This window comes from Macaca nemestrina, chromosome 3, assembly GCF_043159975.1.
Source record: "Macaca nemestrina isolate mMacNem1 chromosome 3, mMacNem.hap1, whole genome shotgun sequence".
NCBI lineage: Eukaryota > Metazoa > Chordata > Mammalia > Primates > Cercopithecidae > Macaca > Macaca nemestrina.
The window spans coordinates 131,071,513-131,199,281 of record NC_092127.1 but is presented as its reverse complement, the minus strand read 5'-3'; the positions used below and the strand labels follow the sequence as shown (position 1 = coordinate 131,199,281).

Here is a 127,769-nt window from a genome sequence, read left to right as displayed (position 1 = left end):
TGGAGGCAGGTAGCCTTTGCTTTAGTTTCCACAGGTTCTGTATAATGGCAAGAATATTTTGATGGTGTATTTTGGGCTGTGATCCAATAGGTGGCGCCTGAGAGCGTTAGCCAGCACTTAGATGGCTAACACTTTCAAGTGCCACCTACTGGATAGGTCTTTTGTATTTTGGCTCAGTTGGCAGCAGTGTTCTGTGATGAGGGGCTGAGATAAGACTCCCTCACCTAATTCACCCCTGGGTCAAAATTTAAATACAACTTTTATGACAACTAATACTGGAACTGTTAAGTGTGTTTTTTAGACTCTGACAACATTGAGATAAATTAATGATAAAGTATTTCAAAACTTAAGTTTCAGTACATCTACAGCTGATAATTTTTACAGAAAAACTTTTCTAAAAACATATAACTCTTCATATAAATCAGTTTTCTGTTAGTCTGAAATCAATTTTACATATATATTTACACAGTGGCGTTTTAATGTTTCTTCTGACATCTCCTGAAACTTATGGAAATAATATAAGAAAATGAAAGAGGCCTCGTGATTTGTATATAATTTAAAGTACCTGTACAATAAAAAAATTAAATTTGAAATTATTTCTCCTTAATAATTGGTTCATCTAAAGCCTCATATGAAAATAGTGTTATTTTCCATTAAATGTGATCATGAGGGAGAACGCTAAGATAGCCAACTAGAGATAGTTAGGAAGAACTTCTCCAACCCAGACAGACCAGAATATTGAGTAAACTGGAATATTCTGAAAAGACCATCTGAGAGAATACACTGAGAGAAGTTAGAGTTGACTAAGATGCCAGACTGAATGAAGAGGAAGCTGAGAACCCTTCATAGGGTTGTTGAGCACTAGGACATGTTCCAGGCCCTGAACAATTCCTAAGGAAGGGGTACCTTCTGCTTCTGGTGCTCCCCACCATCCCCTGTGGAGTGCTTTTCTCAGCTGTCTGAGAGCACCTCAGCCCCTCCAGCCTAGCCAAGGCTTGACCTAAAGGGACCACAGTCCATGAGTGCAGAGCTGAGCCTTCCCCTTAAAAGCATCCAGAAATGAAGATATTCAACTATATCCAACTGGCACCGCTATTAAAACCTCAAGGGCAATAAAGATCTTTAAAAACAAAAAGTCCCATCCAGAGCACAACAACTTCAAAGGAAAAAGGAACCTCAGCCTTCACAGATGAGAAAGAAAGAGCACAAGAACTCTGGTACCTCTAAAATCCAGAATGTCTTCTTATCTCCAAATGATCACAGTAGCTCCCTAGCAATGGATCCTAATCAGATTGAAATGGTTGAGATATCAGACATAGAATTCAGAATCAGGATGGCAAGGAAGCTCATTGAGATACAAGAGAAGGTTGAAACACAATCCAAGGAAAAACATTAAAATAATCCAAGAGTTGAAAGACAGCATAACGATTTTAAGAAAGAACCCAAATGAACTTCTAGAAGTGAAAAATTCACTATAGGAATTTCAGAATTTGGAATCACTAACAGCAGAATAGAGCAAGCTGAGAAAATATCTCAGAACTTAAAGATCACCACTTTGAAGCAACACGGGGAGACAAAAATAAAGAAAAAGATTTTTTAGAACTGAACAAAACCTCTGAAAAAAAGATTTTGTAAAGAGACCAAACCCACAAATTGTTTACATGCCAGAAAGAGGAGAGAGACATCAAGCAACTTAGAAAACATATTCGAGCATATAGTCCATGAAAATTTTCCCAGTCTCACTAGGGAGGTCAACATGCAAATTCAGGAAATTCAGAGAACTCCTGTGAGATACTAATGCAAGATGACCATTCTCACGACACACAGTCATTATATTCTTCAAGGTCAACATGAAAGAAAAAAATATTAAAGGCAGCTAGAGAGAAAGAGTAGGTCACTTGAAAAGGGAATGTTATTGGGCTTAACAATAGACCTTTCAGCAGAAACCATACAAGCCAGAAGAGATTGGGGGCCAAACTTCATTATCCTTTAGTAAAAGAAATTCTAACTGAGAATTTCATACCCTGATGAACTAAAGTTCAGAAGAGAAGGAGAAAGCCTTTTCAGAAAAAGGCTTATTGAATTTATTACCAGATACGTAAGGTCCGTCTTACAAAGGTGCCTACGGGGAGCACTAAACATGGAAATTCAAGAATGATACCTGCCACCATAAAAACACACTTAAGCACATACCTCATAGACATTACAAAGCAACTATACAATCAAATCTACATAACAATCAGCTAATAGTACAATGACAATATTGACCCTAATTGTAAATAAGCTAAGTGCCCCACTTAAAAGGCATAGAGTGGCAAGTTAGATTAAGACTCAAGACCCAACTGTCTTCTGTCTTCAGTAGAGCCATCTTAAGAGTAATGACATCCATAAGCTCAGAACAAAGAACTGGAGAAAGATCTATTCAGGCAAATGGAAAACTAAAAACAGCAGAAGTAGTTATGCTTATACCAGTTCAAAGAGACTTTAAACTAACAATGATCAAAAAGAACAAAAAGGGGTGTTACATGATGATAATAGATCAATATAGCAAGAATACTTAACTATCTTAAATATGTACATACCCATCACTGGAGCATGTGGATTCATAAAGCAAGTTTTTAGATATCTATGAAGAGATTTAGACAACCACATAATACTGGGGGCCTTCAACTCTCCTCTGATAGTAATAGATCAATCACTGAGGCTGAGAACTAACAGATATCATGGTCTTAACTAACACTTGACCAATTAAACCTCATAAATATGTAGAGAATACTCCATCCAGTGATGACAGAATACACATTTTTCTCATCTGTACATGGCACATAGTCTAAGATCAACTACATGCTTGGCCATAAAGCTCATCTCAACAAATTAAACAAAAATAGAAATCATACCTACCACACTCTCAGACTGTAGGGCAAAAAATTAGACATGGTGCCAAGAAGATCTATTAAAACCATCCAATGGCATGGAAGTTAAACAATGTGCTCTTAAATGACTTTAGAGTAAATAATGAAATTTGGGCAGAAATCAAAAAAAAATTCTTTGAAACTAATAAAAATGGAGACACAATATACCAAAATCACACAGGTAAAGCAGTTTTAAGATGAAAGTTTATAGCGCTGAATGCCTACATCAACAAGTTAGTAAAATCTCAAATTAACATTCTAATGTCATGCCTAGAGGAACTAGAAAAACAAGAGCAAACCAACCCCAAAGCAATCAGAAGAAAAGAAATAACTGAAATCGGAGCTGAATGGAATGAAATTGGGATGCAAAAACCCATGCAAAAGACAAATGAAGCCGAAAGTTTGTTTTTCAAAAGATTAAACAAGATTGATATACCGCTAGCTGTATTAGTTAAAAAAAAAAAAAAAAAAGGAGAGAGAGGATCCAAATAAATACAATTAGAAATGGCAAAGGTGATATGACAACCAACCCCACAGAAATACAAAAAATCCTGAGAGACTATGGTGAACACCTCTATGCACACAAACTAGAAAACCTAGAAGAAATGGATACATTCCTGGAAACACAAGCCTCTGAAGACTGAACCAGGGAGAAATTAAAATCTTGAGCACACCAGTAACAAATTCTGAAATGGACTTGTTAATAAAAAGCCTACCAACTAAAAAAAGTCCTGGACCAGATGGATTTATAGCCACATTCTACCAGATGTATAAAGAACTGGTCTCACTCCTATTGGAATTATTTCAAAAATCTAGGAGGAGGGACTCCTCCATAACTCATTCTACAAAGTCAGTATTATTCTGACACCAAAGCCTGGCAGAGATACAATGAAAAATGATAACTTTAGGCCAATATCTCTGAGAACATAACAGCAAAAATCGTCAACAAAATACCAGCAAACTGAATCCAGCAACACATCAAAAAGTTAATTCACTATATTGAGATGGGCTTTATTTCTGGGATGCAAGGTTGGTTTAACATATGCAAATCAATAAATGTCATTTGCTACATAAACAGAATTAACAATAAAATGACATGATCATCCAATAGACACAGAAAAAGTCTCTGACAAAATTAAGTGTCCCTTCCTGTTAAAAATCCTCAACAAATTAGGCGTCAAGTGTACCTAAAAGTAAGAGCCATCTATGACAAACCGACAGCCAACATCATATTGAATGGGCAAGAACTGGAAGCATTTCTCTTGAGAATTTGAATAAGACAGGTAAATTCACTCTTGTCACTCCTCTTCAACATAGTACTGAAAGTCCTATGCAGAGCAATTAGGGAAGAGAAGGAAATAAAAGGCATCCAAATCGGAAGTCAAACTATCTCTGTTTGCAGAAAGTATGATTCTGTACCTAGAAAATCCTATAGTCTCTGCCAGAAGGCATCTAGAAGTGAAAAATGACTTCAGTAAAGTTTGAGGATACAAAATCAATGTAGAAAAGTTGGCATTTCTATACACCAATAACATCCAATCTCAGAGCCAAATCACAAATGTAATTTCACTTACAATTGCCACAAAAAGTATAAAATACCAAAGAATACAGCTTATCAAGGAGGTAAAAGATCTCTGCAATGGGAATTACAAAACATGGCTGAAGAAAGTCAGAGATAACACAAACAATAAAAAACATTCCATCCTCACGGATAGGAGGAATCAGTATTGTTAAAATGGCCATACTGCTCAAAGCAATTTACAGATTTAATGCTATTCTAATTGTTATAGGAGTTATTAAGAAACTATTTTAGGCAGATAGGACAAGGAGTCTTTGGGAAGTTATTTTATTTATTTATTTATTTTTAAAGCAGTTCCAGAAAATTTTCTTGTACAACAGAAAAGCCCGGGCTGGGCCAGCAAGCTTCCATATGCAAAGGCCCACCATTAGAAGCTGGGTACACCCAAACATGGCGATTCCGGCCAATTCTTCAGGTCCCCACCTGTGCCTGGCGATATGGCTGCCCCCACATATCCCCACGTGTGTAGAACATCATGGCGCCCTGTATTTGCATGTTAAAAGGCCAGGGTTGGAGGGCCAGTTTTTTTGCCACTGCTACTTGAATGACATAGCTGGTCAAACCAATCCCCTGGGTCCTATGCAAATCAGACATTGCCTCCTCATATAACTGACTGTTTTCTGCCACACTTGGGGTTTCCTCTTTTGGGTTGGAGGTCCCCACCCTCTGTCTCTTTACGGGGGTTGCCTCTTCCTTCTTTCTTGCCTATTATGTTGCCTCTACTCAAATGCACGTTCAAATATAAAATTGTTAAGAATTTAAAGATGGCAAGAATAAAACTTTAAATCTAGCAAGGGCCATTCTAGTGGGTGGTGCTCTATAAGACTACACAAGTTGCACTCTCCTGAAGCTATCCCTGGGGTAAGTATTCTTACTTTCTCTATCAAAAAATTTGCAAATTAAGGTTGAAATATCACATCCACAATGTTATGTAACTAGTAAACAGCAGAGCTGAAAAATCCAAATATATCTAATTCAGTTGTGATGCTCTGCCATATGGAAAAATTCACTTCTAAAAGTTTTCTTAAACTTCCAATCAGTCACAGGAACTGCTAATGACTTATTCATTCTATTGAAGAAGTAGCTTAATTTTTCTATGGGAAATATCTTGTTCCTAGCTCCAAAGCCAAAAAAACAAAAAACAAAAAACAAAAAAAAAGAGGTCTGTGGTTTTGACATTGTTAGTAGGTTAAATGTTATAATGAATGAATGAATGAATGAATGAATGAATGAATGAATGAGTGAATGAGTGAATAGCTCCAAATAAAGTTCAGTCTCTGAATTATAGATTGGGCATGGCCTTTCAGCCCACACTCCAGAGCATTACTGCTCAGATTTGAATCCCAGCTGGGACACTTATTTACTGAGTAATTTTGGGAATGTTGCTTAATTTCTTTGTGCCTTATTCATTGTTCTCTCATTGGTAAAACAGTAGTGACAAGAATAGGGGATTCTCACTGAGATTATAATGAATTAATCCACATAAAGCTCTTAATACATTGCCTGGCATATATTAAGTCTGCAATAAATGTTAGTATTTATGTAGCTCTTAACATTTCATAACAGTTTTGTATTTGTGGATATGAGGAATAAAGAGTTAAGAAAACCCAAAATTTTAACAGTGATTATCTCCAGGTGATGGAATTATGAATGTTATAACTTTATATTCTTATTTGTTTTCTAAATTTTGTATATACTAATACAATAAAAGTATTTTAGTAATGTGAAGAATATATTTGTTATCCCTCATCCAAAGTCATCTAAATTTTCTCTGTCTGTCTCTCTCTCAGTCTCTCTTCCACCCCCATCACCCCCATACACATGGACACATACGCATACAAACACACACGCTGAGAAGCATGATAATAAAAATTTAGAAAAATATATGCATCGATCAATCATTTACTTTGGAATAAAGTTGCCAGATTTTATAATAAAAATACAAGGCACCCAGTTAAATTTGAATTTTAGTAAACAACAATGATTTTTAGAATACATATGTCCTAAATATTGCTTGTCCTAGAAAATAAGTGGCAACCTTAAGACCTGAGCAGTACAGTTCTGGGGTGTAGGAGTATGTAAACTATTGCACGCACTGTACACTACAAAATTTATTTTTATCTGAAATTCAAATTCAGTTGGGCATCTTGTAGCTGGTGACTCTACTTTTTATCTCTGTTGGCAGATTAATGCCAATTTCCCCTGTCCCTATTTCTAGCCTGATCTATATATAACAAATAAAGGAATTGACATACAAAAAAGCTGTATGTATTTAATGTATGCATCTTGATGAGTTTGAAGATAAGTATACACCCATGAAACCATTACCATAAACAATGCCATAGATTTAGACATTGATATCTCAGTACTCCTCCACAAAACAAAATGCTTAAAACACTCAAGCATGTAATTTTTGCTCCCCTCCCAAGTTCTTGTTCTATTACACACACGCACACACACACACAGCCACACATGCAGGAACATATCTTCTCTTTTCTCTAACACATCCTCCTTCTTGCTATCATAATGACCCACTGTCTCCATTCCTGTTGTCTATAACATTTTTTTTAAGGGAGTGAGACAGCAGAACTAAAAAATTATACTAAGGGGGTAAGGTAAAATAGTTTGAATCAGAGTAACATATCCTGTTCTTGTCCCCTCATATCTGGGATGTGTCTTTCCAGTCACTGTGTGAGTCATGAGTCATGGTCCTTCCTTTGCTGTGTTGAATCACGTAGTCTTTGTGAAAATGCTCTGGTATCAGTTCTTATAGTGACAAAGGACTTTTTTTTTTAAGAGATAAATTAGCCTTAGCTGAATCATCCATTCGTCTGCTGCTTGCTTCTTTGCTTACTATTTTCTTTGGTTTCTTTTTAGCTGAGGGCTTAGCTTTTTGGAGGTATCAGGGATTGTGTCTGGCTCCTGCTGTCTATTTATCTTGGTTGTATTTCCTTTTAGGTTGCTCAATAAATATTTGACATTTGGGCTTCTACTCTGACTCTTTCTTAATCCCATCTCTCTGTGATATCACCTCTTTTCAGACAAGAGAGTCATTTGAATTTTTAAAAATCACCTTTCAGAAAAAGATAGTGAGGCCAAGAATGAGTTAACTCTGTCAGGAAGTCAGTCATATAGATCCTAAGAGGCCTCATATCCATTGTCTGGGATTCAACAGCCCATACATTTGTGGAATTAGAGAAAGAGGTGAGAGATATTGGCAGTTACTGTTAATTCACAGCCTTTGCTTAAATTTTGGAGAGCAGGCATGCAGAAAATTTTAGTACAGAGAAGAGACCGACATATATCAACATTTTCCCTTAGATTAATAGCTGACGTAGTGTAGTAGAAAAAGTCAATCTCTGCAAGCTAAAATCTTGGCCCTACTCCTTACAAGCTGTGTGACTTAGAATGTGGTCATTAACCTCTCTGAGTATTGATTCCTTCATATGTTAAAGGGGGATAGTAATACCTCAAGTGCTCTAATGTGGATTAAACATGATATGATGAGGCATATGGCACATGATAGAAAATCAGTGGTTTTTATCTCGATTGCTATGCTTTCATAATTGGAAATTTAAGGTTGAAAATCATTAAAATATCTTTGTATATAAGTAAAGATACCATTGCATCTATGAATTTCAACTTTCCTCATGATTTGAATATGTATATCATAGTTGTTCTGTGAAAAAATGAGAGGAACAATGTGCCCTTTAGCTATTTCTGATTGGACTGTAAGTCATAGACAATTTCAACACAAGAGAACTCCTTAAAAAACACACCCAAGAAACTTGAGATCCTAGTTAGGGAAAAACCCAAAGGTATTATAAATGTCAACCTTGCTTTGTTTTCTTATCCTATTGTTACCTGTAGCTGAACAAAGACACACATTAAACACATTCATATTATGATCCACATCTCATACTGTAATTGTTTAAAGACACTTTCTATGTACATGGTTTTGAATGGGTATATATTTTTATAAATCTAATAATGTATTCTACATTATTGCTTTTAAGAGAGAAAAGCAAAGGAGAGTTAATGATTTAAGAAAAAATCCTGAGAGTTCCAGAATGCAAGATCTTTATACTGGGATACTCTGCTTCCTATAAATTTCTTAACTGGAAGTTCCCTATAACTATACTGATATGTTAAAGGATAAACCACAGTTAAATATGGAAGCCTAAATTCACACAAGTCAAAAGGGGAGATGTTCAGCTGAAGTTCTACATGGAGTAGGGAAAATTTAAAAAAAAAAGAGAAGAAAATGAGTGACTAGAATAGTGGGTTCCATACTTAAGGAAAAATGGGAGATAGTATTACTGTCAGAAGATTCCATTCATTATGTTCTTTATGAAAAGTACAGTATTGTGGGAAATAAAGGATGACAAGTATATGTAATAAGGTAATATTTTAAAAATTACATCATTGTGCTTTTCTCTTTTGCATTTTTTCATGCATGAACAACCCCTCATCATGCCGAGTATATCCATTTGCCTTGGGTTAGGAATTTTACAATGAATATTTTGTAAGAGAATGATAAAACTTTTGAAATCCAAAGTAAAATTTATTCGTAGTTGAGGGAAAGCCATAATTTGAAAGCTAAGCTTTGTCATGAAAAAAAAAAAAGTATTTTCTAAATCCTGCTAGCTCCAATGATCATTTTTAGAGCCAAGCCAGGACAAGATTGTTAACATTCCTTCCATAGTGTAGAAGGGATATTCCTTCCTTATTTAAAACTAAATTCTGAGGATTACTGCCTCAGGGAAGAAAGTTATGATAAGGTAGGTCCATTCTGGAGAAAAAAAAAAAAAAAAAAAGAACTTTTCTTATTGGGTAAATTATGAAGAGAATGAAAAAGACTTGGGGAAAGGAGGTTAGATGCACATTTACTCATGCTCCCACTTGAAGTGGAACTCCAGGAGGTGGAGAGGCAAGTAAAAATAGGATCCACTGCTGCCAGTGGATGGGGGAGGGATGGCATCCGTGATTCAAGACTGTCTTGTCTGCCCTCTTCTAGTGCTTCTTTCAGTGATACAAAGTTAAAACCAGGTACTATGAATAGTCACCTGATTTTTGGTTCTTATGAAGGTTATTTTTTTGGTGTAGATGGTTGTTAACTTGGTGTCCTTATTGGGTGACAATCAGTGGAGCCTTCTATTTGACAATTGTGTTCTGTCCCTCTCTTGCTGCCATTTAAACTGCAGCCTCTGCGAGATCATAGATAAAAAAAAAATTGAAGAGCCATGACCAGAGAACATTCTAAAATTTATACCTAAAGGAACATTTTAATATTGTAATCCCCAGAATTTCCTATGTTCTCTTCTCACTTTCTTTCTTTTATTTGTTTTACTGTTTGCCACCCATTTTTTTCTCTATCCTGCTGAAAACCTCTACTTGTTCCCTTCTCTACTCTTCCACATCCTGATACCTAATATGAAATTTCATACTTAAAACTGTTACACTTTTTAAACAATTTTATATTGCCAGTGTTTATATATAAAAATCACATTTTGTATTGTAAAAATATTTTTTTTTGTAATATTTTTCTGCATATCTTTGTAGTATCTTTAAAATGCATGCTATTGAGGGAGAGGCCAAGATGGCTGACTAGGAACAGCTGTGGTCAGAGGTTCCCACCGAGAAGAATGAAAATGGTGAGTGAATCCTGCACCAACTACTGAGGTATCCAGGTTCTCTCACTGGGACTCTAGGAATTTGGCATGACCCACAGAGAGCAAGGAAAAGCAGTGTGGTGTGACGGCCCACCTGCGAGCCACATGGGGCAAGGGGAGCTCCCATACCCAGTCAAAGGAGGCAGTGAGTGATCGTGCTGCCCTACCCGGGAAACCATGCTCTTTCCATGGATCTGTGTAACCTGCAGATCAGGAGATCCCTCTTTTGAGCCCATACCACTGAGGCTTTGGGTGCCAAGCACAAAACTGTGCAGATTCTCAGCGGCCACTCGACTGGAGACCACCTAAAACTATAGAGTTCCCCAGGGAAAGGGGCAGCCATCTTCACTCTTTTTGCCTGCTGCCTAAGACACCTGAACTCCCAGGGGGAGGGGAGGCCACCATCACTGCGGCTGCCTGCTGCCTAAGATGACTGAGCTCCCAGTGGTAGGGGCAGCTGCTATCACTGCAGCTCCAGTCTGTGGTTTTTCCCCCTGCCAATGCTGGGGATGAAACAGGAGTTAAAAGAAATTAAAGAATGTCTAAGCAAAAACTCAGCTGTATGTAAGAAAACCCAATTATCCCAGAGGAAGAGAAAGAGCCAAAGTCCATTAAAAATTAACTGCCTGTTTTTCTGTGGCTGGTGAGCCTTGTCTCTCCCCTTCCAAGGCATCATGAAGACTCTGTTTCTCTAGCTGTGCAGCTGCAAGGTCACTAGACAGATAATCTCAAGTTGTAAAACATGTTTTTCCTTGAAAAATAAGAAATGATGTAACGCATGTCTCAGTTGAATAACTGTCTTTGTTTCTTGCTTCTGTAATATGCTTCCCCCTGCACAGATCTCCCCCTGCCCCACAAAATGGTTAAAAGGTAACCAGACTCTATGTTTGGAACTCAGTCTTTTTGGATGTTAATCTGACTGGGCTGGTGCACCTAAATAATAAATAATAAGTATCCTCCTCAACCCCTCGATCTCTCTGATTCCTAAATTATCCCACTGCAGGGAGACTGGATGGTTTGGGCCCAGGAGGAATTCTCCACAGCACAGCACAGTGGCTGTGGCAGATGGTGGCCAGACTTTCTCTTTAGGCCAGACCCTGACCTATCCCTCCTTACTGGATGGGGCCTCCCTGCAGGAACTCCCTGCAACTCCAGCTAGGGGTTTAGGGACAGAACTCTGATCTCCCTGGGACTGAGCCCCTGGGGAGAGTGGTGTCCATGGTCTCCGTGGATCAGCAGACTTAGTCTTTCTCTCTGCTGGCTCTGGGGAATCTGGGCAGTCCAGACAAGTGGGACTCCCCCCAGCACAGCACACCCCCTCTGCCAAGGGGCAGCCAGAGTGCTTCATTAAGTGGGTACCAGATCCCATGCCTCCTGACTGGGTAACAGCCCCCTCCAACAGGGGTTGCCAGACACCTTATACAGGAGTATTTCTGCTGGCATCAGGCTGGTGCCCCTCTGGGACAGAGATCCCAGAGGAAGGAGCAGGCAGCCATCTTTGCTGTTTTGCAACCTCCACTGGTGACAATCCAGGTGTAGGAGGGACCCAGGCAAATAGTTTCTGGAGTGGACCCCCAGCAAACTGCAGCAGCCCTACAGAGATAGGCCTCAGGATTAAAAGAAAAACAAACAGAAAGCAACAACAACAGCAGCATCAAGAAAAAGTCCCATGTAAACTCCATCCAAAGTTCAGCAACCTCAAAGATTGAAGTTAGATAAACTCACAAGATAAGAAAGGATCAATGAAAAAAAAGCCAAAAACTCAAAAAGCCAGAGTGCCTCTTCTCCCCCACTTGATTGCAACATCTCTCCAGCAAAGGCATAGATCTGGGCAGAGCATGAGGTGGATGAATTGACAGAAGTAGACTTCAGAAGGTGGGTAATAACGAACTTCACTGAGCTAAAGGAGCATGTTCTAACCCAATGCAAAGTCGCTAAGAATCATGATAAAACACTACAGGAGCTGTTAACCAGAATAACCAGTTTAGAGAGGAATATAAATGACCTGATGGAGCTGAAAAACACAACATGAGAACTTCACAATGCAACACAAGTATCAGTAACCAAATAGATCAAGCGAGGAAAGAATTTTAGAGCTTGAAGACTATCTTGCTGAAATAAGACAGGCAGACAAGATTAGAGAAAAAAGAATGAAAAGAAACAAAGCCTTTGAGAACTGTGAGATTATGTAAAAAGACTGAACCTGTGACTGAACCTATACCTAAAATGGGGATAATGTAACCAAGTTGGAAAACATACTTCAGGATATCATCCATGAGAACTTCTCCAACCTAACAAGACAGGCCAACATTCAAATTCAAGAAATCCAGAGAACCCCAGTAAGAAACATAGTCATCAGATTCTCCAAGGTTGAAATGAAAATGTTAAGGGCAACCAGAGACAAAGGCCAGGTAACCCACAAAGGAAAGCCCATTAGACTAACAGTGGGCCTCTCAGCAGAAACCATAGAAGCCAGAAGAGATTGGGGACCAATATTCAACATTCTTAAAGAAAATAATTTCTAATCCAGAATTTTATATCCAGCCAAACTAAGCTTCATAAGTGAAGGGGAAATAAGGTATTTTTCAGATGTTGAGCAAATGCTGAGGGAATTTGTCACCACCAGAGCTCCTGAAGGAAGCAATAAATATAGAAAGGAAAAAATGTTACTAGCCACTGCAAAAACACACTTATATCCTTAATAAGGATACTTATTAAGTACAAAGACCAATGACAAAATGAAATAACTACATCAACAAGTCTGCAAAATAATGAGCTAGCATCATGATGACTGGATCAGATTCACACATAATAATATTAACCTTAAATGTAAATGGGTTAAATGCCCCAATTAAGAGATGCAGAATGGCAAGCTGGATAAAAAGTCAAAAGCCATTGGTGTGCTCGATTCAAGAGACCCATCTCATGTGCAGGAGACATAGGCTCAAAATACAGGGATAGAGGAAAATTTTCCAGGCAAACGGAAATCATATAAAACAGGGGTTGCAATCCTAGTTTCTGACAAAACAGACTTTAAACCAACAAAGATGAAAAAAGACAAAGAAGGGCATTACATAATGGTAAAGAAATCAATTCAGCAAGAAGAGCTAACTATCCTAAATATATGTTCACTTATTACAAGAACACCCACATTCATAAAACAAACTCTTAGAGATCTACAAAGAGACTTAGATTCTCATAATAGTGGGAGACTATAACACCCCACTGTCAATATTAGACAAATTATTGAGACAGAAAGTTAACAAGAATATTCAGGACTTGAACTCAGCTCTCAATCAAGTGGACCTGACAGATATCTACAGAACTCTCCACCCAGAAAAATAGAATATACATTTTTTTTGGCACCACATGGCACTTACTCTAAAACTGATCACATAATTGGGAGTAAAACAATCCTCAGCAAATGCAAAATAACTGAACTCATAACAAGCAGTCTCTTGGAACACAGCACAATCAAATTGGAACTCAGGATTAAGAAACTCACTCAGAACTATACAACTACATGAAAATTGAACAATCTGCTCCCAAATGACTCCTGGGTAAATAATGAAATTAAAGCAGAAATCAGGAAGTTCTTTAAAACCAGTGAGAACAAAGAGATCATACCAGGATCTCTGGGACGCAGGGAAAGCAGTGTTAAAAGGGACATTTATAGCATGAAATACCCACATCACAACGCTAGAAATGTCTCAGATCAACACCCTAACATCACAACCAAAAGAACTAGAGAAACTAGAGCAAACAAACCTAAAAGCTAGCAGAAGACAGGAAATAACCAAGATCAGAGCAGAACTGAAGGAGACAGAGACAAAAAACCCTTTAAAAAAATCAGTGAATTCAGGAGCTGCTTTTTTTTTTTTTTTTTGAAAAAATTGGTAAAATAGATAGACCAGTAGCTAGACTAATAAATAAAAAAAGAGAGAAGAATCAAATAGATGCAATAAAAAATGGTAAAGGGGATATGACCACTGACCCCACAGATATACAAACAACCATCAGAGAATATTATAAACACCTCTATGCAAATAAACTAGAAAATCTAGAAGAAATGATTGAATTCCGGGAACACATACACCCTCCCATGACTGAACCAGGAAGAAGTTGAATCCCTGAATAGACTTATAACGAGTTCTGAAATTGAAGCAGTAATAAACTACCAACCAAAAAAAGCCCAGGACCAGACAGATTTACAGCTGAATTCTTCCAGAGATACAAAGAAGAGCTGGCACCATTTCTTCTGAAACTGTTCCAAACAATTGAAAAGGAGATACTGCTCTCTAACTCACTTTATGAGGCCAGCATCATCCTGATATTGAAACCCAGTAGAGATACAGCCAAAAATGAAAATTTCAGGACAATATCCCTGATGAGCATTGATGAAAAAGTCCTCAATAAAATACTATCAAAACAAATCCAGCAGCCCATCAAAAAGCTTATATACCACAATTAAGTCAGCTTCATCCCTGGGATTCAATGCTGGTCCAACGTATGCAGATCAATTTAATTCATCCCGTAAACAGAACTAATGACCAAAACCACATGATTATCTCAATAGACACACAAAAAGCCTTTGATAAAATTCAACATCCCTTCCTGTTAAAAACTCTCAATAGACTACGTATTGATGGAACATGCCTCAAAATAATAAGAACCATTTATAACAAACCCACAGCCAATATCATATTGAATGGGCAAAACCTGGAAGCAGTACCCTTGAAAACTGGCACAAAACAAGGATGCTCTCTCTCACCACTTCTATTCAACATAGTGTTGGTAATTCTGGCCAAGGCAATGAGGCAAGAGAGGGAAGTAAAGGTTATTCACATAGGGAGAGAGGAAGTCAAATTATCTTGTTTGCAGATAACATGATCCTATGTCTTGAAAACCCCATCATCTCAGCCCAAAAGCTCCTTAAGCTGATAAGCAACTTTGGCAAAGTCTCAGGATACAAAATCAACGTGCAAAAATCACAAGCATTCCTGTACACCAGCAGTAGACGAGCAGAGCCAAATCATGCATGAACTACCATTCACAATTGCTACAAAGAGAATAAAATACCTAGGAATACAGCTAACAAGGGAAGTGAAGGAACTCTTCAAGAACTACAAACCACTCTCCAAGGAAATCAGAGAGGACACAAACAAATGGGAAAACATTCCATGCTCATGGATAGGAAGAATCAATATTGTAAAAATGGCCATACTACCCAAAGTAATTTATAAATTCAATGTTATTCCCATTAAACTACCATTGATATTCTTCACAGAATTAGAAAAAATTACTGTAAAATTCATATGGAATCAGAAAACAGCCCCATAGCCAAGGCAATCCTAAACAAAAAGAATAAAACTGGAAACATCATACTACCTGACTCCAAACGATACTAGAAGGCTGCAGTAACCAAAACAGCATGGTACTGGTACAAAAACAGACACATAGACCAATGGAACAGAATAGAGAACTCAGAAATAAGACCGCACATATGCAGCCGTCTGATCTTTGACAGACCTGACAAAAAACAAGCAATGGGGAAAGGATTCCGTATTTAATAAATGGTGCTGGGAGAACTGGCTAGCCATATGTGGAAAATTGAAACTGGACCCCTTCCTTACACCTTATACAAAAATTTACTCAAGATAGATTAAACACTTAAATGTAAAACCCAAAACTATAAAAAATGTAGAAGAAAATTTAGGCAATACCATTCAGGACATAGGCACTGGCAAAGATTTCATGATGAAAATGTCAAAGCAATTACAATAAAAGCAAAAATTGACAAATGGGATGTAATTAAACTAAAGAGCTTCTGCACGGCAAAATAAACTATCATCAGATTTAACAGACAGCCTACAGAATGGGAGAAAATTTTTTCAATCTATCCACCTGACAAAGGTCTAATATCCAGAGTCTATGAGAAACTGAAACAAATTTGCAAGAAAAATACAAACGATCTCATTAAAAATTGGGCAAAGGACATGAGTAGATACTTCTCAAAAGAAGACATTTACATGCCCAAGAAATATATGAAATAAAGCTCAACCTCACTGATCATTAGAGAAATGCAAATCCAAACCACAATGAAACAGCATCTCATGCCAGTCAGAATGGCAATTATAAAAAAGTCAAGAAACCACAGATGCTGGCAAGGCTGTGGAGAAATAGGAACACTTTTATACTATTGGTAGGAATGTAAATTAGCTCAACCATTGTGGAACACAGTGTGGTGATTCCTCAAAGACCTAGAACCAGAAATACCATTTGACCCTGCAATCCCATTACTGGGCATATGCCCAAAGGGATATAAATCATTCTATTACAAAGATTCATGCATGCATATGTTCATTGGAGCACTATTCACAATAGCAAAGACATGGAGTCAACACCAATGCACATCGATAGAGTGGATAAAGAAAATGTGGTACATATACAACACGGAATACTATGTAAGTATAAAAAAGAATGAGATTATGTCATTTTTAGGGACGTGGATGGAGCTGGAAGCCATTATCCTCAGCAAACTAACACAGGAACAGAAAACCAAATACCACATGTTCTCACTTATAAGTGGGAACTGAACAATGAGAACACATGGACATGTGAAGGTGAAAAACACACACTGGAGCCTGTCAGGGAGCGTGGGGGGAGTGAGAGCATCAGGATAAATAGCTAATGCATGTGGGACTTAATACCTAGGTGATGGGTTGATAGATGCAGCAAACCACCATGGCACACGTTTACCTGTGTAAGAAACCTGCACATCCTGCTCATGTATCCCAGAACATAAAATAAATTTAAGTTAAGTTTTAAAAATGTATACAACTTTTTTTACATGAGTTCTCCACATTTTAAAAGGTTATTATTATATTGTATGATTTTTGGTCTTGTGAATGAAATGATTTTTAAATTATTTACAGTTGGCTTATAAAGTTACTTAATTTGGTATATTTATTTTTTGTATTAAGTTACTGTCAAATTCTTTGTTAGTTCAGTTTTCCTCTTAATTAGCTTGGAATTTCTATGTAGAAAATCACATTTTTGCAAATAGTGTTTTTACCTGCAAGGTGTTAAATGTTCTTGTATAATTTCCTGCTATATTATATTATCATGAGCATAGAGAGAACTGTTGATAGTATTTATAACCTTAATTTTTAACAATTAGAGAAACCGTAGCTTAGAGGAAATAAAAGCCCATATTAACACTAGCTAGTCAATGAAAGTATGCATATTAATCTATAATGAATCCCTACAATCCCTACTGAAACAGATTTAGGTCATCTTTGTAGTTGATGTGAAGTAACTGTATGGCTATTCGTGTAGAACTAAGAATACATCATCCTCTTTTCAATATTTACCAAGGGCTTTTCGATAAAGTTTTCATTGTTTAAATACACTTCTGGAAATTGTATAATAATGATTAAGTCTCTGTTTACAACTGTTCTCTTTCCTAAACCAAAGAGTAGGTAAGAAGGAGTAATTTATAATATTTGAAATGTGTCATTAAGCCTAAACTTCTCATCTTACTGTTAATTAGGCTTCTAACTATAGCTTTCATGAGGAAATCCTGACCAGCCAATATTGCATCATGACTGGTTTCATTCATGAATTACGGGCATAAAGTAATTTCTCCAGTGACAGGTACTTGATTTATGGATAGTGAGAGAGATAACTAATGAGTTAGTACGCTCACTGGAGATGAATGAAACAAAACACCTGGTCTAGAAAGGCATGGACATTGATGAGCTTCAGTGTTCTGTGAATTTGGAATGGAATACAAATTTGGCTAGAATTCAGTAAGAGTAATAAGCATATTTTAGATGAGGAATAGAAATGGAGGAGAAATTGAGAGATGGTTAGGGCCACACTTGGGAATAAAAATTCCAAAGAGCAAAGCTGGGGAGTCCGTCATACTCACCCCTGAGCCTGGGGATTAGCTTTGGTATACAGTTATCTCTTGTTTATGCCTATTAGTATACAGGGCCCAAGAAAATAAGTTAACTCTTTTATTTCTGTTTTTTACCCCTCAGTATCAGAAGTCTAGTTTGTTTCAGTGTTGAAATATATCTAGTTCACAGGACCCCAGGGAAACTACCTAAATTCATTTTAGAAAAGATTCTTGGTAGCTCTAATTTGGATTGCTAAGGATCAAATTAAAGCAATATTTTTTTTCAAAATCAGTGCCATGACCTTTTAGTAGTCACATGACTCCTGTGAAACATGTATGTGTATCTATGTGTGTACTGTGCTGTAATTTAAAATATATTTTTACTGTGGAACATAGTAAAAATTTTGAAAAATAATGCTGCACTCAGAAGTGTCAGAAACCCCAATATTGACCAGGAAAAAATCTAATTCCTGGAAGGGTAGTGTTAGAGCAGTGATTTAGGAGGAAGAGTGGGGGTAGGGTGTCAGTGGGTAGTAGTCTCTACCCCCAGCAAGGAGGTATATTTTATCAGTGATGTTGTTGAAAATTGTTGGTGAGAGGTGATCATCATAATAACCACACCAACTTTGTTTTAAAATTCTTCATAGATAATGTACTCGCTTATTTCCTATCTGCAGAATAGATTGCTTCTGTTAACACTGGACTCCAGCTTTGGTTTGTCATTGCTTTGTAACAGCAATGAAAGTTCCAATAGCCGACACTGGAAGACATCTAAGAAACAAAAGATTGAGTTTTTAGAGTCTTTAGGATTTTTAATGTACTTGAAGAGACAAAACTAGAGTAATACATATGATAATAGCAAATAACACAAACCCACATATAATTAAGGGCTAAATTGTATGTCATGGATTATAAGTGATAGAAATCTATCACTTATAGAGGAGAGGCTAAGATTTATGGAATAGTATGCTACTGTCACTAAACTGTTGTTGTTGTTGACGATGATGTAATATTTATTAAGTGATTCCTTTTTCTTTTTTTTTCTTTTTCTTTTTCTTTTTGAGATGGACTCCCACTCTGTTGCCCAGGCTGGAGTGCAGTGGCGCGATCTCGGTTCACTGCAGACTCCACCTCCCGGGTTCAAGCAATTCTCTGTCTCAGCCTCCCGAGTAGCTGGGATTACAAGCGCCCACCAACATGCCCGGCTAATTTTTGTATTTTCAGTAGAGACAGAGTTTCACCATCTTGACCAGGATGGTCTTGAACTCCTGACCTCGTGATCCACCCACCTCGGCCTCCTAAAGTGCTGGGATTACAGGCATGAGTCACCGTGCCTGACTTATTAAGTGATTTCTTACATAGTGTTCCAAGAAATCTATCACTTATAGAGTACAGGCTAAGAGTTAATGGAATAGTATGCTACTACTACTAAACTGTTGTCATTGTTGATAATGATGTAATATTTATTTAGTGATTTATTAGCATTCCAATTCATCTACATTCATTATTTCATTTACTACTCAGAACTATTCTAAAAGATAAATGCTACTTTCATCTTTCTTTTGCAGATGAAGAAATGGAGGCACAGAAAAAGTGATTTAACCAAAGTCAAAAAGTTCTTAGCAGAACAAACATTTGAGTCCAAGCAGTCTATATACAGGAACTGCACTTTAAACTGCTGTCCTAATCTCACAGAGATTTCGTTAAGGAGGTGGTAATTAGACTGAGCTTTTTCAAAGTGTCATATTTAAGTGAGAGAAAAGAATGCAGAGAATACTCCAATGGGAAGGAGGCTGTGATAATAGAAGATAAATTACAAAGTTAGAATGAGAATTACATGTTTTAAAAATGACAAAGCTTAGTTAGACTTAAAGTTCATAATGTGACCTATTATGAGAAATGAAGTTGGGATAGATTTAATTCTTAGAAAATTTTGAAGGTCAAGTATATTCTTGATGAGGTAGAAAACAGAGAGCCAAAAGATTTTTTAAAAATAGTCATATGATGAAAATGCTTTTTATGGGTAATTACAGTCTTTAGCGAGCATGAATGTGTGTTGGAAGGAGAAAGAAACAAATGATGGAGTTCAGCTAGAAATCTATTGGAAAATAGAAACCCCCAAAACTATGAAGAGACCAAAGAATGCTGTGTTAAGTCAGTTCCTGCAGTTTCACTGTACTGTTTAAAACTGATAAAATTGTTTTAGGTACTATTACACATACTTATCAGCAAGGACACCATTTCACACTTGACCTTTGAGTGATAATAGAGTATGTATACCTTTGAATATGGTTATAATGAAGTAATTAAGTTATATATTGATAATTCAAATGTGACCTTTTTCTCTTAGGTGTAAAATATATGTTTTGCTTAAAAATAAAGTTTTCTAAAATAAACAAGATCTGATGAAAAATTATTGACTTGAACATTGATGTGTTCCAAGACACACTTTTTGAGTTAAAATGCACATATATTGTTTCTCTCAGTTCCAGAATTTAATGAGCAAATGGAGGTGATTCATAGAAATGAATAGATTTTATCATGAGTTTCTCCAATTTTTATTGTCTTAGTTTTTTGAGACAAATCATATCAATTCTTATAATAAAGGCCACCCAATTTGGTCTGCCTTTCCTCAGGCCTATGATTCATTCATTCTAACTCCTGGGACTCTCTGTCGCTGTTAAAGGTGGCCTCTTCTTTCCAAGATTGCATCTTCTGGATGCTCATCTTTTGGATCTGATTGCTCATACATGGAAAGGTGTGATTCTGCACTAAATTCCCTTATGTTCTTTCTTCAGTGGAAAAAATAGTACATTGATTGCATCACAAGTACAAGGCAAAACTTAAGGCCAACCTTTAGGTTATTAGTAGGTATAAATTAAATTATTTGCTGATGACTCATTTATTAAGTTAAACATTTAATTAATTTATTTTAAAGTCAAAAATTATAGGGAAGGGCACAGAATCCTTTTAGAAAGCCTATTCTAAATGTTGGGGTTTTAAAAAAAAATTCTTTGATTTTGAAGAAACATGATCAATTTGGCAGTATCTTAACTCTCCCCTTGACATCCTGGTGTAATGTCATTTTATCATTGACTTTTCCTTATTGATGTATTGCATCAAACATGCATTGTCTTTTGACTGATAATAAATCATTCAACAGTGCAGCAATAGAAACCAGTGTGGGCTGGGCGTGGTGGCTCATACCTGTAATCCCAGAACTTTGGGAAGCCGAGGCCAGCGGATCACTTGAGGTCAGGAATTCGTGACCAGTCTGGCCAATAAGGTGAAACCCCATCTCTACTAAAGATACAAAAATTAGCTCGGTGTGGTGGTGCCCACCTGTAATCCCAGCTACTGGAAGGACTGAGGCAGGAGAATCGCTTGAACCCAGAAGGCAGAGGTAGCAGTGAGGCAAGACCATGCCACTGCACTCCAGCCTGGGTGACAGAGCGAGAATCTGTCTCGAAAAAAAACCAAAAACCAAAAAACAACAACAATAAAAAAACACAGTGTGGTATTGGCCCACATGTGGCAATATGTGTCTAACTAAGGGTGCTGAATGCTAATGAAAGAAAATTCATGTGTAGTAATTTCACTTTTATAGTATAAATTACTAATGCCTGTCAACCCTCAGAATTTGTTTTATGAAGGCTTGTAAAGCTGTATGAAGATCACTCTTTTTAAAATCTTCATATGCTACATGAACTAGGACCTAATAGTTCAATGTTTTAATCATTTATCACATTTTTGTTTTTAATATATTGTATTCTTTCAGAGTGATTTTAAGTTTATCATGAAATTGAACAGAAGGTTCAAGGAATTCCCATGTACCTTCCTCACCCCTCCCACACACAAACTGTTACCCTGCTTTTTGTAGATAAATAATATTTTACATATTTATGCGATACATATGAGCGCTTTCTACATGCATAGAACGTGTAATGATTACATCAAGGTATTTGGGAATATCCATCAACTTGAGTATTATCATTTCTATGTGTTGGTAACGTTTCAAGTCTTCTAGCTACCTTGAAATATACAATATGTTGTTGACAACTATAGTTGCCCTAGTCTACTATCGAATATTATAATTCATTTCTTCTATCTAAGTTTGTACCCATTCACCAACCTCTCTTCATTGGCCCTTCTTACACTCACTCCCTTCACACCCGTGGGTATCTATCACTTTATTCTCTATCTGTGTGGGAACATGTGGAATTTGTCTTTCTCCTCCTGGCTTATTTAATTTAACACAGTGACCTCCAGTTCCTTCCATGTTGCTGCAAATGATATAACTATTCTTTTTTATGACCTAATAGTATTCCATTGCTTATATATGCCACATTTTCTTTATCCATTTGTCTGTTCATGAACACTTAGCTTGACTCAATACCTTTACCGTTGTGAATAGTGCTGCAATAAACATGCAAGTGCAGGTGTCCTTTTGATACACTTATTTTCTTTTGTATAGACACCTAGTAGTGGGATTATTGGGTTGTATGGCAGTTCTACTTTTAGTTTTTTGAGAACTTTTCATACTGTATTCCATAGTGGTTATACTAACTTACATTCCCACTCCCAGTGTATAAGAGTTCCATTTTCTCCATATCCTCTCTAGCATCTGTTATTTATTTATTTTTAAATAACAGCCATTCTAACTGGGGTAAGATGACATCTCAGTGTGATTTTTATTTGCATTTCCCAGATGCTTAGCAATGTTGAGGATTTTTAAATATACCTGTTTGCCTTTTATATATTTTCTTTTTCTTTCTTTCTTTCTCTCTTTCTTTCTTTCTTTCTTTCTTTCTTTCTTTCTTTCTTTCTTTCTTTCTTTCTTTCTTTCTTTCTTTCTTTCTTTCTTTCTTTCTTTCTCTCTCTCTCTCTCTCTCTCCTTCCTTCCTTCCTTCCTTCCTTCCTTCCTTCCTTCCTTCCTTCCTTCCTTCCTTCCTTCCTTCCTTCCTTCCTTTCTTTCTCTCTCTCTCTCTCTTTCTTTCTCTCTTTCTCTCTCTCTCTCTCTCTCTCTCTCTCTCTCTCTCTCTCTCTCTCTCTCTTATGGAGTTTTGCTCTTGTTTTCCAAGCTGGAGTATAGTGGCATGATCTTGGCTCACTGAAACCTCCGCCTTCTGGTTTCAAGCGATTCTACTGCCTCAGCCTCCCAAGTAGCTGGGATTATAGATGCCCGCCATTATGCCTGGCTAATTTTTGTGTTTTTAGTAGTGACAGAGCCAGGCTGGTCTCAAACTCCTGACCTCATCATCCACCTGCCTCAGCCTCCCAAAGTACTGGGATTACAGGTGTGAGCCACCACACCCAGCCCATATATCTTCTTTTGAGAATTACCTGTTCATATCCTTTGCTCCATTTTTTTTTTCTTTTTTTGGTTACTGTTTTTGTTTTTCTTAGAGACAGGATCTCACTCTGTCACCCAGGCTGGAGTGCAGTGGCACAGTCAAAGCTCACTGTAACCTCAAACTCCTGGGCTGAGACAACCCCATTGCCTCAGACCCCCAAGTAGCTGCGACTACAGGCATGTGCTACCACACCCAGCTAACTTTTACTTTATTTTATTTTTTGTAGAGATGGGGTATCACTATGCTGCCCAAGCTGGTCTTGAACTCCTGCCTTTGCCCACTTTTCAATGTGCTTATTTGTTGTTGTTCAGTTGTTCGAGTTCCTTGTGAATTCTGCATATTAGTCTCTTGTCAGATGAATATTTTGCACATATTTTGTCCCATTTAACAGGTTGCCTCCTCACTGTAATGATGGTTTCCTTTGCAGTACAGAGGCTTTTTAATCTAATATATTCCCAGGTGTCTATTTCTGTTTTAGTTCTCAATGCTTTTAAGGTCTTACCCATAAAGTTTTTTTCCAGATCGATGTCACAAAATGTTTTCCCAATGTTTTCTTTTGGTAGTTTTATAGTTTTGGGTTTTATGTTTAAGTCTTTAATCCATTATGAGTTAATTTTTGTATATGGTGAAGGATGGCGTCCAGTTATTCTTTTGCATATGGATATCTAATTTTTCCAGCACCATTTATTGAAGAGGGTGACCTTTCACCAGTGTATGTTCTTGGCACCATTTTTGAAAATCAATTGGCTCTAAATATGTGGTTTTATTTCTGTGTGCTCTATTCTGTTCCATTGGCGTGTCTGTTTTCATACCAACGTTATGCTATTTTGGTTAATATAGCCTTGTAATATGTTTTGATGTCAGGTTGTGTCATTCCTCTAGTTTGCTCTTTATATTCAGGATTGCTTTGTCTATTCAGGCTCTTATTTGTTCCATAACATTTTAGGATTCTTTTTTTCTATTTCTGTGAAAAATGATGTTAGTATTTTGATAGAGATCATATTGAATCTGTAGCTTGCTTTAGGCAGTATGGTCATTTTAAAGATATTAATTCTTCCAGTCTGTGAGAATAGAATGTCTTTCGGTTTGTGTCCTCTTTGAGTTCTCTCATCAGTATTTTGTAGTTTTTCTTATAAAGATCTTTCCATTCCTCAGTTAAATTTATTTCTATGTATTCTATTTTCTTGTAGTTATTGTAAATTGGATTGTGTTCTTCTTTTCTTTTTTGGCTCTTTCATTATTGTTGTATAGAAACACTTCTGATTTTGGTATGTTGACTTTGTATCCTGCAACTTCATTGAATTTGCATGTCAAATCTAAGAGTTTTTTGGTAAAGACTTTTGTTTTTTCTAAATATAAGATCATGTCATCTGCAGTGAGGGACAATTTGACTTCCTCTTTTCCAATTTGAATATCTTTTCTTTCTTTCTTTTTTCTGATTGCTCTGGCTAGGACTTCCATTACTGTGCTGAATAGGAGCAGTAAAAGTGGACCCTCTTGTCTTATTTGAGTTCTCAGAGGAAAGACTTTCAACTTTTTTTCCATTCAATATAATGTTAGCTGTCAGCTTGTCATATATGGCCTTTATTATTTTGAGGTATGTTCCTTTTAAGCCTAGTTTGTTGAGCGCTTTTATCATGAAGGGGTGTTGAATGGTATCAAATGCTTTTACTGTGTCTATTGAGACTGATAATATGGTTTTGGTTTTTGTTCTTCTGTTGATGTGATGAATCTGTTTATTTTCTGTTGATGTGATATATTATATTTATTGATTTGTGTGTTTTAAACCATTCTTGCATCCCTTGGATAAATCCCACTTTATGAATATGGGTGCTCCAGTGTTGGGCACATATATATTTAGAATTGCTAAATCCTCTCCCAGGATTTAGCATTTTATCGGTTTGTCAGAGGTAGAGTGTGTTTCTTATAAGCAGCATGTATTTGGGTCATGGTTTTTTATCTGTTGTCTGTATCTTTGAAAATTTAATTTATTTATTTACATTCAAGGCTATCATTGATATGTCTGCTTTTGTTTAAGTCATCGTGTTAATTGTTTTCAGGTTGTTTTGTGTATTTTTTATTCCTCTCTTTTTCTCCTATTGTCCTTTTAATACCTTTGGAGAGCATTATAATGAAAGTGTTACAATTAGATGCACCTTGCATTTTTAGCATTTTAGATGAAGATATTCCATACAATGAAAATACAAATTTATCATTTTTCTTTAATATCTTTTGACTCTGAGCCTTAGTAGCTCTTAAAATTGTAATTTCTATTTTGTAACTTTTCTAATCTTTATAAGAAGTTCATGTATTTATACTGAATTATCTACAGATACATGAAAGTATTTAAAAGGATGGTTTGTAAATACTGGGGAATTCATACCACTAAGATGGACAAAGTTATTCCTAATAATAAGAAAGAAGAAAATACATTTTTGCTTTTGTTATTTACCTTCCTTTTGGGTAAATGAATTGTTTCAATACATTTTATTATATTTAGAGCTAAAATGGACAGTATTAAGAAAAGCTAATACAGTCTTGCCATTTTCCTCAGGAGGAAGGTAAGTCCCAATAAGCTGAATAAAGGCTGAGACAGGTGCCCTGGTTCATAACGTAGGTCTTCTCCGCTCCACTACACCTTGTTATTCCCTCAAAGGGAAGAGACAGAACATTTCTAATGAACAAATAAGTGCTATCAGTGTGCTCTAGTGTGCTTTGTTTTGTCGGTTTTTTTTTTTTTTTGGAAAGCAAACTGGGGCCACACCTCAATGCTTATCATACTTCCCCAACTGGAAAAGTGTGGTCTTCTGAATCATCACAAGTTGCACATTCTGAGCCCTCTACTACTTGGAGCTTCTCTATGCGGATACTGACAATTACTTCCCTGTGTGGAGCCAGCTGGCACAAAATTGATCATGTTCTTGTTCTTATCAGGCTAGAAGACTGCATACTTCACTCAGTAAACCTGTCAAACTTGTTTCCTTTCTTGTTGCCAGTGACTGTCATTATTTTGCAGCCTCCCAGTCCTAACCTGCTGATACAGATCAGATGGTGACTGAATAGAAGCTGCCCTAGTCCTGGGTTCATGATGTACGCGTAAGTATTCAGCTTTTCTCAGTAAAGGTTATCAGTGGGGACAGAGGTTTACAATTCCTGAGACATGTAGTACAAATGTTGGCTGGTGGAGATTGATTTAAACATTAGAGTTTTAATGTGTGTTATTGTATTTATACTAAAGTTCTATTGTTGTTGTTTTTAAATATCAGAATTTTTTTGAACAACAGAGGCCAGTGTGGTGTTTTTTTGTTTCTAAATAAAAGAAATGGAAGTGATATGAGGTAATAAGTTAACTATATTAATATTTAAAACATTTAGAAAAACCTATACTTCAAAGAGTAAAGTGTTTAATATAGCCCATTTAGTTACTTTTCCATGTTCCATAGCATGATATACATTTTTATCATATGTTGCTTATTGAAGTATATTCTGGGAAAATTAAATACAAATTTAAGAGGAGAGTCTATTAAAATTTTTATTTGTTTAACTCTAATAGAAAGTATGATAGCAGTGAGGTTATTGTATATATCATGAGTGAAATGATTACAATTAAAATACTCATATGTAAAAAGTTATCAAATTAACAAAATCTAGACTCTGTGTCATAATTGAACTCCAAAATAATAGATCAATTATTGAATTTAAGGTAAATAAATTTGTATTATATATTTATGTTAGGTAATATTCAGGCTATAGTTTTATAGACTTCAAAATGAATAATTGATATTTGATGAAGGATTTCATTCAAATTGTGCTAAGTCTAGCCTTGTTTCTTAAAAAGGTTCTTGATCTTTCTACAGACACAGATTTCCTACGTGTTCTGCACTGACTGATGTTTCCAACTTAATCATGATTTTGTGATAATTTTAATCGTTCAGTCATTTGATTTTGTCTTCAATTAACCTAAATACTTAAAGCCTGTAGGCTCTGGCACTCTTAAATGATGAGTGTTCCTGCCCTCCCTAATTTACTTTCAAATGACAGCATGAGCCTGAGGAAGATTGTCCATTTCATGCATAAATCTCCCATATAGACCCCGTCATGATAGCATAATATAGCATATTATCTGTACTTCTTACTAAATACAACAAAGAATATTTCTTATTTATCAAGATAAAGACAGAATAAGATAAATTTTACAGTAGAAAAACTTTTATATTTAACTATCATTCATATAAATATGATATGCTCAAAATTTCTGTAAAAAATTAGCAAACATTTTGAAGTTCTCTTATTTTAAGTTATTTCAGAATTCTTCAGTATGTGTTTTCTATCAGCCTGGTTCTCCTCTTCCCAACTTATGGCATCATCTCTAAACACTCACTTTTCCACCCTGAAAATATCATTACAACATGAAATTTCTATATTGAAGCCTCATCAGCTTTGATCCAGAGTTTATTAGAGTTCTGAGGATTTTTTTGTTTTATTTTTAAGTTGACATATAATAATTCTACATATTTATGGGCTACAGTATAGTGCTATTTCAATACCTGTAATACATAGTAATCAGATCAGAGCAATTAGCGTATTCATCATCTCAAACATTTATTATTCTGAGGCTTTAAAATATTCTTGCTAAATTAGATTTCAAATCAGATCTGCTTTTAAAACAAATATTCTGTCAAAAAATATAGATTGTGTATAAAGATAAGAAGCTTAGACAGTGGGTTTATTGAATTCATTAGTAAAGGTATTTTGCCCAAGGGATCTAGTCTCAAAGAATGAATTAGTCAGATAGACTATAGCTTCTTAGCAAAAGCCCTGTCTTTCTCATTTTGGTGAAGTAGAAAGAGTACCAGCGTTTAGATGTGTTCAAGATCCAACTTTGGACTCACTTGTCTGGTACTTCTCAAGACCTCACATTTATCTGTGAAATGTGGGGAAGGTTTATAAATAAATGAATGAGGGGAGGGATTGTCACCATTAATGGGCCTTGAAGTAATATTTGTGGATAGCTAAAAGCAATTTTTGGTTTATTGGTTTATTCTTTGGTTTATTTTGGTATTATTCATTTGTTGTTGGTATATTTAAACTGTAATAAAATAAGATTTGTATTAATTTTGTTATTTTTTTCTATATCTTAAGTATTCGTATAAATATTATATTATGGATATATGATTCAGATTCAGATTCAGATATATGAGTATGTGCACCAGGCCATGATGTTGAAGATTTCTAACTGTGGGTTATGGTCAAAAATATTTTTTAAAACACTGCGTTAGATAGCCCTGGAGTCTTTTTGAATGCTTAATTCTATGATTTCAAAGAGTTAATAGCTAGTTAATATGGAGAACATATTAGCATTCTTAAGGCACTAGAGAACTGTTTAAATTATCCCACATTGTAGGTTATTTAAGTGTTTTTCACGGGTCCCTGTGTTTGGTGCCCTCTGCAAGTGAGGCAGAGATAAGAGAGATGCTTATCTTTGTGATGAGGCAAATCAATAAGCCACATTCTGATGGCACATTGTGATCAATGGGAAAAAACAAATACTGACATGCTGCTATAGGGGTGCACATTCAATTTCATAAAAGCTTCTTTGAATACGTAATAACTGTGTTTAATTTTTGAAAGCAAGCAGAATTAGTAGTAGGAGAAAGATGGTATTCTGAGTTGAGAGAACATAGCCCTTGCAAGGGTCATGAGACTTGAGATACACTCACAAACAGATGTTGGAAGTTGTTAGATAAAGCTGAAGTGATCATTCTGACTATGAAGGGCCTTTTGCACCAGGTTAAATTTCCATACTACAAAATAAAAGTTGATTTAAGCAAGAGGAAAAAATGATAATGCAATTTAGAACCATTGGAGTATAACAGGGCAGCTTGGTGGTGCTATTGTCACTTTTTGCAGAACTAAATGAAGGGCGTGGCAGAGAGACTGCCTATGTATTTGTTGTTTCCTCTGCCTAAAATGAATGTTCTTCCTGACATTTAGTGAGACCCCATGGTCTTCCTTCAAGATATAACAAAGTTGCTGTGAAATTGTTCTCCTACCTTCACATCTTAATTGTTCCTGAAGTACAGGTGCCCTGTCTTCAAACATATGTAACGCATTGTGTATACTTCTGTTGGCACTCCTCTATTTGTATGCTAATTTGTTTTCATTTATATGTCTCTGCTTAAACAGAGAGCTCCATCTCTTTATTGTTAGTGCCAAACACATTGCCTGTCACACTGTAGACTCTCAACATTTGTACATTGACTTATGATTACATATGGCTAAAACCAAAGAACAGATACTGAGGAAAGAGGAAAGGTTAGGAGTAAATGAAAATTTCACGGTTTACTGTTTATTATGTGTCTATGTATGCACATAGCTTATGTATCTTCTTAAAGAAGGCCTGTGAGATATTTGAGATTCAGTAATTCAGAAAGTAAGTACAAAGCTGAAAATTAGAGAGAGTGTACTTTAAGTAAACTTAAGTTGTGGTGCTGATAGAGATTTATTGTTGAAGAGATAAAAACATCAGATAGATACTTATAGACTAGATTTTAAAGTTTCATTTATTCATTGATACAACAAATAATTTAGCTTATAGTATACTAGTAGCACATTATACACATATGTATATATCTACATATGTTATATGTAGACATATGTGTTGTGTATATATATCCTGTGTGTATATACACATATAAGATGCATATAAACAAATACACACATACACACATATATGAATAAAATAAACAGAATCTCTACTTTTATGGTGTTTATAACACTGTAGGAGGAAGAGGAGGAAACACGATAAATAAGCAAATATATATGAATTATGACTTTGACAAGTATAAGGTAAACATTTTGTACTTTTTCCAAAAAAGGTTGCTAATTCACTTTATTTCTTTAATGGCTAGCTTTTTAGAAAGTAGATCTCCAGTTTATGTAACATTTTACTGCCTATTTTTGTTTATCTGCTGGAAAATGAAAGCTAAATTTCTGAAATGCATTTTGAAAACATTAAATACTGACATAGCTTCCCATTGCACTTAAAGAAGTCTTGGGAAGATCTAAGTAGGACCTCTTAACTCTATAAAACAAATGTAGGAAGACAGCATGGAAACCAGATCTTGACCAAGAAGATAAGTCTGTGTTGCTTTAAGCAGTTATTTGCAGTAGTCTTTAAAAAAGGATATTGTGTCTTTGGAGTGTGGGACTGGGTGTGTTAGGGTAGTGAATGGATATTTAGGGACAAATAGCAAGAAACTTTTTATATGCTTGGATCATACAAGCATTATAAGGGTTCAATATTTATTATGAAGCCTTGTCAACTTAGCATTTCAGGAATATTTATATTCAAAATCCAGATTCAAAACTAAATTCAAAGAACAGTCATATTCAAAATCCAGGTTCAAAACTCAATTCAAGGAACATTCATATTCAAAATCCAGGTGCTAAACTCAATTCAAAGACAAATCAGAGATATTTGCATGTGCTGTTTCAGATTCTGTGTATTATATTTTCTTCCAGTATCATATATGACTAAACTTTGACTCTTAAGTAATTTTCTGTAGTTAGTCATTATTTAAAATGTATTATTGACTTGTCTTTAATTTTTTTGCAAAGTTAGAAAATTTTATAATTAATTGATTACTGCTTAAAATTTGAATGTAGAGTATTCTGAAGAATTCAACAATTTATATAGCATTATTATTAGTTGATGGGAGCAGCCCACATATTCAGTACTTTATATAAAATAAAAATAATTTAAAATATAGCTATAAAAATATTTAGTATAATCTACAAGTGGGAACCATATGAAATTGCCCCATTTGTAGGTTAAAAAACCATTGAATACAGGCAATTTCATATGTTTCAAGTTTATGGAGTCTTTTCCTGGTCTTGTTTTATTTTTTGTAGAATATAATATATGGAATGATCAATGCAGCATTCAGAATTCCTGATTTTCAAACTAAGTATCAAGGATTGAAAAGTCTTTTGTACTAGGTAAAAAAAAAAAACAAAAGCTGGTTTAGATACTTAGAATGTCAAACTACTTTGAAGACACATTCCAACAGGTAAGATAAGATAAAAGCAAGCTGGCAAGCATTCACTTCTGAAAATAGAAAAAAAAAAAAACCAAACAACTCAGTGCAAAACAGAGTGTAGGGTGTGTCTAGATACTATTGTAAGCAAAAAGAAAAACACAAAATCTAGTTAATCGTTTGATCTACAAGGTACCAAACAACTTGCCTTAACTCTTACATCTACTACTCTTATGCCCACCGACAGACTGTGGTATTTGCTTTGCACTGCTTGTTTTTATAATTAGGCAAATAAACCTGAACAGGCAGAAGGACCCCAGATGAATGAGGCCTTTAGTGTATTACACTGATGTCAAATAACAAGAGAATCAATGAATCAATACAAACTAAAATAACCTACAGCTTCATCTTTTTCTGTAAGACTGCAGTTTCTACTCAGTTGCCCGAGTTTTGCTCTGTCATGATCGCTGCTCATTGCAACCTCTGCCTCCCAGGCTCAAACAATAATCCTCCCACTTCAGCTTCCGGAGTAGCTGGGACCACAGGCGCACACCACCACGCACAGCTAATTTTTTGTATTTTTGGTGGAGATGGGGTTTTTCTCGATCTCCTGAGCTCAGAAGTGCTGGGATTATAGGTATGAGGCACCATGCCCTTGGCCCCTACAGCTTTATCTTGATAAAGTTTTTTTTTTTTTAGATGAAGTCTCACCCTGTCGCCCAGGCTGAAATGCAGTGGTGCAATCTCAGCTCATTGCAACCTTCGTCACTCGGGTTCAAGTGATTCTCCTGCTTTAGACTCCTGAGTAGCTGGGATTACAGGCGTGCACTATCACTCCTGGCTAATTTTTGTATTTTTAGTAGAGACGGAGTTTCGCCATATTGGCCACGCTGGTCTCGAACTCCTGACCTCAGGTGATCTACCTGCCTCAGCCTCCCAAAGTGCTAGGATTACAGGCATAAGCCACCATGCCTGATCTTGATAAAGGTTTTTAACAATAGATTCAATATAAGTTATTTATGATACTGCTATCTTTAACACTAAATTCATTATTTCAGTCATATGTATAGACTTGAATAGATTGTAGAGGCTTGTTAAGGATTGAGTTTGCCATATTAGCATAGACACCACCTTGAAACCACGTCAACAGTGTCATCTACCTCTCCTCTCTAGCAAATCAGTGAGACATTTCCTGTCCTACTGTGGCCCTACTGCCTACCTTCCCCTCCCTTTTATCATTCATTCTTCCGTAATCATCTTGCTTTGTGGTGGTTAGTAGGCCCAGATTATACTTTAATTTCCAATCTCAAACTTCAGTTACTTTGGATGGTACTTGGCCATGATTTCTGCTGGGTAAAGGAAAGATCAATTTATTTTGTTTCATAGCTTGTATATCATATCACTTTAAAAATTATTAACTCATGGGATGTTGTGGTTGGGCTCTTGGGATATTATCAGTTAAAAATGGTTGAGACAAGCACCTTCACTTTTTCACAGAATGGGCAGAATCTTTTTCAGTAAAGTTAACTCAAGAAATGTATCCTCTTTAGATGATATAGACTTAGATTTCTTGACTTTCATGATTTATTTTTTTGGGCAACTAATTCTTGCTTAGGACTGCTCTTGTGTTCTTTACTTTTTGATCTAATAAGAGCAGCAAGAATTTAGTCAGTGTGTACTACTTCTTAAAAACTGCCGAAATCATTAATTTCTTCTCATTTTAATTCATTTAGCTGCTTAGCTACCATATTTCTCCTACTGACAACAGCTTTTAGAAGAACGTGAAACATTACTTACAATGAAACTGTGGCAACACAGAAGATAATGGATTATTAGCTGCTCTCTTCTTTTGTATTGTGGGGATTTATTTACCCTGACTCTCTTAGGGCATTATCTGGAAATCTGAATGGCTAAGATAGACTTGCAGTTCATTATCAAGGAACATAGTAAAGGCAACTGTGACTATGTTCTTATCTCACTACCCAACTTGAACAAACTGAAGTAGGTATTTCTGAAAATGGTAAGTCAGAGTTCAGACTAAAGCGTCATTCTAACATTCCCTCAAAAACATTTTTTTAAAGTGGATTAGGAATTCAGGCAGCATTAATGTGCATATGTCTAAACTAATAAAAATAAAGTGTTCTATATTCATGATTGCCTTTCTGGAAGTAATTTTTTTTTTTTTTTTTTTTGAGACGGAGTCTCGCGCTGTGTCACTCAGGCTGGAACTGGAAGTAATTTAGTAAATGTTAAGTAAGATGAAGTTTTTCATTCAACAGGCATGTATTAGGAGTTGTTCTAGATAGATGCCTGGTAGTGGTTTATCTGCTTGAATTATGTGTTATCTGTGCATTAGAATAAATGACATAAACATTATTTAGAATGGAATCTACCTATTAGAATTGCATTTTCTTTGATTCATATGCTAATATTGAGAAAACTATTTTTTCATTAATAATGTTTAACTGCTTAGGAGAAAATACATGAAAGCTAGATTCCAAATCCCTCTGTATACTTAATGAAATATTGGTATTATCGTTCATACAGCTATGAAATAAGCTTTTTTTTTTTCTGGCTGTAATTATTTTTCAGTATTTTATCTGTAGCCAGATACAGTACTATAATAAATTAATGGATTTTCATGCAAATAGAGAAGTAAATTTCTATTGATCTACTTATGGAAATAAAAGTAAGGTCTATCATATGAAATTCAATAATAGAATTTTAGGTATTCTTACACAGACAAAGCTTAATACTTACATTGTTTTAACTATACACACGGTTTGTAAGGTATTTTTCGTTTAAAGCTCAACAGTTAAAATGTAATTATTCTGTGTTATCCTATACTATATCGTATATCTTTTAAAACATCTTGAGAATTAGGTGACTTTATAATAACAATTAGGTCTTAATGTATCACTTAATACATACTCAAATCTTCAAAAATAAAAAAAAGTGGTTATTTAAAAATTATAAATCTTAGGAAATAGCATTTGGGTTGTTTTTTGAGTTAATTGGGCAATGATAAGGCCACTTGGCATTAGAGGGGAGCATTCCAAGAATGAGAAGCTCTCAAAGGTCTTCGTATGCAGCACTCTAATGTACTCATTACCTCTTTCACACATGACCCTTTAGAAATGTGACAGGCAAATTCTGGGACATGTTAATTTTGTTTATTTAATATGCAGATTATATTAGCTGTGAACATTGCTGATCACATCTCTCTAGGACAATTATATCTTAATCATAGCTCCTCCCCCTGAACTGGATTGCAAAATACCACTGAAATACAAATATTTAAATCAATCATACAGGAAGCTAAGTGAAGAACACTGGCTGCTTATTGAAAACAACTGTGTTTTAAAATTTATTTTTATGTATTTAGTTACTTATTTTGCCAGAAACTGCATAGCCATAGCACATTATGTTTAGCCTCCATGGTATATATATATATAAGATAAAATAAAACTGGTGTTTATTATAAATTGAAATGTATTATCATTAATATAACTTTGAATAGGAAACAAAATATTGAATTATTTCTAGGAATAGCATACCAAAAATATTCAACATCAACAAGTAATATAACATATTTTTCAGAAGAGAGTGTACTGGACAATTTATGAATTCTTTTTTTTTAAATTTTTTATTTTATTTTATTTTTTTGAGACGGAGTCTGGCTCTGTCACCCAGGCTGGAGTGCAGTGGCGTGATCTCGGCTCACTGCAAGCTCCGCCTCCCGGGTTCACGCCATTCTCCCGCCTCAGTCTCCCGTGTAGCTGGGACTACAGGTGCCCACCACCAAATCCAGCTAATTTTTTTTTTTTTTTGTATTTTTAGTAGAGACGGGGTTTCACCATGTTAGCCAGGATGGTCTTGATCTCCTGACCTCGTGATCCACCCGTTCTTTTTCAGTCACAATTTTAATTCTGCTTTTGTCTCCTTAGATGTTTTCCCATACTCAGTCACAAGTAACAGAATTTGATTCCTCAAGAAACATTTTACGGGCTCTTAGATGTGGGTGGTTAAAATTATTTTGGTTGAAACAATTGAAATTGAGTTTTAAAAAACACAATTAATTGAGAGGCCATTGAGATATCTCATAGAGCAAAAAAAAGAATAGACCTAAGAAGTATGGATCCAGCCAACTGGTGTGGAGCATATAGAAGGGGAGGTGAGACTTAATACATGCACACCCTGAAGATATTGAAGTTTCTGTTCCAGACCACTGCAATAAATATCACAATAGTGAGTGCTACAAATTTTTTACATATCCCAGTGCATGTAAAAGTTATGTTTACACTATACTGTGGTCTACTAAATGTGCAAAAACATTATATCTAAAAGAAGCACATACCTTAATGAAAAATACTTTATTGATGAAAGAAATGCTAACAATCATTGGAGCCTTCAGTGAGTTGTAATCTTTATGCAGGTGAGGATCTTGCCTTAGTATTCATGGCTGCTAACTAGTCATGGTGGTGATTGCTGAAAGTTGATGTGCTGTGACAATTTCTTAAAATAAGACAATGAAACTTGTTTCATCAATTGACTCTTTCTTTCAGTAAAGATTTTTCTGTAGCATGTGATGCTGTTTGATAGCATTTTGCTCAGAGTAGAACTTTTTTTCAAAGCTGGAGTCAGTCCTCTGAAATTCTGCCACTGCTTTATCAACTAAGCATACATATTATTCTAAATCCTTTCGTTTCATATCAACAGTGTTCACAACATTTCACCAGGAATAGTTTCTATCTCAAAAAACCACTTTCTTTGTTCATCCATAAGAAGCAACTCTTCATCTGTTCAAGTTTTATCATGAGATTGCAGCATTTGAGTCATGTCTTCAGGTTCCACTTCTAAATCTAGTTATCTTGCTTTATCCATTACATCTGCAGTTACTTCCTCCACTAAAGTTTTGAACCCCTCAAAATTATCCATGAGGGTTGGAATCAATTTCTTCCAAATTCCTGTTAATTTTGATATTTTCACCTTCCCTCCATGAATCACAGATGTTCTTAGTGGCATCTAGAATAGTAAATCCTTTCCAGAAGGCTTTCAGTTACTACTATGAGAGCTATAGTCTTATCAATGTATTTCTTAAATAACAATACTTGAAAGTCATAATTCCCCTTGATCCATGGGCTGCAGAATATACTGCTGTTAGCAGGCATGAAAACAACATTGATCTTCAGAGCTCTGGGATGACCAGATATGCATCGTCTATGATCAGTAATATTTTGAAAGGAATCTCTCTTTTTTTGGAGCAATAGGTCTCAACAGTGGGCTTAAAATATTTGGTAAACCACGCTGTAAACAAATGTTCTGTCATCAGGCTTTGTTCTTCCATCTATAGAGCACAGGCAAAGTGGATTTAGCATAATTTTTAAGGGCCCTAGAATTTTTGGAATGGAAATGAGTGTCGGCTTCAACCTCAAGTCACCAACTGTATTAGCTCCTAACAAGAGAGTCAGCCTGTATTTGAAGCTAGGCATTGACTTCTCCCCTCTAGCTATGAAAAGTTGCCTACATTGAAAGTCTATTATTTAGTTCACCCACCTTTATCAGGTATCTTAAGTAATCTTCTGGATAACTTGCTGAAGATTCTACATCAACACTTACTGCTTTGCCTTGCACTCTTATGTTATGAAAATGGTTTCTTTCCTTACGTCTCATGAACTAACTTCTGCTTGCTTCAGAATTTTTGTTTGCAGCTTCCTCACCTCTCTCAGCCTTTATAGAATGAAAGAATTAGAGTTAGGGCCTTGCTTTGGATTAGACTTTGACCTTAACACATGTTATGTGTGGCTGGTTTGATCTTCTATCTAGCCCACAAAACTCACTCCATATCAGTAATAAGTCTGTTCTACTTTCTTATCATTTGTTTATTCACTGAAATAACACTTTTAATTTACTGAAAACTGTTTCTTTGCATAACTTGGCTGTTTGGTACGAGAGGCCTAGCTTTCAGCCTGTCTTACCTTTCAACGTGACTTTTTCATTAAGCTTAATTATTTCTAGCTTTTGATTTAAAGTGTGAGATGTGCAACTCATCCTTTTACTTTCACCCTAATTAGATGATCCTTCAGGTATTCATTTAAATGTTCTCAGAAAAACATTCCCTGACCCCTTACTCTAGATAAGATTTCCTTGTTATAGACATATAAGAGCAACTTTCATTTCTGTTACCATTTTTTATTATGTTAATTGTTTACATATACATTTTTTAATATTTGTATTTCCCCCAGCCTATAAACTCCTTGAGTATCTATGATTAACCATTTCACCTTCAGCCAGCAAAAAATTTCAGTAAGTATTTTTTGAATGAATTAAGAAATCTCAGAATTACTTACCAAGCATATGACTAAAGACCTGTTTTCAAAGAATTGCTAGAAATATATTGTAATTAGTATACCAAGCATATGTAATGGGTGCTTTAAATTGCATAAAATATACAGGAAGTGTCTCTCTTTGGTGGGTTATAGTATTTTTTAAAAAATGTTTTTGTATACATGTAATAGAAAAGTCCTTGTTTGAACTATCAAAACTTGTGTTATAATAGAGTTTGAATTAAAACCTTTCTTGAAGTTTCAGATAAAAAGCCTTCCATATTTTTGGAAGATTCTTGAAGCTATGGGAATTAACGTTTAAGTATGTGTATTCATTTGGGTGTTTTCAATTGCAATTAATTAAAACTTCAGCCCCACGCTGGTTGGTGTTAACAATAGGAAAAATTATTATTTAATATACTAGTAATACCAAAAGCTGGGCTGTTCTCAGTGATATTTGATCCAGCCCCTCAAATGTGTGATACGAGACCCTGGTTATTTCTGTCTTTCTACTTTGGTATTCTTTGTGAGTCCACATTCTCCTCAGGTTAGTTTCTCTTATCGCTTGCTTCTCATAGAGTTATAGCAGTCTCAGGTGTCACATCAGGACACAACAATATTCAGAGAAAACAATAAGGAGTTATCTCTCAGTTTGTCTTATTTTAGAAGAAAAGAAGTCTTTCTCAACAATTTCCCAACTGTCCCTCACATATCACTGGCTAGAGTTGAATTGCATGTCCATTTTTGAACAGCCCTTAGCCACAGAGATGGAATTATCATGATTGAGACTAACTACCTGGGTGTGAAATATATGTAGGAATGTGTTTTAAGGGGATTTTGCCAAAGAATCAGTGGTAATTAATAGTTATTTTTATAATTCAGTGAGCTGACAGTTGAGAACTTGGAGCCAACCCTAGCCCAAAGGGTTTCTCAGTGGAGACACCCAACTTTCTATTCAACCTAACAACCATCCTAACAGATGTGAGGTGATATTTCATTGTTGTTTTGACTTGAATTTTCCTGATGATTAGGAATGTTGTTCACCTTCTCATAAACCTGTTGTCCATTTGTATGTCTTCTTTGATGGAATGTCTATTCAGGTCATTTGACCATTTTTAAACTAGATTACTTGGTCTTTTGCTATTGAGTTTTTGGAGTTCCTTATAAACTTTGGATATTAACTTTTTATCAGGTACGTGGTTTGCAAATATTTTCTCCCATTTCGTAGACCACCTTTTAATTTTTTAATTGATTCCTTGACTGTGCAGAAGCTTTTTAGTTTAATGTAATCCCCTTGTCTGTTTTTGCTTTTGCTGCCTTTGCTTTTGTTGTCGTGTCATATCCAATAAATCATTGCCATGTCTAATATTTAGAAGCTTGGTCCCTATATTTTCTTCTAAGAGTTTTAATGTTTTATATTTAAGTTTTCAATCCATTTCAAGTTTATTTTTATGAATGGAGTGAAATAGGGCCCAATTTTATTTTTCTACATGTGGATGTTTAGCTTCCCTAATACTCTTTATTGAGGTCACTGTCTTTTATCCACTGTGTATTCTTGGTACCCTTGGAAAATATCAGTTGGCATAGATGCATCAGTTTATTTCTGGGTTCCTTCTGTTGCATTGGTCTATATGTCTGATTTTATGCCAATACCATATTGTTTTGATTACTATAGCTTTGTAGTATACTGTGAAATCAGGGAGTGTGGTACCTCTAGCATTGTTGTTCTTGTTCAAAATTGTATTGCCTATTTGGGGTCTTTTGTGAGTCCAGATGAATTTTAGGACTTTTTTTTTCTTTTCTATGAAAAACGCCATTGAGATTTTCACAGGATTGCATTGAATCTGTAGATTGCTTTGGGTAGTATGGGCATTTTAACAATACTCGTTTTTTCGATCTATGGAAATGGAATGTCCTTGCATTTATCTGTGCATTTTTTAATGTTTAACTTCATTTCTCCCAAACCAGTTTCTAAAGTGGAGGTACCATTTTGCATTCCCAACACCAACATATGAATATTCTAGTTATTTTCCCTTAGGAAAAAAACAAAAACTTTAGCCATTCTAATAGGTGTGTATTTCCTATCTACAAAATATTTTCTACTTCAAGGACAAAAATATTTTCTTCTCTATTTTCTAAGTTTTATAACTGTAGGATTTTTTTGTTTTTTTTTTGAGAAAGAAACAAACAATTCTAAAGTTGATATTTAAGAACAAATGACCTAGAAAAGCCAAAATAATTTTGAGAATAAAAAGCTGAAGGACTCACATTTTGTGATTGATAGTTGATTCTTGCTGAGAATATATAGTTAAACTTATAAAGAATTGTCAAATTAACAAGATTAACTTTTCTAATTAAGCATAATATATCTTTATCAATTTTTAAGATTTTATTTGATTTTTCATAAATGCTTTAAATTTTTTCCATTTAAATATTTTACAAATTTTGTTAGATTCACAGATAATTATTTCATAGTTTTCAGTGCTATTGTATATGTTACTGCTTTTACAATTTCAGTACCTATTTGTTCAATGCTTATATATGGAAATAGTTTGATTTTTATGTATGACCTTTCACTCTGTGATTTTTGCAAACATACATATTAGTCTCCTTATGGCAGATTCTCAAGGATTTTCTTTATAGTATGTTAATAAAAGCAATTTTTTGCTTTATTGCAGTGGCTAGGACTTCCAATACAAATAGAAGTAATAAGAGCAGACATCCTTGCTCTGTTCCGAGCTTTAAAAGAAAGCATTCAGTCTCACCACTGTATACATTAGCTATAGGATTTCCTTAGAAGAGCTTTATATACTTGGGAAACTTTTCTTCTATCCCTAGCTTGTTGAAAGCTCTCTTCTTCTCCTTCTCCTTCTCCTCCTTCTCCTTCTCCTTCTTCTTCTTCCTCTTCCTCTTCTTCTTTCTTCTTCTTTCTTCTTCTTTTAATAATGAATTAAGGTTAAGTTTTTTTCAGATGCTTTCTCTGAATACATTGAGATGATCCTATAGGAGTGTTTTTGTTTCTGTTTTGTTTTTTGGTCTGTAAATACTATGAGTTATACTGATTGGTTTCCAAATTTTGAGGTAACTTTGTAGTTCTTTTTTTTTTTTTTTTTTTTTTTTTTTTTGAGACGGAGTCTCGCTCTGTCGCCCAGGCTGGAGTGCAGTGGCGCAATCTCGGCTCACTGCAAGCTCCGCCTCCCGGGTTCACGCCATTCTCCTGCCTCAGCCTCCCGAGTAGCTGGGACTACAGGCGCCCACAACCGCGCCCGGCTAATTTTTTGTATTTTTAGTAGAGACGGGGTTTCACCGTGGTCTCGATCTCCTGACCTTGTGATCCGCCCGCCTCGGCCTCCCAAAGTGCTGGGATTACAGGCGTGAGCCACCGCGCCCGGCGAGGTAACTTTGTAGTTCTAAGATAAACCTCACTTGTTTTTATATAATATCGGTTTTAGGTACTCTTGAATTCCATTTTTTAAAGATTTTTACTTCTTGTTTTGAGGGGCTTTCGTCTGATTTTTTTTTCCAGTTCCCTTTAGGAAATTCTAACTTGTCTGATTTTTAAAAATAATGTCTTTGGTTTTGTTATCAGGATATGCTGGATTCATTATGAAAATTTGGAAGCAATTCCTTTTTTTCTATTTTCTGGCAGAATCTGTTATTTTCTGGCAAAATCTGTTTAAATTGATGTTATTATTTTTAGATATGTACTTTTCAGACATTTGTATCTTCCTGAATGAGCTTTGAAAGTTTTTGTATTTCAGAAAGATTTATCCATTTTACTACATGAGCAAATTTATTGGCATGTTACTCATAGCATTTATTTATCATTCTTTTATGTTTAATAGGTCTGTGGTAATATCTTCCTTCTCATTCCTAGTGTTACAAATTTGTGCCTTCTTTTTTCTGAATAATTCTATAGGGCTTACCAATTTTTATATATCTTTATAATGAACTGACTTGTTTCTATTGACTTCTCTACTGTTTTCAATTTCATTACTTTCTTTATTTCCTTTTTTCTGCTTTTATTTGGTTTACTTTGCTCAGCTTTTTCCCAGTGACTTAAGGTAGGGCTGATTATTGTTTTCTTATTTTCTTTTTCTTTTCTTTCTTTTCTTTTTTTTTTTTTTTTTTTTGAGACGGAGTCTCACTCTGTCGCCCAGGCTAGAGTGCAGTGGCGCCATCTCGGCTCACTGCAAGCTCCACCTCCCGGGTTTCCGCTGTTCTCCTGCCTCAGCCTCCCGAGTAGCTGGGACTACAGGCGCCCGCCACCACGCCCGGCTAATTTTTTGTATTTTTTTTAGTACAGACGGGGTTTCACCGTGTTAGCCAGGATGGTCTCGATCTCCTGACCTCGTGATTCGCCCGCCTCGGCCTCCCAAAGTGCTGGGATTACAGGCGTGAGCCACCGTGCCCGGCCGTTTTCTTATTTTCTAATTAAGAATTTTAATCTGTAAATTTCCCCCAATTATTGCCTTATGTGCATCTCACCAATTTTTTAATGTTTTCATTTAAAACAAAATAATTTTAAGTTTTTTTGTACTTCTTTTTAATTCCTAGGTCATTTAGAAGCTTGTTGTTTAATTTCATAATATTTGGGGATTTTCCAGATATCTTTCTGTTATCAACTTGTGGTTCAATTCTTTTAAAATCGAAGAACATACTTTAAAAGATTTATTTTTTAAAATTTGTAGAGGTGTGTTTATGAACCAAATTGTGCTCTTTTTTTGATTAATTTTGTATATGCAGTGGGAGATAATGTATATTATGTTGTTGTTGGGTGGAGTGTTCTATAAATATCAACTAGGTCAAGATGATTGATAATGTTGCTAATAGATACATTTCCTTATCAATTTTTGTCTACTTTATCAGATAGTGAGAGAAGAGCGTTGATGTCTTAAACTGTAATGTGGATTTGTGTACTTTTCCTCTTCATTATAACAGTATTTGCTTCAAGTACTTTGCAGCTCTGTGGTTAGTCGCATACACATTTACGGATTGTTTTAACATTTGTTATGTTGATGAATTGACCCCTTTATATAATTATCATCTTTCTTTAGTTCTTGGCAAAACCCTTGATTTAAAGTTGATTTTGTGTGATATTAAAACAGACATACTTCTTTTTGTTGTGATTCACTTTACTGCACTTCACGGGTATTGCATTTTGTTTTCTTTACATTTTTCATTTTACAGTAGGCAGACAAGAAAAGCCAAGCCATATCTTCAGTAATTCACATAGATATTTCCTTGGCCAATATCCAATTTCATCACTCAGGTTCTACCTTCCACAAAACACTAGGACACAAAAACAATTCAGCCAAATTCTTTGCCACTTTATTACAAGAATAGCCTTTTCTCCATTGTCCAATAACATGTTTCTCATTTCTATCTGAGACATCACCAGAATCACCCTTTGTGGGACAATTTAATTTTTCTATAATCAAATAACATACTTTGTAAGATTTAATTTGTTTTAATTTGTTGAGGCATGTTTATGAACCAGATTATGCCCTTTTTTGATGAATTTTGCATATGCAGTATAAGCGAATGCATATTATATTGTTGTTGGGTGGAGTGTTTTATAAAAGTCACCTAGGTCAATATTTGTATAATATTAGAAAAATAAATATTTTAGAATTTTACTTTCTATGGAGCAAATTTTGCAGAGGGAAGATTTATTAATATTTTTAATCACATATTTAGGAACTCTGGAAAAGATATAGAGGAGAATGCTATATATTCTGCCCTTTAGGAAACTGTAAACTAAGAGAAGGTATAATTATTAACATAAAAGAATATTGTAGATTGCAATGTCTATATTACTAACTCAATAATGTTTATTAAACACCACTAAGGCTCAGGTACTCTGCTAGACACTGGAGTTACAGCAACAAGCAAAATAGGTACTATTCATACTCTATGGAGTTTACTGTCTAGCTGGGTAAAAATGATATTAGAATCAGTACAAATAATATTTGATTATTTATTGATGTATCATTAGTAGTATTTTTTAGAGGCAGGAGTCTCACTACATAGGCTGTACTGTAATTCTTGGGCTCAATCAAATTATATTTTTATTATTAATTTAAGGTTGGAAAAGTATTGGGCACTATAGGAACATAAGTTAGCAGAGAGAGCACAACAAATAACAGAAAAATATTAGCCCCAAATAGGTTTGGCATTAGTAAAATGACATCACTTTTAAGTAGGGATTCAGAAAGGGTCCATGGAGATGTAACAGTTAAGCTGGATCTTGAAGGGTGAATAGGATTTGAGTGTAGGGAGGTAGGAAAAAAACAGTGCTGATGGGGGTGGCCACAGCTTGAGCAGGATCAGTTAAGTGTGGGGGCATGTTCAAAGGCTCAAGAAAGTTCAGTAGGGAAGCTAGACTCACTGAACTTGAAACGCCAGTGAAAATAATAAATCCTTGATTGAAAAGGTATGAGTTCATGCTATGGAGTGTGGGCTTGATTCAGTAGACAGTAGGTAGAAGAAGACATTTGAGCAGAAGAGACAGTATCAAAGGCTTTCCAAAATATTTGAAATCACAGAGCATCTGATGGATTGCTGCAGAGAAATGTGGAAATAGGAAGAAGGGCTAAGACTCCATTGTGATAATTAAGTAAGTACATAATGAGATAGAACTTAGCCAAATCGTTGGTTTTAGTTATCTATGGGTTAAATATCAAAGGAAGATTTATAGAGTACAGAAATAATTGAGAATTGGGAATCATAGTACTAAGTCAAAATCTTGGTTCCATTACTTGCCAAATTTACCTTGCCTAAATTAGTCTCTCTAGGCCTTACTTAACTAATCATTAAATGAGGCTATTAAATAACTACTAAAAAGAATTGGGTAAATTTGAGATAAAATGTATCAACTGCCCACCACCATGCTGGCAGATAAATATTGAAATAACACAAATTTCATTTCCCCCTCAAGATGGCATTTGGAGAGTTTCATTGAAATAATTATAGTTTCAAGTTGACGAATAATAATAATTGTAATAGTTTCCTTTCATAGCCTATTACCTGTCAGACGTTGTGCTAAGCACTTAATTTATTATCCCTAAACCTCACTACAGTCCAGAAATTTAAGGCCATTATCACCATTTTTCAGGTGAAGAAACTGAAGGATATAAAGAGCATATACAGTTAGTAAGCGGTAAAATCAGCTGCTGTCTACAAGTATTGGGGCATCTGTTTCATGGCTTTTTTTTTTTTTTAATACAGTAGGCAAAGATGTCTGAGTTGTCATAGGAGTAGTCAAAAGTTTTGGAAGGACTGTTTATTAAGAGATTCAGCGCATGAGAAAGAATCATTTTGGAAATATAAAACTGAGATGGGTGAAGATTGTGAAAGTACATGCATAAGGTCCAACTGGGAAGAGTAGACTAGACAAGTCACATAGAAAAGGGAACAATACTGAGATTCAGTTATGTTACATCATCATGCTTAATGCTATATGGAATTTGTATAAAAACAGTCTCTAATTGGTGGACTTCAGTCCAAATAAGTCATAAAAGAAAATGAGATTGAAATTTATCATGGCTTTGTTTATTTTGAAAGGACTTAGTACCACGGTTTTGAAGAATGGTTAAAGAGTTGTACTGTCCATTCCCATCCTTGGAATTTTATTTTTAAAGACTGGAAAGTCAAGAAAGCAGAAAAACATTTCACTAAAGTGAGAACAGAAATAAAGTGGTCATACTGAAGAGGAACAAAGACATTTGGATTTGATTATTCCTACGCATTTAGTGTTTTAAAATAAAAATCAGTGAGCAGATAGCATTTTAATAATAGCAATAACATTTATAGCACTTTTGACATGTTAAATATATTATCTCATTTTATTTTCACAAGGAGTGTATCAAGTAGATACCATTATACCCATTTTGCAGATGAAAAAAACTGAGATACAAAAAGGTTCAGTATCTTGCCTAAAATCATACAGCTCATAAATGTCAGAGTTGGAACTTAAAATAGAACAGCTGGACTCCAGACTCTGTGCTTCTAACTAGTATGTTATACTCTCTCTCAACTTAAATCTCTCAAAACAAACTTTATACCTTTTAACTGCCCACAGAGCAGACCATAATTAAAGGCAGTCCAGTTTTGGTGATTTAATTTTACTCTGCCACATATCCATGGCTAAACGCTGGGGAGGAAGAGGTGTGAGTCTGTGGATTTTCCTGAGGTTCACAGTTTCCTTCGTGCATCTAAAAATAGCATTTAAAATAAATATTGTATTTGTTCTCTATTGCTGCTTCTCACCACTGACATGTGAGTCTCATTCTGTGTATCTGTGTGTATGTATGTGTAGTAAGGAAGGTCATTAACCTTAGTTAACCCATGTCATTAAGGAGATGTTATTAACCACAAGTATTCCCAGAAATGAAGGCTTTTTGGCAAGAAGTAGAGAGGACTGTGCCCAAACAGAATATCTAATGTGTATCTATGCTTCAGGTTGAATACAAATATGTTAAGACATGTGTAAGACATAAAAAGAATTTCCCCCCAAGGCTACTGCTGTGAGAATACTTGATCAGCACATAAATATTTATGCTGCACATAGAAGAGTGTACTGCATTTAATTTAAAGTTTTGTTGTTTACATTTCTTTAGTAGCAAGTATAATAGGATATTTAAATCCTCATCTTGATGTCATCAGTTATCTTATGGATTCACTTCACCAACTTCAAATTAATTGCCCAGTGTTTTCTTGTTTTAATGATGTTAAAAACAAACACAGAAATAAACCCAATGGAGGGTCATGTAGGATGATCATAAACTTTTGAATAATAGTAGTCATATGTTATTAAAGGATGTTTATACAGTCCTCACAAATAACTTCTCTTTTGCACTTAAACCCTTGGCCAACTCATCCTTCTTTTCTTTGTGTTACTAAGTTGAATATATAAACTTATTCAACATAAACTATTGGCTCGCTCTTTCAAATTTCGAGACACATTATTTAGGTAGTTGATTTAAAACAAAGGTAAACATTAAAGTCTGAACAAAAAAAGCAGACTTATAAAATTTTTAGGGAGCTGTACCTTCATCATTATATCCACCTGGCATATAATTCCTATTCATATTTCTTAATTTATAAAAGATATGTGGCAAATGCTTTCTCAGCATGACCCTAATTTTTCACCAAGGCAATAAGGGGATTTAACCCTCTGGTTTGGCCAATCGGTGGGAAGAACTGTAAATGTATAAGTGATTTTATTTCTGTTACTGGAGTACCGGACCTTCTTTTGTTCACTAGAGAATACCCAGAGCCTAGAATAGTGTTAGGTTACATAGTAGGTGCTCAATTAGAACTTGTTGACTGAATTAGATATGACATACGGATTATATCCATTTTGAATGTTCTTAGGAAAATACAGTTAGTGTAGGAGATGCAAACTTTGGGAATGCATGCCTAAAAAGCATCATCAGACTAAGTAAAGGTGAGGGGAGCTTTCTCAGGAAGTTAGAAGGAAAGGTTTTAAGAATAGGCTAGACAACATTATGGTAGGGTTCTGATAAAGTGGATGTTAGTATTGATGAATGAAGTGGAACAATTCTAAGTTAACCGTAAATTCTGTGATTCTGTCAGGTCCTGGGTAAAATAAAAAAAGAAATCCTTCAAATCCCTACCGCCATACTTACAAATACATTTGTACTACAGCTAGTCTCAGAGGAAGCAGGTCCCTTTATCAAAGACTAACTTCTCTAGATCACAGCCTTTTCTACCTCTTCTGAAGCAATAATCTCTTCTGAGGACAGAGAGGAAATGAAAGGCATGCTGGTTCCTTATTTACACGTCAAAGCCTACCCAGGAGTTTTATATGTTGGAAAGATTTTATGGAGGTGACATTAGAAAAATGAAGGTGTGCTCATTGGGTATATGGCAGGTAAAGGCTGGAGAACAGAATGCAAGAGACATCAGTAGGGACTGGGTGACAGATCGTGCTGCCCAGGGCTCCATCGTGGAGGATCTTCAGGATTTTACTGAAGCAATTGTAGTCAGTGTGAAATTCAGCAATTAATTCTTGCAAATGTGTCTCAGGGGTCCCTTCCTGTGAGGAGATTACATACTGGCAGACTTCTGTATACCTTCTCCATCCCAGAACATCTTTGCTGTAAGTCTGTGTTATACACTAGAGTTCCATATACGCATTAATTTGAGAACGATGTCACTACTTTCAAATGTTTCATATCCACTGGATTATCATTTTTCTCTGCACAGACTAAAGGCCTTGACATCCTCCTTAACTCTTCTCTTTCTCTCACGTTCTACAACCAATTCGTCAGCAAATTCTGTCAGCTATAACTTCACAATGTATTCTGAATCCAGTTATATGTTCTGATTTCCTTGTTGCTAGCATCCTACTCCAAGCAGCCATCATCTCAGACCAGAACTATTTCAAGGGTTCCCTAATCAGTTTCTCTGCTTCCACTTTTCACACCTTCGTTGCTGCCTTCCACCCAGTGTATTCTCCACAGGGTCATCCTTTTAAAAAGATCAGTCCCATCCACAGGGATCAAAACTCCAAAATCATTCTTTTTTTTTTTTTTTTTCTTTGAGACGGAGTCTCACTTTGTCTCCAGACTGGAGTGCAGTGGGACAATCTCAGTTCACTGCAGCCTCTGCCTCTCAGGTTAAAGCAATTCTTCTGCCTCAGCCTCCTGAGTAACTGGGACTACAGGCAAGTGCTACCACACCCAGCTAATTTTTGTATTTTTAGTAGAGATGGGGTTTCACCATGTTGGCCAGGATGGTCTCGATCTCTTGACCTCATTATCCGCCCACCAGGGCCTTTTAAAGTGCTGGGACCAAAATGGTTGTTATTGTGGCCTGCTGGGTTATGATGTGGTCTATAATGATCTCTGATTCCATCATCTTTCCTCTTCCACTTGCACACTGCCTACTGGCCACACTGACTTTCTGCTCTTCTGCAAATTCACCAACTCTGCTCCTACATCAGGGCCCTTGTAATGACTATTTCTTTTGCTGTATCATTTTCCCCTTAGATAGTTGCATGGCTCCGTCTTTCACCTTGTTAATGTCTCCAGTTAGATATCACCTTTGCAGAGTAATCTCCCCTGATCACATTAATCCTACCACCTCCCTCACTGTACCCTCGTTATTCTCTATCCTCTTACTTGATACCTGACATTTGTGTATAGATTTGTTATTGCACAAACTGTCTTTTCCATTGGGACACATAAAGGCAGTCTATATCCTTAGTACGGCCATAACCATATAACTAAATTAGTGTCTGGAACATAGTAGATGTCCAATGAACATGTACTAATTGAACATGAGCTAAATGAATGAATGAAATTTATTTTTATTAATACTATACTTGGCAGTTAAACTATAAAGTCTTCTTGAGGTAGAAAATGTAACCATTCTAATATAAGAAAACTGCATAAATTCTCCTTGTATTTGTATGAATGAAATTAAGTGACTAAGTATTGTTACTTGTGTAGTTGCTATCAGAAGTATAGTTGACCTTGCTGATACTGTAGCATGAGAGTAGTGCTTCCAAGATGGTAATAATGATTTTGAAACTCAGCTATAAAGAGAGAGAGATCTTTTACTGAATCTAGAACTCAAAGGTCTAAAAAATGTTTTCAAAGAAAGTTTCAGAAAACTCATGAAATTATTATAACCAGTTTCTTTAAATGTCTTATATGTTTTACATTATATTCCATTATGTAAATAATATTTAATATTTTCCCCCATGTACAGAGCTATTACACATTCCAATAAAGGAGCAGGGTGCTATGCAATTTCTTCCCACACTCCACAATTTCATTCTTCTTCATTGACTCTTTTGTCAAACCAGTCATTTCTAGCTGATAGGAAGCTAATTTTGATAACTAACTCATAGTTGTAACCACCCCATCACCCCAGTTTCCCCCCACTTTGCCAGTTCTTGATGCTTCTTAAGTCACTTATCATAATGACATTTATAGAATATGCCCTCGTATGTCTTTTGAGAAAACCAAGGACATTTTTTTGCAGTCCTCTGATTAGTGTTTCTTATCTTTGGAATTTTTATTGAGTCCAAAGCAAATTTTGCCTCATCATGAAAATACCAGTGTCATGACGACTTAGATGGCTGTATCATTTTAAGTGCTGCAACAACATAATTAGCTCCTCCTTTTTACTATCTGTCTCCCGTTGCCAGTGTTTCTGACTCATGCTTTCCAGTATTGCCAATAGACCTACCACAGAAACAGATCTCCCAAAGGGAATCCCACTGCCATCCACAGAACTAAATTGGACTCTATTGACGTGTACTCCATTCCTGTGACTGTTCAAGTTTTATTTCTATTTAAATTACCAAAAGGCTTTAGTTACTGTGTTCTGTTTATTTGAATAGATTTTTTAAAGGATATGGACAAATACGCTAGTTATTTTATGTCTCATTACAACATTAATGTGATGTCACAACAATGTCATTTTATTTGGTGTCCACATTGAATTATTAATGGATAAAGCATTATCCCACAAGTTTTTTTTAACAGGTGTATCAGTTTTATTTTAAATATTCTGTGTTTGTTACCTTCAGTCTGTAGATTTTATTTTAATTCTGCTGAGTGGTTAATACCTTAAAGCAGTTAAAATAGAGAATTGTGGCAGTAAATATTGACAGGTTTATATTCTTTATGCTTCTAGACATCATTTTGTTCACTTTGCAAGAAATTCAGAAACATTTATTTTTATAAATTTTAAAGAAAAATGATATTAATGAGTAACTTTAACAGTAATTATACAGATTGCTGTGGAGAAAATGCAGAAACGTTCCTAACTATAAACTGTCAGGTCATCTGAAGAATTATATTTAAAGAAAAGACCAAAAACAGAACAAAACAAGGCCCTTTGCTTTAGGGATTGAAAGAAACAGGACTATCCACCAATTATTTACTGGTATTTATTATTTGTATTATTTTGGATTCTGACAAAGCCATGAAAGACTTTGATTCTTCATTTTACAGATGAGGAGATTGAAGTACAGAATTTAACTAGCTTGCTGATAGTAGCAGAGCCAGAATTAAACCCAGTCAACTTGTATTTATTTCAGTCATAAAAACCCATCACTAGTTTAGAGGATATGCAGACATTTTCTGTTTAACTTTTAAAAAATTTACTTACATGGAAGATTAGGTTTGAGTTGTGTATTTCTCATTTTTATTCCCATCTTACTTTAACATGAAGAAAGAAAATACAGCAAAACAAACATTTCCACCTTCAAAAGAACTAAAGAACAAACATAATTTTATCTTTTATGATAGATGTAATACAAAGTATGATAAAAGTTGTTAATTTCCAACAAAGAAAAGCCCAGGACCAGATGGCTTCACAGCTGAATTCTGCCAAATATTTAAAGAAGAATTGATACCAGTACTTGCCAATCTCTTGAAGAAAAAAAAAAAAAAAAAAGACCTAGAGGGGATGATTTCCAACACATTTTACAAGACCAGCATCACCTTGATACCTAGAAGACAAAGACATCACAAGGAAAAAAAAAAAAAAAAAAAAAAAAGCTACAGGCAACTTTCTTAGATAAACATTGATGCAAAAATGCTCAATAAAATATATTGAATACAGCAACACATCAAAAATATTATACATCATGATCAAGTGGGATTTAACTTTGGCATGCAAGACTGGTTTAACATACATACATCAATCAATGTGATGCATCACATTAGTAGAATGATAGATAAAAGCCTCATGATTATCTTAATAGAAAATATCTCTGACAAAGTTCAACATTATTTCTTGATAAAAATTTTCAACAGTTTTGGAATAGAAGGTGTATTAGTCCATTCTCACACTGAAATGAAGAAATACCTGAGACTGAGTAATTTATAAAGGAAAGAGGTATAATTGACTCACAGTTCTGCAGGGCTGAGGAGCCTTCAGGAAACTTACAATCATGGCGGAAGGTGAAGCAAACACGTCCTTCTTCGCATGGCAATGACAAGGGGAAGTGCAGCGTGAAGGCAGGGAAAAGCCCCTTATAAAACCATTAGATCTTGTAAGAACTCACTCACTTTCATGAGAACAGCACGGGGTAACCACCCCCATGATTCAGTTACCTCCCACCAGGTCCCTCCCATGACATGTAGGGATAATAACAACTACAATTCAAGACGAGATTTGAATGGGGACACAGCCAAACCACATCAGAAAGGAAATTCTTCAACTCAATAAATGCCATTTATGAAAAACCTACAACCAATATTGTAATCGGTGGGGAAAAACTGAATGCATTTCCACCAACGTCTGTAAAAAGCAAGAATTCCCACTCTTGCCACTTCTGTTCACCATAGTACTGGAACTACTAGCAAGAGCAGTCAGATAAGGAAAAGAAATAAATGGTGTCTGAATCAGAAAGGAAGAAGTAAAATTATTTTGACATGATCTTAAATGTATAAATCCCAAAGATGCCACAAAACACTATTAGAACTAATAAGTGAATTTTATAAAGTTGCAGGATACAAAATCAACATACAAAATCAGTATTATTTCAATACACAAATAACAACCTAATTGAAAAATAAATGAAGAAAACAACTCTATTTCCAGTAGTCAAAAATTTAAAAAGTAATATACCTAGGATAAATTTAACCAAGGAAGTGAAAGATTTGTATGCCAAAACTAGACAATATGAAAGAAATAAAGACAATACCAATAAATGGAAAGATATCCTACGTTCTGAATCAGAAGAATTACTATTGTTAAAATGTCCATACTAGCCAAAGAAATATATAGATCTAACACAATCCCTATCAAAATCTCAATGGCATTCTTCATAGAAATAGGAAAAAAATCTCCCAAAGTTTGTATGGAGCCATAAAAGACCTTGAATAGCCAAAATAATTCTGAGAAAGAAAAAGTTTGAGACATCACACTTTCTGTTTTAAAATTATATTACAAAGCTATGTTAATCAAAACAGCACCACTGCTGGCATAAAGACAAACACTTAGGCCAGTGAAACATAGTAGAGAGCTTAGAAAGTAATCCAGACACATATGATCAACTAATGTTTTTGTTTTGAAACAGGGTCTCACTCTGTCACCCAAGCTGAAGTGCAGTGGTGTGATCACAGCTCACTGTTCCTTTGACCTCCCGGGCTCAGGTAATCCTCCCACCTCAGCCTCTTGAGTAGCTGGGACTACAGGCATGTGCCACCACACCTGACTATTTTTTTAAAAATATTTTTTTTGTAGAGAGAGTTTTGCCATGTTGCCCAGGCTGGCCTGAAACTCCTGGACTCAAGTGATCCACCCACCTTGGCCTTTCAAACTGTTGGGATTGTAGGCATGAGCCACTGTGCCTGACCGTAGTCAACTAATTTTTGACAACGGCATCACAAGGACACAATAAGGAAAGGATAGTCTCTGAATAAGTGGTGCCGGTACCAATAAATGGTACTGGTATGGTAAATTAAACAAGATTTCCACATGCAAAAGAATGCAATTAAAACCTTATCTTACACCTTACAAAAAAAAAAATCAACCCAAAATTGGATAAAAGACCTAAATAGAAGACCAGAAACTACAAAACTTTCAGAAGAGAACATAGGGTAAAAGCTCCTGGACATTGGCCTTGGCAATGATTTTTTTGGGTATCACACCAAAAGCTCAACCCACAAAAGCAAAAATAAATAAACAGAACAGCATTAAACTTAAAAACTTCTACACAGCAAAGGAAACAATTGATAAAATGAAAAGACAGCCCACAGATTGGGAAAAATATTTGCAGCCGTATATCTGATAAAGGGTTAATATCTACGGCTTATAAACAACTCATACAACCCAACAGTGGGGAAAAATAACCTGATAAAAAATTTTCAAAAGACCGGAATAGACATTTCTCTAAAGAAGACATAAAAATGGTCAACAGTATATGAAAAGGTTCTCAACATCATGAATCATCAAAAAATGTAAATTAAAACTAACATGAGATACCACCTCACACTCCTTAGGATGGCCATTACCAAAAAGACAAAAGGTAACAAATGTTGACCACGGTATGGAGAAAAGGGAACCTAGGACAGTGTTGCTGAGAATGTGGATTGGTATAGACATTATAAAAAACAGTATGGAGATTTCTAAAGAAATTAAAAATACAGCTACCATACGACCCAGCAATCTCTCTTCTGGGCTTATAGCCAAAGGAAATGAAATCTTCATCTGGTAAAGATATCTGCACTCCCATGTCCATTGCTGCATTATTCACAATAGCTGAGGTAGGGAAACAGCCTAAGTGCACATTGACAGACGGATGGATAAGGAAGCTGTGGTAAATACGTACAATGGAATTTTCCTGAGCCCAGAAAAAAAACAAGATCCTGCCATTTGCCATGCATGGATGAGCCTGGAGGATATTAGCTAAGTGACATAAGCCAGAAACAGAGAGAAAAATATTGCATTTTCTCTCAGATGTGTAATATTGTTTTAAAAATACAAAATACAGAGATGCAAACAAAATGGTGGTTATAGGGGCAATTAAATGGGGAGATGTCAGCCAGAGGATACAAAGTAGCAGATATGTAGGATGGAAAGTCTGGAGATCTAATGTACAACATGAGGACTATAGGTAATAAAATTGTATTCTATGTAGGACTCATGCTAAATGAGTAGATTTTAATTGTTGTTGCCACAAAAACAAACAAACAAAAAACAGTTACTAGGTGAGGTAAAGGATAAGTGAATTTGTTTCACTATAATAACCTTTTTACTATCTTTATGTATCCCTTAACATCATGTTATATACTTTAAATATACACAATAAAATTTATTTTTCTGAAAAAATGCTGTTGAAAGGTTTCATTTAGCATCCAACTCATTCAGGTTTAAATGAACAAAAAATTGTCATGTACAAATCAGGAGAAACATACAGGAATTTTAAAGGCATTAGAGAATTTAAATGTCATCTAAATAATCTTTTTCAAAGCTTAAACCATTTATACATCTAACGTATCTAAACTATAGTCAAAAGCTCAAAGTTTCTTGCATAATTGAGAATGCCCTGAATATATTTTGTTTTATTTATTATGCTTATTACAAGCTTTTCACAACAGCCTAACCAACATATTTCTTAACAATTTTCTGAACACTTTGTTATTTTATTATGACCTTATTTTCCACAATTAGGATAAACATCACTTCCTTTGCACTTGGCTGGTGTCTGCGTACTGTACCTGCCAGCTACACTTCAAAACACATAAATGGCATTTGGTAAAACTTATTTCAACTTCCACATTAGACAAAAGGCTACATTCCAGTTACATCAGACTGAAAATAGCTAATCACTAGGCAGAAGAAGCTTATTTTAAAATCAAATGTGACTATGATTTTTTTAAAAGTCCTTTTACAACGATGCAGTGCTACCGTGATGTGATATTTGGCTATCAACCCCTTACATTTTATTAAATTTGATTCTTGTTATTTCATGCTTCTTGAAGGGATCAGAGTACAGTAATGAAACCCACAAAACTAAGGGGGGAAAAGGAATGGGAATAATAAAATAATTACAGCAGCCATAATATTCACAAGCTACATACTCAAACTATCTATTGCCATAGATTTTGGAAGTGCAGGCTTCGATTATGGGTGAGAAGAATAGTATTTCACATGAGTACACAGTAACTTTTTCATTTTTTCTCTAGGTTATGTAATTCTAACCTTAACATTTGCTTTATTAGAATCATATAAACAGATATTAGTGATATAACTAAAATAAAATGAGTCAAAGAGAAAGACCATAAAACAAATACTTTTCATTTGATTCAGACCCAGACCCAAGTCTAAGGACAGCAAATTGCTCTTTATTGACTATATTGATGTCTTTATTGGAAACACTATTCTCCTTTAATATTCCTCATCTTGCCTGGAGTCACAGTCATTTACCTGGACATCCAAACAAGTGGACCATTAATCCTTTTCTTGTCCCACAGATGATCAATCATTCAATGAAGTTCAAGAACTACAGCTAAATCCATCTCTTCCTCTCCACCCCATTCCATAGCTTCAGTTCAGGTCTTCACAATCTCCTTCCCGGACCTTCAGTATGACCTCTAAAGTGGTCTACCTGTCTGCACTCTTGCCCTAATCCCCATCCTCATTCACATCTGTGTGACTTTTCCAAATCTTCAGAACTCTTCAATCTAATTAAAATTTTTTATTGACTTTCCACCTCCTCCAAAGTAAATTTCCAGGTGTTTACTTTGGATTATGAGACTCCTAGCCCACCAGCTCTACCATATCCTCTTCCCAGAATTGCAGTCTTGTGAAAGACTTGCAATCTCGAACATATATTGAGACAATACATTCTTAGAGGACAAAAGTCATGTTTTATTTATATTTTTATCCCCTATTAGTAATGAATGCTGTTTCACATTTCTACCTTCCCCCACCACCCACATGCTATTTTCTCTGTCTTTTTTTTTTTTTTTTTTGAACTGGTGAGCTTTTATTCCTCAAAATTGTAATCATGTCACTTTCTTAATAAAATCTCCTGACACAACCCTTCAAAAAGTTTAGTGTTCCCTGATCTTGTACAAATTTATTTTGGCGCAGTTCACACTATATAATAACTACTTGTTTCCATGTCTATCTCCCCTTTTAAAGTGTGGGCATCCCAAAGACAAATAGTTTATCTTAAAATCTGTATACATTTAGGGATCTAGAACAGTTTCTGAAACATTATTTTAATGTGGTAGCTACTATTCTAAGGACTTTTTCATGATCTTATTTAACAAAATAAGTTCACAATAAATATTGATTAAGTAAAGTTAAAAGCATAAAGACATTTACAGAAAAATTTCACTGAAAGATATCATAATATTGAATCTTATTTAAGAATTCAGACAGTAAAGTCAATACACAGCAACTTTCAGTTGGAAAAAGATAAATGGTGTAAGATATTTTTGAGTAATGGAGGTAAAGCACCAGTGGGGTCATGAGAGTCAAATGTAAGTGAAGGATGCTCATGGGTGATGGAATCTTACTAAGTGCAATTCACCATTTTTGATTTCATTGGGAGGTGCTAGTAAATGAAAAGAGCCATGATCAGGTCTTCAAAAGTAATGTTGCTACTTTTACAACGTGCCATTAAGAAATTGTTAAGGTTACTTAAAAAGTAGTTATATTAAAATCTAAAAGCCAGTCTTTGTGTTTAAGTTTTAAATTGCCAATAAGCCGGATAAAATACAGTGGGAAGATATCCTCACTTGAATGTCAACATCAGCAGCACTTTATCTAAAACTCATTCTGTGATTGGGGTTTTAGGGGGGATATGCAAATTAAAACCTACTGTTCTTTTCAAAGTCTAAGTTGCTCACTGTTATTTAGGAGTATAAACTATTTTCATAGAGGAACATACTAAGTAAATATAGTTGAACTATAATGAATTTTTATTGTCTCTATTTTCTTTCTATTATCACAGACCTGTTGAATTTTCAGAAGCTGAATTCTCACGACTTGAATATCAAAGAAAACAGCAATTTTGGGACTCAGTACGGCTAGCTCTTTTCACATTGGCAATTGTAGCAATCATAGGAATTGCAATTGGTATTGTTACTCATTTTGTTGTTGAGGGTAAGTATCCAGGTCATAGTTCCATTGCCTAAGTACTCCATGACTTCATATCTTGAAATTTTCTGTTATATAAAAAGTGACATTTGCATGATATTAACATTTTAATTACCAGTCTTTTACTGATGTTAAATTATAGTTTGCCTCTGTATTGAGCTCTGTTACATATTTCCACCCAGTTAACTTTATAATAAGCATTGCATTGATAGACATATCTAAAAGAAACACATAAAAAAGAGAAAGAAGAATGAAAAGATCATCTTTAGCATAACGACAAATTACATAATATGCTGAGAGTTTAGTATACTCTTCTCAGAATCAGTATATTAATGAGTCACCTCAAGAAAAACTCAGAATATAAGAAGAGTTATCTGAAAAATACTTTTAAAGGGCTAAATATCAACCATTATTTTTAAAAAAAAAAACTTTTTTTATGACTATGGGAAGAAGGAAAAGCTCAGAATTAATTCCTAATTATATATGCAAAAATGGAGAGTCAGTATCATAGTTGAGCCAAATGACAATCAACTAAGATTCATTTACCTTCCTCTTTGGTTTCTGTATTTTCCTCTTTTTTTTTTTTTTTTTTTTTTTGAGACAGATTCTTGCCTTATCACTCAGGCTGGAGTACAGTCCCACGATCCCGGCTCATTGCAACATCCACTTCCCAGGTTCAAGAAATTCTCGTGCCTCAGCCTCCTGAGTAGCTGGGGTTATAGGCGCCTGCCACCACACTCAGTTAATTTTTGTATTTTTAGTAGAGTTGGGGTCTCACCATGTTGTCCAGGCTGGTCTCGAACTTGCAACCTCAGGTGATCTACTCGACTTGGTCTCCCAAAGTACTGGGATTACAGGCATCAGCTACCATGCCCGGTCAATTTCTGCATTTTTGATCACAGGTGATTGAGACTTAAAATTTTAGGCACTCATATCAGTCATGGCAATAAAACTACATTTGAATGATCCGAAGAAGAAATGAAATATTGTCCAACATGCCCAGTTTATCTTCCTACCCTCATTGTTGGGGGATTGATAATATCCATCCCTTAGACTCTCATAAGATGAAAGCATAAGCCAAGTTACCCTATATAGTTTTATCTTTTGTTAGTATTTTCTTTGGATTAGGAGGTAATGAAATAGTCTTGTTTTTAAAATGCCTTTCACTCCCAATGCTTAAAAAAGAATAAAATGAAGGGATAGTAAAAATAATCACAAAAAAAGCATTTAGCCATTAAAAAAATCTTAGAGGTTGTCATAGACTGAATAATGCCCCATTCCCATGCAAAGATGTCTATGTCCTAATTGTTAGAATCTGTGAATGTTACCTTATGTAGCAAAAAGGCCTTTCCAGATGTCATTAAACTAATAATATTGAGATGGGATATTATCCTGGTTATTTTGGATAGGTCCTAAATAAAACCGCAAGGGTCCTAATAAAAGGGAGGAAAGAAGGTCAAAGGAGGAGGAACAACAAAAGCAAGAGGAGGATGGGACGATGTAAAATGGGACCATCAGCAAAGGAATGAGGGTAGACTCTAGAAAAAGGCAAAAAATAAATTCTCCCCTTACAACCTCTAGAAGGAACCAGCTCTGCCAACTTTTTGATTTTAGCTTTGTAAAACTCACATATAATATATGACCTCCAGAACTGTAAGAGTATAATTTTGTGTTGTTTTAAGTCACCAAACCTACAGTAATTTGTTATAGCAGCAGTAGACAACTAATGCAGAGGCTAACACCCAAGGATTTGAGTGTTCTACAAGACTTTCCTGACTGCAGATAACTGAAAAGTTGCCTGACTGCAGATGGACATTTAGGAAAAGAGGGGAGAAGGCAGACCATGACAAAAGTTAAACAAGTAGAATGGGATAAAATAGAGGTACATAAGATGATGCAGTTTTTAAAACGAACATACCTATTTTTATAACAGAATGAATTCAGTGAAGGAAATTACATTCTAGTAACCAGGGTAACAACAGGAGACAAATTATTTCTAAAATACTACTTTTATAGATTGTACATGAATAGATCTGAAAGACAGTGGAGTAAAAATTATCAATAATTGTGAAATAATCACAATAGAAATAAGGATTTTAGCAGACATAGTGGTAAAAGTCACATTACCAGGATGGAAGTGTATTTGATGGAGTTATTTTTATTCTAAAGATCTCAGTAGTTACGAATGATCGGCTTTCAGTGTATTATAATTCTGACCAATTATCCACTGTTTTTTAAAATGGGCAATTTTAAAATAAGAATTAATAAAATCAGTGACTTTTGAATATGGTTGATTTATCAGTGCCTTTCAGCCAGAGATCATAGGAATACATCTTCAGATATATACAGGTGAAAAAGAACATAGGCCGTGGAGAACCACAGACTGCATAGTAAAAGATTGTTTAAACAAATGCACTATAAGATTTTGGCTTAACTTAGGTGATTCAGGGGGAGGGTTGAAGGAACTGGATCTTTTCTCTGAACTGGATTTTATGTGATTGCTGTCAGAAACCTGGAAAAATGCTATGATCGAGTATCTTACTAAATCCTATTTAGAAGGTTAACAGTGAAGTGAGGCTAAAGCTGTAATTTGGTAGAGAAACAGTAGTCACTCCTATCACTCCTATTGGCTAAAATAGGGAGATGATCCATTTTTGTTTTGTTTTATTGTTTTAGATAGTGTTCTTGTCTTTGTCTGAGTTCAGACATAATATGGAATGGTTTTTTTTTTTTTTTTTTTTGGTCTTCATTGATTATGGTCACATTATGGCTTTGTCTGATGTTGATGTTCAATGGAAATACCAAAACTTAGCTCATGGATATTAGGAACTACCTTTTCCTTCTCAGGTTTTATATTTACAACTCCATAAAATTTTTCTATGCTACTTGAGTATCATTTTTAAAAAAATTACTGTGTTATTAATTGACTATTAAATGCTTGATAGAATTCATGTCTCTATTACTTGACATGATGAAAAGACTTTTAGATTAATGTGTGCTTATTATCCTCAGGATTTCCATTTGGATTCTTATTGATTATTTCCTCAGGGAAAGAAAATGTCTTAAAATGAAATCCTATTTGAATATTAAATTAATATAACAGCATTTTACATATTTTTTTGAGACTTGCATCTCTTCAACATTGTTGCAAGCATCATCTGCCTTGTTGAAGGTAGCTTTAGTCTGTTTTTTTTTTTAAATTACTGACTGATATTCATTATCTTAAATATTCCATAATTTACTTGTCATTCAAATACTTAGACATTTGGGTTGTTCCAGGTTTTAGTCATTAAAGCAATACTGCTGTAAATCTTTTTATACGTAGATCTTGTTACACACATCCAAGAGTTTGTCTAGGAACTATGCAGATACAGAATCACTGGGTCATTGGACATACGCTTTTTTTTTTTTTTTTTTTTTGAAATGGAATCGTGCTCTGTCACCCAGGCTGTCCTGCAATGGTGCAGTCTTGGCTCACTGCAACCTCTGCCTCCCAGGTTCAAGCAATTCTTCTGCCTCAGTCTCCTGAGTAGCTGGGATTACAGGCACCCTCCACTACGCCCAGATAATTTTTGTGTTTTTAGTACAGAGAGGGTTTCACCATGTTGGTGAGGCTGGTCTCGAACTCTTGACCTCGTGATCTGCCCGCCTTGGCCTCCCAAATTGCTGGGATTACAGGAGTGAGCCACCGCTCCTGGCCAGGGCAAGTGCTTTTTTATCATCATGGATAATAACAAACAGTTTTCTACCAGCACTGCATCTCAGTTCCCATTGCTCCATATCCTCACCAACATTTACTGTTGCCATAACTTTTTATATTTGCTAATTTGGTGTAGGTTATAGCATTATCATCGTAATCTTAATTTGCATTTGTCTGTTCTACAATGATGTTGAGGATCTGTCCATGTCTCAGTTGGTTATTTGGATTTTCTGCTATTGTGAAGTGCCTTTTTAAGTCGTTTTCCCATTTTGTATTGAGTCATCTGTTTTTTCTTTTTGATTTCAAATAGCTCTCTCTGGATATATATATTCATTGCCAGTTGTATGTATTAGAAATATCCTTTGCTAGTGAAAAAATTATACACACACATATATACACACAAATCTTATATATAATACATATTATGTGTTACACATATTATATACATATATTTTTATGTCTTATAAAGATGTATGTATATAATACTGCCTTCATAACTGTGTAAAGCTCTTTTGAGATTAATGAAGAAAATAATATTCACTACCATTCACATGAAATATGACCCTAACTTAAAAAATTCAAACACTGAATTTGCCAGTTGTCTCAGGATTTTCTGTGTTTGTTGTTATTTTGTTGTTTAGTTACTGGAATTATATAGTAAATTATATTTTCAACAAGCATTTTCATGTCCCAGATACATTTTTTTCAGGATTTTTTAGAATCAATTATACCACTTGTTATGGGGTAAAAACAAATATGCTTTATAGACTTGCATGAAATATTTTAAAGATTTTAGCATTTAGAATTATGTTTTAACAAAATCCAGAAACCGAATTATCTAAAGCTGTTTTTTAAGTTTGGTTTCTTGAAAACCTAAAGAGTAAAATTTGCATTGAGATAGCATCACTTGTCTTCCTGTTCTGTAGAAGTGTATCCACTTCCAGGAATGTAGGGATTTTGTTTTCCCATAAAATGTTATTCTCCCATGAAATCCCAAGAGCCAAGCATACCTTGGTTTTAATCTCAGGTTCACCATAAATTAGTTAGGTGATCTTTAGCAAACTTCTTTTCTACTTCGCTAAGCTTCAGTACTGTTATGTAAAGCGGTTTACTATTATTTTTAATTCAGAAAATTGTTGTGATGATTAAACTAGCTTTGTGTTGTCACACACTGCATGGTATATAGTAATTTCTTACAAATATTTGCCATTATTAAATTGGATTTCTACAATGGCTTCCTAATTGATCTTTTATAAAAACTTATTTAATGTTGAATTTCTTCACTGGTGAAATGAGCTGAGCATGTAATATTCAATAAATGGCAAATATCATGTTCTCTGCATATAATGACAGTTCAGTAAAGGAAAGATATTATTTATTAATACAAAAGTTCAACATTAACATAATTGCTATAGTATAGTGACTAATATAGTTATGCTTCACATATAACATATTTTTAGCACTTTTAAAAGCACTTAAAGTATATATTAAAATCACTTTTACTTCTACGTGATTCCAGAATATGCTTTTGCTTAACAGGGAAATTCTTAAAGACAATATAGGGATATGTGTATGATAATGAGTAAAATAGCTCTGTCACTCTGAGATCAATCTTCATTTTAATCTTTTTTTGTAATAAAACTTTAATTGTGAAATATTTTCAAGAAGTGCCTTGAGAGGTAGCTTGAATTCATTAAATTTAATAAGATTATCTATGTGAGAGCCGATTAGACAGAGTTTAGTGTATGTTAGGAACTTGGTAAATATTGATTAATTCATCCACTCATCCATCAGTAAAAAAAAAAAGAAGTAAAAATTGTCAGCAAAATAGCAAAATAGATTGTAAACTGTTGTGGTAAAATGTCACCTTATTCATATTTCTTGACATCTCATTTCGAATGAACAAAATGTACTTTTTTAAAGAAGATAATGCTTAGAATAAATTTTGTAAGTGGAACAAAAAAGATACAAAACTGTGGTGATAAGCTATCTCAGTCAAGTAAAACAATTATTTTAACAGAATAAATAAAAACCGAAATTATAACATCAATTACTTCTAGATATTACAGTTACAGATTTTTATTCTCTTGTATATAATTTTCTGGTCATTCCAGATTTTCTGATATAGCATTTATGATCTAAAAAATGTTTTTAAATGAATATTTGTTTTTGACATTTAAAAAAATTTAAATGAATATTTAAATGTTTTAAACATTTAAAATATGTTTTAAAATGAATGTTTAAAATGCGGTAAGAAATTGGAGATTTGGCCGGGTATGGTGGCTCACACCTGTATTCCCAGCACTTTGGAAGGCTGAGGCTGGTGGATCACTTGAGGTCAGGAGTTCGAGACCAGCCTGGCCAACATGGTGAACTCATTCTCTACTAAAAATACAAAGATTAGCTGGGCGTGGTGGCATGCCCGTGTAATCCCAGCTACTCAGGAAGCTGAGGCAAGAGAATCACTTGAACCTAGGAGATGGAGGTTGCAGTGAGCTGGAATTGTGCCACTGCACTCCAGCCTGGGCAACAGAGTGAGACTCCATCTCCAAAAAGAGAGAGAGAGAGAGAGAGAGAGAGAGAGAGAGAGAGAGAGATTAGAGGTTAAATGGGTTATAGTTACAGGATTTAAAGACTGAAAAATTAATTGGATATTGGAAATCAGGATGAAACCAAGCCATGGGTAACCATATGGATGTTAGAGCTGTTCACAAAGATATAAAATATAGGAAGTAGAGGAGGTTTAAGTAAATAAGGAAGTAAATGATTATTTCACTTTGGAAATATATTAGAGGTGCCTATTTAATGTGCAATAAACAGTCTCCTAAAGTCAGTTGATAGAGAATTGAAACTCATGACAAAGATTTGGTCTGAAGATAAAGAATTTGAATCATCAATAATTAGTTAGTGGGTAAGGCCATCCCAGTTAAGATTACCAAAAAGTACTTAATATGACCAGGTCAAAGATAGAATCTTTGAATGCCAACGAGAAGGGTGGAAATAAAGAGCTCACCAAGATAACTGAGATGTATGGCCAGGGAGGAAAGAAGAAAACTAGAAGATGGCTTCATGAAACCAAAGATAGGTTTTCAGGGAACCTGATGAAGGCTACAAGGAAATCAAGGAGTAAAACAAACAAACGAAACCATGAAAGACATTACAACGGTTGTCCTTGACAAAGACAGCTTTAGTGGTGTGGTAGGAACAGATTGCAGAGAATTAGGGAGTGAATGGGAAAAAAAGAAGGTGAAAACAATAAATATGGACTTCTACTTAAGTAAGCTTAGCAGTAGCATAAAAAAATTTGACAGCTTGTTCAGTGTATCTTCATAATACAGCTTATGTCTGATATACCTGTTGGCAATTCCTTGAGGGAACTGATGACATTTACATGACTTTCAGCAATTGCTTTCGCTATTATCTTTCCACTGTATGTTGCATGTCCAATTTTATGAATGTTTTGATATGCATAAATATCTATAAATGGAGTGTTCAATATGAGTACTTTGGGATCAGAATTTTTCATTTTAACCGGCGGCAGTTGTGAAATTACAAAATATTTGAGAAGTGTCTGCAAGAATTTTTGCACTAAGTAGAAATAATATGCATTATAGTAGCCTATCTATTAGATGTGGGCAAGCCATAGGGGACAAAACAACTTACTACCTTTAACCATGAGACTTTTGCTTGTTTTACCTTTTAGATGATAAGTCTTTCTATTACCTTGCCTCTTTTAAAGTCACAAATATCAAATACAAAGAAAATTATGGCATGAGATCTTCAAGAGAGTTTATAGAAAGGAGTCATCAGATTGAAAGGATGGTAAGCTCAATAGAAATTTTAAATGTTTTTTAATGTGTCTTTTGCATCACTTTGAATGTGGGTGTTATATAGGAACTTAGTCCCAATTTCTTCTTTTGTAAAATGGAGATAATATAGTATGTAAGTCATGTAGTTGTAAAGATTAAATTACTTAATATGTGTAAAATATTCAGTATACTGTGTGCACCATCAAATGTATATAGTAGATTAGAGTAGGCAACTAATTGACTCCTGAGAAATTGTTGGTTGAAACAAATGTTTCCCTATTTTTAATTCTTGATTTTATATTTTTCGATTCATTTTCTTTATTCTTTTTTAACATAAGAATATAGAGTTGCCACAATCAGCTTACCAATTTGTTTATTTTGAAAGCACTTGAAAATTATATAAAAGCACATGGTATGTCTATAATTTTTGATATTAATCTTAAATCTGGTTATGACTCACATATTTTGTTTTATTATAGCTTATGTATTTATCAAGTTATTTCTAACTTTTTAAGTATATTGGGTGAGCCATCTCCTTAACTGTCGTAGCAGAAAGTCAAAGAGAATAGTCTTCCATTTTTTGTCCCATGAAAAGCATGGTTATGGAGATCATAGATTTGTTTAGAAAAATTCAGTTTATTAGCTTGGATTGTAGTCTTTTAAACTTATAAGAGTTACTCTAGAACCAAGAATTAATGGCCAAATAGGAAGAGCACTATGTTAATATGATTCTTTGTGATTAGCTTTAGACACTAATCTCCTTTAGTAAAAGATGAGAACTTTGACATTCCCATTCTTCCCTCACTATACTATCCTCTCTCTGTATTATTCACAATGTGAGAAAATATTTACAATTTATCCTGTTATTTACATAAGTTGATTCTAAATGTTGAAAAGCAATAAGAACATTTCCCTTTCCATAGCTTTTTAAATAGTATTTTATTTTTTACAATTATTACCACAGTTCTTATGCCGTTCAAATAATGTTCCCAGAATTAAGTATGAATATATTTTCTCTCTCGTGTGTGTGTAATCCCTCTGCCATTTTACTGTATTATCTGACATTTCCAAGGTCTTGGTATTTCTTTAAATCTTCTTTTCTAAAACCTTATGTTTCCTCCTCAGTTTCAACTAGTTGTGCTGTAGGTGCACTTTACAAAGGTAAACCTAACCAGGACAGGACTGCACCCTTTTGTGAGATCCATTGCTTCTTGCATCCCATGTTTTCATTGATATAGTAAGATATGTCCTCAAGTACCTTTTCTAAGAAAAAGTTCATGGGATGTAAAATTTATGAATTATTTTATGCTGAAAAAAATCCTGTATTCTATATTTCACTCAGTTGAAAGTTTGGATGCACAACTTTAAGTTGAAAATAATTTCCCTAAAAGTGCATGCAATGTGATGCCTTTGCCTTTTTTCTTTTTGCTTATGATTGCTTTGGTGATTTGGGCCCTTTCTGGTTCTCTATAAGTTTCAGAATTTTTTTTTCTAATTCTGTAAAAAGTGATCTTGGTACTTTGATAGAAATAGTGTTAAATCTCTAAATTGCTTTTGGCAGTATGGTCATTTTAATGGGATTGATTCTTCCAATCCATGATCATGTCTATGAGACAACGTTTCTTTTGTCTCTGATTTCTTTCAGTAGTGTTTTGTATTTCTCCTTGTAGAGATCATTTACCTCTTCAATTAGACGTATTCCGAGGTATTTTATTCTTTTTGTGGCTATTGTAGATGGGATTGCATCTTGATTTTGCTGTCAGCTTGAACATTATTGGTGTTTTCCAATGCTAGTAATTGTTTTATGTTGATTTTTTGTATCCTGAAACTTTAATGAAGTTTATCAATTCTGGGAGCTTTTTTTGTGAAGACTTTGTTTTCTATACATAGAATCATATCATTTGTGAAGAGAGATTGTTTATCTACTTCTTTTTCTATTTGGACGCCTTTTACTCTTTTCTGTTGCCTCATTACTCTGCGTAGGACTTCTAGTACTATGTTGAATAGAAGTGGAGAGGGTGGGCATCCTTGTTGTGTTCCAGTTCTCAAGGGGAATGGTTCCAGCTTTTGCCCATTCGGTGTGATATTGGCTGTGGGTTTGTCATAGATGGATCTTATTATTTTGACATATGTTCCTTCAATGCCTAGTTTGTTGAGGGTTTTTATCATGAAAGGATATTGGATTTTATCAAAAGCTTTTTCTGCATCTATAGGGATGATCATTCTGTTTTTAATTCTGTTCATATGGCGAATCACATTTATTGATTTGAGTATGTTGAGCCACCTGCATCCCAGGAATAAAGGCTACTTGATTGTGACAATTTAACTTTTTGTGCAGTTAGATTTGGTTTGCTGGTATTTGGTTGAGGATTTTTACGTCTATGATTATAAGGAGTATTGACCTGATATTTTCTTTTTTTCATGTGTCTTTGTCAAATTTTGGCATCAGGATGATGCTAGCTTTGTAGAATGAGTTAGGGAGGACTCCTTTCTTCCTGATTTTTTGGGAATAGTTTTAGTAGGGCTGGTACCCATTATTCTGTGTATGTCTGGTAGAATTTGGCTGTGAATTCATCTGGTCCAGGGATTTTGTTGGTTTGTAGGTTTTTTATTACTGATTTAGTTTCAGAACTCGTTATTGGTCTGCTCAGGTTTTCAGTTTCTACTTGGTTCAGTCAGGGAGGTTATATGTTACCAATAATTTATCTATTTCCTGTAGATTTTCTAATTTACATGCATAAGTGTTCATAATAGACTATCTTTTGTATTTCTGTGGGTTTGGTTGTAATGTCAACTTTGTCATTTCCAATTGTACTTATACGGATTGTCTCTCTTTTTTTCTAATTTAGATAGCTATCAGTCTTGTTTATTCTTTCAATAAACCAAAAATTTGGTTTTGTTCATCTTTTTTTTACAGACTTTTGTATCTCCATTTAGTTTCATTCTGCTCTGGTTTTAATTGTCTTTTATTTTGCTAGCTTCAGTGTTGGTTTGTTGTTGTTTTTCTAGTTTCTCTATGTGCATTGTTAGATTGCTAATTTTAGATCTTTCTAACTTATTGATGTAGGTGTTTAGTGCTCTAGACATTCCTCTTAACACTGCTTTGGCTGCATCCTAAAGATATTGATGTCTTGTGCCTTTACTGTCCCTAAGTTCAAAGAAATGTTTGATTTTTGCCTTAAATTTGTTGTTTACCCAAAAGTAATTCAGGAGCAAGTTGTTTAATTTCCATGTAGTTGTGTTGTTTTGAGATATCTTCTTGGTAATGATTTCTATTCTTATTGCGCTGTGGTATGAGAGTGTGCTTGCTGTGATTTTTTAAAATTTATTGAGGCTTGCTTTGTGGGCAAATATTTGATTTGTCTTGTAGTATATTCCACATGCAGATAAGACGAGTATGTATTCTGTGGTTGTTAGGTGTATTATTCTGTAGATGTTTGTTAGGTCAAGTTGGTCAAGTGTCAAGTTTATGTCCACAATTTCTTTGTTAGTTTTCTGCCTCAATGATCTGTGTAATGCTATCGGTGGGACTGTTGATGTTTCCCACCCTAATTGTGTAGCTATCCAAGTCTTCGTAAGTCTAGAAGAACTTGTTTTATGAATCCGAGTGCTTCAATGTTGGGTACATATATATTTTGGATGGCTGAGTCTTTTTGTTGAATTGATCCTTTTATCATTATGTAATGGCCTTCTTTTTCCTTCTTTACCATTCTTGCTCCTTTTTGTTTTCTGTTTGCATGACAGATCTTTCTCCATCCCTTTACTTTGAGCCTATGGGTGTCACTACATGTGAGATGGTTCTTTTGAAGGCAACAGATTGTAGACTCTTGTGTTTTTATCCACCTTGCCACTCTATGCCTTTTAAGTGGGACATTGAGACCATTGACATTTAAGTTACTATTGATATATGATATTTTGTTCCTGTCATGTTGCTAGCTGATTGTTTTGTAGATAATTGTATAGTGGCTTTATGGTGTCTGTGGGCTATGTACTTAAATGTGTTTCTGTGGTAGCTGGTATTGTTCCTTCATTTTGACATTTAACATACTCTTAAGGACCTCTTGTAAGACTGGTAATGGCAACGAAATCCCTTAGCTTTTGTTTATCTGAAAATGATTTTATTTCTCCTTTACTTATGAAGCTTAATTTGGCGGGGAATGAAGTTCTTGGTTAGAATTTCTTTTCTTTAAGCATGCTGAAAATAGGTCCCCAGTCTCTTCTGGCTTATAAAGTTTCTGCTGAGATAGCCTGATGAGGTTCCATTTGTAAGTGACCTGACCTGTGTCTGTAGCTACCTTTACATTTTTTTTTCTTTTGCAGTGACCTTGGTGAATCTGATGACTGTATACCTTGAGGATAGTTGTCTTATATTGCCTCTTGTAGGGGTTCTTTGAATTTCTTGAATTTGCATGCCAACTTCTCTAGTGAGATTGGGGGAGTTGTGGATCGTATGCTTAAATATGTTTTCCAAGTTATTCCTGTCTCTTCTTGTCTCTCTAGAATGACAGTGGATCATAGCTTTAGTCTCTTTACATAATCTCATATTTCTTAGAGGTTTTGTTCTTTTTAAAAAATTCTTTTTTCTTTACTTTTGCTTAAGTTGATTTAAAGAACTGGTCTTCGAGCTCTGAGATTCTTTCCTTAGCTTGATCTATTCTGTTGTTAATGCTTCCAACTGTATTATAAAATTCCTGTAGTAAATTTTTCAATTCTAGGAATTTAGTTTGGTCCTTTCTCGGCAAGTGGCTATGTCATCTTTCACCTCTTGGATCATATTACTGGGCTTGTGGGATTGGATTTCAACTTTCTCCTGAATCTCAATGAGTATCCTTGCTATCCAGATTCTAAATTCTATATCTGTAGTTTTAGTCATTTCAATCTGGTTCAGAAACATTGTGGGGGAGGTAAAGTGATTGTTTGCAGGCAAGGAGACAGTCTGACTTTTTGAATTGCCAGAGTTCTTGCACCTATTCTTTTTCATATGAGAGGTCTCATGTTCCTTTATCTTTTTGAATTTGCTGCCATTTGAATGGGGCTTTTTTTTTTTTTTCCATTCCTTATTTCCCTTGAGATTTTGGCTGTTGTATAAATTGAGTATAGTCTGTTGTCTTCATTTCTTTGTGCTTTCAGAGGGTCAGAGTTCCATACTGGGTCTTTATTTGTGGCTAGATTCTTGCATGGGTTTCGTAGGCATGTGTTCTGGGAGAATTTTGTTGGTGTTATAATTCAGACTGTGATCCAGTAGATGGTGCTTAAGAGTAATGGCTGGCAGATAGGCTCTTAGCTGCCCTGCTCTTGTGTATTTCAGCGTGTTTGCAACAGTGCTCTGTGGTTGTGGGACTGAAGAGAGATGATGCTCTTACCAGGTCCATCCCTGTGCCCTAGGGGGCTCCCTTTAGTCACTGGCACCACGCCCTCATTTCCTTAGCCTCAAGAGGTGCCCTGGCCGGCTGTGTTTCTGCCTGCACTAGTGACAGTCCAAGCCAAAGATTAGGTTGCCAAGAGGCCTGCAATGTTGTGGAAGCTCACTGGTCCTCTCTGCTTGGTGGAGTCAAAGCAGGTTGTGCGGTATATCTGAAGGTGGTCTGTTGATGCCTTGGCCTACTGGTCAAGGGTGAGGGATCTCTGGGCAGGGTGGTGTTGTCATGGGTATGCAGCTTATGTAGGGCTTGTGGCTCACAGTTTTTTTGCCCAGCAGACAGCTGTGGGGCCTGCCCAGCTTGTTCTCCCTCAACTAAGTCACCTTCTGTTTGCTGCCTGAGTATTTGGCCCAGCCAGCTGGTTTTGTCCCAAGCCTTCTGTATCCAGATCACTGGGCTGTTAGGTGTCCGGGGCTATGGTGCTTCTTTGGTCAGAGGCAGTGACTGTCAGACAGGGCATACTCTTTCTGGATTATCCCTGTAGAGGGAGGCACACCAGCTTCTGCACCAGCCCATGAATCCATGTCTCAGTCTTCTCAGTGTTCTGAGAGTGGGGGCTCTTCCCCTGCTCAAGCACCAGCCACAGATCTCGGCTTGGCACTCCTGAACTATGTGCTCTAACCCGACGGGGTTGAGATTGAGCCTGCAGCTTTGTCTTCTGGCCTCTTGGGTTGGAGACTGGCTCTGCTGGGGGAGCGGACCAGTAAGGCAAACCAGTAAAGCACTCGTACTGGGCAGTGGAGGCTCTGCTGTGTGCGTGTTCTTGTGGGAGCAGCCAGGTAGCATCCTTGGAAGGGGCCGGTGGAGAGCAGCCTGTGCAGAAGAGACACACCCTAGTCTCATGAGAAAGGTAGCCCTCCTCTCTCCTGGCCCTGCAGTCAGCAGACGTCAGAGCTATTTGGAGGAAGGGAGAGAGCCTTGGAGGATGGGTTCCTATGGCTGTGTTTTGCTGCAGCTGCCCCACATGCAAAACCCTCTGGGCTCCATGCAGGCAGGAGCTCTCTGCCTACTCTCGAGGCAGATCCCCCTGCCAATTCAAGTATCTGTGGGGGTCGTGGGATCTCTTATAGGTATGATCCTAGAGATCCCCAGCAAGAGCGAATTGCCCCGCGGTCACTTCATTCACCCCTTCTCTAGGAGCTATTCAGGGCCAGGAGCTAGTCCTAACATCCAGCAAGACCACATAGAGTTGCCAGCTTCCTCCTCTTCAGCCTCTGTGTCTGCATTGCCTCTCTATCAACTCTGAGTGTTTTCTCTCCCAGAAATCTGTTTGATATATGTTGGCTTACTCCATATTTTGGTCTCTCTCAGTGGGAAAGTTCTTTTCTGGCTGTATCTGGACAACCATCTTTCCACTCCCCCAACAAGTTCTCAGTTATTTTTCACTGGTGGCAAAGAGAGGAAGTGAGTGAAACATATCCATTTTAATGATAAATTTATACTTTAAATCATAGTTCTTCAGCAAAAATGTTGAAGATTGTCTGTCTCTATCATCTTTCTATGCCCAAAAGCCATATGAAAGCCATGCATGTGTAGAGTTTGCATGGAACTGTTTTGTTTAAAAACTGAATTTATATTTTGACAGTACTCCATCGTTTTTGCCAAAGTTAAAAAAATGACTAGTCTGGTGATTAAAACAAGATACTAATTGTTTACACACTGAGAATTGCTAGTATGATTAAATTAATATTGATTACTTAAAATTAGTGTGTGAAGTATCACTACTTAACTAAATGGAATGCAGGAATGATTTATCAAGTACGTATCCTAGGACAAGGAATCATTCTAACAGACTGGTTTCCATTTTCCCCTTGGGAGCATCCAGTAATTAATGTACTTACGCTAGGATTCCACACCTCAAAGCCAATGCTGTAAAAAACTGTTTTTTTTTAGATAAAAATAAATATGAACATGAGTTCTGGAATTTTTCCATATGCTCTATGATACATTGACTTCACCTTGGAACTGAATGTTCAGGACAATCCAAAAAGATAATACTATAAATAAAATTATAGTATTATAATTATAGTATATTATAGTTGGATAGGTAAATGATTTCCAAAATAAAGACTGGAAAATTCTCACGACTCCCATCCACTATGCAGAATTTTCAGTATCAAAAGGCTACAGATGTTGACTCCATCACTTTCTAATTTCATTTCTTAATAATAGCTTCTCACTGAAACCATCTTTATTGGGCTCCTTATATTCTAAAACTACAACAACTAGCTTGAGGGATTATCTCTTAAAAGGACATCTTAAAGAGATTTCTTTTTTCATTCTTTGTTCCTTCTATTTTAAGAGATTAACATTTGCAATACAAAAACTTCTTTAGAGACAAAAGATATTACCTTTAAAAACACTTTTTCATTTAAGTTTATTGAATCTTTTCCTGGCTGTAAGCTAAAATCCTTATCTAAAAACTGGGGATGTGTGATGACAGAACTTCCAAAGAATGGAGACATTGAAATAGATGCATAGCAGAGCATTATCTAGTACCGATTAGTTTATTTTTACGTAGGTTATATTCCAAAACACAGAACTTATGACTGGTGATCTTGATTAAATAATTTATTAATTCATTAATTTATTAATAAAATATTTATTAATTTATTAATAAATCATTAATAATTTATTTTATAACTAACTTATTTTGATTTTATTTAAATTATAATATTTGTTTAAATTTTAATTAGATAATTTATTAATCAAGATCTTTCAGAAAAAATTCATCAGGAAGTGAGGACAGCAGGAAAGGGCAAAGGAAGAAGCTAGATAAAGATGTAGTTTCAAAAATGTAGCCTCAGCATGATTTCTCTGGGAGATCTGGAGCCTAGATTAATCACGGAGGTGATTCTTCCCAGAAATAGAGGGTTGGGTTGTTTGTTTTACACCAGTAGAGCTGCCCAGGGAAGGTGGAGCATAGCCTACCAGATGTTACTAAACAAGGTGCTTAGGTCAGACAAGGACAATCCTCTGCAGAAGTGCAGGTGTGAACTGTTATCAGTCAATTCTTGAAGCTGGGGTATGGGTACACCTCCCCACTCAGTGCAATTTGGATAGAGAACAAATATCTGCTACAATTCTTTTCTCACAACTCATTATCATTTAAGTAATTTCAGCTTCTTAAATAAATTTCATAAGAAAGAAGAAAAAGTTTATTTGCTTGATAAGTGATTGCAAGCAATAACTCCCCATTGACCTAGGCCTCCAGATAATCCAACTCATGATCCTGGCTTTGCTTCGTTTCCTTCTGTGGCTCTGTAAGTGATTTCATCCATTCCCATAATAGGAGTTCAGAAGAAGAAAAATCCCTTTGAGTCAGCAGGAAGCTTTCCTGGAGAGGAAAGAGGAAAAGAATCAGTTTTGTTGGTGTTTTTGCGCTCTGCTGGCACATATTCCCTTGACAGTAGCAGGAAATTTGCATAACCTGCTTGAATATTTTCATGGGTGGACCTCAAAAGGGATTCCCTACCTGGCATGCAGTAACTGCTGATCTTCCTTGAGGACTTAATCTGCATTTAGTTCATAACCAAAGGAAAGATGCAAGCTCAAACTTGTCAAAAACAGTACCTGGATGGGTATGAAGCTAATTAGTCAGAGCCATAGGTATCATTTCAAATATGTTATTTTGTTTTTGAATACTGGAGTTCAAACCAAAGACTACAATTGGTATCTGATTTTAAGGTGAAGTTTTTTTCCCCCATTTTACCACGAGCACACTATCTTGTTTCAAACAGAATCATCTCTAGTAAAATGATCTATTCTTAGGTTTGAACTATAAAAAGGGACAGGATACAATTAGTTTTTGTAGTTTGCATCATATTGCAAGCATCATAGTACTGAGTTACCAACAGAAAAATGTAAAAATTACCAACAGAAAAATGTAAACTTTCCAGAAACTAGTTATAACAATGATTAGGTATCTGAGGAGGAATAGTTCCCCTACCCCTGTTAAACTTAGAAGCAGGAAACAACCTCTGAAGAGATTATCTCTTAGGAGATTTATATTCAGGGAATAAAGGATGACTTTGAGGTCTTCTTTAAGGGTTTCTTTCATCATGACCTTTCTACCTGCCTGTCTCCCACCAACTTTAACATCTGTCTTCAAATATGTAATTAATTCAAGGTTGTCAAAGTCACTTAATGCGCTTAACACAAGATCTAAAGATGGCTTCCCTGGGTTCATATTACAGAGCCACCATTTCCTTTGCCACCTCAGACAAGATTATATATCCTGAGTCTCAGTTTCTTCATCTATCAAATGGAGCTGATGAGAATGATACTTTTCCTCCTAAGGTGGTTTGAATTTTAAACAAAAGAATCAGTCCAATGCCTGCCATGTAGTATGGAATTAATACTTGTAAGCTTTTAGTAAAGGTCACACCAGTATTGTACTATACCAGCATATGCCATTTTTAAAATAGAGGTTGATGTGTTGGGGGACCATAGTTTGTTAATATCACATTTTAGTTTGAATTGAATCTTGATATTTTCTTATACTCTAATATAATAAGACTCCTAATCCTTCCCCAAAGTGTCATAGATACAAAGTTCAGAATTTCAGAGGACGTTTATCAGAAGTGCTAGCGACATAAAAGTCATCTTTTCTCCCTGTTTCCTCAATGATGAAAACAAAATGAACTCAGAGAAACTTAGTGAAATTGTAAGCGTCATGACTCAGAACTGATCCAAACCTGAGGAATGACCCAAACATGTGAGGTCACCACTGGGGTCTCCTGGGTCCCACCTTTCTACAGATGACCACAGATTTCTACTTTCACTTGGCAACACGATTTGCAGATAAAACAATGTGTTACCATCTTCTTCCCTTTACCATCTTGTTGATTCTTAATTCATTAATTCATTTATTCATGCACTCATTTATTTATCAAACATGGCTTGTGTGTTCACCATGGGCCAGACAATGGGTGGAGCATTGGAGATACAAACATAAATCACACCCCCTGCCTTACACAGTTCACAGTCTAGAGTGAGAGACACTACTGTAAACCAGTGTGATAATTGCTATTAATATAATAAAATCATATTCAAGATGACAAGGTGGCCCAAATAAAGGATTGTTCAACTTTGAGGAGGGCTTGTTAGAGCTAACTTAATTGTCATTGGAGTTTCTCAAGTAAGGTAAAGTTGTAATTGAAATTTGCCAGGGGGAAAAAAAAACGTTGTAGGAAGAGGAAAATGAATGTGCACAGTCACAGAGGTGTGAACCAGCCTACTGTGATTAGGAAAGAGAAATTAAATCAGTAGATAAGAGGTTTTGGGCCCTCTCCAGCTGGACCAGGCTCAGGGGAGGGGAGGGGGGTACAAAAGAGGTAAGCGGGTGGGAGTAAGGGTGGGATGGGGGTTGCCAGAGGCCAGGGGGCCATCCACCGCTTCCCGGGAGGGCTGTGCCTCCGTTGGGTTTGTTAGTGGCCAGGACAGGGCAGGGCAGCTCAGCCTCCTGTCTCTGCTTCCATCTTCCATTTCCCAATGCGCTCATCCTGGCTGCCACAGAACCCTCTCCCCTCAATGACATTAAGCCCTGGCTAACATCTAGGATGGTGTGAAGCCTGCCGGCGAACCGCCCACTACCTAAGGTGCTAGGCTGCTGGAGCTGGCAGGGCTTGCTCAAAGCCTGGTGTTCCTTGCACAGTTGATGGTCTTTCTTATTTGCATCATCTGTCTCACATTCTGTGGACATCTGGGCAGTCAAGCTGGGTAGTGTTACACTTGTGAATGATACTGGGATTTCAGTTAAAACTGGATTAGCCTCCTCTTGCGACAAGCTAATGTCTCAATCCTTTGTAGGCAAGAACCTGAAATGTGTGGGGAGCATACTTCAAAGAGGAATCCTTATCTTGATGCTGTGCTGTTTTCCTTGCTGGGCCATCTTTCTCAATACTGACAGCATCTTCCTGCTCTTAAGGGGATCCTGACGTCACCAGGATGGCCCAAATTTATGTGATGATTTTCATTCTTGCTCTTCTAGCAGCATTTCTGTTCTGGCTGCAGAGGAGATATTTACAAAAGTCAGGGCATCATCTTGCCTTAAGTTATCATTGGAATCACAGGGAATGCGGTCTGTGTGGGCCTTAATGTACTCTTGCTTGTAGACTGTGGACATTAGAGGGTTAGAATCTGCCTGGGCCAACACCACTTCCTGGTTCTTCCTGTCTGCACTTCTTTTCCTCTACATGTGGGAAAAAAAACTATCAATACTTGGGGAGGTTGGACTAGGGACTTTTCCCAGGAGTGGGGCTCCTACATCTAGCCGGCTATCCAATTATGCTCATGGTGTATACTGAGTGACAAACTTGAGATTGGAACCCTTCTTGCAGGACTGATTAATGTGACAGAGCTGGAAGCTCAGGGCATCATCTGTGAACTGGCCTTTGTAGTCAAGATGGTTGCCCCCTGGCTTTGGCATGGCAGCCGGTGTACGAGTGGGCAATGCTGTGGCAACAAGGAATCATGAGCAGGCTTGGTGCCCTCACTTTACTGTTCTCCTGTGTGCCAGTGTGTGTACACTTGCAGCAAGTGTTTTTACTTGTAGTTTTGAAGAGTGTGGTTGCCTATGTATTTACCATTGACAGATATTATTTCCCTTTATGAGCCAAATGATGCCTGTTTTTGCTCCTCTTCATCTACTTGATGCACTTACAGGTACCTTTGGTAGAGTCATGAGAGGCGCAGGAAAATGAAGATTGGTGCTATCTTGACTGCCATTGGTTATGGGAAAACCTTTTTTGTTTTCCCATGGGAGTATCTCTGATGTTTGCTGCTAAACGGGATAATAGGAGTCTGGTCTGGATTGAGCGTGTCTTTCAAAACCTCTTCTATTTAGCATACATTTTGAGAATAAACTAGAATAGAGTTGCAGAGCAGGCACAAGTTTGAGCAAGTTTAAAAGGGTGCAGAGAGACCATAGCTACCCCAACAGAGCTACCTATCCCAGAAAGAGAAGTAACCGATGGAGCGATTTTGCCTGATATCATCAGACCAGAGCACCAGACCATACAACTGATGGAAGAAAACTCCTCATATGCAGTGCCCTCTGTTGGGGATGTTTTGACAAGACAGTTGATTTTTTTTTTTTTTTTGGATATTTCACTCTACATTTTATTATTGGACAACTTAAAATACTTGAATGGGGTTTGTATATTCATTGGCATATTAGCTTGCTAGGACTTCCATAACAAAATAACAGACTGGGTAGCTTAAACAATTAAAAAACTACTTTTTTTCATAGCACTAGAAGCTGGATTTCCAAGATCAAGGTGCTGGCAATGTTGATATCTCCTGAGGCTTTTCTTTTTGGCTTGCAGATTTCTTCCTTCTTGTTGCTTGTTTACTTAATCATTTCTCTGTGCATCTGTGTCTCTTTTTTTTTTAAATTTATTTATTATTATTATACTTTAAGTTCTAGGGTACATGTCCATAACGTGCAGGTTTGTTACATATGTATACTTGTGCCATTTGGTGTGCTGCACCCATCAACTCGTCAGCACCCATCAACTCGTCATTTACATCAGGTATAACTCCCAGTGCAATCCCTCCCCCCTCTCCCCTCCCCATGATAGGCCCCGGTGTGTGATGTTCCCCTTCCTGAGTCCAAGTGATCTCATTGTTCAGTTCCCACCTATGAGTGAGAACATGCTGTGTTTGGTTTTCTGTTCTTGTGATAGTTTGCTAAGAATGATGGTTTCCAGCTGCATCCATGTCCCTACAAAGGACACAAACTCATCCTTTTTTATGGCTGCATAGTATTCCATGGTGTATATGTGCCACATTTTCTTAATCCAATCTGTCACTTATGGACATTTGGGTTGATTCCAAGTCTTTGCTATTGTGAATAGTGCCGCAATAAACATACATGTGCATGTGTCTTTATAGCAGCATAATTTATAATCCTTTGGGTATATACCCAGTAATGGGATGGCTGAGTCATATGGTACATCTAGTTCTAGATCCCTGAGGAATCGCCATACTGTTTTCCATAATGGTTGAACTAGTTTACAATCCCACCAACAGTGTAAAAGTGTTCCTGTTTCTCCACATCCTCTCCAGCACCTGTTGTTTCCTGACTTTTTAATGATCACCATTCTAAATGGTGTGAGATGGTATCTCATTGTGGTTTTGATTTGCATTTCTCTGATGGCCAGTGATGATGAGCATTTTTTCATGTGTCTGTTGGCTGTATGAATGTCTTCTTTTGAGAAATGTCTGTTCATATCCTTTGCCCACTTTTTGATGGGGTTGTTTGTTTTTTTCTTGTAAATTTGTTTGAGTTCTTTGTAGGTTCTGGATATTAGCCCTTCGTCAGATGAGTAGATTGCAAAAATTTTCTCCCATTCTGTAGGTTGCCTGTTCACTCTGATGGTAGTTTCTTTTGCTGTGCAGAAGCTCTTTAGTTTAATTAGATCCCATTTGTCAATTTTGGCTTTTGCTGCAGTTGCTTTTGGTGTTTTAGACATGAAATCTTTGCCCATGCCTATGTCCTGAATGGTACTACCTAGATTTTCCTCTAGGATTTTTATGGTATTAGGTCTAACATTTAAGTCTCTAATCCATCTTGAATTAATTTTCGTATAAGGAGTAAGGAAAGGATCCAGTTTCAGCTTTCTACTTATGGCTAGCCAATTTTCCCAGCACCATTTATTAAATAGGGAATCCTTTCCCCATTTCTTGTTTTTGTCAGGTTTGTCAAAGATCAGATGGCTGTAGATGTGTGGTATTATTTCTGAGGACTCTGTTCTGTTCCATTGGTCTATATCTCTGTTTTGGTACCAGTACCATGCTGTTTTGGTTACTGTAGCCTTGTAGTATAGTTTGAAGTCAGGTAGCGTGATGCCTCCAGCTTTGTTCTTTTGACTTAGGATTGTCTTGGAGATGCGGGCTCTTTTTTGGTTCCATATGAACTTTAAAGCAGTTTTTTCCAATTCTGTGAAGAAACTCATTGGTAGCTTGATGGGAATGGCATTGAATCTATAAATTACCTTGGGCAGTATAGCCATTTTCACGATATTGATTCTTCCTATCCATGAGCATGGTATGTTCTTCCATTTGTTTGTGTCCTCTTTTATTTCACTGAGCAGTGGTTTGTAGTTCTCCTTGAAGAGGTCCTTTACATCCCTTGTAAGTCGGATTCCTAGGTATTTTATTCTCTTTGAAGCAATTGGGAATGGAAGTTCATTCATGATTTGGCTCTGTGTTTGTCTATTACTGGTGTATAAGAATGCTTGTGATTTTTGCACATTAATTTTGTATCCTGAGACTTTGCTGAAGTTGCTTATCAGCTTAAGGAGATTTTGGGCTAAGACAATGGGGTTTTCTAAATATACAATCATGTCATCTGCAAACAGGGACAATTTGACTTCTTCTTTTCCTAACTGAATACCCTTGATTTCTTTCTCTTGCCTAATTGCCCTAGCCCGAACTTCCAACACTATGTTGAATAGGAGTGATGAGAGAAGGCATCCCTGTCTTGTGCAAGTTTTCAAAGGGAATTTTTCCAGTTTTTGCCCATTCAGTATGATATTGGCTGTGGGTTTGTCATAAATAACTCTTATTATTTTGAGGTACGTTCCATCAATACCGAATTTATTGAGCGTTTTTAGCATGAAGGGCTGTTGAATTTTGTCAAAAGCCTTTTCTGCATCTATTGAGATAATCATGTGGTTCTTGTCTTTGGTTCTGTTTATATGCTGGATTATGTTTATTGATTTGCGAATGTTGAACCAGCCTTGCATCCCAGGGAAGACAGTTGATTTTTATTGTGGAATGACTTTAGCTGTTGCTATTGCTATCCTTGTAGCAGGAATTTTAGTAACAGTTTTCAATGTCTATAGTTAAAGTAGAAAAATTATCACCAGCCTTCAGCTAGAAATGATAATTATATGCCTTATATTAAACATGGAAGGCGACCATGTTATTTGGACAGTGGTTTTACTCTCGACTCTGGGTGGAAAATTGAGGTCTCCATGGTTATTCTGAGAAACTGTGTTACCCTAATGCAAATCAAGAAACGAGGTATAACTTTAAGCAAAATTTTCTCTGTTAACTGTATCATGATTTCTAAGTATGTAAATTTGATATTTCCTTCTGTAAGTGTTCCTTGTTCTTTCTTTTTTCTATTCTTTTCTTTTTTTTTTTCTGAGATGGAGTCTCACTCTGTTGCCCACACTGGATTGCAGTGGTGCAAGCTCGGCTCATTACAAGCTCCACCTCCCAGGTTCATGCCATTCTCCTGTCTCAGCCTCCCAAGTAGCTGGGACTACAGGCGCCCGCCAGCATGCCTGGCTAATTTTTGTATTTTTAGTACAGACCTGGTTTCACCTTGTTAGCCAGGATGATCTCGACCTCCTGACGTTGTGATCCGCCCACCTCGGCCTCCCAAAGTGCTGGGATTACAGGAGTGAGCCACCACGCCCGGCCTATTCTTTCTTAGGTTGAATATCTTTCTTCTTCCAGGAAAGTGGTTATTGTCCTATAAACTGTTATTGGTGACCTAGTTTTCTTTTATTTCTCTTAATGTACTTAGTCTTGCCACTGAATATATATTAAGTACCTGTTCAAGTCCTATCTAGGATATTACCATATAAACTTTTACAAAATAAATACCTTAAAATGAGAGAGAGAGAGAGAAGAGAGAAGAGAGAGAGAGAGAAGACTTTGAAGGTAGGGATGGGGCAAAGTAGGGGCCAATGAAGGGGTAAGATTGTGTTGAGGGAAATATTGAGCTTGAGGCAGGGGTCTAATATACTCAGGTTTGCATTTTAAAGATATCATCCTGGTTGCAGCATTCGGAGGGAACAACTGAGGGGACAGAAGATAGGGTAGAACCACATCAACATGCCATGAGGAGGCTGCTGCAAAGGCCCAGATACAAGTTTCTAAGGAGCTGATTTGAGACCATAGCAATGGGATTGAATCAAGGGAAGTGGATTTAACATTTAGGAGGTAAAGTCTACTGGGCATTATTACCACATTAGAAGAGTCAGGGAGAGGAAGGAATCTTGTGGGGAGAGAGACTTTCCTTCTCCTGAGATGATGTAGAAATTGGGGGCAAAATTTACCATGGAAATAGATCTTATGTAAACTTACATCGACTTGTTATTCTGACTTATAACTCTCAGCCCGGTGCTTTTTAAATTTTTTTAATCTATTTATTATTTATTTTGAGAACAGATTATGACTCTGGCTAATTTTTGTATTTTTAGTAGAGATGGAGTTTTGCCATGTTGCCCAGGCTCATCTGGAACTCCTGGGTTAAAGCAATCTCTCCACCTTGGCCTCCCAAAGTGCTTGGATTACAGGCGTGAGCCACCACACCCAACTATCCCAGTGCTTTTTTGACAAAAAGGCAGTGTCTCAATAGCCAGCTGGAATCAGAAACCTTTAGGAAATCAGTTTCCTGAATATTGAAAAACTTCCAATGGCTTAGACTGGAAAAGCTAAGTAATGAAATGCTGATGATATAAGAGTGTGGTGAAACTTACTCCCAAGCAGAGTACCAGTTTTGAAATCCTGTCTCTCACAGAGATGACTAATAAGTGAGGGTGTCAGAGTCACATGGCAGAAATCATTTCAAGTCATGTCAAAGGGTCTAGTGATGACATAATCATTTAAGAAATCAACAAATTCTATCAGTACTGATGAGATAACATATTTGGGATGAGTGCAGCAAACAAGGTAGGCTTTTTTAGAAATGAGGATGCTGTCTTAAAAAAATAGCATGTACTTTTAATTTACTTGATAGTATTTAAAACTATCATCAATAGCTTAATAGATACCAGACAAGGTGTAAAATGTGTGACGTAATTTCACCTAATTCTCAAATCAACTGTATAAGGCAGATATTGTTGTTATCCCATTTTACAGAGGCTTAGCAAAGTTGAACAATTTCGTTGTGGTTATTTGGTTCCACAAAGATTAGGCCCCAGGTTTAGTCTTACAACTGTCAATATACCCATTAACATGACTGGGAATAAGCTGAAAACCTTTTTTTTTTTTTTGCCTAAGTCTCTGGCTAAGACAAGGAATAACACTTTTCTTAAGACTAATACTTCTTTTTTAAAATTATTATTATTTTTTTATTTTACTTTTAAGTTCTGAAGACTAATACTTATTTTTTAAAAATCAGATGTCTAGGATATTTCGACATTCTTCTGTAGACGGTCGATTTATCAAATCTCATGTTATCAAATTAAGGTATGTAAACTTGGTTTGTAATTTCAAGTTAATACTGTTAAGATGAGGTATTTGATGAACCTAATTGCTTAGCTGCCCTGAGCAAGTCTTTACAGCAACACACAGATTTCACAAATCTTGAGCAGCCCAAGGTTTCCTACCTATTCCTCAATCACAATAGAAAGTAGTAAGGTGCTTTGTGACAAGAAAATCTCAGCTGTTGGATAGAAAAAGAGGAAAAAAATATAAGAAACAGGGGAATGACACAGCTGACATTCCCTCTTCCCCCGGCCTCTTAAGTTAGGGGCTAAGTAGAACTTAACGTCTTTTTCATTTTCCTCATTTTAAGCCTACCCCACCATCAGACAATGACTTTCTCCTCAGTAAAGTTTTTCTTTCATGACAGTGCTTATTGTTAGTTTAAAATGGCTTTTCATTTTGATGCTTTGGTGAAAACTAATATACAAAAATGAATCATGAAGCTATTATCAGAGACTAAAATTACAGAATCCATCCTGAATGTTTTTACATGTTGTCTAAAAAGCTTAGATTCCATAGTGATATATGCCTCTCCATATATATGTATATATGTATATAAAATGTATATATGTATATATACATTTGTATATATGTATATATTTGTAACATGTATTTTATATATATTTATATATGTATATATATTTATAACATGTGTGTATATATATTTGTAATATTTGTTTGCTTCACTTCTTGGTGATAAAGTAAATATAAATATGGTTAAATGATTAAGGAACCCATGTCTTTCCTTTTTCTCTTGCACTTCTTTCTTTCATACCTTCTTACCTTTTTTCCTTTCTCCTTTCCACTTTTCTCTCCTTCTTTCCCCTTCTCCTCTTCTTCCTTTCTTCTTTTCTTTTATCTCTCAAATTAAATTCATTCTCAAAAGATTTCTTGAGGCTTTCTAACCCCACACATCACAATATAAATTTATACATTTGAACTGTTTATCAAATGATTCTCTTTTATAACTGCTTTCTTTAATCATTTATCTATTAACAGACCACAAGAGCCCAACAGGTCAGTGCTTTAATATAGTAAAGGTTTATTTCATTTTTAAGGTACAGTCCAAAGAATCAGAAGTTGGGGCAATGGTGTGGGTGCCAATTAAGATTATGAAATGAAACTGCCCACTGGATCTTCTGCATCTGGTGGCAGACAAGGGAAGAGTGAGAGCAGGAAAATGCTATGAGAGGTTTATTAGAAGCCAGACCTGGAAGTGGGGGACATTATTTCTTTCCATATCTCATTGACCAGATTCATTAGAAAGTTTCAATAAACCTCAGGAATGTCCAGGAAATGGAATCTACCTCTGTGCTCAGGAGACAAAGGAAACTGAGTTTGGTAAACAAAAGGATCCTCCTTGCCACACCATTTCTGTTTTTTTTTTTTTTTTTTTTTTTTTGAGACGGAGTCTCGCTCTGTCGCCCAGGCTGGAGTGCAGTGGCCGGATCTCAGCTCACTGCAAGCTCCGCCTCCTGGGTTCACACCATTCTCCTGCCTCAGCCTCCCGAGTAGCTGGGACTACAGGCGCACGCCACCTCGCCCGGCTAGTTTTTTGTATTTTTTTTAGTAGAGACGGGGTTTCGCCGTGTTAGCCAGGATGGTCTCGATCTCCTGACCTCGTGATCCGCCCGTCTCGGCCTCCCAAAGTGCTGGGATTACAGGCTTGAGCCACCGCGCCCGGCCTTGCCACACCATTTCTAAAGAATAATGACATTAGTTACAGCTTTTGCTAAAATTGCCTTAAAAAGCAAGCCATTTAAGTATGTATAAAGCATGATTTCACAAACATCTTCTCCCACAAGCCCCTCTAAACTATGAGCTGAGTAAAGACAGTGAACAACTGTTTTCAGGTATGTATTTTATCCAGTATTTCTAGCATGTTGTCTTTAGTTCTTCTACAGTGCTTCCAACACTTCCTGGTTATTATACACTCATTTTTAATCTCTGTATCTAGAGATAATTTAAAAATCTGGTATGCACATGTATCATGCATTATGTTTTTAAAGTTTAACGTGAGTCCTAATAGGTTAAAGTCATTAATGATTAGATAAATGGCATTTTTTATCTGCTTTTTTGTTCTTCAGTCCAGATGAACAAGGTGTGGACATTCTTACAGTGCTCATGTTTCGATACCCATCTACTGATAGTGCTGAACAAATCAAGAAAAAAATTGAAAAGGCTTTATATCAAAGTTTGAAGACCAAACAGTTGTCTTTGACCATAAACAAATCATCATTTAGACTCACACGTAAGTCTTTTACTTTTATTTGCCACTTCTGTGGTTCTCTCCTCTTATAATACTCTTTAATTTTTATAAGCAACATACATAGATATTTTTTGTAAAATATACCCATTAACATATATACCCATATGTAATTTTTTGTAATAAAATATATATATATGTATATAAAATATCAGCACGGAATAAAACTAAAATAAATTTCCACTGTGAGGCAAAATTTAGTATTAAAACATGTTTTATTTCATATTTTACTAGGGCTTTTAATAAGGTTTCTAAACTTTTTTCCATATCATATATAGTTGGGTCCTTACAAAAGTTCCAAAGGGTAAGTATTACTTTCACCATTTTACAGGTAAAGAAGCTGAGACTCAAAGAAGATGTGAGACATGAGATTAGCAAACCTTGGGGCTAGAATTAGACACAGGTATTGTGACTCACAGAGGTCTTTACAGTTCAGTTCTGGGGGTTATTTTTTATAGTATCAAAGAAAGACACATTTATGAAGGTTTACCCCTGTAGGAAGAGCCAGTGACATGAACTGTAAAGAGGTTCTCTAGCTTGTTTCCAACTTAAAACTATTTTTCATCCGTTCCTTATTTATTACTCATGAAACGAAATGGGAAAGTTCTTGTTTTGTTTTCCTCCCAAAGTGGAAGAAAAGGAAGTTCAAATTAGGGAACTGAAATTCAAACTACCTTACAGCTAATTGGAATCCGAGCTCATTTCTATGCCAATATGTAATTGAAGGCAGTAAAATAACGTGTTTTAAATAAAATTTTAAATGTCAAGGGCAGGAACTGTGTCTTTTTATTTTCTTACCCCTCCCTCAAACACTAGCATATATCTCACATGTGATAGGTGTTCCAGCTCTATTCATTGCTTCTTGTTATGTATTTCCAAGTTTAGTTACTTCTAATTTAATACAAAAAAGATGGGAGAGGGGCTTGTATTTTGGACCCAAAAGACTTCTCCCTTCCCAATAGCCATGTATTTATTTAGGAAGCAAGTTATCTAAAGTTAATTCTTTTGTTGTTAGAAATCAGGAAAGTTCTTTAAATATATTTTGAGAGAGAATCCCCACAAATATTGTTATGTTCTCATAAAGTAATTAGAAATAATGGAGAGTATAGTATCCACCTTGATTGTTAATCAATTATATTCCAAAGTATAAGTATTTTCCAGCATTCTATACATGGAAATCTCAATTTCTGATGATATAAATGTCCCTAAGCCACAATCATATATCCTAAAGTAAAATATCCATTATAAAAGTGACATTATGTTATGTTTACTGAGTTGTTACTGTTGTAGAATTTCTTATTGTACAATTTATTTAAAAATTTTGTCATTGTTGGTTATATACAATGATTTTTTATGATACAAGTTGTTTTAATACCAAAATAACTAAATTCTCTGACCATGCTCAGTAATGAACTGTATATGTTTTCTTCTGCCACACACATGTATTCTGTTAAATAAAGAGACATATCCATGAAACCTCTAGTAGGAATTGGGGCTTGCATCCCTTTCTGGGGAGAAGTCAACGTTCCTGATAAAATCACTGTAATTCTCCATTTTCTCACTGACAAACAGAAAACCAATCACCCAACAAACATCTAATGTATCTGAGTTAAGTGAACATGAATGAATAAATTTGAAGGGAAAAAAGATGTCACGGAAGGGAAACATAAAATGAAGTGAAAGTTTGGGTGTGACTGGGGACTCTGGACTGGTTGTATGTGAAAGAACTTCATGCTTCTAGTGCCTGCTGCCTGAGCCACAACCATCCAAGCCATTCACAAGAGAGAATCCTCAGGGAGACAAGGTTATCAACCTGCACTGACTAAATTCCTACTCTGTTAGATCAGGGCCTTGAAATTGGGCCCTCAGGGATCTGTGATGCATTTAGCTCCATAGAGCTACCATTTCAGACTGGCCATTAGGAATGTGCCTAAACCACATAGGTTGGTAAACACCAATTGTGATGGGAATTGGAGGTTGCTCCCTCAGATTATACTGAAGCCCCCAAAGAAAGCAGTCAGAGACATTTATTCTTATTTATTATTTCCTAATTTCCTAGTTTCTATTTCTTTTTGCCGAGCAAAATCAGGAAATAAAATGCCCTCTGATTTAATTTTAAAGTAAATTATACAATTTGGACCAAAAATAAAATCAGAGTAAAGAGTTATTTATATATTACTTGATTATGAAAAATCTCATGCTCTCTTGAAATATGTATGCTTTGTATAATTCGCATTTCTATTAATGACCAATTGAACAAGGTAACATGAAAATGGGAATATATTATTCTGCCAGCTAATTCATATTTTGCTTATTCCAGCAATTGACAGCAGAAAGATGAGGAATCTTCTCAACAGTCGTAAGTATCAAAACCCACAATTAACTGTTTATTTCACAGTGAAAGATCATGAAAAAAAGTTATAGAAAAGTTAGCGGTAAGGTTTACCAAGCTTTTTAAGACTCATTTTATATTTTTGTAAGTCTTTTAAAATTATTTTTAGTATTTAAATTTATAAATTTATACCAAATACAATTTTAAGTTTATATGACCTATGAGATGTGGTTAAAAACACCTTACATAATATTCTAGATATTATATTAATATTCATTATAAATAGCTCTTTTAATATTATCTGACAATTCAGGAGAGTGTTTTAAACTGGTAACATTTAGGCTTTAATTTTTTTTAAAATTTGCTTGCATTTTTATTGAAATATCTGTTACGTAAATTCTCTTCCTCTTCCTGCCCTGCACCCCACATTCCAGCATTGGTACACAATTAAGGTCTATTGTGGACAAACGTGCCCATTAAAAATGTTGTAACACTTTAAGGTCTCTTTTAAGATTGACTTGAAATCTAGTCAATTGAGGGTTTGATACCAGGGAAGAAGAATTTTTTTTTTTTAAACTAGTCTTTCAAGTTTTAAAAGACCAAAAAGGTCAATATTGTTTGAATCTGTTAAAGTACAGGGCTTTGCAAACACAATAAATTGATTCTCCTTAGTCATTAGTTAAGGGAAAATCATGACCCACATTTAGTATTGGGCTCTCTCTCAGTAATAAGGATACTGCTACTAGTTTTGGTGTGGGTCCTCCTAATTTTGTATCCCACTCTGTCACTTACCAGCTGGGTGACCGCCAGCAGTGTTCCCTCTTCAAGACTTAATTTTCTCATCTAAAAGGTATGTTGCTATAAACACATCTAAAACACATAGCAGAGGATCTATACATTTTTGGTGCTAGATGAATTACCTATATATGCTTTATAAGGAGAGACAGAAGTTAATTCCTGGTCTGAATGCCTTGAAATGTTAGTGAACATTTCTTCTGAATCTCAATAGGATCAGCAAGACCTGTATCAAATAAGCTCAAAGGCTGAGTGCTATGAATGGTTCACAAGGTAGCAGGGACAAAGGATTATCTACAACCAAAGCAAATCAGAATATACTTTTTTCCTCCTTTTTATGAATACGAACGATCATGTATTTCTGTGGCAGGCTGTGGAATAAGGATGACATCTTCAAACATGCCATTACCAGCATCCTCTTCTACTCAAAGAATTGTCCAAGGAAGGGAAACAGCTATGGAAGGGGAATGGCCGTGGCAGGCCAGCCTCCAGCTCATAGGGTCAGGCCATCAGTGTGGAGCCAGCCTCATCAGTAACACATGGCTGCTCACAGCTGCTCACTGCTTTCGGAGGTAAGTTAACCAAGGCTGCTGTGAACCTTCTTTCCACAGTCCTCATCTGCCATTGATTTAGTGCATGAGAAGAGTCCAGTCTTGCCAGTGTATCCTTTGCTCCATTCAGCGTAGACCCTGCTATCCCCTAAATGGATTAAGCTTCCCCTATGCCCTATCTATGATGCTTGGGTTTTGTCATTTATAGTTCTTATATATTTTCCTCTCTCATGACCCTAGTGCTGTCTTTCCTACCATGTATTATATAAAATAATAAGTAGATTATCGTAGTGTAAAGACTATTACACATGTAACAAGTTTAATGTCTTACATACTCAAGAAGAAAGTCAGCTACTTTTGTTTTTTGGTTTTTTTCCTAATTAATCCCTCTAACTTCCCACTGTCAGCATTGCCATCACTTTACAAATAAGAAAAGAATCATAGGTATCCCTCTTGAAGTTCTCTCTTCTCATTGCATTCTCTAGGAACCCTGCAGGCCTGTATGGTCGAGAAAGGTGTGTGGAAGGTGGGAGAGACCTGCTACCTTGTCTTGCTCCCCTCACAGTATTCAAGACTGGTTATGTACAGCCCAGCGAAATCTCTCTGGACTTTTCATGGTTGTACCTCTTAAAACTCAGCTGTGTCATTTCATGTACACAGACATACACAGCACTCTAGTGCCCAAGGAGGTCAGGAACACACCGCCTTTCTTCCCTGAGGTTTTACCGTTATGGTACAGAAAACTTTTCCTTTTAAACTCTCAAAGACAAAACTCTAAATAGAGACCCTTTGCCTGGCCAGTGGCACTACTTTTGTACACTACACCTTATTAAAGGAGCCTATCCTTGGTGATTCTGGGAGGCGCTTTATCATCCTTCTAAGGGTAACATCCCAGATGGTTCCAAGATACTAAGTTGATTATCTGTTGCTTCCTCACCCAAGAGAAGAGAAAGGGACTCACTTATATATGTGCATTTACAGCTCCTGAAATAACTGACATTATGACTTATGGGTAAATTTGAGTCCCACTCACTTGTGAAGATTTTCTAACTTTTTCATATTCACACAGTCCTCCAATCTTTGCACTTCTGTTTTTGTGAGAGTGTCTTCCATTTTAGTTTATAATTGATCTCTCCTTATGTAAATTAAAAATAAACAAATCCAGAATTCCAACTTAATATTTAGTGAAGAATATAAGCTGTGGCAATTGAAATACTTGTTTCAGCAAGTCCAGTGCAGGCTCTGGGTACTCACAGACCTACATGGGAATTGGCCATTGAGCTTGATGAAGTAGAGATTACTGGTGACCTTGATAAAAGATTTTCTAGTGTGATAGGGATGGAAATGGATTCAATAGAGAACGGAAGGAGGATTAGATGCAGTAAGTTTTAAAACCACTTTTAAGAAGTTTTTAAATGAAAGGGATCAGACCAAATTTGACAGTTGATGGCAGTTGTGAAGTTAAAGGAAAGATTTTTTAAAATATGGGAGACACATAATAGCATATTTTATGCTAATAATAATAATCCAAAAGAATTGGGTAAAGTGATGATCCTAGAGAAAAAAGAGTGCAATCTAGAAGTGATATATTAATAATTTCATGTAATCGCACAATGTGGTATACTGTTGTGAAGGAAAACTATGTGGTACTTTGAAGACAATATTGCATTATTCACATCTTTAAATTTTTATAAATTTATTTTTTCTGCAGAAATAACGTATTTTCAAAATCATATTTAAGACAAATCTTAGCACCCTTATGTCTATGAAAAATGATTCCAGTCTTTGTGTAACAGTGTGGGTGGGGAAGACACTCTTGAAAAGATGGAAAGAGACCTGGATCATCTCCTTTTGGCACTAACCAGCAGAGTGTCACTCACCTGCACAAGTCACTGAACTTCTGGGCCTTGATTTTCTTATTCATAAAACGTGTTGAATTGGCCCATCATGTGAGGCTTCCTCTCTCATTGGCAGTACATAAAGGGATGGGATAATTTTTATTCTCCATCTGATTGATTTGTGAAATCCTTAAGACCTGAAGTCATATTATGTCTTTGTATCTCTGAGAATTCTAGTATCTAGTGCCTAGTTTTTAGTCAGTCCTAAGATTTCTGGTTTGAATAAAATCTTATCTTAATCTGTAAAGAAGTAAAATAGATGAGAGCAGAACCCCTCCCATCTCCCTGGGATCTGCCTGCCTTTTTTTTTTTTTGAGACAGAGTCTCGCTCTGTCACCCAGGCTGGGGTGCAGTGGCATGATCTTGGCTCACTGCAACCTCCACCTCCAGGGTTCAGCAAGCAATTCTCCTGCCTCAGCCTCCTGAGTAGCCAGTACTACAGGTGCATGCCATCACACCTGGCTAATTTTTGTATTTTTAGTAGAGATGGGATTTCACCGTATTGGTCAGGCTGGTCTTGAACTCCAGACCTCATGATCCACCCGCCTCAGCCTCCCAAAGTGCTGGGATTACATGCGCGAGCCACTGCACCTGGCCTCTGCCTGCTCATTTTTAGAGAAGTGCAGCACTTAGGAAAACACTGATCTTTCAGGTTTTTTAAATTACATTTAAAGGTTGATGATTCACCAACATAGTAATTCTTCTTCACCCAGAGAATTTCAAGTTACTATATATTTCCAGTCACTCAGGATGAGGATAACTTTAAAAAGAAGGAACTGGGCTTTGGAGGACCACAAAGAGGTAAAGAGATGATAGTATTAGGTAGAATTTGCTGGTGATATAAACCTTGTGGGAGAGAAAAGCATCTATTTGAAAGGAGAACTCAAAGTCTAGTAAGAGGGACTGACCAGGCCGGATCCATGGGTGATGGGAGCTGAATTTGAGTTAGGATTACTTAGTCCTTGTATATCAGGGAGGAATATGGGCGTAGGGTGGAGAAAAAACCCTGTATATACATGAAGGTTTGCAAAGCAGACAAATTACACTTCACTTCAAAGATCACAGAAAAACCCAGTAAAATAAGAACCAACAAGTGAGTCATAAAATAAGAACGGGTGGAAGATGTGACATGGAGAGAAAATACCTCTTAGTATGTTTATTATCCAAATAAATCAAAATTAATTTCTACACAGTTTGTTGAAATTAGGGAAAAAAGAGAATCTGAAGAGTTCCTAGTAAGAACTTTAAAAATTGGAAATTAATCATACTTATTAATTATTTGTACATAATTAATTGTAATAATTTTAAGAACTATTGTTTTCCTATTATGTTATCAACTACAAATTTTCTCACCAAAAGGATGTTTCAGGAGCATAAAACTGATAGTTGGGAAGAAATACAGTCTCATTCTTTTTTACAGAATTAAGTCAAGCATCACAAGTATTACTTTTTCATATTTTGCAGAAATAAAGACCCAACTCAATGGATTGCTACTTTTGGTACAACTATAACACCACCCGCAGTGAAACGAAATTTGAGGAAAATTATTCTTCATGAGAATTACCATAGAGAAACAAATGAAAATGACATTGCTTTGGCTCAGCTCACTACTGGAGTTGAGTTTTCAAATACAATACAGAGAGTTTGCCTCCCAGATTCGTCTATAAAGTTGCCACCTAAAACAAGTGTGTTCGTCACAGGATTTGGATCCATTGTAGATGATGGTGAGTAGTTTCAACCTAATTTTCTTAGCACAAAAATGTCTTAAGATCAAACGAGCTATCTAAAGGAATCCTTCTTAAGCTTTTAATAAAAGTAATGGTCTTTTCAGTGTGTGTGGGCTTGGGCAGAACAGGGGACTAGGGGTTAAAAAGTAAAAATCAGGTCCTGTCTTTGAGTTTACAGTTGGAGCAGTGGTGGCCGGGTGTGGTGGCTCACACCTGTAATGCCAGCACTTTGGGAGGCGGAGGCAGGTGGATCACCTGAGGTCTGGAGTTCCAGATACGCCTGGCCAACATGGTGAAAACCACATCTCTACTAAAACACACAAAAAATTAGCTGGGCATGATGGTGTGTACCTGTAATCCCAGCTACTTGGGAGGCTGAGTTAGGAGAATTGCTTGAGCCTGGGAGGCGGAGGTTGCAATGAGCCAAGATCGGACCACTGCACTCCTACCTGGGTGACAGAGCTAAACTCCGTCTCCAAAAAAAAGAAGAAAGAAATCTCCACAATTGGAGCAGTGGAAAAAAAAAAAGTCAGGGAAAGAGACTAATATAAAAGGAAAAAAACAACTAAATCAGGTGATATAAGAAGGGACAGAACACTACGGGAGTTCAAGGCAGTAAGTAATCACAAATTTTGTCTTTCCTGGATATGAATATGTTACATATACTTTAAGTCACATATATTTTATTTTAATCAGCATGTACTTTAAATCACAAATGTAATGATAGCTTTTTCCTTTATTTTAATTCTTTCTCATTATATGATAATTTATGATGGTCATAAACATTAAAATGGGTTGTAAATCTTTTGAGCTTTTTTTTTGGTTAGTTAATAAAATCTGTGTCATTTTCCTGTATCCAACCTGCTAGGGGTGTTAAAAGACATCAAGTCTAGTAATTGTATAAATTAAATACCAGAACTTAAGATTTCTAGGTACTAGTTCACTCTACTTTAAAGAGAAAGATTAGGCCAGATGTGATAGCTCACGCCTGTAATACCAACACTTTGGGAGGCTGAGTTGGGGATCACGAGGTCAAGAGATCAAGACCGTCCTGACCAACATGGTGAAACTCCTTCTCTACTAAAAATACAAAAAAAAAATTAGCCAGGCATGGTGGTGGATGCCTGTAGTCCCAGCTACTTGGGAGGCTGAGGCAGGAAAATTGCTTGAACCTGGGAGGTGGAGGTTGCAGTAAGCTGAGACTGTGCCATTGCACTCCAGCCTGGTGACAGAGCAAGACTCCGTCTCAAAACAAAACAAAGAAGGAAGGAAGGAAGGGAGGGAGGGAGGGAGGGAGGAAGGAAGGAAGGAAGGAAGGAAGGAAAGAGAGAGATTAACTGAATGTTTTAAGGAGAAATAAGAAATACTTAAATTTCGCCATCAGTTGGTGCGTTCCATGGCGAGCACATCATGGCAATTTAAGGTGGAGAGAGAACATGTAGAGTTCATGAACTTATCTGTTTTAGAAAAGTATCTCCAGAGGCAGTTGGATTTTTGTCAGCTGTTGGGGTATTATCTTGATGCTGCTTCTTTTTCTCTATATTAATAAGCAGTTCTGTTTTGAAAATGTTGGAGGGCTTCCAGATCTTGGTTCAGAATAGAGTACAAGGAACAATTCACAAGATAAAATTTGGCCGTGACTCCCAAATGAGAATGTCAGAAATGCTGTGTAGTGAAAGTACATCCTCATGTCAGTCTCTTGAACATGGCTCAGTTCCAGAAATTCTCATTAGCCTGCTTTGTAATGCCACAACTGGAAGACTATCAGCAGAAGTGATAAAAGGCAGCCACTTCAAAAATTTGGAAGCAAATAGACCACCCAATACATATATTAAGTTAACTCTGCTGAAATCCATGTATCAAGAGATGTCCAAATGCAAGATACCCATCTGCAGAGGGCAGCCAAATCCAGTGTACAAGGAAACTTTTGTTTTTCAAGGGGCCCTATTTCAGCTTTCTGATGTGACACTCTTACTGTCTGTATATAACAAACACAGCATGAGAAGTAAAGAGATGATAGGCTGGATTTCTTTAGGTCTCAACAGCTCTGGAGAAGAAGAACTCAATCACTGGACTGAAATGAAAGAGTCAAAAGGACAGCAAGTACATAGATGGCATGCATTGCTAGAGTCATTATGAATAGAATAAGCAAACAGTTACCATCCATGGCAACATATTTCCAATTACAACATTATTGTTTCTACCAAGTCGCTATTAGAAGAGCTATTCTTTGAAGAATCATATTCAACCTTTTTGAAAAATGCTTTAAATTCTATGGAAAGAACATCTCATACTGACATAAATGAAGAAAATATGTGTATCTGGTAGAGCTTGTTTGGGAAACTGAGAAATGTACATTATCATTGCTAAACTAATAGTCCTCCAGAAATTTAATAAGGTGTTATTGATTTGAAGTTAATTTTAATTTGGTAAAAGAGCCAGTAATTTTATGAAAAATCAAAATTATAAGTGATTTAAAAATTAGAATTTTAGTTGCAATATAATTTTAATATCACCCTACATATTATTTATAAAACATAGCTTGGCCAGTCCCTGGTGTTTGTAATGTTCTTTAATATGAAAAAGTAGTTCTCCAACCCTATCATAAGTCATATCTAATGGTGAAGAGTTTCAGTCACACTGAAAATTGTTTTATTTCAGACATGTTCCCTTTGTGCACTTAGTTTCATTGTGCCTCAGTTCCTCTCCATAGCACTAAATCTAAGTGCAAACAAGTATTCATTTTCATACAGGAATGTTTTCAATATGTTATTTTTTTTAAGGATCATTTTTCATTTGCCTCTGCTTTTGCCTGATCTGAAGAGATAAAGTCACTGTGTTGGTCCCTTGCAAGTCTTTTAGACAGGTTGTACTGTAGAACTGTGTAACTTCCTGTTGAACGCACTTCCTGTATTCTTGTATTCCAATGTAGGAAGCTAGTAGAGCAGGACTTTACTTTAAAATTTCTTTCAGTGATTGACTCTTCAAAAATTGCAGTAATGTCAGAATACATTTTTTTTTTACAAACTGAAAATACAGCAGATAAGCTGTAGAAAATGAAAAATAATTCAATTTTAATTTTCTGCTCTGAGTAACCAGCACTGCATAAAGCAGGTAGCATCCAAAATAAGAAACTGTTCTCTCTCTAAATCTTCACTCTTACTTCAGTTTATATTTGTGATATAAAGAGTATGCAGTTCTCAGTATGAATCAGAATATCATGTTAAAAACAGTTCTGATTCCTTATGAAGTTTCCAGTAACTTGTGACTAGACTTTAAGAAATTTACAGATAAAGTTCTTCAATGTGATGTTATCTTGTGCCTTTCATGTAAGTAAATTTGCTCATACAGCTTGAAAGTTGTATTTGCAAAATTAAGCCTTCGATTTTTATAAAGGTAACAATTCCTCAGAACAGTGTCACAAGATCTTTATTTCCTCCGAGATATGTAAAAGTTGTATAATGTGCTAATTTTTTAAATGACAAGGTACTTTCATTTGTTTTTATATTTAGGAACTCTAATTAATCAGGAATATTATAAGCTGTTTTCTTTTTAATTTTTCTTCTTATCTAATATATCATTTTATGCATATACTTTATTAGAGTATGTTTTATATACATTAAAAATTGTTTCTTTTTTCTCCTCACTTCTAGTTAAAATATATAAAAACATACTATTTATCAGTTACTAAAAAGCAGTATATCCTTGCTCCTAGTCCCAACTAAGTGCTATATATTACTATAAACTAGAACTTGTTATTACCATAATAACAAAACAATGCATAGGCATTACTTCAGCTTGGCTATACCGAAAGGCCTTAAAAGAAATCCAAAAAGACCGTGATATTCTATATTTTTTCGTTTAAAAAATGGCAGCTCTATGCATTCATACACATGAATTATAAGAAAAAACACAAAAGCTATATTGGATGACTTGAGGTTTGAGAATGTGTGTTACAGGGCTGCATTAAAAGGAAAAATTCACCTTTTATTGTTACATCCAAGAGCTTTTTCCAGGATTTTTTTCAAATAAACTAGTAAAAGTTAGAACCTGGAAAAAAAAAAAGAGAGAGAGAGACACTTAAGTTTCTTTCAAGGATATCCTGAAAAAAACAAACAAACAAACAAAAACTAGTGCTTATATATATATATATATATATATATATATATATTTTTTTTTTTTTTTTTTTTTTTTTTTTTTTTTTTTTTTGAGATGGAGTCTCGCTGTCGCCCAGGCTGGAGTGCAGTGGCGTGATCTAGGCTCACTGCAAGCTCCGCCTCCCAGGTTCATGCCATTCTCCTGCCTCAGCCTCCTGAGTAGCTGGGACTACAGGCGCCCGCCACCACGCCCGGCTAATGTTTTTTATGTGTGTGTTTTTAGTAGAGACAGGGTTTCACCGTGTTAGCCAGGATGGTCTCGATCTCCTGACCTCGTGATCTGCCCGCCTCAGCCTCCCAAAGTGCTGGGATTACAGGCATGGGCCACCGCGCCCAGTCATCTAGTGCTAATGTATCTTAATCCAGCTTTTTTTTTTTTTTTTTTTGACAGAATTTTATTATATGAAAAGTTTTCCAAATGCTCCATGCATATCCAACTTGGCTTTGTGAGAGGTTCTTAAAAGTCTCTTACAGCTAGCACAGGGGTATTCACCAATAGCTTCAACCCGGAGCCCTAAACTACTTATTTTCTGTATTCAACTAGGCAGTATCCGCTCCTAACATCCAGCCCCGTTCTGTGTTGTCATCAGATCACTAGCACATATTGGGCATTAATTTTGCTTCCCATGCTGTGAGATACCCTAAATAATACATGACAGAGTAGAGTAGGGTGAAGAGATCTGTGCAGCTGTGTCCTGGTTTCTACGTGAATAGCTTTAGGAATATCAGTGAACTTCCAGGGGCCGTGGTTTCCTTATACGGAAAATGTGGCAGTTGGACAAGACCAATGTTATGAACCTCTATGAGAATCTAATGAGGACTACGGACCCTTTCCTCATGAAAAAGAATGCATGCATATGTAGTATTTCACATGTAGTTTTAAGGCTCCAAATAGCCCTGAGAGATCTACAAATGTGATGTAATACTGGGACATGTATATTTATGGCTCCTTGCATGTAGACATTTATGGCACAGAAAATAAGATGATACCTAATGTTAATAAAATAATCTTTGGTTTTTGCTACTGAGAATATAAAATGTACAATTTATGTGTCTTTTATGTCTTAGATACAATTGTATTTGAGGAATATCGTTTATTTGTTTGTTTGTCCATTTGTGCAATAGGACCTATACAAAATAAACTTCGGCAAGCCAGAGTGGAAACCATAAGCACTGATGTATGTAACAGAAAGGATGTGTATGATGGCCTGATAACTCCAGGAATGTTATGTGCTGGATTCATGGAAGGAAAAATAGATGCATGTAAGGTAAGTTTAAAGTAAAGCCAAAAGTTTGTGGGGAAAGTTCCCATTAGCTATTTCTGAGTTTGGCATATATTTTACCTAGGAGAAAAAAAAATGGCATCTCTTACACCAAGAACTGAGTTTATTTAATAATCATGACAATAATAATAATTGTATTGAGTGTTTAATATATGCTAAGCCAAAAATTAAGCACTTTTTATACATTATTTCATTTAATGTAATGAGATAAAAGCAATATCATAATTATCCTTATTCATCTCCCAGCCTCCTAGTCATTTCCCTTCGCCCATTGCATTTTTTAATGACAGCGACACCTGAAACAGGTTTTCTTTACAGTAGACCTTGAGATCTACTGCAAAGGCCTGCAGTAGCCTTGCATTAGCAACACTGACCTGTTTAAATGCTGGACTTTTAGTTCCTAGACCTCCTCTTCTCCAGTGATCTTCTATACTCTTCAGCCAACTCAGACCTTCGTCTTAGAGTTACACTACGGCCCTTGTTATCAAAAACTGTTCCATCTCCAAAAATGCTTATTTACATCTTTCCTTTTGACTCCTATCCCCCAGTGTTCCCCCCTTGCTTTTTAACTACTGCTTCCCTAGATATGCTTACTATGTTATACCCTAGTCTACCAACTTTCATTTCCAACATGCACAACCTACATGGACATTGCTTGTGTCCTTTCTTTGTTCTATTTTTCTCCTTAGGCTTTGTCACCATGCAGTATGCAGTTTTTTTGTTTATCTAGCTTATTGCCTATTTCTCCACTAACTAAAATGTAAGCTTCATAAAGGAAGACATATTTTAATCTGTTTTATTTACTGCACCTGAAATAGACTGGTGAAAACATGTGTTGACTGACTGAATGAAAAACAGTCTTTTTTCAACTTCATAAACACCTACTATCCATTGATTCCTCTGTTTTCTCACAGTTCATTAATCCTTTCCTTTCTTCCATCTTCTACTTTTCCAGCTCAGATTTCACTATTATTTTTTATTGATAAATAATAATTGTATTACATCTATGGAGTACGATGTGACATTTGATACATGTATACAATGTGGAATGGTTAAGTAAAACTAATTAACATATTCATCACCTCACTTAACTTTTTTTGTGATAGACATCTAAATTTTACTCTGTTAGTTATTTTGAAGTCTATAATAGAGTATTATTGATTATAGTCACCCTGCTTTGCAGTAGATCTCAAAACTTATTCCTCCTGGCAGAAACTTTGCACCCTTTGACTAGCAACTGCCCCTTCCCTCACTCTCCACCCCGCTAGGCCCACCCAGACTCTGATAATCATCAGTCTACTCTCTACTTTTATGAATCCAACTTTTTTAGATTGCACATATAGGTGAAATGATGTATATGTCTTTCTGTGCCTGGCCTATTTCACTTAGCATAATGTCCACTAGATTCATTTATGTTGTCCCAAATGGACAGAATCTGTTCTTTTTATGGCTGCGTAATATTTATTTTGTAAATATACCATATTTTCTTTATCTCTTCACACACTGATGAACACTTAGGTTGATCCCAAATCTTGGCTATTGTGAATAATGCTGCAGTGAACATGGGAGCACAGATATTCCTTTGACATACTGATTTTAATTTTTTGAATATATTCCCAGAGGTGGGGTTGTTAGATCATATGATAGTTCTGTTTTAGTTTTATAAGGAGCCTCCATAGTGTTTTCAATAATATCTGTACTAATTTACATTTCCACCAAGAGTGTATAAGGGTTCCCTTTTCTCTTCATCCTCATCAATACTTGACTTTCATCTTTTTTGTAAAAACCATTCTAGCAGGAGTAAAGATGTATCTCCTTGTGGTTTAAATTCATTTCCCTAATGATTTGTAATGCTGAGCTTTTTTTCCATGAATGTGATGGCCATTTGTATGTCTTCTTTTGAGAGGTATCTAAGTCTTTTGCCAATTTTTTAAAATTAGGTTTTGTTTTGTTTTATTTTTTGCTATTGTGTTATTAACTTCTTTATATATTTTAGATGTATAAATATAAAATATATGGTTTGCAAACATGTTTTCCCATTCTGTGAGTTGTCTCTTCACTTTATTGTTTTTTGTTTTGTTTTGTTTGTTTGCTGTGCAAAAGCTTTTCAGTTTGATGAAATCTCATTTGCCTATTTTTGCTTTTGTTGCCTGAGATTTTGAGGTAATATTCAAAAATCCTTGCCCAAACCAATGTCATGGAGTGTTTCTTCTATTTTCTTCTAGTAGTTTTATAGTTTCAGGTCTTAAGTTTAGGTTTTTAATCCATTTCAAGTTTTTTTTTTTGGTTTTTTTTTTGAGACAGAGTCTCACTTTGTCACCCAGGCTGGAGTGCAGTGGTACGATCTCGATCTCGAATCACTGCAACCTCTGCCTTCCAGGTTCAAGCTATTCTCCTGTCTCAGCTTCCTGAGTAGCTGGGACTGCAGGCACGCCCCACCACACCTGGCTAACTTTTTAATATTTTCAGTAAAGACGAGGTTTCACCATGTTGACTAGGCTGGTCTTGAACTCCTGACCTTAAGTGATCCACCTGCCTCAGCCTCCCAAAGTGCTGGGATTACAGGCGTGAGCCACCACGCCCAGCCTAATTTTATTATTCTGATATAGATAACCAATTTTCCCAGCACCTTTTATTGTATAGACTATCTTTTCCTCAGTGTGTATTCTTGGCATCTTTGTCAAAAAATCAATTGACCATAAATATGTGGGCTTTTTTTTTTTCCTGGCTTTCTATTCTATGCCATTAGTTGATGAGTCTTTTATTATGCCAGTAACATGCTATGTTGATTACAATTGCTTTATAAGACATTTTGAAACCAGGTAGTCTAATGTCTCTAGCTCTGTTCCTTTTGCTCAAAATTATTTTGACTATTCAAGGTTCTCTTTTGCTTCTATATGGATTTAAGGATTGTTTTCTCTCTTTGTGAAAAATGGCATTGGAATTTTGGTAGGGATTGCATTTTAACAATGATAATTTTAACATTTTAATGAACATTAAGAGTGATAATTCTTCCAATCCATAAACATGGAATATCTTTTCATTTTTGTGTGTTTTCTTCCACTTCTTTCTTCAATATTTTATGGTTTTCAGTATACAAAGTGTTCACCTCCTCAGTTAAATTTACACCCAAGTGTTTTATATTTTGTTGCTATTGTAAATGGATTGTTTTCTTAATTTCTTTTTCAGATAGCTCACTGTTAGTATATGGAAACACTAGTGAGTTTGGTATATTGATTTTGTATTCTGCAAACTTACTGAATTTGTTTCTCTCTTCTAACAGCTTTTTGTTGGTTTTAGGGTTTTCTACCATGTTGTCAATACACAAAGACAATTTCATCTTTTCCTTTTCTATTAGAGTGTCTTCTATTTCTTTCTCTTGCCTAATTTCTCTAGTGACAACTTCCAGAACTGCGTTGAAAAGAAATCAAAGTAGACATCCTTTTGATGTCCCCGGTCTTACAGGAAACACTTTAAACATTTTACTATGGTTTTAATAATAAAAGCCAATATGTGGCTTTTATTGTATTTGACATATACCTATTATGTTGATAGCTTTTCTTACAAAAGTGTGTTGACTTTTGTCAAAAGGTTTTCCTGCATCTGTTGAATTGATCACGGTTTTTAGCCTTCATTTTGTTAATGTAATGAATCACACTTATTGATTCAAATATATTGAACCTTTCATGCATCTGAGGGATAAATCCCACTTGATAATAGTGCATGATTCTTTTAATCTAGTTGAATTTGGTTCAGGAGTATTTTGTTGGGGATTTTTACATCCTATGTTTATCAGGAATATTGACCCATAATTTTCTTTTCTTGTAGTGTCCTTATCTGGCTTTAGTATCGAGGTAATCCTCACCTTGTCAAATGAATTTGGGAGTATTCCATCTTAAGTTTTTTGGAAGAGTTTAAGAAGGCTTGGTATTAGTTCTTCTTTAGATGTTTGGTAGAATTGAACTGTGAAGCCATCTGGTCCTAGACTTGACTTTGGTGGGAGACTTTTTAATTACTGATTCCATATTCTTACTTATTATTGGTCTGTTCAGGTTTTCCATTTCTTCAGGTTTTCCACTTCTTCATGATTCGGTCTTAATAGGGTGTTTTACCTTCTTAAATATTTCTGCATCACCATTTCTCCATTGCCTTTCCTTGCCTGTCTTTCATGCTCCTTTCCTTCCTCCCGTGACCAGACAACTACACTAGCTGTCTTGCTAATTTCCTCATTTTTACTCTTATGCTCCTCTCAAGTGTTAGTCGCATAAGAGCCAGAACCATTTCTAAAGAAATGCTAATCACGTCAGCTCTCTCTCTGAGAACACTTCAGTGGCTTACCTTTAGTCTTAAGATACAAACAAAAACTTCTAAAGAAGACCTACAAGGCTCTACAAGGACTTGTCTTTCCTTACCTTCCAGATTCATCACACACTATTTGCCCCTCTTACACTCCTTTCTCCACCCACTTCCTTTTTTAGACCCTTGCATTTGCCAGGCTCCTTCATGCCACAGAGCATTTGCCACACTGTTCCCTCTGCCTATAACACACCCAACCCCCAATTCCCTTGTGGTTAGCTCTTCTTCCTTCAGATATCAGCTCAATTATACTCATCAGGGGAAACTTTTCTGTTTTTCCTTATCAGTCAAATTTCCCTGTTGTATGTTACCATAGTAATTATCATAATAGTAATTTCGTGTTTGTTTTTAGGCTTATTTTATATATATATATATATTTTTAACCTAAACTTCAAACTCTATGAGCACAGGGGCCTGTCATTTTTGGTCATTATTTTATCCCTAATAGACATCAGATTGCCTCAGAGATAGAGTAGGAACTCAATAAATAGTTAATTAAAGAAACAAATAAATAAGTGAAGAAGAGGCACAGAAAGCTTAAGTATCTTACCTAGGGTCATACAGCCAGTAATTAATAGAGCTGGACCTGAAACCGGCAGTTCAGCTGCTGAGACTACACTTTTAACGACCACATATTTATTTACTTATTTGTTTATGTACTTAATCTTCTTTGTTCTTCTTTTTGTTTTTCAAAAGAGATTTAAAGGAGCTTATAAAAATTTAGCAAGAAAACTAATTAGAAGTAGATGAGTTAAAGAAAAGGAGACCAAGAATAAGTCCAAAAAATACAATCAAGACCAAGAATAGGTCCATAAAATACAGCATTTGGAAGAGATCCTTGAAATTGTATACCTAGGCTTACAAATGCTAATCTCACATTTAACATTTTATATACGTAGTTACTAAACCATGCTAAACAGGTCTGGTCAAACTAGGAAAAAAAAAAAAAACACCTAAGGATACTGAAACAGAAATAATGTAACCATTTCCTGTGAATGAGTGTTAGCCTTCCTACGAAAAACAATGCCGTTTAAAGTCTAGCAAAAATTTTTATTCAGTTGAGTGACCCATTACATAGTCTATAGTCTGTGTACCAATGTCCTTTTTTTTTCTGTGAACATCAGGTTACAATACCTTCCCACTGAATTAAAGTAGAGTTAACAACTTAAAATATGTTTTTATTTCAGGGTGATTCTGGTGGACCTCTGGTTTATGATAATCATGACATCTGGTACATTGTAGGTATAGTAAGTTGGGGACAATCATGTGCTCTTCCCAAAAAACCTGGGGTCTACACCAGAGTAACTAAGTATCGAGATTGGATTGCCTCAAAGACTGGTATGTAGTGTGGATTGTCCGTGAGTTATACACATGGCACACGGAGCTGATACTCCTGAATATTTTCTATTGTTTAAATTAATGTAGTTTGGATTAGTGCTTTTGCTAGATGTCAAGAAACCCTTCAGACCCAGACAAATCTAATATCGTGAGGTGGTCTTTATGTAAGTAAGATCAAAACTTCTCTACCATGAGGGAAGAAGACACAGCAAATGACAGATAGCACCTATTCCTTACTCACAAGGGAAACTGCTTGGGATACTTCCTAATAAGATAAATAAGTGGTTTCCCTCAATTGAAGACAGGAACATCGTTTTCCACAAGATATGAAGAGCTGCCAGTAATGCCAAAATCTTACCTCATATAATACCGGGAGCACCTGAGATTCTTCTAGTGAAAAAGAGCAGTCTTCCCTGAAGACTCAGGGCTTCAACATTTTAGAACTGATAAGTGGACCTTCAGTGTGCAAGAACGGAGAAGCACGGGATTTGCAATATGACTTGAACTCTTAACCTGGGCTTATATCTAATAATACAGAGCACTATCACTAACCTCAACAGTTGACATTTTAAAAGTTTTTAAATGTATCTGAACTTGCTGTTAACACAGTGTTACACACTCAAGCACTAGCTTCAGGAAGCATGTTGCGTTGTTAAGAAGCATTTCTGATTTATTCTTTAACAGCATCTTGCCATCTATATGTTACTTGTAGTTGGCCCAGAAAGGAAAAAACAAAACAAAACAAAACAAAACGAAGACTCTTGTTTTTCCATGAGCACAAGAGGATAAAAAGAAGCAGATGAAGCCTAGGAGAGTTGGTTTCAAATAATTAGTAACAGGACAAGCACGCTAATTTTTGATGGAATGAGCTATCCAATTATTTACTTAGAAATATTTATATCAGTATATGGCAACTGGTACTTTTGTAAGTCTTCAGCTCTCTGATAAGTCAGATGTCCATCAGAGTATCAGCTCAGATGTCTATCAGAATATCAGAGCTGATTTGTGTAAAGCTTTGTGTAAAGCACTTTGACAGTGCCTGGCATATACTATGAACTAAATAAATCTTCGTTATATGGAATTGAATGCCTTGGCAAGCTTTAAGATAAATGAACTCAATTTTTCAAGTAAGTGTTACATACGGCCCAAATCCTAAGGATGGCAATAGTGATAGCATCGACTTTGAACCAGCCTCCTCAAGCTGAAACATTGTCTCTGCCTCATAGGAGCTGTGTGTCCTTGCTCAAGTTCCTTAATATCTCTCTTCATTGACTCTTTCACCTCTACAACGGGAATAAAAGTAGTACTACCTCATATAGTTGTTTTGAGAATTAAATGAATTAAAACAAGTACAACACTTGCAATAGTGTCTGCACACAGTAGTCTCTCAATATGAATTAGCTTCTATTTATCGTTAATAATGTGTTTTAGACTCCTCAATAAAACTTACTATACTTTTAAAAAATTGATCTTTGCTTCTTTAAAGCCATGTAATTGATTTCAAAGTACTTTGAATTGCATTGTAAAACAAATTCGGTGAACTACTAGAATTTTTTCAAAATCACTTTTATGCCTCATTAATATACTTTGAACTATGTCTGCTTATAGACAAGTAGTCATAGGATGTGACAATCATTTGTCACCATGGTTCTGACTACAGAGATGCATCTGTATTCATCTATAGACCTCAAATGTGAGATTAGATTTGTTGCCCTGAATTATTAGAGAAAAATCTAGACTATTAATTTCCCTAGTGTTAGAAAATTTTGTTAGTTTACATGTACATGTGTTTATATGTAATACATGTAAATGAGAGAAATACAACTAAAATATCTCCCAGCTATTATTCACATGTCAATAAGATATGAACACAAAAAGCTTATTATACACATTTCCTCTTTAAAAACGAAATGTCATCGAATTTCTGAGTCAATGACTAGGTGTAACTAAATACCACCAGAGAAAGCAGAGTAAAAATTTAAATTCTTACACGTCCTTCACTTAAACTTATACAGTTTGTATATAGCACAGAAACATTTGAAGTTTTTAAGAATGTTTAGCATATTAAAGATAGGCTTGATTGATGATGAACATATTTTATATTAAATTTAAACACTTCCTTTAGTAGATATGGGACAGCAAATCTGTCTACCAAAAAATCACTTTCCTCTGTGTAATTTCTATAACAATGAATATGTGTTTTGTGTAATCTTATTTATATTTAACAAGACTGTGATACCTTTTTGTGTGTAAGTATCTGTGAAACTGTGTATACTGATTTAAATATTTCTGTGCTTGATTCAATCGAGTTCAATGATATTTAAGCACAAATGAGAGAAATAAATACACAAGGTTATAAGAAAATCTAAGAATGGAAAAGTGGATTTTTTTAAACAGAATTTATATGCCCTATTTCTAGTTAGGTGTCTGACTTATTGAATGGTTTTGTAGAAATCATGTAATGTTTTTTACCTCATGTTTTCCGTCTTCCAAATGGGACCTTAAGCTGTCTACCTTCTGGCATTGTGAGACTTTTGAGATGAATAATAAAGTTGAAAATTCTATGAATGTTCAAAACTTGCTCAAACGTGCAAAGTATATCATTATAAACTGATATCATTTCCGATGACGCTGAAAATCCATTAAGATTGTAAAGAAGTTTGGATTTTTCTACAGTATTGGCATTTTTATGCTCTGTGAGTTTTGAAAATATATTTGTGGTCAAAAAAAAAAAAACACCCTAAAACATAAAGAAAAACAGACTTTGCCTCCTGTGTGGTGATCCTATAGTAATATTCATATCTTTTCATAGAAAAAAACTTATAATTTGTCTGACTCTTTTTAAAATACAGGTCAGATTCATTAAGCTGACAATAAATAAGGCAGCTCATAATCTCCATGCAGTCCTGATGGAATTTTGGGTGGCATGAGAACTCTAGTTAGTTTATAATGCTAGAACAATATTAGACCAAAATTGTTGCCAATAGCTAACCATCTCTCAGTGAAATCTATATGATTCAACAACAATATGGAGAACAAAAATATTTTAATAGGAATCTACTCTTTCCACTGAATAAACTTATTTCTTTGTTAATGTATTTATTTGACAGACAAAGGAGGTATGCAAGGAATCTCTTCATGCAATCATGAAAATGAAAAACACACTTGAAAGCTAGAATCATAGCTATTAGAGCTGGGAGAGACCTAAGAGATTATCTACATCAGCCTCCTCTTTTGAATGATGTGAAGTCAAGGCCAAGAGAATTTCTGCAAGGTTATACAGTGGATTTTAGACAGTGGAGGAAGAGAATCTAGGAGCTCTAGTATCCAGTCCAGTCTTTTCTCCTCTATTCTAACTTGAGTTATGCAGGTTCAGTAGGCAGGATCATTGCAGACCTACAAGTCACTAAAGTTAAATGACTACTGCCAAACTAATTTCTCCTAGTAGTTATAAATATGCTAAACCAAACAGCATCTCCAATAATTATTGTAACTTTAGCAATGAAACTGGGAATTCCCCCTTTCACTTCTGAATTCCAGAAGTAACACAAGGGATTTCCCCAACATCAGCTATGATTCTTTTTATGTGACAAAAACTAGCCCCAATTTCTATTATGTTCTAAATCTTTTCCTCACTAGACCAAAATATACTGTTAGCAATCGCAGTACTATTCATTCTACTAGGAGGTTCAAGAGGACTCAAACACAATAAAAAATTCTAGCCTATTCATCAGTTACCCACATAGGTTGAGTAATCGCAATTTTAACTTACATCCCCACCGTCATTCTCAATTCTACTAATTTACCTAATATCAACAGTAACCTATTTATACTATTCAATGCAAATATAAGTAACACAACATTATCACTATCCTATATGTGAAATAAATGACCATTAGTAACGTCTATAATCCTTGTTACTCTACTATCCCTAGGAGAACTGCCCCTGCTAACAGGATTTTTACCCAAATGAGCTATCATTCAAGAAATAACAAAAAATAATAGCCTCATTATACCTACATTCATGGCTTTCATAGCTCTTCTCAACCTGTACTTTTTTTTTTTTTTTTTTTTTTTGAGACAGAGTCTCGCTCTGGGGCCCAGGCTGGAGTGCAGTGGCCGGATCTCAGCTCACTGCAAGCTCCGCCTCCCGGATTTACGCCATTCTGCTGTCTCAGCCTCCCGAGTAGCTGGAACTACAGGTGCCCGCCACCGCGTCCGGCTATTTTTTGGTATTTTTTTAGTAGAGACGGGGTTTCACCGTGTTAGCCAGGATGGCCTCCATCTTCTGACCTCGTGATCCGCCCGTCTCGGCCTCCCAAAGTGCTGGGATTACTCAACCTGTACTTTTATATACATCTAATTTATTCTACATCACTAATGATGTTCCTAACAACTAACATTAAAATTGCAATTTTAAAACATAAAACAAATCCTCCTCCTACCACCATTCATTATTACTTCAGCCCTATTCCTGCCAATCTCACCAATATTTTAAATATTAAACTAGAAACCTAGGTTAAATCAGACCAAGAATCCTCAAAGCCCTAAGTAAGTAAATTATACTTAATTTCTGTAATTCAATAATAAGAATTGCAAGATCTTATCTCACATCAATTGGACACACAAAAAAAGTGAAGTAAGCTAAACTTACGTGGTGTTCTCCAAAGTATATTGCTGGACCAAACCAGTTTTATGATTAAGACAACAAGCCACTTACAACTATATTCAACCATACCTAAGGAAACAGAAGATGAATTAGGCAAAGCTACTAAGCTAGTTAAATAGGAAGATCGTAATACTTTGTGAGAAGTTTCCCCCCAAATTCATACCTAATTCCATCCTTTTCTCATTCTCCACACAGTTATAATTTTTAAAATTTTGAAGTAATTTAAAGCCTTAATATGATATAAATAAAATATCCATACCATATTTTAAAATAAGGCAGCAAAAGATTTCAAGCCTTATTAAAACAACAAATATCTGTTTTACTCTACTTTTTTAGAATATTCTGTTTTATTTAAAAAAAGCTATAGAAGCCCACTAAAATGCAAAAAATAAACAAGTTTTGATTAAGTCACTTTTGTAAATGCTTACAGTTAACATTCTTTTACAGGTTTCAATATATTCTTTGCCTTAATGTTTTAACTATGACTAATGAGAAATGAGGAAGATGGCCTGTAATCCTAGCACTTTGGGAACCTGAGGTGGGTGTATCGTTTGAGGTCAGGAGTTCGAGATCAGCCTGGCCAACAGGGCAAAACCCCGTCTCTGCAAAAATAGAAAAATTAGCCAGGCATGGTGGTGTGCACCTGTAGGCCCAGCTACTCAGGAGACTGAGGCAGGAGAATCACTTGAACCCAGAAGGCGGAGGTTGCAGTGAGCTGAGATCGCGCCACTACACTCCAGCCTGGGTGACACAGCGAGACTCCATCTCAAAAAAAAAAAAAAATAGTATAAAGCATATTATTGTAAACTGATTTCAGCACAGACAATGCCACACATTTGTTAAGATTGTAAAGAAGTTTTTACATAATGTTAACATTTTTATCTATAGTGTTGTTTTGTTATTTGGCAAATACTGCTGTTCCTTTAAATTATATTTAGCATTTTCTGATGAGAAACATACCATACAACTTGTGCATTTAATATTAATTTATTGGAAAAAGAAATAACTAGCTGAATCAAATTAATTATTGTTCACTTGATAGCTTTAAGAATAGATATAATCCAACTTTATTTTATTTAACTAATATTTTAGTATAGCATGCCTGAGAACTCTACATCAATCTACTTGGAACATTTTTAATGCTATTATGTAGCTGACAATGGAAAATACAAAAAAAATTGCTACTTAGGGTCAGCATTTTACAAAGTAATATTTTAGTCTATATCCTAGTCCATTTTATGTTGCTTTAACAGAATACTTGAGAGTGGGTAATCTACAAAGAAGATAGGTTATTTAGCTCACAATTCTGCATGCTGAAACGTTTAAGGGCATGACTTCAGCATCTGCTTCACTTCTGGTGAGGGTTTTTGTCCTCAGTCAAAACATGGTAGATAGTCAAAGGGGAAGCTGACGTGTACAGAGAGATACCAGACAGGAGGAGGAACCTCACATTCTAACAACCTGCTCTCCTGGGAACTAGTCCATTCCTGCAAGAGCTAATCTAGTTTCTCGAGAGTGAGAACTCCTTCGTTACTGAGAGAACACCACCAAGCCACTCCTGAGGAATCAGCCTCCATGACCCAAATATTTCCCACTAGGACCAATCTCCCAACATTGCTTCATTGGGGATCAAATTTCCACATGAGTTTTGGTGGGGATAAAAAATCTGAGCCATAGCAGTCTGTATTCTGAATTATTAAACTTTCTTTAGGTCACATAATTCCTGTGGAGTTATATTTTTATATATTTTCTTCCTCTGTCAGAACCTATGTCCCTAACTGTTATTTTAAAACGTAGCGTTGGAGATAAGGAGATCATCTTATTTGATCTGCCTTCTCTTTTGACTCCCAAACTTACTCTCCACAAAAGATGCTCATATGCCCCTCTTTTAATTATTTCCAGAAGGAGAAATTTCATATACACATAAGATTGCCATCTTAGTGGTTTTAATTACTACCCTTGGTCTGTATTCAAAGCAAATACCTTCTGCTGAACCTCAAAAATGTATCTTTCTATTTAGATCCATGTGGTGACTCCTAAATTCTTGGGATAATTTTTAAACCCATTAGTGTTTGTCCTACATTGATAATCTTTAGGAAAAGTGGATTCAAAGGTTAAACGAACAGGCTAGAATTCACTGTGAGAAAAGGGTGAATTTGAAAGTGGATAGGAAAAATAAACAGAATCTAAGAATAAAGAAGAAACTATTGGAAAGACAAATACTAAACCACAGCTACTTGATGAAAAGGTTCATAGAAGAAAAAATAACTGGAATTCAGAACAAAGGTTACTTTTTAAGAAGTAAAGAAAAAATGGATTGTTCACCACTTATGAAAAAAATTAAAGGAACATTATGACACATACTGATGGGGGAGAGCATACAATTGTACAAACTTAACTATTTTTACTTTTTATTTTCTAATTCTTGTATATATGAATGCATATATTTCACAAATTGACATAATAGCATTATAAAATTATGTATTTCTCCACCTTAAATTATATATTTTATGACCATATTTTTATATAATCATCAGTTTTGATGTCTATGATACATCAAATAGTTAAGCCACAGAGACCTAGCCCAGAGCATTAGGCTAGTCTGTTGTCAGTTAAATTTAATACCAGGATCAGGAATCATAAGTATGGCATCCTGCCCTTCCCCACTCTATGCACCAATAAACACCCTGTGACCACTTGTCATTTCCCCTGTTTTGTTCCTTGCCAATAATGTGTGTGGTTCTTCCCCCTTCACCCTGTACCACTCCCTCCTCCACTGGTTTAACATCTCTTTAGCACCCTCTTTCCCAGCTGGTTTCCCTGAGTCCTCCTTGCTCCCTTTCATTAAAATGCTCCTATACCTTCAGCCTCTCCACAGAAAGCTTCCACATCATCTTACTAAAGTCTGGATGTCACTATCTAAAACATCACTTTGTTTTAGCCATCTCAAGTGATTGTCTCTTCTCCCTGGCTTTAATACTAAGTCAGAATTCTTCCAACTCCCAACTACAAGCTTTCAAATACTTGTGTAGTCTTCCAATAATTTTTGCTGCACACTAGTTTAAAAATGTATTTCCCTGATATTCATGCCTCTAGCTATACCACACATTGCCACTCCTAATTACGGTCAGCCTCTTGCTCACTCCCCGCATTTACTGAGGGACTAGGCACCTGACTCAACACAAACCTCTCCACCCAACTCATCTCTTCCTTGTGGTCAATTTCAAAATCCAGGCAGATGACCCACACCTATCCTTAATTCTTTGAGCTCATAAATTCAAATGACTTCAACTTCTTTTTCACTTTAGGTATCTGATGTTCTGATTTATTAAATGTCTCAGAGTCTCCGTAGTATCATAGTATGTCTAATTCTTAAAAACCACACTTTCATACAAGCCTGTGGAACTTCATTTTAGATGTCATAAACTAGTTTTCTATCACTATAATGGTCAGTTTCCTAGTCCTTAGCTTGCAGGCTACCAATCCAACAAACTGTCAGCCCTAGGTCAATCTTAAAATTCAGTGGCTCTTCTTCTGTGCCTGGTGGAAATGAGCAAAGTTAGAGAAAATTAATCCAACCATATGTATTAACACCATTAGTAATTGGGGCTATTTCGTTTCAGTTTTACTATTGATGACACCAAATAACTCTTTTTCTTTTTTTTTTTTCCTTTTTTTTTTGAGATAGGTTCTTGCTCTGTCACCCTGGCTGCAGTGCAGTGGTGCAATCTCAGCTCACGGCAACCTCCACCTCCCAGATTCAAGCAATTCTCCTGCCTCAGCCTCCTGAGTAGCTGGCATTACAGGCATGTGCCACCACGCCCAGGTAATTTTTGTATTTTTAGTAGAGATGGGGTTTCATCATGTTGGTCAGGCTGGTCTTGAACTCCTGACCTTCGGTGATCTGCCCGCCTCGGCCTCCCAAAGTGCTGGGATTACAGGTGTGAGCCACCGCGCCTGGCCAATTCTTTTTCTTTTAAAAACATTTTTCTGACATGTTGTTCCAACAAGACAACACTCACCCCAGCACTGGTACTTAGCCCACGCTCTCTCCACTCACTTTGGTGCTAACCATGCTAAGAACAGAAGAGATTATCCAAAATTCTGCAACTCAATAACTTACTTTCACACTAGTCTTTGTATTATTGTTTGCCTCCTTTTGTTCTGTCTTACCAAAGTGTTTTCCTCTCAGTGAAAGACCAGAAACTGTGTTCTGTTATTACTGCCTCCTGTTCTGCCCCAGATGTTGGTTCATCACTTACCCTCTCTCTAGTATTTAAATGTCTCTCTCTCTCTCCTTCTCTGTCTCCATCTCTCTTGTTCTGTCACTCTTTCTGTCGTTTCCTTCCAGTTAAGCTATAAACATTTTCTACATTCTTCTATCAAGAAAGAAAAAGAAGTAAGAAAAGAAGGAATGTAGGAAAGATGGACTAACCATTTTCAGAACCTGTGCCCTTGACCCACAGCACTAAGAACCTAGAAATTAGCTTTGATTCTGTCCTATTTCTCACCTCTATCAGTATTTTCTGTCATTATCTTCTATTTGAATCTTTTCTTTCTATTCCTGCTGGCTTGTACTCTGTTCGGATTCCTACCGTCTCATGTTGGAAGAACATTAAATTGATCTTCCTTCTGCATTCTTTCATTGTTGATCCACTCTAGTTCATTCTCTTGCACCTCTTTTCAAATTCATTTCATTTTCTCACCTCCTAAAGCAAAGTTACTAATCTAGAGCCCCAAAATTTAGATAGAAAAATTTTATCTTTATTTCCATTAACTTTTAACAGAAATTTGCGGTGTCTTTCAATTATAGGGGTGTGTGTGTGTGTGTGTGTGTGTAAGCATGTGTGCATGCTTTAAATGTATAGTTTAAAGCATAAAAAATAATATTTTGTTTGGCATTATGGTAGACAGAATTCTGAAATGGTCCCCCAAAGTCTTCTGTCCTAATATGATGAGATACCATGCCCACAATTATGTTATGTTCCATAGCAAAAGAGATTGTGTAGATGTGATTAAAGTCACTGTCTTAGTCTGTTCTGGCTGCTATAATAAAAACACCTACCGTAAACTGGATAGCTTATATACAACATTTATTTCTTACAGTTTTAGAGGCTGAAGAGTTCAAGATCAAGATGCCAGACAGATTCAATGTCTGGTGAATAGACATAGGCAGCACTCTCATTTAAAAAATTTTTTATTTTAGGTTTGGAGGTACATGTGAAGGTTTATTACATAGATAGACATAGGATGGTCATGGTGGTGAGGTGGTCAGGGTGGTGGGGGGAGAAATTATGGGAAGAAGATGCAAACCTTCTTGGAAGGCTGGGAGGTTTTGCAAAAGTTTCAAAAGAGGATTTGGCTAAAGGCAGCTGAATTCTCTCAGGGTAGATAACAAGAAAGTGTAAGGAATTGATCTAGATAAGTTAGTTTACTTAGGCCTTGGAACCTGGCCTTTAATAATCCGTGTGCAGGACTGCTCTCTCCGGGGTTGGGGGGGGGGGGGCGACCATGTTAATTATCCACAAGTTGTGTTAACTCAAAGCCTTTGTCATTAAATCTGTACTAAATACATGCCCACAGCGCCGGCTTGTCGGGGCTGCGGCTTCTGTGACTCTTTACAGCACCCTCCTCGGTGTCTGTGAGTGGCCTGGTTCCCTAGCTGCAGACCCAGGCAAAAAACCTGTGTCTGTGTACATTTTATCATCCGTCACTCTGCCAGAGTCTGCGGGTCAGACCCGGCAGATAAACATGTGTCACAGGGGTTTGATGTACACACTATTACATCACCCATGTATTAAGGTCAGTACCCATAGTTATCTTTTCTGCTCCTCTCCCTCCTCCCACCTGCTCCCTTCAAGTAGTCTTCAACAGTGTCTGTTGTTTCCTTCTTTGTGTTCATAAGTTCTTGTCATTTACCTCCCACTTATAAGTGAGAACATGTGGTATTTGGTTGTCTGTTCCTGAATGAGTTTGCTAAGGGTAATGGCCTCTAGCTCCATCCATGTTCCCACAAAAAACATGATCTCACTTTTCTATGGCTGTGTAATATTCCATGGTGCCTATACACATTTTCTTTATCCAGTCTGTCATCGATAGGAATTTAGGTTAATTCTATGCCTTTGTTATTGTGAACAGTGCTGCAGTGAACATTCGTGTGCATGTGTCTTTATGGTAGAATGCTTTCTCTTCCTCTAGGTATATACCCAGTAATGGGATTGTCAGCACCTTCTTACTGTATCCGCACATGGTGGATGTGGTAAGACAGATTTCTAAGGCCTCTTTTATGATGGGCTCCACCCTCATGATCTATTCAGCTCCCAAAGCCCATCTCCCAGGAACATCACTTTTGTTATTTGATTTCCAACATGAATTTGGGAGCAGGGGAAGACAAACAATCAGACTACAGCAGTTATTAATCAGTTGACCTTGAGTTAATCAAAAAGAATATTACCCAGATGAGCCTAATCTAATACATTAGCATGAAAACCATTAGAAGTAGATAATTTTCTCTTCCTAGTAGCAGAAAAGTCAGAGATTCCGAGTTTCAAAATATGCACTATTGCTGACTTGAAGATGGAAGGAGCCATTTGTCAAAGAGTGTGGCCAGCCTCCAGAAGCTGAGAGCAGTCCTGACTCACAGTGACCAAGCAAAAAGGGACCTTAGTCCATTTTGCAAGGAATTGAATTCTGTCAACAGCCTGAATGAGCTAGGAAGTAAAATTCTTCACCATAGCCTCCAGATTAAAGCGTAGCTGGACACATATCTTACCTTTATCATTTCTGACCCTGAACAGAGAACAAAGTTGAGTTTGGCTGGACTTCTGATCTACAGAATAGAAATGGAAAATAAGAGGCAGATGTTTTTAAGTGGTTAAGTTTATGGTAATTTGTTACATAGTAAAGAAAATTGATAAAGGTTTAGAATTATGTACTTAATCATTGGAACATTTTTCTATATGCTCATTTATTAATTGTAATTAAGATATGTTTCTGTTTTACCAAAAACTTTTTTTCAAAATCAAAGAGAGGCTGAAAAATAAATGGAATATCAAAAATTGTCACATTGACGAAAAGAAAGCCTCAGTGAATATTGAATGCCACAGTGTTTGCAGAGGTGCTGATAAGTGCATGTGAAGACATCACAGTTTTGAACCTCAAATCATTCATACCAAACAGGAGAAATGGGTCTATAAATCTGAAAATAAGCAAAACTAAAACTAGAAGCCTACGTGAGGGGAAAGTGTGGGTAAAGGATTGTTCAGGTAGTGTGGTAGCTGGGGAAATTAGTGGAAATAATCCTGCAGGAATTAACCTTTGAGTGTAGGCTTTCAGAGTCCATGGACCCTGTGTAGACAGTTTCTAACTAAATGACTTGAACCTTGTAGTGAGGGGGATTTTAAATTGAAAATTGTAATACAGAGGAGGGAAAAAACATTATAGGAACAATGGACAAAGTCTCTGTGGAGGTGAAAAAGCCTAGATTGAGAACAACAACAAAAAACTCGGGTAAGTCAAAGAATGCAATGATAGTGTATACATTAGGTTGTTTCAAAAGTAATCGCAGTTTTCACTATTAAAATGGCGAATACACTGTAAGCATACAGACAGACGATGATCAGCTGGCGAAGCCCTTTGAAAAAGTAGTTGGTTCAAAATATATTTTAATTTTTCTACCTTAAAGTCAGCTCGTCTTAAGAATAGACACAAATGAATTGCTGGGTCAGAGAGCATAAGCACAAGTATCATTGCCTGAAGAAAAGTGAATCAAGGGCCATAGAGTGTTTTATGAAAACCTCTGGTGTGTTAAAAGCTTGCCTCCGAAAGAGGTGAATGTCAGGGCCAGAGACCAGACTTGTACTGACTCAGAATGAAGAGTGCCACCTCTTGAAAGACAAATACAAAATTTCTCAAAGTACCCTAGGGTGTTACTTAGGTTTGAAACTTCGATATTGTTTCTCACTTAATTTTAATTAGCTAGAACGAGGAAATTCTACTTCCTGCAGCAAAGACTTAATCAAGTGATTCTTCACCTCAATGTTGTTTAAAGGTTATTTATCCTAACCTGTTAAACTAGTTTCTTTTAAATCCTTAAGCATTCTTACTTTAGTCAGCTTACAAGTCAGAAAGAATGCCGGAGATGCTATTCATTTGACCATACATCATGAAGTAGCATGACGTAGAAGAGTTTGCGTTCTCAAAACTGTATGATGAATTGGTGAGTTTAGTTTTATTTCATATTTGAAACATTTGTTTCATATCTGTGGCTTCCCCAATACAAATTGGAAGTTATTCAAATTGGGAATCTAATCTTTTTTTTTTCCTCTTTACTTTTTGTTGGAAAACATAAAGTTATGTTACTCTTTATTTTGAGAAACCAGACTAATACTTTTATATATAGGATTTGAAAAGTAACATATTGGATTTTAGTTGCAAAGTTTATTGTGAGGATGAGATGATCACAAAGAGAGGGAGGAAAGAGAGCCTGAGGTGACTGGTATCAATTATAGGAATAGAATGGAGCAAGGAATAGGAAGTATTGTATTTTAACCCTCATTCTGCAATTGATAAATATAACTAAAACTTCAAAAAATATAAATTTTAATACTCTAGGAAATTATTTGCCTTTAAAATAAAAAAATAAGAGCAATATAAGAATAATTAGTACATAAGAATATAAAGAGTGAAAAGCAAACAAAGGATCTTAATATTTTTTGTATGTTAATAGATTTGGAAGGAAGTTTATAGAAAATAAATCTTTTATTTATGTATTTACTTATTTGAGGCACGGTCTTGCTCTCTTCCCAGAGTGCAGCACTGAAGTGTAGTGGCATGATCGTGGCTCACTGCAGCCTTGACCTCCCAGGCTCCAGCAATGCTATCACCTCAGCCTCCAAGTAACTGGGACTATGGGCATGCGCCACCACACCAGGCTGAGTTTTTAATTTTTTGTAGAGGTAGGCATCTCCCTATTTTGCCCAGAACTCTTGGACTCAAGAGATCCTCCTGCCTCGACTTTCCAAAGTGTTTGGATTACACATTATTGAATGTTAATTTTTCATCTAAAAATATGAGGTTAATTAATACAAACTGCTTAAGATAATGAGGGAATTACCGATACCTTTTCTAGTGGTGTTTAACCAGAGTTGCACTTTTTTCCCATTGTTAATAATATTTCTACATATAAAATTCAATTAAATGTATGGATCTCTAGATCACAGTCCTCCTAACAGATTTAACTCTGTACTATCATTAAAAGTGTTCCTCTTTTCACCTGCTCATCTTAAAGCCACAAATTAAGATTTAGGTTATTAAAAACAAATAACCAAAAAACACACTTTCCACATGTGACACATTAAGATTTACTTTTAAAATGGACAGTAATAGGAACAATTATTTTTATTTATTTATTATTATTTTTGTTTTTACTTAAAATGATCTCTAATCTGTAAGGAAAAAGCTGATTATGTCATACCAATAAAATAATTTAGTCCTTTTTAATTCTTTAATATCTTTAATAGGCAAGCCTTTATTCAAGTTCAGTTATGTGCCAGGCACCATTCTTGCCACTGTGGTGATGGGCAGGGTGGGGGAGCATAGGAGTGAAAAGCGTACAGTTCTTTGAGGGTTACGTGAATATCAGTTCTGTAGTATAGCTAGTTAAAGGAAAAAGAGACATACCAGAAATGTAAAGAAACAAATGAAAACTACATAAATAGAGACAGGAAAAGTAGAGTGAAATAAAAATCTGGGAAAAGCAAAAGATCTACAGCTCGTCAATAGTCCAAGGACCCATTTAAGCTTCTACATTTCTGTTACCTTTCAAGATTTTTAAAGTTATCTTCTCCTGGTCCTAAATCTTTTTGAAAACTCCACACTCCCGTTCTCCTTTCAGATAAATCAGTATGACTACTTTATATCTTTTTTGAAACACTGAGTTTGGTTTTCTTTGGTTTTGTGGCTCAGAGGAATGTGAGGGGTAAGAGTGGTGGTATGGGTGGAGGAAGCATTTGTTGAAAAGCCATCTCTACTCTTACCATTGATAATCAATGCTTCAGTGTAAATAGCTCTCAGAAGGTTTTCTTCATTTGGAATACACAAACATCTTTATTTATTAGTTTTTGTCATCTCTAAGTAATGTGAAAAAGACAATTTTATTCTTTGTTGTACATTTCAGCACTTAGTAGAATGCTTGGCCCATATATATTAGTTGAAGCATTTAATTGTTCTTCAAATTTATTTGGTATCATTTAATTTTCAACCAACAACTTGTCTGCTCCTGGTTGTTTGGGTCTTCTCCACTTGACTCAAATGGATTTCAATAGCATCTTGAAAGACTCGTTTTTACACAGAAATATTTTGTTTACTTTTCTGGTAAGTCACTCTGTATTTAAATATAGTGATGTATATATATGTAAATACATTTATAGTGTTTAATCTTTAGTCCTTATTTATATTCCAGTTAATAGATAGTATTTAGTCATTACCTTTTTCTACAAATGAGTAATTATGGAATAGATTCCTCAGATTAAGTTCTTCAATGGGGTCCTGAGTAATTTTACATTTCTCTTTGCCTTACACAGAAATACATTAGAGTCCCTTTTCATGTAGTAACATCTATCAATAAATTTTAGGTTATTTCCCACATTGACTATTAAAGTCAAGTTTTGATTTCATGATAGTGAGAATAAAAGAACTCTGCCAATTGAAAACATGTAAATGTAGAAAACAGAGTCTATTGATTGTAATTTAGCAACCAGATTTGTCATTTAAATGAGAGACTACCTTCATCTTCTGTGATAGTATTTTGAACTCTAGAAGTTTAGCACTGTTAGTGTAGGACTAGGACTATATGTCAAAAAAAAAAAAAAAAAAAAAAAAAAAAAAAAAGGAGAGAAAAAACAGATGGTCCCAAAACTGAATAAGAATAATTAGTATCTCTGAAGTAGCACAATTCCAAGTTTAAAAATGCAATGAAAGTTTTATCAGAACATATTTGTACCTACATATATACACATATATAATTTAGATTTTCTTTTTTCTTCATATATATTATTGAATAAGACTTAACAAGACATAAACTGGTCTGTATTAATCTAATGTTAAGTATTTTTACAGGAAAATGTTATGATAATCTTTAAACATGTTATTTTTAAATTTTTGCGTCTTGGTAAAATTGACACACATAAAAGTCAGTATTGCACTTATGAATGTTCTGCAAACATTATTATCTGTAATAATGGCCATTCCTCTGGCTAATTTCTGTGCACATTCAAAATTGATCCCTTAGGATAAATTCTTTTCGGCACAAATACTTTTACCATTCTTGAATTGTCATTCCTGGTTAATAAACTGTATTCTAAATTTATTTTTTCACTGACTATTCTCTATACCCCTGGATAATTGGATTAAGGGTTTCTCATTCTCCCATACTTCCAGATACCTCAGAATTGAAGACTTAGTGTTTCTCCTCCATGCCATCTTGGACCATTACTCTTCACACCCTTGTAAAACTGCCTTGTTTTGTTGAGGTTCATACAATTCTCCTATCCACCCTCTTTCTTTACTCATTGCTGTGCTTATGGACCCCAAAGTTATGCTTTCCATTTATTGGAGACTCTGACACTTGCTTCTCTATTTCCTTTTCTACTTCTACACTTACCCTAGATAGCATCAGTGCTTTTGTGGTCAGTGTTCAACATCTTAGTCATTTATTTCCTTGAACTTCTTATCTCTATAATTTTCTCTTCCAATAATACTCTTCAGTGCACATCCTGGACTTTGTGATGATTTGGAATTACTCTATCTGAATCCCAACTTTGGACTTTATCACTATTTCTAACTTTCCTTTGTAGCAATCTTAGTTACTTACAGTGCATCAAGGTTTTTTATTTTTATTTTTTTACTAATTCACTCTTCTAATCTTTGAGTTCTTTATATCCATCAGCAGCCACTGTCAGTGTGTGCACACACGCACACACACACACACTCGTCTTTGCTTTTCTTGCAATCCTTAGGTTAATGATTTAAACAAAAATTTTAACTATGACTTGAACTCCACTAAATTCTCTCTTCCTGTATCTCTTTTATTGTTCATACTGGCTAAAACATAGGGAAGATATAACTATCCGAAAAATGGCTAACCTCTGCTCAGACCACTGAGAAATGCTACAGAAATGTAACATGTGTGTAGCATTGTGTAGCATATGCTACACAAATGTTGAGGAGGGGCCTCTTCATCTAAATTCTCAATTCTGCCCACCATTTTCTACTACATTCCCTTAAACTATATTCCACATTGACCCAGTTTATTCAGCTTCCTCAAATTTTCAGTTCTCATCACCTGCCATCTCATCTTTCTACTACTTCAAAGAGATCATGTGATTGATGAATTAGATGATATTTCCTTCAACTTTCTGATATTGAACCAACGAACCTACCTGCACCCATTCATGTTCTCAAGTGGATGCCTATAGTGTGTCCAAGTTTCCCAGTCTGTTATATTGAACCATATGAAAATGTCAGTATATGACAACTTTTGACCCTGTGTGGAAGGTAATTTCATGTGGGTGAACCTAATAGTTTAGGATCCACGATTATTCAAATATTATGTGAGTCCAATTCCCCTCCCAACCTCAATCTACTGCTTAGTTACACCATTTTAAGTATACTGAAAACTGTTGCATCCACAAGAAAACAAAAATCCTCTATCAACTCCATAAACCTTGATGATTTGTCTCTCTCCCCATCCATAAACTCATGAAACAATTGTTGAAACTCACTTGTCCCATTTACTCACTTCCAATATTTTCTCCAACCCACAGATAGATGATTTATGACCCCATTACTCTGTTCCTTTTCCTATCATGATCACCGATGATTCTCTATTGCTTAATTCAGTGTGTATTCTACATTTTTATATTACTCTTTATCCTTTGTTATTGTATCACACTTATTCTTCTTATCTCCTCTAATTTTCTCCTCATTTTCTCTGGTTTTTCAGCCATTCCTAAACAACCAATAGGTCAAAAAGATTTTTTTTTTCTTTTAAAGCGGGTTGACCAAAAGGGAACTGATACACAAGGTGGGAATGTAAGTATCTACAGCCATTATGGAAAAGAGTATGAAGATTTCTCAAAAAAATTTTTTAAAATAGACCTACCATATGATCCATCAATTCCACTATTGGCTATATATGCAAAGGAGAGCATTATGTGTGTAAACAATAAAAACCATACAATGTTATCTATCAATTTAAAAATAAGTAAATGAAGAAATAGGAAAGAGAAATTAATTCTAAACAGGACAGAAAATGAGCACTTCAAATATAGCACTTGGTGCAGTCTTAAAGGTATGTTTCTCATAAGTAGGGAAGTACAGAGGGGCAATTTTTGATGGGTTATCAGACTAACAACATCTAAAATCAGGGGCCCACTTTCATTAATATAACAGGTGTTTTGTTTATTTTGTTTTGTACCAGATTGACATCCTCAAGAAAAATGCAAATTATAAGGTTTTCATTTTAAAACAAATACTCATTTTAGAAATTTGTTATAGAAGATATTATATGTCTTAGCAGGCATAAAAATATATTACAGATAAGGCAGAAAAAATCATATGAATGACTTGATTTTTAAGTCATGTTGTTTTTATAATTATTACAGTTAAATACTACTTTGAGAGTAGCTGCCTGAATTTGTTAACCCTTTCCAGTTTATACAAATGAAATCCACTATAATTCTTGTAATTCAGGTTCTCTATTTGATGATAAACTAACAAATTAGAATTCTGATTTATTACAACTAATAAATTACAATCCTGATTATTGAAATGCTACCATTAGGAAATAAATAGCAGTTTTGAGCAGACAATATGGAAGAACACACTGGGTGTGGGGTCAGAACACCTGATTTTAAATCAAAACTTCTCTAGTCAATAGCTATGTGTCATTAGACCAGATCCAAGACTTCTGTGAACCTGTTTCTATCTCTGTATGAGTACCCAGGTTAAATACAATGAGAACTAAAAAACAATAAAAGGTTTTCATTGCTATTGGACCCAATGGAGGTGCCATTGAAAAGAGAGTTTCATGTATCAATGTAGGGTTTGATCATAACCCTTGTGTGAGAGGCACCTGTGGAACAAATGGCCCATTTACTTTTTAGGAGTTTACTGTCCTTTTTTTTCCTTGAATTTCTATTCAGGTAACGTAGAACAGATCCAATAGAATAGTTTATTGTCTCCTATTTGTAAGCAAATGATTATTTTCTCCAAAGAGTTTTAGGTGTCTCCAAGAGGAATAATTATTTTCTGGTCTGCACCTTGAGTCACAGCCCAGGTACTTGGTGGCCTCACTATCTTGAGACATGTGTCATGTAACTCAGGCATGTCTCTCCCTTGTGGTCTGCTGGGTGACTCCACTGCAAGCGGCGTTTCTCCATGGCTATTCCCCATAGTACTAGAAGTTCCTATTTGCACTGCTACACACTACTTTTATGAGTTTTGGGGCTCTTTCAGATTCCTGGATCTTGGATGAAAATAATAAAATTATTTCTTAGTATTTTCTGCTCTCTGTTTTCAAGCTTGTATTTTTCTCACATGCCACATTGGTCATTGTGATGTGAATTCTGTATTAGAACCTATAATGACCATACAGAGGAAAATGTTATTTTATAGAAGACAAGAAACTTAGGTGGGCAAAACTAATTACTACTTTTATGTTTTGGGGTAAATTGTTTTAACCTCAGTTGCCTCAGTTGAAAAGTGGGCATAATTATATTTACCATATACACTTATATAGATGTTGGGTGGATCAACTGTTACAGGATATGTTAAAGATCTTTGTAACTATAAAGTGATATATAAAAGTTACTATAATCATTATAATTAGAGTGATATGTACTTCATCCTTATACCTCACACTTTGTTCTCCCAAATGTGTTTGGAATAAGGTAGGGCAACCATAAGTAAAGGACCATGCCCTACATTTTCAGGGACCCTACAACTTTCTAACATCACCCTCCTAAGACTGCTTACACTATGCACATGTATCAAACACAGGCAGAAAGAACTCCAACAATTAAGACAGCTTATCAGACATATGCAAATTCTATTTATATTTTTATACATATATTTAGCTGAAGCCACCCTGTGGCAGGTATTTTGTCACTAAAATGTGAGGATTTGTAAAAGAAAAGTGGAGATGAGAACTATCTAGATAGAAATTCCTTCATTACAGTGTTGTCAGGAACCTCCACAATAAGCATGACTTCTATGTGGTGGCTCAACTGCTTTGGTCAGAGCAGCTATCAACTGCTTACACTTTCCAAACCATGTAGTTTTGTTCAGCCAGATCAATCACTCACAGCCACTTCCTTAATCAAGTTTGATAAGAGCTAACATTGAATGAGTACTTCCAAACTTTTCTTTCTCATAGTACCACTGTAGATATCATCTCTATTTTACAGATTAATAAACTCAGGCTCCAGTAGGTGATGCCAGGCCATATAACTTGTGAGTGCCAAGGAATTCTGTCTGAAACAGTCCAGGCTTTTTCTACCTCACATGCAACCTCTATTCAGAGAGTTGGTGAGGGTGCTGTGACCAAACCTTAAAAGGTAAATATGGGAGAAATATTGTTTATTTTCTGTTCAATAATGTGAGATATGCAGAATTGGCTGGAAGAGGTGAAATAACATGTAAAACTGCATTTCTTGTTCCCAAATCCTATTGATGCATAAAATAGTATATCACTGCATTGTCTTCAAACATCTTTCTTATATGCCTGACTCATGGTAGTGTTCAATGTACACATGAAAATGCAACCCAGTAAATATTTTATTTCTATTATTTTTATTTATTTATTTATTTATTTATTTATTTATTTATTTATTTGAGATAGAGTTTTGCTCTTGTTGCCCAGGCTAGAGTGCAATGGCGTAATCTCAGCTCACTGCAACTTCTGCCTCCTGGGTTCAAGTCATTCTCCTGCCTCAGCCTGCAGAGTAGTTGGGATTACAGGCACACACCACCATGCCCAGCTAATTTTTGTAATTTTAGTAGAGTTGGGGTTTCACCATGTTGGCCAGGCTGGTCTCGAACTCCTGACCTCAGGTGATCCACACGCCTCAGCATCCCAAAGTGCTAGCATTATAGGGGTGGACCACCTCACCTATCCTGCAACCCAGTAAATCTAATGTACAGCATGGTAACTATAGTTAATATTACTTTATTGTATATTTGAAATTTGCTAAGAATGTAGCTATTAAACGTTCTCACCGTACACACAGAAAAATGGTAAATATGTTAAGTGATAGATATGTTAGTTTAGTTGTAGTAGTAATTTCACAATGCATACATATATCAATTATCATGTTAAACACCTTAAATATATACATTTTTTGTGAGTCAGGGTCTTGTTCTGCCACCCAGGCTCAAGTGAAGTTGGGTGATCGTGGCCCACTGCAGCCTCAAACTTCCAGGCTCAAAGGATGTAGCTCAGCTTCCCAAGTAGCTAGAATCACAGGCACACAGAAAAACTCGGTGGAGGACAGCTGTGAAAGGAACTGGTTCTTAAAGGAGGGAAAAGGTATGGAGCAGCACACGGAAAGATTTCCAGAAATGGAAATGCTAGTGGTGGGAAAAGGGACGTAGAGAGGATGTTTTAGGTAGAGGAGGTGTTATTAGCAAAACAAAGGAGTGGGTGAATGTAAGGAATAGAACAGCACATGTGAAGAGAAGTACTATATCTTCAGAGTGCAAAAGTAAGTTTGATTCAATATATGAAAGGCTATTTTTTAAAAAATGTAAATGTGTTCCTGCAGACTGGGAATTATTTTTTTATTTTTATTTTATTTTTTTGTGAGATGGGGTCTCCCTGTGTTGCCCAGCTGGTCTCAAACTCCTGGACTCAAGAGATCCTCCTTATGATTACAGGCATGAGCCACCACTACTAGCCAACATTTTTTTTTTATTTGTCAATTATATCTTAATAAAACTCAGGGAAAAAAGATGCAAACTAGTAAATAGATAACTGTCAGCCTCATTCTTGCTTATTAGCCAACAGTAACCTAAAGATGTGATAGGTCACATACAGACAAGATTGTACAGATCGGTGGAATATCGAGAAAACCATCTTGGATATTAAGAGAACATGAGAGTTTTTCCTACTAATTATCTAGATAATTAGCTTAATTCTTGTTTTCCCCTTTTCAAAGTGATTCTGACCAATGATAGGAGGAGAAAACTAGAACCCAGTCCCTATCTCTCTTTTCACTCCCTATCTCATATCCCCTCCACTGACATCGCATGGTCTCTGGAGAAAACAGAATGTATTGCCCACTTTGAGCCAAGCATTGTGCTAAATATTAGTGTAGTGATAAGAGGAAACGGAGAGAACACTGGCCCAGAAATGAGATGTAAGTAAAGCATAGCACTGTAGCAGATTTGTTAGTGAGAGCTTGTGTGTATTCTATTCTGGTTATTTATATTTTCTCTATGCAATGAAATCAATGTCATCAGCTGAGAATGATGATTACAGAGAAGGTATTGCAGCTTTGAAAAGAGAAGATATAAAATAATTGACTATTTCTCACATTAGGAGAAAGAGTAACTAAATAGTATGATGGTCAGGAGTCACTGAGGGCAAACTTCAGGATAGTGGTCCTGGATTTAAAATGATTTTATTTTTTTCCCAGCCACATTTGTGTAACACAAAATAGGCCAAAAGTTGTATTTAATCAGGGATTGGGTTTTCCTAAATGATTAGGATGAAGTCAGGTAGAGTTATAGGTCTGAAAGTGTATGCCAGGGAATGAATATGATGAGGGATCATGGGATGTAGGCTAAGTGAGGAGAGCAGTGCAAGCTGAGGGTGATGGGAGTCAGTGAGGAAGTGGGAGGATCAGCAGGTTATAGGGCCCAGTGAGATGGTAGTCAGGGTACCAAGGAAGTGAGCTGGGAAAACGGGTGGTAGCAGTTAAACAGTTGGGATATCAAAATTTAGATTACGAAGAAACTGCAGCTATTGGTAATGACAAGCTATAGAGCATGAATTATGGGAGAGGGCAGCAAAAGTAGGGAGAAGAGCAAGGTTATTGGTGCAAAGAGATAGAACAGAAGAGAGAACATGGCCAGTGCAATAAAGTAGCTAGCAACAAAACTGGATAGGAAATTTCAAGAGAGCTGCTAACTCAGTGGAGGATAGCTGTGTAAGGAACTTGTCCTTAAAGGAGGGAAAAGGTATGGAGCAGCACACTGAAAGATTTCCAGAAATGGAAATGCTAGTGGCTGGGAAAAGGGACATAGAGAGGACGTTTTAGGTAAAGGAGGTGTTATTAGCAAAACAAAGGAGTGGGTGAATGTAAGGAACAGAACAGCACATGTGAAGAGAAGTACTATACCTTCAGAGTGCAAAAGTAAGATTGACTCAATATATGGAAGGCTATTTTTTTTTAATAAACGTATATCGTATCAGCCAAGCACAGTGGCTCCCACCTGTAATCCCAGCATTTTGGGAGGGCGAGGCAGGTGGATCACTCGAGCTCAGGAGTTCCAGACTAGCATGGGCAACATGGCAAAACTCCATTTCTACAAAAACTGCAAAAATTAGCCAGGTGTGGTGGTGCAGGCTGGTAGTCCCAGCTACTGGAGAGGCTGAGGTGGGAGGATGGCTTGAGCATGGGAGGTTGAGGCTGCAGTGAGCTGAGATCATGACCCTGCACTGCAGCCTGGGTGACAGAACAAGACACTGTCTCAACGAAGAAAAAGTAAATTATATCATGTTTTTCACACTTTTAAAATTGTCCAGTGGATTCCTATAACCCTTAGATTTAGTGACACCTCACCATGGCCTACAGAGACCCCATGATGTATCCTTGTCTGCCTCTCCGGCTAATCTTTTCCACCCTTCCTGGGACTCACTGCAATCCAATGCCTCAGTTCCTCCAGGCCTCAGTTCCTCCAGGGACTCAACAAGTTCACTCTTGTTCCAGTTCTTAGAACTTGCTGCCACCTCATTGCTCTCTCCCCACATCTTGAAATTGTTTCCTTGTGATTCACCTCTCAGCCCAAATAGCTTTTCTTCAGTGACAAATCCCTGCTACTTAATTAAGTCATTGTCACCACTGTACCTCAACCTGCAATCACTCTCTAATGTGTTTAACAACCAAAACTTATTCTTTGATTTGTTCATTTTGAGAGTTCTATTTGGGATGACAGAACGTTAGAAAATAGGATGATCGCACTTTATGAATATACTGAAAAGCATTGAGTTGCACACTTTAAATTGGTGACCAGTATGATATGTGAATTATATCTCCATAAAGCTGTTAGAAAAAGAAAAAAGAAATAAAAGGGAGGAAAGGAAAGAAAAATAAAGACAGGAAAGAAGAGATCAAAAGGCTCTGGAAACTCAAAAGTGTGTCTTCATTCAATACAGAAGCTCCCACAGCTATTATTCACTGAAGTGCCAAAGTCATACTCTGTCATTATCCCTCTTTAGCACTTATGTGACTTTAGCTGTGACTTACATGACTTCTCAAATAGTTCTTTAAATTGTTCTTTCTGACTCAAGGAAGACCTTAGTTGATTTTCTTTCAAACTTCATCTTTTTTTTTTTTTTTTTTTTTTCTGAGCTGGAGTCTCACTGTGTTGCCCAGGTTAGAGTAAAATGGCATGATCTCAGCTCACTGTAACCTCTGTCTCCCAGGTTCAAGTGATTCTCCTGCCTCAACCTCCCAAGTAGCTGGGCATGTGCCACCGTGCCCAGCCTCATCTTTTATTTTTTAAAGAAAAACTATTTCCCAATGGTCAGATACAGTGACAGTAAGACTTGTTCGTTAGCAAAG

The 127,769-nt window shown here is 35.9% G+C and overlaps 2 protein-coding genes across 2 annotated transcripts; both read left to right on the top strand.

Moving 5' to 3' along the window:
• The first annotated feature begins 26,456 nt into the window (after positions 1 to 26,456).
• On the top strand, positions 26,457 to 103,980 carry LOC105463608 (transmembrane serine protease 11F). Its single transcript, XM_011710816.2, has 10 exons — positions 26,457 to 26,516; positions 57,245 to 57,396; positions 64,794 to 64,912; positions 82,465 to 82,532; positions 84,638 to 84,801; positions 87,137 to 87,175; positions 88,314 to 88,515; positions 91,857 to 92,116; positions 97,402 to 97,544; positions 103,103 to 103,980. Exons 1-10 carry the CDS (start codon positions 26,506 to 26,508, stop codon positions 103,259 to 103,261), a joined length of 1,317 nt encoding a protein of 438 aa, XP_011709118.2. The 5' UTR covers positions 26,457 to 26,505; the 3' UTR covers positions 103,262 to 103,980.
• LOC139362201 (putative synaptotagmin-14-like protein) lies at positions 93,686 to 94,267 on the top strand. The gene has a single exon (XM_071092666.1). The coding sequence runs from the start codon at positions 93,686 to 93,688 to the stop codon at positions 94,256 to 94,258; it is 573 nt and encodes a 190-aa protein (XP_070948767.1). The 3' UTR covers positions 94,259 to 94,267.
• Positions 103,981 to 127,769: the final 23,789 nt, after the last annotated feature.

Excerpts from the sequence above, each read along its gene's own strand:
- LOC139362201 (XM_071092666.1), top strand. The coding sequence starts at position 93,686 with ATGTTGGAGGGCTTCCAGATCTTGGTTCAGAATAGAGTACAAGGAACA.
- LOC105463608 (XM_011710816.2), top strand. Across the intron at positions 84,802-87,136 it reads ATCATCATTTAGACTCACAC|CAATTGACAGCAGAAAGATG; the intron begins GTAAGTCTTTTA and ends TGCTTATTCCAG. Across the intron at positions 97,545-103,102 it reads GAAAAATAGATGCATGTAAG|GGTGATTCTGGTGGACCTCT; the intron begins GTAAGTTTAAAG and ends TTTTTATTTCAG.